The following is a 144,179-nucleotide window of genomic DNA, read 5'->3' on the forward strand; positions in this document are numbered from 1 at the left end:
CTTTGGGGAGAAGAATGAAAATTAAAATCTTTAAAAACACGAGATGAAACACCTGAGGAGAACTATCAAAGCCTCCTCCATCTGCATCCCCTGACTCTGAATGCCTGACCTTCTCACAACCAGGATTCAGGTTTCCCTGCTGTGGGAGCGGAGCCGAACCAGTAAGTCTTTTAGAAAAGACCCTGTGCCACTGGCGTGGGAATCGTCCATATGAGGTGTGGGAGGATGTTTCCTCCTTTGGGTCTGGATGTCACACTGATTACTCATGAGGTCCTGGTTTGGTTTGTGAGGTCCATAAAGTCTTCTCCTAATGTGCAAGCCAGACCAGGTGTTAAAAGAAAAAAACGTATTTGCAATTTAGGGTGTGGCTTGAAAGAAATAAGAAATGGGGTGGAGAAGACTGTTGGAGCTAGCTTGTGAGGGAGAGAAGATTTGGGCAGACAGTGACGCGAATCATTAGCAGTTTAGGTAAAAGGAATGCCAAGAGCAAAAGTAGGCACAGTGGTGCAAAAATACCAAGTGAAAACAGGAATTGTGAACAGCTCAGTTTCTGGGGCTGTGGGGTCTGCAGGGGAGCGCAGACTGTGGATAAAGCTAAGGAGCATGAATATTGGTCCACAGGCAGCTGTGAACCACTAATGTTCTTTGTTCAGGGGGGTGACCATATCTGAACTATGTTTCCAAAAGATTCATCTATGTGTAAGAAGGATTAACTATCCATATTAGTGGCAGAAAAAGTAGTGAAAAAAAAATATTCTGTGTATAAGATGTCAACACATAAACACATCAAACTCATTATAAGATGTATACTTCTTTTGGCATCCAAGAACTAAAATAGGGAACACAGGACTGGACTTGTGGACAGGTTGCCTGAATTACCGCTTCTTTTCAAGAAGAATGACCAGGTGTGTGCCACCCTGCCAGACGTCAAATGTTAATAAGGTTTTGAATTATTCATTATTCTGCCGGAAAAATTCTCTGGAGAACCCACCCACTGAGAAGACCTGAATTCTCCAGCCCAGAAGAATCAGTCTTTTTGTTAATTATGTGAGTCCAGTCCTCAGAGATATCACTGTTTTGTGTGAATAATGGAAAGCATGTATAATAATGGAAAGCTCCTACCAACACCTGCTATTTGGATACTGAGAAGAACGTCTGGGCCTCTTAGCGAATCATAATGCCTAATTGCTCTGGTCCAGCCCACTCTGGTCTCTAGTGTGAGCCAGTGGAGAATAAGCCACATATTTGGCTAATTATTCTACAGTTCTGATCAAATACAAACTACTTTTAGTAAGCTATTCCCCATCAGCATTATAAGGTCATGCAACCCGATAAATTTCCTCATTATAGAAGTCTATTGGAAGTCTACATTCCTCCTTATCTTTGAAACCATTAGTTTCCTATGTTTGCTTTGCAGTGTCTCTTGAAACTTGAAGTTCTCATCCCACGACATTAAGCTATTGTGTGAATTCCATGTCTTTCGTCCTTTCTCCTACTGGAGTTACTCACCTTGAGAATATATGTCATGGTTCCCACATCCCTATTACCATTGGGCCTTGGCAGACTTCTTTCTCTGTTAATTCTTCTTTTGTGCTTTTCTGGGCCTGTGGTAGTTACCAATGATACTTTTGAAATAGGTCACAATGCTAGATTTTTTATAAAGGGATAACTGTATCCTGACTCATTTACAGGTCTTGGGGCATTGTATGTGGGGTTCATAGTAAGAAAGGAAGGAACTTCTGCAATAAGAACATGCCTTCCTTGTTCTCTCTCTCTCTCTCTCTTTGAAGCTAGGCTACAGGGATTGTAGATGGCATGATTTTCTATTGCCAGATCAGAAGATATTTTAAGTCTTGCAAATGCTTTACCAATGAAGAAAAAAAAAAAAATGTAGCCAGCCTGTTGTTCATATTCACATAGTCTACATTTTCTGTAAATATAGATTATTCAGAGGTTTGAGTATATTAAAATTGATATATCATATCAAATAGATACCCTGTTTAATAAATATCTGAGTTGTATCGACTTATTATGTTTTCCTATAATTTAAGAAATAGCATTTTGGGGAAGAGAAAAGAAAACTCAACATAATGAAACAAAAGTTGATATTGTAGGCTATTTTTGCATATCTAAGATAGAAAAATAATTCTGCGGATGATTATAATACTGGTGATAATAGGAAATGTTCTTGGATGATTAAATAGAAGACACTAATGATCTTAAAAGGAAATCTTTCAAAATAAAATTGCATTCATGAGACCACTTACATTGTTTAAAGCAATATAATAAGTAAGACTAAAATAAAAAACAACCTTGAAATTTTTGTTTTTCTTAATAGATGGCAATTAAGTTTTACGATTGTTCCAGGCTTGATATGCTTCTGCTTAATTATCCTTCTCTCCTTGTCATCCTCTCTACATGTATTATGGCTCAGAAAAAATTTATGTATATACTATAAAAATAATGGTTGCCTCTTACAGAACATCTTCCCCATCAAGACTCTACCAGGCACCTTACATACGTTGTTTCACAATAACCCCACAAAACAAGTGGTCTTATATCCATTTCATAGCTGAAAACACAGGTCTCTTGAGTTTACACAATGGTAAGTGTCAGCTCCACGCTGCAAATCCAGCTCTTTCTGTGTCATTAGAGAGTCACTTGGCTGATTTATACTTAAGCCAAGATAGGTTTAGCAATAAATAGCATTAAACTTGCACAAAAATTCTCTCCTGCTTTTCTATATTTCCTCCTATTCTTCTTCCCACTTGGATGGTGTTTTCAGCGCAACTTCCGCTTCTCTGCGAACCCCCCTGGCCTCCTCAGCTGTGACTAGTACCGTCAGCAGAAGTTCTGTGGGACGCTAAGGACATGAGCCAATAGAAATTGTTTAGCAATTGTCAGAGCAGATAAATAATTCTCTGTTTCTCAGTTAGCTGGCTGCATAAAATATCACTGAAGCGATGTTTTCTTAAAAGCAGATTTTTGGGGACCCACCCTTAAATAATTCTGTGTAGCTGAGCTGGGACGAGCCTAGGAATCTGTGTCTTTGACAGCCTCCCATGGTGATTCTCATTTGCAGGCAGGTTTGAGAACTACTGGCTAAAGCAAAAGCAGAATCGGTAGTCAATAATTCCCCAGGGGCCAGCTCCGTGGCCGAGTGGTTAAGTTCACGCGCTCCGCTGCGGCGGCCCAAGGTTCGGATCCTGGGCGCGGACATGGAACCGTTCATCAGGCCACGTTGAGGCGGCGTCCCACATCCCACAACTAGAAGGACCTGCAACTAAGATATACAACTGTGTACAGGTGGAGTTTGGGGAGACAAAGCAGAAAAAAAAAAAAAGAAGACTGGCAAGAGTTATTAGCTCAGGTGGCAATCTTTAAAAAAAATAAATAATTCCTTCAGGCCAAGGTTGAGAACAACTCAGCTGCACACAAGGATCATCTTGGGAGATTTTTTAAATCCTGATGCTCAGACACCACCCCAGACTAGTCACATCAGGATTAAAGCCCCCGGGGAACTCCAGTGTGCAGCCAAGGCTGAGAACCACTGCTCTGAGGGGTGGAATAAGCAGTCAGAGTTCGTTCTGTTTTGTTTTTCCTGGGTTCACCTCCCTCTGTTCCTTTTTCCACTCGCTGGGCTGCAGTGTAAGCTGTCCCCCTGAATGTGATAACATGTGAACATCTGTCTGCAGCTGGAGTACCGTTCCAACAAGGAGCAGAAAACTTGGCCAGCAGCTTCAACTTGGCCTGTCTTCCACTGGGTCAAAATATCTAAGTGTCCAAAACTGAAATGTGAAAGAAACTGTGTCCTACTTTCGTTCATTTACCCTACAGATCTTTAAGCTGAATGTAAGCATTACCTTTCACTCACTTAAAGAAATGTGCATGAGGTTCTGTTTCTAACTTGCTTAACCACATCAACACACAAACTCTGACACGCACACACACATACCTACTCATGTAATCTGCATTGCAAACTCTTCCTTAGAACTTTGTGCCCTTGTGTGTTTCCAGGCTGTGACAGACAGAAAGAAAAGCAGAGGTGCCAGGAGCTCCACGCTCATGTGCAAGACTGGACACAGAGAAGATCAAATCTCAAAGATTATGGAAGGTGAGAGGTAAAGGTACGGAAAACAGAACCCATGTGTTTACAGAGCATTTCGCTGCCACTCCAGGGCCCGAAGGGCATTGTTGGCGAAAGCTGTGAGTTGAGTGGGGGGATCATTCAGATTCCTGAGAGAAAAGAGGAAGCCAGCCACTGCCATTGACGTAGCTGTGAGCACACAGGGTCAGGCACTCAAAAACTAGTGAGGTGACCACGGACTGGAGGACCATGAGTCATCGACACCTGCTGGCTTTGTCTCTGGAATAGGCTCGAATACACTTTTGTCTAAAATCTACCATCGCTTCTTTTTTTTTCCCCCTTAATGTGTTTGAATCTGGTCCAAGGGACTCTAAAATCACCTCAAGGGTTGAGATGCTTTCGTCAGTTTTTGTCATAAGAATGTAAAACAGGACAGCAAGAGTCTGACTGATGATTGGGAAGTAGAGAAAAATTGGAAATTATCTCCAGTTTATGTCCAAGTCCATTTAAATCAGGGGATGGGCTCAGACTTAAGCAGGACAAGCTCATAGTTTTATGAGCCAATTCAAAATGAGTTTTAAAACAAATTTAGAACCCAAAAGGCAATTTAATTCCAAATTCCTCTAGGCGGACTTTAAAACATGGTAAAATGCAAATAAAAGGGCAGACTCAAGGGTAAAAATATTTTACAAGTTCCAGTGACACCACAAAAAGTCTATTTAAATATGAGATAGTAGGAAGCTGACATTGTAAAGCATTAAAAACAAACCAAAAAAAGGCACTAGACTGGAAATTAGCAGATCCTGATACTGTTTTGGCTCTGCCAGTAACTAACAGCCCTGGGCAAGTTGTAGAACATTTTCCGGGCCTTAATTTCCTTATCCTTGAAAGAAAGATGAGGAATAATTGGTATCTTTCACATCCCCAAAATGCTTGATTCTGTGTCTTCTTGGAAACCTCACCCTTTGGATTGTCTGAAAGGTCTACACTATTTGATTATCTCATGAGTGAAATTAAAATTAAATTTGATGCTTAGAATTCTTTCTCCCTACAACAGACTAAAACCTAATCAGAGGGGCCAGCCATGTGGCCGAGTGGTTACGTTCATGTACTCTGCTTCAGTAGCCCTGGGTTGGCCAGTTCAGATCCTGGCCACAGACCTACGCACCGCTCATCAAGCCATGCTGCAGTGGCATCCCACTTAGAAGAACTAGGATGACTTACAACTAGGATATATAACTGTGTACTCAGGTTTTGGGGAGAAAAAAAAAGAGAGAAAGAATGGCAAGAGATGTTAGCTCAGGGACCGTCTACTTCACCAAGAAAAACCAACCAAACAAACGAAAAGAAATCTAACCCGAACTCACCCTACTTAAATTTAGTTTATAGAAAATCAATTGTGTTGTATTGAAAAGGCAAGAAGTTTCCAGAATTGAGAAAATATTTTGAAGTTGGTAAATATTTCCCTAGAAATTGATTTTCTTTAATCCCAAAATGTTATAATTAAAATAGATCATGGAATCAAGTAACTATTTCTCTCTGACAAGAAAGAAAGAATTTTTTTACTAAGTGATGGGTGGGGTTTTTCAATCAATGCTTGGCCAGCATCCCATCCTCTTCCCTCCTACAACTTCCTCATTCTCTCTGTGTCCTTTTTCCCACCATCGTCTTGCCTCCTACCAACAGAAAGACTGCTCTTAGCCCACAGTTTCTTCCTGAGTTTGTGGTTCCAAAAATTGTCTTGTCCCTTGCCGTAAGTTTTGCTTCTTTCCTCCAAGTGACTCCAATATTTGACATGATAGAAGCTACCTCTATTCGTGAGAAAGTTGTTAGCTATCTTAAGGCAAGTCTTTAAAAACAGGACTTCGTTCTTCTTAGAAATGGTATGCCTATGGCTTTATTGAATAATGTGATGGCAACTATCCAGCTTTAAAATAAATAAAGACACTTGATTTACCATACAATTCATAGAGGCTAAAAGGTGGATCCTATTGTGAATCGCCATTGATTTCAAGCAAAGCACAGGGAAGCTTACCATGTAATTCTGCTATAAAATGCTATTGATTTACTCTACAATATATGGAAAATCATGGGGTGGCTTTATTGGGGGACTCTTGTTCATCGTGCAGCAGCATGAAACCAACTGAGTCACCTGGTGGTGACTCTCTCTGATTTAACATGTATCTCAGAGGATTTTATTGTGTCCATCTATGGCAACAGAACTTGAAATTTCATTCATTCATTGTGAATTTCTCAGTAGAAGCCCTTCTGTAGCCTGAGATGCAGCTCTGACCAGCTATGAACACTGGCGAGCACGGTCTTCCTGTATGAGATTCACGAGAAAGCCACCTCAGGAGAACAGCTTCTGGCACAAGAAAGGTGTGTTACTAATCTTTCTCTTAATAAAAAGGGTGAAAGATTTTACCCTCGCCAAAAAATCATTAAACCAAAGATCATAGAATAAATATGCCAAATTTGACAGGAGAAATCACAACATAATAATCTTTAGTGTCCCTTAATTTTAAGATTAGTTAGCCACATTTTATAAATACTTTGAGATTGCTTGTGAATATCTAAATTTGCCCACATTTTATTTTCTGTTTAGAAAAGTCTGTTAATCATTATTTGAACTACATAGAACTAAACAAAGAAACACAGCATAAAGTATATTATTATTCTGGGATGATTTTTTAAGTCTTCAGAAAAAAAGTCTTGCAAGATTTTCAGATTTTAAAATGATATAGAAGAAGCCATAAAATGAGTAAAATTGTATGATGTTTCTTGTTCTAAATATCGTTATCAATTTACAATATTTTCTTTCTAAATTTAACTAGAGATATTCCTCATTAGGAAAGAATTTTTGTTTAAAAGGTTATCATAAAACTGTTACTCTTTAGAATAAGCTTACTGTCCTTGAAATCTAATAAAATGAGTTCTTTTCAGAAGAAACCCCAGTGTCAAACATCATTTTCTGTATATGTTAGGTTTTTGTCCTTTATATAAATTATTCTAATCTGCCTGTCTTAACCCTACATATTTCTTCTTTGACTTAACATGAAAAATATGCTTAGTGCTAAGAAAATGAGTGACTAGTCCTGCATTTCAGTCCTTTGTATTGTTCAAGAACCACATTGTGATTTGGCATGCTAGAAAGACTCCTTCCAACTTCACGGGCAGATGAAAATCCATGCTACATGGGATTTCTTCCAGAAAGTTCCACTTGCGAACGTTCTCTTCTTCTTACATGTGGATAGAATGTAACTATGAAGAATGACACTTGAGGGACTGCTTGAATCTGATATGCTATTATATTTTCTGTCAGTCAAAGAAGTGTATTATAAGTTATAAAGTAAATTTTTAAAAATCAAACACACTCAAAAAGGAAGCAAGTGCCCCTGATCCTGTCCATACCAATAAGAATTATTTGTGATGAGAAGAAGGAAAACAAACCTGGAGGCCAGAAGACATCAGGATTAAATGCCTAAAACTGGTCCTTCCAGTTGCTTCCTCTATTCACTCTCCACCATAAAATTCTCCAGAGGACCTCCTTTTTTAAGCAACATCCCCATGCTGGGGAGGTCTCAAACCATATGGACAGGATAAAAGGAAATCTCTGTTTTCTCTTGTCACAAAAAATAAATGATACTGTAGTTGGCTTGCAAATATCTACTGCAAGCTTAACCGATAGGTACTATTTGGGGGGCTTTCCATGCCTTAACTAATTTAATCTTCACATTGACTTCCAAGGTTTTATTATGAAGCTCACTTTACAGATGCAGAAGTTGAGCACTGAAAGTCGACAAAACCTTCCTGAGGACGCAGAGCTGGGACTCCAACCCGCGTGGTCTAACTGCAGAGCCTGTGCTGTGTAAGGCTCCACGCTGGCCTGCCCCAACAGGCATAATGACTATGCTTTTTCAAATTGTACAGTTGTGTGTGTTTTTATGTTTAGATCTATTGTGGGTAAATACATTGTTTCTCTTTCCCATTACCGTGTGTGTGTGTGTGTGTGTGTGTGTGTGTGCGTGAATCTGATATAAATAATGCATTCCAGAATCCTTTACAGGAATATGGACAATGTTTTCCTATTGTGAATATATATCCTGACATAGCTGTTTCTGTCCTGTAAAAAAATGAGCTTATTATTCGAGAGAATTAGAGGTATTAAAAGACTCAAGAGGCATTGCATAACCCCACCCAGTACCGAACAAAAACCACGTGACTTCTTGATCATGCAAAAACTTTGCCTCCTGGGAATATCAGGTAACTCAATAAGGTTAAATGTGCTGCCAAAATTGTATTCTTAAAAATATCCCAAACCCAGTAAGTTGGAATCCATTTAATCAGAGACTATTCTTTATAGAGTCTCTCTCCTTCCTTAGAGGAGTAAGTGATGGAGTGAAGTGAGATCATTCATATGTCAAGAAGCTTTTCACTGTCTTAGCTGCAAACTTGATTAATAGTCATCACATTCCACCTAATAGCACAGCAGATAACGTCCTTTTCTGAAGCGTGTAAAAGCCTTCCTTGGGTATTAAGAAGATACCCTAGGTGTGTGAACAGCTGTTTGGCTTCTGTAGCGGTTTAGAATAGCAAATGTTAGCCCCAGGGGCACAAGAAACTCGAAGCATGGAAGGAGCATGTTGAAAGCAGCAGAAGCCTTTGTGAATTTTTTTCCCTTACATTTGGGGCTTATGGAAATCTCTGAGAACTATTGGACACGGCTGGATCTTGCAGGGCAGTGCTTCTCAAACTTAAGCATGCAGAGGAATCGCCTAGAGCACTTGTGAAAACTCACATTCCTGGGCCGGAGAGTTTGCATTCTGAGAAGCTCAGAGAGGATGCTTGAGCGGCTTGAAGCAGCTTGCAACCACAGTGATTCCAGAAGCTGCCTCACTTTCTCACTATTTTTCTTTCTTCTCTCATACCAGTGAGACAGAGAAACAGCTCTGGCAACCACAGATCATGCAAAAGCAACTACTGTCCCCTGACCAGAAAACAAAACAAACTGTAAGGCCACCGTGCAGCATGGGGCTTCCTCAACTGGGTACATGAGTATGAAAAATAGGTACCCCTGAAGTGGGGGAACCATTTATCCTGCCCTCTCCATGAGCTTCCGGTGTGTCAGGTGACCTTGCCAATGGAATCCTTAGTGTGTTGTTTCATACTCTACAGAGAAGCCAAGAGGATTTGAAGTAGACTGTACATGTGTCCAATTCAGATGCTCCCTGCAGATTTCAGTCAAGACATTTCTTTATTCTCCATTCAGCTTTAGGTTTCTGTTAATCCAACTGATAGCAAAGTTTTCAGTAACTGTTAGATGATGAAATCATACAACTGGGGCTGGGCCAGTGGCTGAGTGGTTAAGTTCACACACTCCGCTTCGGAGGCCCAGGGTTTCGCCAGTTTGGATCCTGGGCGCAGACATGGCACTGCTCATCAAGCCATGCTGAGGCGGCATCTCACATGCCACAACTAGAAGGACCTACAACTAGAATATACAACTATGATACTGAGGGGCATTGGGGAGAGGAAGAAAAGAAAATTGGCAACAGTTGTTAGCTCAGGTGCCAATCTTAAAAAGAAATCATACAATCATTCATTTAGTGTCAAGTTTTTAAAAGAATGTCCAGAGGATCTTACCACAATACATTGGTGAGACTTCTTAGCAATGTGATCTAACTTTATGTGTAGCATTCTTAGGTTAAAAAAGGGGGGAGGGAGGAATTATCGTAAGAGTTTTGCTGCTGTGGATAAGGATGTGCTCATTTTATCAATAGAGGAATTGTGGCTCAAAGAAATTAGGTTGCTTGCCCAAGATCACGTGCCAGGAGCATAGAGAGAGACAGCAGGCCTGCTGTGGGCCTCAGTGTGTGAGGTGAGGTAAAGCCATAGCTGAAGCTGCCCACTGAAACGTGTAGGTCCTTCAGAGAATACAGGACATAGCTGAGACTCAGAGGACCTATCAGGCCAGAAAGAGCCGAAGCAGGACTGAATCAGCAGGTGAGAGAGATCTGGGGGATGCCATGACTATGTGAAGAGAGGAGACCACGGGTCCCATCCGCCCTCCTGGGCTTGAACAATGGATGGCGGCAGAAGACCAGTGACCAGGCATGACAAGGGACTTCTCCTAGAGGGAAGCCAGTGAAGACTTAAAAAAAGGGCAGAAAACCAATATGTAGATTTTTAGGCCAAAGGTCATGAGTTAAACACGGATGTATTGAGTTTGAGATGCCTGGGGGACATTCAAGTGGAAGTGCATTTTGAGAAATCAATTTGGCAATCAACTGCTTGTAGCTGGAAAACGATGGGACTTACCAGGAACACTCACTGGGTTTCATGTCACCCCACAAAGATTCTCCTTCTCCGTCCCATCCACATGAGAATGGAGAAAGGAGCCATGAGTGCACAATGTGGCTTCTCCCTTCCGGGCCACAGCAAACTGGATAAGGAGTGGGTACAATGCCCAAGGTGAACCAGGCAATTTGGAATTAGAACTAGGAAAGTCCTGCTTCAGACAGGTTGCTTATCGAACATAAAACACAGAAATTTGATCTGTTTCAGCAGCCATTTTCCATTGTGTAGAGAAAGAAACAGAAAGCCAGTCTGCAGCTGTAGAGAAAGTATAATGCTAGCATGAAGAGAAACACAGAGATGAGAACAAAGAGATAAGATGTTCTGGTTTAATCTACAGTGCTTTTGGTCCCTGGTTGGATACAGTCCTGAAACCTAGCTGCATCATTACCAAAAAAACCTTTCATTTTGTTTAATCAAGTTCAATTTGATTTCATGACTCCAAATCAAGAGTTTGAATTAATGAAAAGTAATATTAATGATAGATAAGATGTTATGGGGACACTTTTAAGAATGAGGAAGGGACTTTTCAGAGAGAAAAGAAGGATCTTGAATAAGAAGCAGCATAAAATATCAGACAGAAGAGAGGAGTTCACATGAGATTGAGAAGTGGCCAGAGAGAGAAGAAAACCTACAACCTATAGTATCTTACAAGGCAAGAGAAACCCATTTCAACAAAGAGGCAGAGGTCAGCTGTGTCAAATGCTGGCCTGTCCAGTAGTCATGAAACATAAAGGATGAGACATGGCCAGTGGATTTACCAAGAAGGAGGGCACTGTTAACCTTCATGAGAGCAGTTGGAGTGGATTGGTGCAGAGCTGCAAGGACTAAATAGTAAAAGGAAGTAGAAAGAACAAGGATGTGTAACCCAATCAATAAACTGGATTTTAAAGAGAAGGAGAGAGAGTGTGAAGGGTATTTGGGATTAATACAGGTTTTCTCTTCCTCTCAGGATGTGTATGTATATTACACACAGTGGAAACATGTCAACATGTTTAAATTCTGATGGGAAAGAAGCATCAGGAGAGAGACATGCTGGAGCTACAGTAGAGAGGGGGTGATTGGTAGCATTCCAGCCTGAGAAGCCCAGAAGGGTGTAATCCTGAGAACACCTGAGTGACGCCTCTTGCATTGCAAGTGGCCATGATGAGGCAGAGCTAAGATGCCAGCTCACTGTCAGGGAATTAAGCAAGTGGGACTGACTGCTACTGTTGGTTGTCTTCTCTCCTTCCTGCCTTCACTTCTCTTCCTTCCCCGAGTCCTGGAGACAGGGGGTCTGATACCCCTGCCTCCCTGGGGGAAATGAGGTTGGAGCCCAGGAAGTCCGTGATACAGACATGACCTTAGTATTATTTGATCAAGTTGTCCTCCTGTATGCTGTTTTGTTCTCTTCCCCAACACATATGTGCTCCTCATTCCATAGACGTTTATAAATATACCTTATTCCCACGATTAAATTGAAAGCTCTTTTTGGAAGAGAAATATGTATTGTCCAGTATTGTACCTTCCTGAATCTTCAGTAACTTACATGCAAATGGCTCTCATAACCAATTATTTAGTACATTGAATAAAATGCTACTTGGTATCTAATATCAATAACAATTTAATATCCAACCATTCTTTTTCACTTCGGACACCAACGTATAATAATTTCTGATTACCCCAAAAAAACTGAGTTGGCATATATGTTTTCTAGTGATCTCAGGAAGAAAACTAGCACTTTGTAGAATTTATTTAATTTGTAGATGTTTTAGAGGCTTTTACAATGCAATTCATTTAAATGAACCTCCAAATAAATAACAAATTATAGCTATATTTTTTTATCATTCCTTTCATACTTTATTAAATATTAAACATTTCTCCTTTAGTCCTTTTCACAACTATTTATTCCAAATCCACTGCAGAGTCATCCAGAATTTTTAAAACGTGGATTAATTTCAGGCATCACATAATGCAGCTAATGTTTCCATGGTTTCCTATTTCTAATGGCTCTGGAACATATACTTCAGTATCAGTAATATTGTATCCCTCCAACGCTCCTCTCTCCTTTTCCCCACAATATTGAGCCTGCACTTAATATCTGTTCACCTCAATATATTCAAATGTAAGTCATGTGATTGGAAATGCATTTCTACTCTTAGTATTTCTAATACATTTTTTTCAATTTTCATTCATTTAAGATCTGGCTATCTTCATGTTCAATATTCGGTTTTGTGATGAATTCTGAGCTGCCAATCCTGACTGTTTCATGGTACGCTGCTGCCCTCTAGCTTACGTTTGAAAATTTCTCTACAATGTAACAAGTTATTCAAAAAATCTCTTGTATACGCCCAATAAATCGTTATCCATTCATTTTCAATGAATCATATATTGGTAGTTCTACAACAATTAAATTCATATGGTTATTAATTAAAGTTACACATTTCTTTCCTTTCCAGATAGTCAACTGATCATATTAATCTTAAAAGGAAAAAGCCTAAAAAGGAAAGAAAAAGCGGTATTATCTCATTGTGTGCCAAGTTCTAAACTGATTCTCTTTTCGCCTTGCTGTATACCTTTCCCCTTCATGTGGGCTCACTGTTCTAAAAAATCAATGTGCTTTCTTATCTGTTATTCCTTAAGCAGCCAGAGAGAAGTATCAAGTCTTTTATGCTCTTGGTGAATGCTGAGTACTTGTCAAAGGATATTTCTGGAGATGGAACAAAATAATTTCAGTTCAAATTCCAAGGACTGTCAGAAATTTCAAGCAGGTGTTTTTTACGTTCAAAAAAATTATAAAACTGTTTAAGGCTTGAATTGCTATTTTTCTCCGAGAGCACATCTGAAATGAGTGCCATTATGGCATATACTCCTTCGTGATGAGATTGTTTGGCCTGAATGGAGTTATCAGGCAGGGGGCTGTGACCTGAAAAATTCCACGTCCGGTTGGCTGAGATTTATTTGTAGTCAAACATATTGACTAAAACTCAATGAAATACATTAAATTGAACTGCATATTAACAAAAAGGAAAGGTCCAATTATTTAACTATCTGCCTGCATTCTGGTGCTCGGATGTCTTAAAATTGAAATATAACGAGCAGCACAATTTGCAGCATTGTCCTCCGCTGAGCTGGGTCGTGAGCTGCGTGTTGGTGTAGCCTGGAGAGCAGGAGACGCAGAGCGCGCAAACCTGGATTGGATTCTCAGTTCTCTCAACGCTTGACCTCTCTTACTTTTAAAACAATGAGCATGCCCTTGTCATGAAATCGTAGACAGTCTCAAATAAGGCAATGAATGAGACAGCTCCAGCAGGATACATGCTCTATAAGGAGCTTAAGAACCTTGCTTAATCTAAATCTAATTTAAACATTCAATCATGCTTACGTTTCTGATCAAGGAGTACTCTCTGCCTTTCTTTCTCCCTTCCTCTTCGTAAATTTCTCTTGCTCCTTTTGTGTCCTTTTATATACTGTTTTTTGGTTGGGCTTCTCTTTGCAAATTCTAACTAGAATGAACTTATTAAATGACATTTAATAAATTTATTAAAAGATATTAGGTAATTCACGGAACCTGGGAGGGTCAGAAAATCAGGTTTGGAAGCTACACCTGACTACTCCAGAGAGAATCTAAGCCACTGCCATGGGGCAACAGTACCACCATCGCCACCCCAGGATGCTACCACTGGGATACTGCTGCCTCCCTCGGGCTTACCCAGGGCGGAGTCCCTGAGGGTTGAATGATGGCAGTGGATTGGCAGAGTCTGCACCATGGCTATAAGAGAAACTGGAACGGTAAGGTTCTGACTTCTACCTTGGGAGATAGGAGGCAAAAGCAGGGGGATTCCATGAAAATAAGAAAGCTACTGAAGGGTTCCATGCAGCCAAAAGTCATGGCCACTCTACCCGGCTCTCAGTTTTTTATGATCCCAATCAAACTGATCAAATTTTGTTTACTCAGGAGTTTCTAGAAACAGAGAAGCTGAAGACATTAGTCTAATGGCAGAAATTTTAGGGCCAATAACAAGCCAAGAATCATTGATTCTCTCAGTCGTCTGCATCCCTATTTCTCGCTCTCTCTGGGTATGTGAATGTGTGTGAGAGTGTTATACCGCACAAGCATAGAGTCATACTATGTTTACACCACATATGTTGATTGCTCAATCAATTGATTGATTAAAGATTTATTCAATCCAGAACATCTGCAAGGAATAAGAAATATAAATGCAAGTATGAATAAGATCTGTGCTTTTCATCTTGGGTCACACATCCTAATTAGAAATCTGTCATGTAAACCAGTAATTACAGGCAACACGAGAGGAGCTTTACCAGGGAAGAGGCAAGCATGGTGTACGTGTGTAATGTTTAGAGATACAAGTTCCGACACTTGTAATAAGAAATCCAAGATTAGAGGTACTGTCCAATAATACCTATATCACAAACATGTTGGTAAGTCTATTCTGTTAAACAGCTGACTAGAGATATGTCAATAGACCGTTGTACGTTGCTGATAAGTTCAGAGTTTACTGTGTGCTTTCAATTTTTATTCATATTAAAGTTTTTATATCTTTCATTGCCTTCAAATCACCATTTCAAACCTCGTTGTTATTCAGACACTGTAAAATGCAATTTTAGATCATAATATGTCCTTGAAAATAGAAACTTCTTACTATGATACTAATGTTTTCGTCTCTAGTCTTAAAACATTATAGTTTTTAATTTACATTTCTTGTGTGTACTCATTTAATAACCAACTTTAAATTCAGTAATCACATTTTCCCCTAAGCTTTGATTAGAACAATTACAGTAAATGAAAATAAGAAAGTAATTTCTGTAAAGACATTCATAAAGCATCCTTTTCAAGCCATAAAGCAGCCTTCTAAGTAGTTTTTTCAACATCAGGCCTACAAACAAAAAGAAAGAAAGAAAACCTTTCTCTTCTGCTTAGGATACACAGATCCAAAATGCTTTCATTGTCTGCTCAACTTCTCTGTTTTGGTCTGGCATAGTGCTACAGCTCCCAGCAAAAGGCTTAGCTTTCTAAGCTTGCCAAATGAATGCTGATGCATGAATGTATGAAAAGGTGCCAAATGAATGCTGATGCATGAGCATCCGGCCCTCCTACCTAGACTAAGCAGGGAGAAGCATGAGCTGAATGTCCCCTCAAAAATAGAAAACCTGTGAACAGATGAAAGAAATAGAAAAGAAACAGATAACTGAATTTTTACCTCTACCTCCATTTTTCTGTAGGCCTAAACTCCTTCCACCAATGCTTACTTTGGGTGCCTTAAAGAACAAGAATCTACACAGCACGCACCTACAGGGAATCTCTGTGAAGATTGCCGCACCGGCTTAGGTTGTATATTGCTTGGTAAGACATGGCTGAATATTTTCTGTCAACTCAGTATGCTACACTTAGCATGGAAGACAATATTCCCAGTTCCATAATTCCCTCACACTAGCATTCTGAATACTGCGATTTTTTAACTTATGCTAATATAATGTGCAAGGAAAAAAAAAAATAAAGGCTACAAACACTGTGATCAGCAGCATTTTTATAACATCTTTTACCCGTTGTGGTAAAACCTTCATGTTTCGTGAAAACCCATGGACTATGAAGGGGTCTACACAGCTCTGCAAAGGTGAGAGAGAAGACAATTTTTTTGACTGTGTGGATCCCTCCAATTCAGTCTTCTCTCTAGAAATGGAAATATTGAGGAACTGGTCTTTTCTTGGTTCTTATATCTTTATGCTTTCACCCCTAATTCCCTCAAATGTTCCTCCCAACACACTCAGACACACGCATTCACACACACTCAAAGTCACACTCACATATGCATGAGAAAGAAAGTAAGTTTTGTCACAAGTATCAAAGACCCAAAATCATTGTGCCTTAGAGGAGATCAAAGTTTGTTTTTCTCTAAGGTAAAAACCTGGATGTGGGCAAATCAAGCTGTGCTCCACAAAGTGGAGCTGCCACCTTGTTACTCCACCCCGTGTGCGCCCATTCCCAAGGGCGCGACTCCAGCCACCTTATCTGCAGAGCAGCCAGCAGGAAGGGCACAGGCAGGAGGACGGGGAAGGGGCGGGGAACCGAGCATCTGTCCTCCAAGGAAATTTCCTAGGGCTTCACAAGGCACATCTACTGACGCTCTTGGCCTGAATCTAATAACAAGACCGCGCTCAGCCTCAGTGGAAGCTCAGAAACGTCATTTTGACTTTTCACAGTGCGTTCCCAACTGACACAGTTAGGTGTTATCACTGATAACAGAGGGGAGAATGAATACCAGCAGACAACTAACAAACCGCCATGGGGGGTCCTCCTACCATCCCTCCAGTGATATAACGTGGGCGGTTCCATTCTCAGAGGTTTCTGGCACATTCCTTTCCTCCTCCTCCCACTCTACAGTACCTTTTCCTCTCCCTCTCAACGCACCCAAAAACCTTATTCTGATGTATCCAAACACACTTCTCCAGCTCAAAGGAGGAGAGAGGGGAGCAATTAGCGAAGGACAGACCAACTTTCATTATTGAAGCTGCTGAGTGTTACAGCTTTGAATAGGAGGAACCGAGCCAGATTCTAACCCTCTGCTTGTGTGTTTGTTATCTAAACTGAGGCCACAGTTGGCTTTCATTGAACATAAAGTCTCCCGCTTGATCCTAAGCAGTAGAATAGAGTTTTCATTTGTTAGTAAGTGGATTTGGGGTTTCTTCCCCAAAGAAGGTAAACGTCAGTGATAGTTACAGTATTATCTCATTCAAACAAAGGTCTGGAATATTTAATATTCTCTGGGGAGATAACAACCTGTGGGGATCGCAGAATCAGTAGTTTAAATACAAATTTGAGCTGCAGACATAGCCTGGGTACATAAGCGGCTGTTCACATCCTTCACAAAGAAGTAGAGGTGGCTTTGAAATCTCTAGTTTCAAAGAACAGAGTGAAGCAGGCAGGGCCCGCCCACCCGCATGCACATCGCCACTTCACCTATATTGTTTGTATTGAGCTTCCACATGAGGCATTGTTTGAAGAGAGGTTTTGACTGCTATTAAATATCTGACCTCATTGTTCCCAGCCCGAATTCCATGTCTTGTGGGTTTGCTTCTTGGGGACACGACAGCCTTGAAGTTCCTAATCCCTTCAGGAACTAGTGAAGAAGGGAAAAAAGAGAAGGGACCTATGCGAAAACTTCTGCTGACTTGTCCTCATGCTGTATTTTTGCAAAGCTAGACTTATTTAGAAACATCACAATAATGATTGCAAAATAGATCCTCAATATGTCTTGATTAGTGAGATTATATTAGTAAGTATTTTTGTCTCCCTGGAAGTCACAACCTATGTGAATAAATAAAATTATTTCCTCTTTTTTCCAGTCCTTTAAATTTTGCTTTCTAATTATTGGCTTTTTTATTATGTGAATATATTTATTGCCTGAAAAAAGTTGACTGTTTCTATCTAGGTCAACACACACGGAGAAAATGACGACTAACTGACAAGACCTGGTAAGTTTGCATATTACAGCTTCACCACAACTTTATTGTTTGTTTCTGTTATCAGAATCTTCTCTCAGCAGTCGCACTTGATCTGTCAAATATTCTACAGGGGCAAAAAAGAGCAAAAGCGTTGATAGTCTTGTAGTTGTTAATTACAGAAGTCCAATCTTTTCTTTCTGGTAGATTAGCTACTTAAGTAAAAATCACATCTCTAGAGGAATATTAAGGATTCCACTCTAAATAAAATACTCTAAGAATTTATTCCTCTCAGCATCTGTTTCTTCATTTTCCAACTCATATTTCTTCATGGCAACAAAATACCGAATGAAAGTTTCTCCTAGAGCCTCTCTCAGACACTCATCTTCCTCCAGTGCCACAAGGGCATCTTCCAGTTTCAAAGGGATCTCAGAAGGATGTGACTGAGAAAGGTCTGTGCTGTCATCTGGACCCACCAAGACATCATCACTGCTTTGAAGTCCATCCAAGCCGGCCGCAACCGTGGCGGCCAGCACCAGGTAAGGATTTGCTGTGGCTGAGCCCAGTTTATTTTCTATCCGGGCGCCTTTCTCGCCATGACACTTGATATTAAACGCACAGCTGTTATTGTTGTAGCCCCACGTGGTGGGCACGCTCTCCTTCAGGTCTTTGCTCTCCTTGGAATAGCGCTTTCGGCAGCTAACAGCGGGAGCCATCAGGCAACTGAGGGCAGCAGAGTGCTTCAGGAGCCCCGCCAACCATTTTTTCCCAGTGATGGTGAGCTGCTCAACTCCAGAACTGCTGCAAAACATGTTTGTCTTCCCACAGACATCCCAGAGACTATGAGACAAAATTCCTGAATTGCAGACTCCAGTCTCAATGAAAAAGCTGGCGATGTAATTATATTTCCTTGCCACTTCTTTGACACCTGTTCTCAGGGTAAATGCATTATCGGCTGAATTGATGCCAAATTCGGGCAGAAAACAGATTTCCATCTGACCAGGCCTGGTGGAGGAGGAAAAGCTTTCAACATTGGCTCCAGTGTGATACAAACCATCTACGAGTTCCTGGATGAAGGGCTGGTCATGATTATTTAGCAGTGTTGAAGCAGGAAAAGATATGGTCTTTGAATTGATAATTTCGGGCACACCAAAAATGCAAAAATCGTAGATGAAGGCAGAGAGCAGGGAGAAGCCTGCGTCCTTCAGCTGGTTCAGCTGTGTCTTTGCGATGTACCTTGGAGAAGTCAACAGAGGCTCACCGGTCACAGTGAATGTGTCACAAATCACTCTCGCAGTTCTCTCAGCCCAGGGCAAAACTCTAAAGGTTGATAGCTCAGGCATCAGGACTATGTCACTATTGAAACATGTGGCTCTTATGTGATCCACTTCATTGTCCTTAGGATTCGGTATCAATTCAAGATAACCTCGGGGCATGCAAACCCCATGGATCACTTTTTCCTAAAGAAGTTAAAGGAAAGAGCAATCAGATTTTGAAACTTGAAAATAAACTAAAGGTGGGGGAGAGGGCCTTGCTAGAGAGAAAAAAATGTGTTTAACATCTGTTGGTTAACACTAGCTTAATATCAGATCAATTTTAAATATTTTCAAATAAAACCCCAAATGCACTTTTATAAACAATGCTTAATATTTTTAGTCTTGAAGCCTTTATACGCTCTTGGATGTGAAAGTAGCAGTTGTAAATAAAAGGTATAATGATAAAGAAAATGGCTTTAGAGCAAATGACAAGGTAACCCCTTACGGAATTATTTGAAGTGATCATAACAGAAGGACTTTTTAAAGCATATCTTATTATATGGCATAGTTGCTAATCCTTCAGATAAGGCTTTCTTTTGGCCTATTTCTATTGTAATCCCCATAGTTAAGTGACTTTCAAAAGCGTACAGGAAAGAATCCTCAGTCCTTCTCAGAGAGCTGACCGTGGTCAGTCCTACGACATAGACACAGCAGACACAACAGTCATCCTAGCACCAGAGGAGCCAGGCGAGCTGACGGCCGCTCTCCTCTCTTCATTTACTTCTACAACCCACCTAAGAATGAACTACCTCACTGTCTCACAAAGTCCCAGAAACCTGGCCTGGGCCTGTGGGCCTATACCTCCAAGGTTATAGTTTCCAAAATATTGTAGCTGCAAGTCAGCATGAACTGGGCATCACCAAATCGGACTTCTAGTCCTGCCTCTTTCCTTAATTTCTTGTGTGAAGGTAGGCAAGACGCTGGACTATGTGCCTTGGCTCCCATGTCTGTGAAATGAAAGTATTAGACTAAATGACTAATCCTCGCTTCCTAGCCGTGTAGCTCTGGGTTCAATGGATTTGCTCATCTGTTTGACTGTTGCTCTGTGCCAGACAACGAGGAAGTGGTGAGGTTATAAAATTGAACAGACACATTAAACCATTTTTAGAAGTTGTGTAAAGGGAATATCAACAAGGCTTCATGTGTTGAAGTTTACGTTAACAAGTGGAGAAAAAACTGACTGTAAAGTTTGGTTCCCATGATGTCAGTGAGCGTTATGAGGTTAATAAAACATACTAACATTCTGCAAGCCAGATTATTTCTTATATTACTTCCAAATCCCAAACAGCATGGCTGCAAAGAGGGGCTGGTGCTGGCAGAGGCAATCTACGAGGCCACTCTTCTGCCTTTGACCGTGGCCACTGCCTCCTTCACCCTCCACCACCTACACGTATTTTCAAATGCCATTCAACTTGGCTGGTCCAAATTTGCCAATAATAAAGTTGAGTAAGTTGGGCACTTTTCAGTGCCTGCTTAATTTTTCAATTCACTCAAAGACCTCTTTATATAAACTTTATGCAAACACACACATTGTGAGATTTTAAGGTCCTTTAGTATGAAATCCTTTAATTTGAATTTTCACTGTGAGGAATAATGTTATTTCCCTACTTGTCAATTTTTTAGTTTGCAAATCTGTATGCTAGCTCTGTATGTATCTAAAATGAGAGGTAATGTATTTTATTCATGAGACTTCCAAGAGTTCCTGCAATTTCAATCTGTGTTTGTATTCAATTGGTTGGGAACAATAGAGAACAGCTTTTTACATTTCACTCCAATAGTCCTTCAAGAATTTAAAGAATAGTAAAAAGTCACACTTTATTCTTCAGGCTATTTAATCTGTATTTTTCTGAGCACTCCTTTCTAAGACTGTCATTTTCTTTATTCTTTTTTGGACATTCTGAATTCAAACTACTCTTTATTAGTAGTGGGAAATATATAAATATACGTAAACATATCTTGTTCATGGCAACAAATTAAGTTATCTTAAACTGTGTTTATAAATACAAGTGCTAGGACAACTTCACTCTCCAATATAGATCACCAGGGACTCAATAAAAATTCTTGCAAAATAGTTCAATCTCTACGATAACTAAAATTTGGACCACAGTAAAGGTCACTTTTTGAAATAACCAAAGAATTAGTTATGAGTTCTATAACAATATATCATGTTTTGATTAGATCAAAGATAGAAAGAACTCACATTATCTGCATACAGTTTAAGTAAAAACCTGTCCTTTGATAGAACAGAGACAGTATAAGTTGGTCGTCAGGTTTAAAGAAAATAATGTCTGTAAGGCCTTCAGCACAGGGCCAGGCACAGGGTAAGTTCTCTAAAAAGAAGGAGATACCATCATTTCAGAGGCTCCCCATTTGACCTTTTCCAATTATATAACAGTCTTTTCCTCTATTCCTAGTAGATGCTTGTTTTTAAAAAATCAATATTTTTTTAGATTTAATAAGAAAGAATATTTAGCTCAAATGAAGAATAAAAAGAAATATAAAAGCTAAGCTGGAGGCAGCAGGTGCAGTAAAAAAAAGGCACTGGGATTGGAAGTGAGGAATCACAGACCGATCCTCGCTCTGCCAGGAGCTGTGGGTACCATTTTAAGAAAGCCTTCCTTAACCTCTCTGAGACTCAGCCTCCTCATCTAGAAGGGAAGAAGATGGATTATATTATCTCTTATATCCCTTTGTAGTTTAACAATAATTTTCATGTTGATAGTTTATTTTCCACAAATACAAAAATGGTTTAAAAATTATTTTATAAAGATTGAAATTACCTTTCACTATGCTATAGGCAAATTCATATTATTGACTCCACTCTGTCTAATGAATTTCCCATATGGAGTTGTGTGTGTGTATACATATACACACAAACATGCATTGCTGAGATTGTTTTGCATAGATGAACCTATTTTTAATGTCTATTCACAATAAATTTTCCAAAATGAATTATTTAATCTGAAATTGTAAATACTCATTACTATTTATACCTTTACAAATTCCAAAATGAATTTAGTATTTTGTTAAAAAATATATAAATATAAATACTGTATGACCACTAAATAATAATAAAATAACAATAAGTAGGTAAGGAAATGGGTGGGAAATGTACTAGAAAATGGGCTAAGAAGAAATACAGCAATTAAGAGGAAGTACGATGAGTTATACTAAAATTCTCATGACAGATAAACTTTTTCCCAGCTTAACTCCAGGGAAAAAAAAAGTGGTACTTATATGTGGGACCTTGACCAAGATAATGGAAAATATTTTCAATAGTGTTTTTTTTAAAAAAAAAAAAAAACAATGCACGTTTTCTCTTTATGTTAGTTACATCAAGTCTCAGTAAACATAGGGAGCATATTAAATTACATTTTTGTAAAGGAGTTCCATTGAGGAAGAGAGTAATGTTTTAACTATGTAGCTTTCAGATGCCATTAGTGAAATAAATTATTAGCATTTGGCAAAAACTGACCAGCAAACAGTTTTATATTGAGGTCTCTGGCAAGTGCCTGAAGTGCCAGTTATGTTTCCTTATTGACTGAAATAAATTCACGTGAATTAGATTCTGGGCTTGTCCGCAGTAAATTCCACATATTGTTATCAAAATTAACCAGCGTGTGTTCCTGCCTGGATAAAGCGGGAACAATATCTGTAGGCAGACCTGAAGAATTTCCTACGAGACAAATTTTGAGTCTGTTGGAATTCTTTTAAGAAGTCTTTTGAAGATGCCCAGTTTTTCTCAACATAAAGAAAACAAAAAAAAATCACAATTTGATATTCAAGTGATAAAAGTAAGATATATTCAAAAAATAAACTCAGAGGATATTTAATTTTTATACTTTCATATTTAATACTGACTGATGTCTCTTCCTAAGAAATGATGTTTCAGTAACGTAATAAATCAGTCATTAAAATAAATACATCACATAAACTGAAAAAAAATCACAGAAAGTCTCAAAACATGTCCAAAAATACAGTATTTCTTGATATCACTACTTTCAAGAACTTAATAATATTCATTAAGTTATCCAACAACAATAGGGTATTTTCTTATCAGAATTAAAGACTGAAAGGAGTGTGCTTTTCATCTAGCAAGTTCTTTCTGTTTAATCATTTTTTCTCCTATTTGCTGTTGGGTCTTCTGTTGCAATTTTCTCATGTCAAGCAAAATATAATCTTTATAATTGCAGTAAGAGAGAAAAGATAATTCTGTGGAGGGAAATTATTCAAGGCAGAAGGACTAAAATTCCCGGTCTTAATTAGTTTTATATTTCTATTGGGTAAAGGAATAGCTGTTGGGGAGCCGAAAGTATATGTCCAGCTCCTTGGGGGACAGTAATGTGTTTGGGGAGGGACAAGGGAAGAAACAAAATGAATTATTGCTTTCAGCTTGAATTGCTGTATGGATTACAATAAAATGTGGAAGAGTAATGGGGACTATTGGCTTGTTAAGGGTCATGAAATTACATTCAGTCATAACTCTACTTGTAAAACTCACTTGGAAAAAGTGTGCCGGGATGCTCTTAGACCTGGACACACCGTGGAGGTCTGTGGCTTCAAATCGCACAAACTGAAGGTGATTTTTAGCCATCTCTTGTTTAATGTGCTTCATTCTAGAGGAGAGTTGAGGTGCGGTCAGAATTTCAGTGCTGTCCTTGGTGTTATCTGTAAAATAAAGGGTGGTTCAAAATCAATAGATCATGATGAACTGAGAGGCGAAAGGAGGCTAGAGAGTAGGGAATTGCACATTCTGATTATTAACAAAAGCATCTTCTTCTATTCATGTCATTGACTCAGGATTGGAGATTTTACCCTTCTTGCCCCGCCTTTACCATATTCCCAAGGACATCGTCTCTAAACAGCCTAAGAGATTGTTTAATCACTTGGGACTAGGTGAAAGTTGACATTATTTACATAAGTGTATAGCAATATTATATGTAAGTACTTACTGAAGGTGCCTTTGCTTATGGAAATTAGAATATATTTGCATAGCTGGACAGCCTTGCACCATATAAGTCTGATATAGATGACTATCATTGAAAAGATTTTGAGTTTCTCTCAGTGGTAATCCCCAAGTTAAAAGTTCCTGTATGATTAAAGGTAAAATTGTTTGTTTATTTTGGTTTATTTTCTGTGGATTTGCTTTTTTTGTTTTTAGTTTTGTTTTGTTTGCCAAAGGGCTTCATACCTTTGTAATGTCATCTGAATCTAAGACATCTACATCTCTCTGTCAAATTTAAAATTTGTAGAAATAAGCAAACAAAAGTGTTTTTTTCAAGAATGAGAGCGTAGGAGATGAAAAATCTAGACTGAGTACTCAATTTTAAAATTAGAAATCTAAAAAAATGTGTTCTTTTCAAGACTTTTAAGATAGTCTACAAGTTCTAACACGTTAGAGTTAGAAGAGACTTTGGAGGTAAATCATCTACTCCAACCACTCACCAGCTTGGTCCCAGAGAAGTACAGTGAGGTCCCGTCACAGTCTCGGTTCACTGCCAAAACCGAAACCAGCATCGGGACATTTTGATTCTCGGTGGTGGCTCATTACCATACAACGACTGAATATGTCTAAAGCATGTGGAAGGGTCAGGCACAGAATGCATATCATAAATGTCAGCTGTTGTCCAAACTTTCAGGAGAGACAACAGACTGCAATGATAACACTGAAGCCCATCTGTCTCCCTCCAACTCCTGCCTTGGCCCTGGTGATTATCTTACCCTCTCTGTGCCTCAGCTTCCTCGTTGATACACTATTACCTACTTCATAAACTTGTTCGGCGATATAAACTTGTATGGCGATTAAACAAGTTATTTAACAGTTCCTGGCAGACAGTAAGCACCATATAAGTGCTTCTTAAATGCATAAAGTGAGCACAATTACTCTACCACGGTAATGGTAATGGTACCATGATCATGTCTGAGTCTGAACAGCCATCAATCTGTCACATCACTGATGGTGAGCAGCTATAATTTTAAAATGATACCTGAGTGTCCTTTTTCAAGATATAATTAGGCTTTAAAAACAAGCATAAAGATTGACAGTTTAAAAACATAGATGAAGTAGATTTTAAGTCCATGAAGCATGAGGAAGACAAATGACTGGTTCCACCTATGCAAATATATTAGAGAAAATGTCCCGTCAGTGACCCATTTGGCTGCTCTGAGACTCCTGCGGCTGTATAACGACCTTCTATCTCACACAAACAGTTCAGCTGTAGCAATTACAATGTTGTGGGCTAAGTTAGCAGTTGCTGAGTTGCAACCTATTCTGAACTGTTGGGTGTTCTGCCCAAGCTGAATAATTCTCCTTAAAGAAAATAAAATGTATAAGCATTTTAAAATATGGAAAATGTTAGATAATCAGTATTCTAAACATAATAAGCAATTATATATAAGCTATCAACATTTTAACAACATAAAAAAAAAATCAGAAAGCATCTCCTACTAAAGGAGTAAGTTCATTTTATTGGTTCACCAGTAATATGACCACAGGTAATCTTATTAGTTCTTTGCCTTACCTGTATCTTCTAAAGTTTCTATGGTAAATATGTGTTATTCTAAAGTAAGAAAAATATTTATCCACTCAAGATAGATTTTTTTTTTTAGTTACCACATACTATTTATACTGGACATATATCTAGAAAGCAGCCAGAAAAAGCCCTGCCCTCAAAGACCTTTATGTTATTGAGTGAAGGGTCTATAGACAATAAACATGCCATCAAATGCAAAGGTGGGATAATTTACCATGGTGAAAAGTGCTGAAAAAAAAATAAAACATAATCACCTGGCGTATTAATTCTATGAGATTCAACCACAATGGGGACAAGCCTAACCACCGACTCTTTAAGATCATCAAGTTGCATCATGGCTGGACAGTGAGTATACGTATGCGTCTGCTAGGGCTGCCATAGCAAATACCACAGACCAGGTGGCTTCAACAGAAATTAATTTTCTTACAGAGGAGGAAGATGGAAGTCCAAGATCAAGGTATCAGCAGGCTTGGTTTCTTCTGAGACGCCTCTCCTTGGCTTGTAGACAGACATCTTCCTCACAAGGTCTTCCCTCTGTGTGTGTGTCCTAGTCTCTTCTTATGAGGACACCAGTCCTATTGGATTAGGGCCCACCCTACAGAACTCATTCAACATTAATGACCTCTTTTAAAATCCCATGTCCAAATGCAGTCACACTGTGAGGTACTAGGGGTTAGGACTTCAATATATGAATTTTGACGAGACACAGTTCAGCCCATAACGGTATATCATCCTGTTTCCGTTTTCTTCAGAGTCCTTGCTGCCCTCTGCCATACTATATGATCACATGTGTGCTCTGTGTCTTTCCCACTTGCACGTCAGCTCCAGGGAGCAGGTGCTCAGCTTTATTTGCTTCTGTATCCCAGTACCTGCAGCAGTACAGGCGTTCAGAGGTTCCCACTGACTCTTCCTTCAATAAGTGGGTGTGTGATCTAATTAATTAGTTAAAACAGCCTGTGTGACTTGATCTTGTCTAATTAACATGGAAAAGTTGGTGCCACATATTTTGGTATGTTTCCTAAGTATCAATTTGTTATTTAAAAGGTCTGTTCTCTCACCAAACATGAGAACCCTATCTAATCTAATTTCATTTTCAAGGCATCAACTGATCTTGTGCATCATTGTCTGAACTTCTTTTCTTCAAATAGATCGCCCTGGTTAGTTGCAGTTAAACCTCTTGGTCAGCCCGTCCCAGATGCGCATGATGAACAGCAGGCAGACAATTGCCAGTTCAGGGGCTTATTTGTTTTTCTTACAGTGTGGTTCCTGGGAGGTGTTCTCCTTTCCCATCCACTCAGAGGACTAATAAATTAAATCAATGTGCTTTTATAGAGGACGTTTTACTGCTCTGAGTGTTTAGGGGAAAAAATAAGAAAACTAAAAAAAAAAACCCTCAAAGCACCACAGCAACTCGAAGACTTTGGAGAAATGTTGTCTGTGTTCATTCAGTGACAATGAGGACATATTTCAGTTATAGAGAACAAGCCATGATTACTTACAAAAGGCAGATTGAATAGGCATTTGGGATCTCAGAAATATCAATTCACAGAGGGCAAAGCGCATTGGAGAGTACACTGTGTAACACGTTCAGCTTAAGGGATGCAGGCATGATCTGTCACACTCCTTTCCCAGGCCTGCCCTCCGTCATCCACATGGCCACTCTGAGAACCACCCTGTTATCACAAAGGCGACCCAAGCCTCCGGCCACATCACGTTAGCCCAGGGGGGTTGGCAAGCCCAGGAGGCAGAGCGACTTGATACAAAAAAGGGACGAAAGAAAAACAATAAAAGGAGAGAAAGGAGCTTTGCTTTGAAAAAGTATATTATTTTTAAAATATATATATTATTTTATTAAGAATAAAAAAATTATTTTAAAAAATATATTCTTTTTCTTCTCACAGAGAAGAAAATACCATGTTGAAATTCCTTACGCATATTTTGGGGGTTGATTTTTGTATTTATTTTTAAATTAAGTGTGGGTGGTTTGTTTGGTTGTAAGCTTTTTGGTCCTTAGGGTCTGGAAGACTTGACTAGCCCTGGGCCACAGAGGGAGCTTCTGAATTAACCAAGCTGAGTCAATAATGGTACCCGCACTCCTAGGCATAGTTTACTGGTACAAACAGAGCTCATAACACAAGTTGTTTCCTTAGATGTTTTGACTCAAGACTAAGAAATGGTAAATTCTGTCTTTCTTTCATGGCTAAAACTGTATAAAACAAAGGTCATAAGCGGTTTGTGGAAGAGCCACTGTAGCCAGCAGCTGTTTCCTTATTAGTCTTGCCAGTGTTTGGACCTGAAGAAGGGATACTGTCTTGAATTATCCAGGTGAGCCCTTAAAAACAGAGAACTTTCTCCAGCTGTAGGCGGAAAAGAGGTGTGGAAGAAGGGGAATTTGGAGATTCCAAACATGAGAAGAACTTGAAACATTGCTGACTCTGAGATATAGAATCAGAGAGGATTCTGGGAGACAAGGGTCACCCTAGCTGACTGCCAGCAAGGAAATAGGAACCTCAGCCCTACAAACACAAGGAACTGGATCCTCCCAACAAACTAAATGCACTGGGAAGCGCATTGTTGCCTAGAGTCTTTGGCTAAGAACCCAGATGGCCAACACTTTGATTTTGGCCTTGCAGAACCTGAAGCAGAGAAATAAGCTAAGCCAACCCAGACTTCTGCATACAGAACTGAGAGAGAGTGGGTTGTGTTCTTTTATGATGCTAAGTTTGTGGTAATGTGTCATGGTGGCAATAGAAAACTCATACCTATGGAGTCCCAATAGTGTTCATGTCCGGGCTCTACTTCCTCCTTAGGCCTGTGTATAGTAAAGAATTTAACCTTGACCAAGGAGAGTTCTGGCCTTTACCTTTGGGCCCTGGGAGGTAATGTCTAAGCCCTTGGAACATCCTACCTGAGAAGAGTGTCTTTATTTACCTGGGGCCTCTGGTAAGTCTAGCAATGTCATTTATTGTTGAGTCATGTGGTATCAGCTTGATCGCCAGCAGGGCTGGAGACTGAGGTCAACAATGTGACCAGTTGACTGTGGAGACCCTATAAAGACTCTGGACAACAAGACTTGGGTGAGCTTCCCTGGTTGGTAATACTCCATTCATATTGTCACACATCGTTGCCAAGAGAATAGTGCTGTCTTTGACTCCACTGAGGGAAGACGAGAGGAAGCTCTATGCTTAGAACTTTCCAGGACTCTCCATCATGAGTCTCTTCCCTTGGTTGATTTTAATCTGTATTCTTTCACTGTAGTGAACCATAACCTTGAGTATAATAGTTTTCACTAGTGAGTTTGGTGAATGCTTATAGCTAATTATTAAAATTGAAGTTAGTCTTGGGAACTCTCAAACTTGCAATTGGTGTCGGAAGTGAGGGTAGCCTGAGGGACACTGTCCCTCTACCTTCACACCCGGCTACATTTCCAAACCTTGCTTGTTCAACTCTTTCATCATGGATTCCCTCATGGAATAAATATCTCTTTTTAAGTATTTCTTATCACTTGGATCCCAGAGACTTTTAACCAATACATTCAAAGACCATACTAGCTATATCACTATTAATAAGCCATAAATTTAGAATAACAGAATTTCACTTTAGAAAAGACTTGAGAGACTATCCGTTGCAACCCCTCCACTTTCCAGATAGCAGCCTAGTGGGTAAAGAAAACTGTAAAGCACTTTATACATGATAGGTGCGCAAATTCCTTTAAGTATCCTGACTCCCAAGCTAGTATTCCTCAACCAACATCACCTTATCTCTAATTCAAATATAAATTTGGAATTAGTGGCCAGAACCATGTGCCAATTTGTCCCAGAGTCCTTACCAGTGTAGCTGGAGTCTGAGTTAAAATCGCCACCAGAAGCGTTGGCTGGTGTTTTGAGGTGCGATGGTTTTACCACTATTGTCTGATCTTGGGAGTCTGGGTCATCTTGTGGCAGATGAGTTTCAGCAGAGTCAGGTCCCACAACTAGTCTGCTCATATCTGCCAATTTCTGGCACACCATTTGATTTCTGATCCTTTCTGGAGTAATAAAGAAAAATGTTAAAACATTTTGCCATTGCTTTCAACTGTCTTTCCATACTGTATGGAAAGGAGTACTTGAGAAAATAACTTATGCCTAGGCAGTGACATACAAAATAAGGGGCAATGGATGTAGTCTGCCCTGATTGCAGGCCATAAGGGGTTGCATTGTCTACAGAAAATTTAAAAACAATGATAAAATCTACAAAAGTTCTGACTGCTTTTTATTGTTGCCGTGCACTGGCCATTCCCACTGCCCCTGCCTTGGAATACTGCTGATCCTAGGCCTGAGCCTGTTGTCTAGATTAACTCCTAGCTTCAACACTGTTTCAAATTCCCTGGAGTCTAGTTAGAATTCCAACATCTGATATGAAGACTTGCCCCACAGCTTTATCATGGCTGTCCCAAATCCTACTAATGATCTTTGTGCTCATTCTCAGAGCAGAAACGGACTTCTCCTCTTACTCGTATGTTTTTTCTCTTGTCCTCTTTCTTTTTTCCCACCACTATCCTCTTAGCTCTACCCCCTTTAAATTCTGAACATTTGGATTGATTCTTTTTATATATTTACATTGCAAGCCTGAATTGACCATCTTTCATGTTGCCTATGTAGGAATAAATTTTATTTCTATGTTTTTGCTTCTCCCATAGAAGAAAAGAAAATGCTTTATGAAAAGGAAGACCAAATAGAGATTGTCATTGACCACATATTCTTGAGGGATCATGGTAGCAAGATACCTTTTGAGTTAGATATATCCATTTCTCCTATTTCAGTTGGGAAAGCATGTGTTTTAGTGACTTTCTTTCTGGTCCTTAATTTACTCATCTTGCTGGCTTCCGTATCATTACCTTCATCTCTTGCATCCTGTAATAATTAACAAACAAAAAGCCAAATTGCAGATCATGCATACAACTGAATTTGGATGTCAAGAAGGTATGATGATTGGATAGGTATATTTTAAAATGAGTATGGCAAACTCTTATAATGAGGTAAATTTTGTCATTTCCACATTCACGTGAATAATTTAAAATTAAGAAGCCCAACGTTCTGCTGATAGTCTGGATTCACTGAATCTTCTTTTATATGTGGCACAGAAAATATCATGAAATAATTTAACATCTTGTCCAACTAGTCAAGATTTCTATCTTTATTTTTTACTCTGGGATATTTTATATTATTTATTTGTAAATATTTTTTCCAAACTCACTTCAGCTAGAAAGTCTTCTTTTTATGATTTCTTTCATTTTTGACCAGAGGCATAAGTACCTGAGGAATTAGATTCTCTCCTCTCTTTTTCCTGACCCTCATCCCTATTGCATCAATATTTACTTTAAGAAATCACTTGCATTCATAAAATGTTTCGTGACTATGTTTTATATGTGCAAAACCAACATCATAGGCAAGCTGCTTTATAGCTTGGGAAAACCTAAAGAAAAACATTTTAAAACAAAATAAGCTGACTTCTACACTTTAGTTCTAATCTTTGACATGACCCCTAGATGGAGCTTCCCAGCAGGTAGCTGGGCAGTGAGGCAGAGCTGGGGCTGGAGAGATGGGGAGTCCGCACCGATGGTGGACAGAATCCCCCTGCACTCCCAGAGCTAACACCGAGAAAACAAAAATGTCCAGAAAAAAACACTGACACTGGTATTTTTCACTGTTTTTACAAACTTCTCGTTACGGTTTGAGGGAAGAGGAAAATAGCAGGGTCAGTGTCAAAAACTACATTTAAAATGTTCTGAGCCATTGTCCTTTTCAAGAGCCAGCTCTGAGAGCTGCCGGATCTGGCAACAAGTTATATAAATACATGTCCAGAGTGGGTGCTGGAGAACAGATCTACTCATGGTCAATAACACCAGTTTAGCCTCCAAAGGCTAAAAGAAGAAACAAAGAATTTCACTTTTTTGCGCTTATACGTAATTACGATACATCGTTATTATTGATGCTATATTAACAGAAATATATTTCACAGGATTAAGACGTTTTTGTTACTTTAAAGTTTCACTTAGAAAATTGTGGTGTCTTTCACTCCAGATAATCTTTTTTTTTTTTAAGATTTTATTTTTCCTTTTTCTCCCCAAAGTCCCCCGGTACATAGTTGTGCATTTTTTTTAGTTGTGGGTCCTTCTAGTTGTAGCATGTGGGATGCCTCCTCAGCGTGGCTTGATGAGCAGTGCCATGTCCACGCCCAGGATCCAAACAGGTGAAACCCTGGGCCGCCGAAGCAGAGCGCGCGAACTTAAACACTCGGCCATGGGGCCGGCCCCCCAACTCCAGATAATCTTATATTTGAATCATATGATATTTATTGTGAGATAGAGTAGTTTATTTTTTTCTAGCAGTTTATGATTTTATTCAAATATTTGAGTAAATTTTCCCAACACACTTCTGATAGAATTCTGACAGTGATATACTAGCCTTATTTTACATACCCACCATTTCTAAAATTGCATTGTCAGAAATATACATTATATGATTGTATTTTTGGTAAATGTTTTTATATGTACACGTCTCTGTTTTTTCCTAAAGAAATCTCACTTAGAAAAGGAAATACTTGGCCAGGCATATTAATATCAAGGGAAATGGAGCAGACTAACATTGGTAGTAGGTTGACCTATTAGGGATTTCCTCATCTGCAGATTGAAGGAAATCAATTGAGATGAATTTAAGATTTCTTCTAGGTTCAAACTCTAACTTGCATTTGAATAACAATGTGCTAAAACTGAGCTCTTTGTCAGGCACATTTCTTCAGCATAACTCTTAAAGTAGGAGAATCTCCATTTTACAAACAGAAAAGTGAGACCCAAAATAACTGGCCCAAGACCACAAGAGGGAATGAAAGACACAGTTTACAAACGGGTCCTCTGATGTCCAAAATGCCATTCTGCTTCCTAAACACCAGAGACTCAAGCCCAGAGAAAGTTCATTTTAGTAACATTCACCTGTCTTTATATAAAGCAGACCAAAAGGGAAAGTTTCTTAAGAAAAAAACAGACAATTCACCTATGTACTAACCTGAGAATTTCACCAATAAAAGCCCAAGAACTAAGTCTAGAACCTGTCTCTGACTCCATAATAGAGGCTCAAAAAAACATTTTTTTATGAAGAATACATTTAGCTCAATTCTTTGATTTTCTTTTATACACTAGGGTGATCAGACTATAGACAGAGCTATAATAGCTGAAACAAATTAGTGGCCCCCTGGTTTATTCCACCTTCAGTAGAGTATTTATTTCTATTCTCCTTAATCCTTCAATTACATTTAGTTACAATGCAAATGATGTTTCATTAAAAAAGCTACCAGCCAAGATTCACACGATTTGGGTTCTAATTCTGACTTCTCCACTAAGTAGCAAGTCCTTGTGGAGCCTTGGGATTTTCATCTGTAAAAACTACTATAAATATAATCATTCCCAGCAAGTATATTAACATTTTACAGGCATGTTCATAACCACACAATATTTTATATCTCATTTCATATTCACAACATCCAGGGGACATTTATTATTACCTACATTTTTGCCAAGTAAGAAATAGGTCCACAAGGGTTAAATGCTTTATTCAAGGTCGTATGACTGCCCAGGAAGAGCAGTATCTGGGGAGCTTCCCACATCACCACAGCCAGACAGTTGAATGGGATGGAATTCACTTCTATTATATAATGTTATTTGTGTGACTCATAAAACTTGTTCACTCAACTTCCTCAATTATACATTCTTTCACAGTTTTATGTTTTCTTATAACTGTTGCCTGTGAAAGGGTTAAAACCATCTTAGCTCAAGTCACCACCAGTTTAAACTTCATCAGTCCGAACAGTGAGGACTGTGGGTAACCTCCTGTGAGTCAGGCAAAGTCAAAGACATAAAAACAAACGCAATGTGGTCCCTTTCATAAAGAATCTTACCATCTAGTACACGCAACAAAGTGTTGTTGTGGAAGTTGAAGGCTTCTATGTTGTAGAGAAAGAGACATGGTTAGGTCACCCTAGTTCAGAGACAGCAAACTCAAATAGCAGGCAGATAACAAAGAGATGCAGTGGACTGGATGGTGGACACCAGAGTTGATACTCCTGCCCAGGAAGGAGACAACACAGGGCTCCAGCTGATCATCGCCGTGACAAAATGTGACCCCAGTGTCGCCAGTTTTCCAAATATCCAAGGAATGCCAGAAATATGGACTTTTATGTACAATTTTATGATTTTTAAATGTTGCCAATTAATTTAAAGTGTAGGGTAAGGAGCAAAGAAGGCAAGAAAGTTTCTTAACTACCACAGAGCCAGCTCTCCAAAAGACTGGAATGCTGTTTGGAATATGGAGCAATTCCAGAGGGCCCCGGGGCACAGTGAAGGCAGCAGTGCCCACCCATCTTGTCCCCAGCAGCGGTAGTTAGTGTGGTACTGAGAGGTGATGGTCAAAACATTTAACTGTTAGTACAGCTAATGAAAATAACAAACACTTTTATTGTACCTACTACGTGTCATGCATCTTCTAAATGCATTGCATGTGTTAATTCATTTAGTCTCAAAACAACCCCTTGAGATAAATACTTTATCATCCTAAATTTAGAGATGAGGAAGACTAAGTCAATGAACGACTAATTAACTAGCTCAAAATCACACATCTTGTAAGTGGTGGAGCTAAGTTTCGAACTCAGCCAATTGGGCTCCAGAGGGCTAGTACTTAATACAACTCTAGTGAATACCATCGACCAGAATGCCCCTGCAGGGCAGATGCTGACTCTTTAGTTGATGGATTGTGGAGAGTTCCACAGGCCCCAGGGGAACAGTAGGACAGCAACAGAAGTTTGGAGGGTTGGGGGGGACCACTAAGGGACTCTTGTCAACAGCTGTTTACCAACCAGTTTAGAAAATTTTCACTATTTATCAAGCAGCCAGCAATATAGTTTCAACCGACAAATCTCCTAGTTGCATCATTATGATAGGCAAGCAGTGCCTGATGCATAGTTAAGTACTAAATAGGTGTCAGTCATGATTATTATCCAGGTGCCATGCATTACTGGGGTTCTCTGTTGGGAAAATGCCTCATTCTAGGTTACCTCATGGGAGATGGCTCCCACTGACTCAGGCTCTAATCCCTAATCTAAGCAGCTCTAGATTCTGAACACGATAAACCAGGGGAACCTCTCTGAGAGGTCAGAGTATGTCAAACAGTCTGAGGGTTCTCAGAGGGGGCGCTGTGACCAATATACTCGTGCTTGGACTTTAATAAACAGGCAGAATATTTTATAGTAGAGTCTTCAGACAGCCAGGGAAACTAAGCCAAACTTAAACAGAAGAGGGAACATTTGAGCTGAGGACAGAGAGGGGTGAAGCAGACAAGGTTGGAAGAACCATGAGCATGAGCACAGATATGCAATTTCATTTTGATGGCATGGCATAAATATGCAAATCTAATTCATGCTTAATTTAGACAATCTCAAAATTCTACTGCAACAGGTTGATTCTGATTTCTTTTGACATTTCCACCAGAGAAGCTTTCCCCACTTCAGAAAGTTTTCTGCTATCATTTCATCAGATGGCACCCTTGTCTCAGACACAGGAATGGCCTTAAAGACTGTTTTATATTAAAATATATTTTCATAATTCATGTTTTTCTCATTACAGTGTTTCTTTTGAAAGCTGTTTTTATGGCTTAATATAAGTTTGTCATTTTGCATTTCAATTCAGTGGCTTGAACAAATTAACTAAAAGAGGCTTAACCTAAAGGCATTCCGCCAAGCATTAAATTTCGACCCTAATTTGACCTAATAAGTTTCCTTCCAATATATTAATCAGTGTTATTTAGAGTGTAAATATCACTGATTTTATTCATTTACTTTTAATTATCTCTAACAGTTACTTTTCTAATGTCAGTATTTTAAAAACATTTGTTTTGACCCATGTGTACTGGTTATAGTCTGAGGTATAATTGTTAATGCATTTACCAAACACTCTGATTTCGTTAATGATGTTGATGCACAAAAAAGAAAGCAAGCCCGAAAGATCTCATCAAATTTTAGCCTCTGTTAGAAATGATGGGAAAAAAGGATCAATTATTATCAAATTTAAAAGAATATCTCACAGAGAAAAGAAGGTACCTTCAGTTTCCTTAAAGTGTGTTCCTTAAAGAAAAAGAGAAGAAAATGTACTCAAAATATTTACAGAAGAGATATTTCAAAGAACACATCACAAACTTGCATCAACTAATCTATACATATCAATACCCATTCACCACTATTCCTACTTCTGGCAAAGTGGTCTAAGAAAATGACCCAAAATACATAAAGTTAGATGCATGCCCATTGCCGCCTTTGCTATAACAGTGAAAACTTGAAAGCAGAATAGATTCAAGTAGGAAAAGTTAAATACATTGCCGTAACTCTGTTCAATGAATTCACCATTTAAAAAGAGCATCCATTTCCCACCTTTTGTCACCTGGGCCACCACAATCCTTACCAAACTGTTGTCCCTGCTTTCTGTGTTTCCATTCTCCCACCCACCCTGCAGACTACTGCCCATGGTACTTCCTTAAATCACAATTTTGGTCTTATTGCTCTGCATAGGATACTTACACAATTTCCCATCACCTTCAGGAAAAGTTCAGTTAGCATCCTCTGAGGCCCTGCATAATCCAGGGTCACCCATCTCTGCAGGCTCCGTAGCTGGCCATTTGCACACACAAACCATATCTCCATCTGTACAAAACTAGTTTTATCATTCTTCTGGCCCACGTTGCTTCCTTCTCCCTGAGTTCTTATTGATTATCTAGCCTATCCCAGTGAGACAGTTATCCACTCTTCTGGTCACAGCTCAAAATTAACCCCCTGGACAATTAGCTATAGTGACCCCATTCAAAGATGATTCATTTTTTTAAATCTCTATGAAAGTCGATGGCTTATTAAACCTTGTAACCTCTTCAAAAAACTCATAATTATTGTCTTCTTCATCACAATTGGCAGACTGTCTTGTTTCCTCTTAGAGATCTCACTTCATGCTTCATGTAAAATACTTCTCATGTATCATTAAAGTAGTTTTCTTTCAGTTACATACTTTTTTCCCCAAACCAAAAGCAACGATTAGTTTAGCCCAAATATTGTGATTCCTTAAGTGCCAAGTATATATTTAGGTGCCCTTTCTAGAATTAAGAACCACCACAGCCATAAAACAAAGAACTACGTAAACCCCCAGTACCCACTTGGACAATCTAGGTAGAGATTATACTGATCTGAACTAGGACAATGGCTGTGGGGATTGGAAAAAATGAGCATACCATAGACATATTTGGGAGGTAGATTTCGCAGTTTGGTGATTGACTGGATATAGGAGGTAAAGGAGAAAGAAGGGTCGAAGATAACAGTCAGGTTTATCACTAGGAAACCCGGAATAACAAGGAGGCCTGACAGGGGAGTTGCTGGGTTCTGTTTTATGCCAATGGAATCCAAGCTAACTGTGTCATCTGCAGGCATCCAGCAAGCATTGGTCATATGAGTCTGAATCCAAAGGATAAAATGGAGGGGAAAAGCATAGCCCTGACAGCGGTTGGAATCATTAAGGAAAGAGCAGAGGCTAAGAAAACAAGAGGACTAAGATAGAACTGAGAAACAACAATATTTAATGAGTAAGCAAAGGAACAGAATCCTAGAGAGTAGTCAGAGAAGAAATGACCAAATGACCAGAAGGTGAAAGAAAAAGCTGGGACAGAGTGGTTTCATTGAAACCAAGAGATACAAGCTGTGTTAACAGAAAAGAGGACCAATAGGCCATGCTACTGAAATGATAAATAAGGTTGGTATTAAGACTTGTCCATTGTATTTTGCAACCCAGGTCACTAGTGACCTTGGTAAAAGCAGTTTCCATGGAAAAATGTGAGCCAGAATGCAGTGAGTTGAGGAAGAATGAGAGATGCTTCGCCCAAGAAGCACATCAGAAGTGTCCTTTATTATCAAGTGGAGACAGTCTGTATATCCAACTCAAAAGTACGAAGAGAAGAAGACAGAGGATGGCCACTGGGGGAGTACACAGAGGTCCAAGAAAAGTGTATGTTGCTTTTAGGAACAAAAGACTCACACTTATTTAAATGCTTAATGAAAGTTGCCAATAAAGAAGATGTTGAAGAGAGGAGAAAGAAGATCAATCAAGGTCCCTGAAAGGGCAGAAAGCATGGAAACTAGAGTTGAAATAAAGGGATTAACTTCAGTATATCTTCCTCTCTAAGAGGAAGAAAAGGAGACAGAATGTTAGAAGAAAGAGGAGAGGAGAGGAAAAATAGGAGGAAGAGGAAAATTAGGAGGAGGAGAGGAGGAAAGGAATCATTAACATTTAATGAGTGCTTTTCAGATGACGTAGACTCAGGAAGATTAAGTTCTCCCAATAAGTGGTAGAATCTGAATGTAAACTTAGTTTTAAACCCTTGATCTTTCATATCCTTTCTGAAAAGGAAAGGTTATCCATTCTGGATAAGAAAGATGGACAGTTGCAGAGATTCCAGTTTTCTCTTTCAGGTGGGAGATGCTCAGACAGCAGGATATAGAAGACTAAAGATTTAAGGAGAATGGAAATGGTTTTATATAGGCATAGCAGAGAATGAGAAAGACCCAAGGCAAGAAACAAAAATGTTGAATGCCCCACAGGAATTGAAGATTTCGAAGTTGTAGGGGCACCAATCTGCACAGGTGAATTATTTTTCTCCAGAAAACTGTTTTGGAGATGTGAAAAGCATAGGGTTGAAGTTTTGTGAGGATACAAAACTCAGGAAGACAATGACAAAAACAAGTTGAGGATATTGGAAAGAAAGAGACTAAAACAATGAAATATGGATTCCTAGAGAGATAGAATAAGAAACGAAATTAGGGAAGACTGAGAAGGAGAATCTAGTCAAGAGAGTGGCCATTCCTCGAAGGTGACATTTTAGATGCATCCTTGTGTTTAACACATTGATTAGAATAAAATAGGAAATGGGTAAATATTTTCTAACAAATGAATGAATGATGGCAACCAAGGCCTACCATGTTGAAATATAAGGCCAAAAGGGACATTTGACTCAGATCTCTCCTTCACAAATGATTCCAAATGAGATTTCTTTGGATGTCCAACAGGACCTGATGGCAACCCACTGGCTGACATAACCAAAACAGCTTTCCTAGATAAAACATTGCATGGACTCTGTCAAAGTTTTCTTGAGAAGAGCTCAGAGAAAGAGAAGTTTCTGCTGGTAACAAGCTGCTCCACAATGACTCTATCTCTTTACCCCATTATTCTCTCCCTTCCTTCAGGATTTTTTCACTATATTTATCGTCAAAACCACATCTTATCTTTAAGGTTATGATCACTCCCTTTGAGACATGGACAAATTCTTATTTCCTATGCTTCCTCATAACATAGGAAAAAATGCTGATATTTCAAAAGAATTTTCTAAACATTAAGAAACAATACAAAAGAAAATAAAGAAAAATCAGAGACATTAAAAGGAACCAAAATTACATAATATTTACTCTCTATAGTCCTGGTAGTTAACTACGTTTGTACACTCTGTTCTGTTCCATGTCTTACCCAAGACCCTGCCCAAAGTATTCTCCTTTGTAGTTATCTGGGTCACCAACCACATAAATAAGCATCATTCTGAGCTTATTTGAAAACTTGATAATCCTCATTGCAAAAATTCAAAGGTACAGACACTCATAAAGTAAAAGGGAAAACTAAACAAACAATAAAAGTCCTTTGTTTTCCCCTAGCCTTTAGATTTTTGACAAGTAAACATTTTCAGAACAAGCTTGTTACTACAAATAATTCTTGTAATGGCTCATTTTCTATTATAAGTTCTTTAATAATTGTCTCTGGTAAAGATTTAATGTGTCAATACTGATTGGAACTAGACAAATTTTGAAATATACTGAAAATAGAAGTTGAGGAGAATAGCTATGGTATATTCATACCCCTTGTTAACAAGTGGCCACTCTGCTTTGTGTGAAATTCATTAATTTATTCAACAAGTACTTAGAGAATACCTAGAATAGGCCAGTCATAAGTCTAGAAGTTCCAAGAGCAATAAAGATAAATTATTTCTTGTTCCATGGAACATAAATTAATCCATGATAAAAAAGCGTATGGGGACGCGTGTTATATGAATGAGGAAGGTACTACTGGCACCATTTTCCTGATGAGCCACCTGAGTCTCTGGAAGATGTAGTAACCCAGTTGACTTCACGCCTAGAAAGTAGCAAAATCCGAATGTGCGGTTTGAAACTCTTCCTTCATTTCTTCGTGCTGCTTACAAACTTTACAGGCAACAAAATATTGAAAACTAAAAAGACGTCATCTTTAAAAATACTAAATGCTAGGGCTGGCCCCGTGGCCCAGTAAAGTTCCTTGGGCTCTGCTTCAGCAGCCCGGGTTTGCGGGTTCAGATCCTGGTCGTGCACCTTCTCCACTCATCAGCCATGCCGTGGAGGCATCCCACATGCAAAACGGATGAAGATTGATACAGATGTTAGCTCAGGGCTCAAGCAAAAAAGCAAAAAAAAAAAATAGGAAGATTGGCAATGGATGTCAGCTCAAGGCTAATCTTCCTCATCAAATAAATAAAAATACTAAATGCTGAACAATTTTATATAAAAAGTAGCAGGAAATTCAAGGCTTTTTTTTAAACTTCGCATTTCAACTTAGAGTTCAGTAGCGTCCCTGTCCTTTGAGGTAACTAAGCACAGAAGAAAAATGTAGATAAGTTTCTTGAAAGTTACAGAGAATCAGAATTTTACCTCAAATAACCGGCAAAAAATGGGATGGGCTATTTGGGAAAGTATCGAGTTTCTCATCCTCAGGCACATTTGTGGAGGGTTAGATAGTCAAATGTCAGGGACGATCTAGAGAGTTTCCGGTTCTACCACCGAAGATGCTCACCACTTTTGCAAGCAAAGAATTAGATCCACGTTGGCAGTTTAGGTGGAACAGAGTTCCACCACCTATATATCCACATCCACCCAGAATTATAGAGACACTGTCGCTGTGGAAAGCCTCTGCGTGAAAGAAGTGTCACACCGGAAAAACACGCAGCTGCTCCCCCTGTGAAGATTTGGGATCTCGCTTCCATTCCCAACAAGATGGCGAAATACACAACAGCAGCACCAAACCCAGAGCAAACTCACCTGAGGACAGGGGAATGCAAAGTCTGGAACAGAACATTCTATATGAGAAACGCATGCCTAACCGATAGCTTCTGAGAAGAGAACAAATGCTTTCATAAAGGTCTAACACCATGTTATTTTCATAATAGGAAGCTAAAATAACAAAGGAAGCTAAAATAATAAAGGAAACAAAAAGTTGGGTCAATTCCCTGAGCTTGGTGCTAGTCCTGGTCTTACTTTGCATTTTCATAAGTGAACTGAAAAAGAAATCTTCATATTTTCCAGGGAAATTAAGATTTTGCATCTAAAAATATATTTATCTGTGTGGATAGGATCAAAGTAATTTTTGAAGGCTTTGTGGATGGGCTGGAAAGCAACAAAATGCTTCAAAGCTAAGAAGACCTTTGTAGACTTGTAGAAAACTTTAAATATACGTATAGTTTATAATATATATTTATGATAGTGGGTTCTGTAATCCAGTGTAAAATAAGATCTAGCAATGTCATAGAGCTGTCGGTGAAGATACCAACGAAGAGGCTGCTGCAGATAAAAATCCTGGGCCTCATCAAAAAGAATATTTTAAATATGACCGGAGAAGGTATTCTATCTTTTAAAAATATATAATGTGCCTGTAACTAGAATACTAACTATGGTTCTTGTTACTGTACCTCGGGAAAGCCTCAATGGGCTGGAAGTGAGTAGATATGTGTTTATTTATATAAGTGTATACCACATATAATTGCTATTATTATCATAAAGAAAGGCAAATAAATTCTACCGTGAAAAGGGAAAAGTGTAAGTAAAACTTGCCAAGGCTGTAAAAATGAAAACTCAGGGGAGATATTACTGGTCAGCCTACAACATAATAAAGTACCTCTTATGAATAAGTCCTTTTTAAGGAGTACTCACCCTGTTTTAAGCACTATTCTAAGCACTTAACACATAGGAACTCACTCTCTTCACAAAATCTCTTCCAGTTGGTACTATTTAATGTCCAAAGGAAGCACAGAGAAGTCTAATAATTTGCAAATGTCACACAGCTGGTGAGCAGCAGAGCCAGGATTAAAACACGGCATTCTGGTTCCAGGGCACGTGCTCCTACCCACTGCCCATGAAACACAAACCTCACTTTTAGTCTTGAGAGAGGCTTTGAATGAACTGGAAAGAAGTCGATTTGAAGCAAATAAAAATAAATATAAAATGAACTATAAACTTTGAAATCTGAAAGTGAAACTCCTGAATCCTAAGAGACAAAACCCATTTAAAATATGCAAAGAGAACCAGGAGGTCTTGACAGAGTTGCACAGAGGACTGCAGACAGCAGAGAAAGTAGGGTAAATTGGGGTAGGTCATCTCTAGCCTGAGTTCTGTCCTGGAAGGTCAGGCACAGCCTCCCTCAGAGCTGCACTTAGGGCCCGATACACACACACACACACATACACACACACAGACACGGGCTGCAGAGCAGGACGACCTTGGTCCCAAGCCAGAGGGCGTCATTCCTTCCTTGGGGTGGACACGTCAGCCCTTCGTGGCCACCTGCGCAGGCGTCTTCTGCGTTGGGTCGCAGCACCTACAGGGCAGCGAACATCTCTTCCCCGCCTCACCTGGGTACCACCCAGCTCAGTCCCACACACAGACTCTTAATACATAGATTTTAGTTTTCACGATGTGCTGTCATTTCCCCCAATTTCACAGCTTCAGACACCCATAGGGTCTACTTTGGGGAATAAGAATGTGTTTTTGATCTAGTTTCTGTTCACTGCTAAGGATTTGGCTGAACGCCTGACTTTATGACATTGTTTTGAATAGGGAAGCTCAGTAAAACGTTCTTTAGGGAAATACCAAATCTGAGATGAGTGACGGCATTTTTACTGGAGATCCTGCCGAAGCGTGGACTCGGTGGGGCAGTGGCTTGCGGGGGCTCGTCACACGCACTCCGCCCTCCGAAGCCTCCAGCCCGGGCTCAGCGCCACGTGACTGCAGTTAACCTCAGGCGGCCGCTGCTCCTGTCACCACAGCATCTGGGGTGGAACACAGTCACTGGACTCTTCCAGACATTAGTTAACTGGAAAAGGAATGTCACAAGCCGCCTCCCTCCCTCGTCCCGTATTCTTTCTCTTCCTGAGAATATGACTCCACAAGGGAGAGCACCCGGGGGGTCACTCAGTGGAGAGTGGGGTCAAGTGGAGCCAAGGCTCGGCTTTATTACATCCGTTAAACACGATGTTCCCTCCTAGTCATCAAGGAACTTTTTCCCAAAGGCCAGAGGATGATGCTTGCTGTGAAAATTGGGTACTTTAAAATCTTATTGTTGGTTTTTCTCTTCTCCTGAGTCAACAATCACTGTTTGGTCTAGACTGGTCTTAGGGATTTTTACCAAAGCTGTGTCACCAGGAATCCTTGGCTAAAAATGCGGGAGGTGGAGGAGAAAACGCAGTTCTGCCATGGGCTCAGGAGTAGTAAAATCTAGTCCAAGAAGTTAAAGAGTTAGAAATCAGAATTTCAAAAAACTAATGATGCACATACTAATTACCTTTACTCTCCCTAAGCCATCATTTGCAGCTACAAATTAGCTTTCAAATAAATTTGTTCTCTTACACAAACACGTCCATCATTTGATGGCTCTGACAATGACAGGGCAGTACTGGATAAGCCGCAGCTACGCCTCGGTGAATTCCTTCTTCACCGAGCATTACCTAGTTTCCTGGTGGAAAGTACACTCGTTCTCGTCTCCACCCCAAAGCGCACTGTTTGTGCTCCTGATGCATAGCAGTGACGCCATTTGTCCTTAGGGTTTTAGCTGTCTTCTGCTCTAGATGGAGAATGAGTGGGGATCAGACCTATTCTCTATATGCCACTATTCCAAACACAATGAACTGGTCTACCACTCTGTCTTGCACACATAGTAGGTATGCTTCCTGCATTTTATCTTCTTAACTTCACTTGAGGAAAACCTACATCCTCCCAGACTTGACCGCAGCATGCCTCCCACTCTACATTTTCAGTCTTTCAGAATGGGCTATCAGAAATACAGGAGTAGAAGTTGGATACATACACATGAAGAACTAATGAGAAATGCTGTATGCTGACAACCGAGTATTTTAATATATTCCAGTGCAGATGAATGGCAGTCACTATTTAAAATGCCATGCATTTCAAACATAATTTGAAAATGGGTTCTCACCTTCAGTCATTTAACCTCAAAGCATTTTTATAAAAATGAGGCAAAAGCTTTGAGAAAAACAAACATTGTGCTGTCAATAACCACCAAAATAGGCATAAAAATTTTTATAGCATCCTTACGCTTCTGAAACTCAGTGCTTAATGAAGTTATTTTAAATGATTATTCAGACTAAATGAACTTTCCTAATGCAATTTCTGAATTTAGTTTTTATTATATTTATAAACTTAACGTGTAGAAGAGAATTTCTTCACAAACTTCTCCAAAGCAGACATAAAAAAATATAATCCTGCTGCCCCTATTCATACTGGCACTCAAACAGTTGACATAGGATAAGAAGAAGATTTTCTGTCAGTATTTTGGTAAATAATGTTTTAATTATTAACTTCATACCTCCTCCGGAAGGTCCCCTTCATCATTCATCTCACACTTTTTTATTTGTCAGCTTGGGAAACCACAATATCCCCAATAAATTCTTCAACGTGTATTTATATGTGTACCAGAAACAAAGCGGCAGAGGCTGAATTCCATGGAGGTTCTTTCCAGAGGGCTCTGGCAGGTAATAAAAGGTAAACACCAGAGTCTGATGTGTCATGCCCAAGGCACAGTATGCCAGCAGCGCGCTAGAAGAGTCGAATGACAAATGCTCATTTATGCCTGACTCCCTACGAACAAAGGACATACAAAGCTTAAAACTGTTGATTGACTTTTTCTCCGACCTACTGAATTTTGTTAGATACAATTGTATTCTAGAATGAAATCTATTGTGATGCTCAGACGATGACACATTTATTAGACAACAATGCTATCAAAGTCCACAGACAGAAAGACAAATGGAAAATTACAGCTGTAAGTGACCCAGATTTTTACCACTGGCAAAGATGCATTCATTTGTAATTCCCATTTTTATTTTCTTTTCTAGGGTCCCTTCTGGCCTCTAAATTAATACTGGTCCTTCATTATATAACTACAGCCATCTTTCTTTAGCCTTTCCAATTCTCTAAACGTCAGTCTCCGACAAACCCCAGCCCATCTCAGCTGTCCACAATGAACATGGAATCATCTACAGGCCGCCCCACGTAGTCCCAGGACGCTCCTAACTCAGAGGAAGTGAGGAATGCCTTCTCAGAGGGAGTTCGCTGCCTTCAGTTGTGATTTCAAGTCCAGCTGGTGGGGCATGGAAGGTGCTTTTTCTGAATCAAACCAAACCCTCTCTAAGCATTTTCCATGTGTGAGTGCACAGTCCCCATAGCTGATCGCTGCTATCTGGGAATCCAGGCGAGAGGAAGCCCAGGCCCACACTTCACCCTATCAGCCAGGCCTGACTCTCTTGTTCTGTTTCTGCAGCGGCATAGTCATTATTTCGCGTTTGCTGTAGTGACTCTGCTTTTTCGTTTGTTTCTTTGTTTATCTTTCCACCTGTCTCTCTTTTCTACCTTATGAATTTCAGTATCTTGTCAGTTTACCCTCTTTGTCTCTTTCTAATCAAACCATAGTATTGAATTCTAACATATTGTTTCTAACAGTTGCTATATGGCTGACAAATTTTGTTCTCTGTTCTTAATCACAAAACTTAGTATCTGAAGAGTTTTCCGTTTCTCTCTTAAAATTCCAAAAACTAAATTGGGCCTATTTATCTATTCACTAGATTGATTTTTCATAATTTCCTGGAAGTCCAAACACTGATTCTGTTTATGAACTGTAATAACTCATCTATTTATTTTATAGAATCAAGATGAAATAAAAAATCATAGATGAAGTTTCCAGATAATCAATATTATTTATATAAACACAACAATTTAAATGCTGTTTGCATCCATAGCCACACCCTCTTTCCTTAACCCTCCAAATTAATAGTTAATCTTAATTCTAATGTTCAAGATAAAATGGAAAAATTGTATCGTAAAACATGGAGTTGGTACATTTCTGACAAATAAATTAGATAAACAATTACATCTTACCTTTATATCTTTTTAAGTCTTCTTTTATAGGAGTTTTTGGGGGCCAGCCCCGTGGCCGAGTGGTTAAGTTTGCGCACTCCGCTTCAGTGGCCCAGGGTTTTGCCGGTTCGGATCCTGGGCGCGGACATGGCACCACTCATCAGGTCACGGCGAGGCGGCGGCCCATATGCCACAACTAGAAGGACCCACAACTAAAACGTACAACTATGTACTGATGGGATTTGGGGAGAAAAGGGCAGTAAAAAAAAAGAAAAAAGAAGATTGGCAACAGTTGTTGGCTCAGGTGCCAATCTTTAAAAAAAAAAAAAGAGTTTTTGTGTCACATGCAGAGCAGTGTTATCTGCACAATAGTGTCACAAGCTGTACATCATAAGTCAGACAGATCTTAATTCAGAGATTCTCATTTCCAGTGATAACCCCCACCACTGAGCATCTTTCCAACTCTGTTGTACTCGTTGGGGCTGTACCCCCTCATCTCTAACCTCCCAGTCAAATTGTCTTTAGCCCCCTCCTCATTATAACTGGACTCCTGCTTCACTCTAAACCTCAAGATTAGCTATTTTAACAAGTCCCCCCCAAATTTTTCTCCCATCAGTCTAGTTGTATACTTACTAAAAGTCAATTGTAGTTATTTTCAAAATTGTTTTATCCTACTTGCACAGATTATTGCACATATGCTGTTTAATTAAATATTATGTGAACCAATACAAATAAAGATATTTAATGTTTCTTAAAAACTAAGCTGAATGTTTTAGGAAAACTTGAAAATAATATATGTTTTAGCTCAGGCTGCTATAGCAAAATACCATGGACTGGCTTATAAACAATGGAAATTTACTTCTCATAGTTCTGGAGGCTGGGAAGTTCAAGATCAAGGTGCAGCAGATTTGGGGTCTTATGAGGGCCTCCTTCCTGGTTCGTAGGTGACTATCTTCTAGCTGTACCTTCACATGGCGGAAGGGGCAAGGGAGCTCTCTGGGGCCTCTTTCATAAGGGCCCTCCCGACCTAACCACTTCCCAAAGGCCCCACCTCTAAACAGCATCACACTGAAACTTAGATTTCAATATATGAATGTTGGGAGGGCACATTCAGTCTATAGCAGTACCTGTCTCATAAAAATTTTTGTAGAACTTGGTTCAGGTAATAGAGCTATAAAAAATTAAGAAAATTTTTTGAAGTTTAGAATTTCCTTTTAGATTGTCTTATAATGGTCTTTTTAAAGATCTTGTGTCATGAAAAAATGAAAATCTTTTTTTTTTTAATGATGAGGGGTTTTTTTTTCTTTCTTTCTTTCTTTTCCCTTTTTCTCCCCAAAGACTCCCGGTACATAGTTGTATATTCTTAGTTGTGGGTCCTTCTAGTTGTGGCATGTGGGATGCTGCCTCAGCGTGGCCTGATGAGCAGTGCCATGTCCACGCCCAGGATTCGAACCAATGAAACACTGGGCCGCCTGCGGCGGAGCACGCGAACTTGACCACTCGGCCACAGGGCCAGCCCCAAAAATCTTATATTATTGTTATATAATGCACTACAATAATATTTTATGCAAGAAAGACAATGGATTCAAATCAATGGATATATACATACACAAAAAAGGCACAGTTCCAAAATCAATACATTGGCTAATAAATTATATACAATGTAATTATATGACTTATTTTAAAATAATGTTTAAAGTATGTATACTTTTTTATGATTCCTTATTTCAGAAGACTTCCATGATTAACCAATCAATTTTTTACCTGATTGTTTAGGATAAAAGAGCTCCTTTATCTTTATAGACTTTTCTTTAAAAGTACATGAGGGCTTTGGGGAGAGATGTTAGATTTAATAAAAGCACTTACTTTTGCCTGATCAAAAAAAAAAAATCTAACTAAAGACATAAGCAAAAAAGGAGAAAATAAAATGAAAATGGGACAACAGAAAAAAGAATTGGATGGTACAAAGCTAATTCTAAACAGTCGATGAGGAAAACTGAAAACCAATCCAATGTACATCACAGAACTTTCCAGAAATAAGAGAAACAAGAGAACGAAATGGAAAATAGGATAGAAGAGATTTTAAAAAAATGAGAGATGGCAATCCAGGAGGTCCAACATGTGAATAATAGGGGTTTCAGAAAAAGATAAGAGAGAAAATAGAAGGGAGGAATGCTTCAAGAATATTAATTTCCCAGAATTAAAGGGCATGAGTTTCCAGAATGAAAGGGTACACTGAATGCCTAGCTAAATGGATTAAAATTGATACACATCAAGACTCACCATCATAAAATTTAAAAACACTACCATACACAAAGGATGAGGAATCAGAATAAACTCAGACTTCTTAATGGCAACACTGGAAGCTGGAAGACAATGGAGAAGTTTTCAAAATCCTGTGGGAAAATATCTAACCCGTAGTTCCATACTGAATCAAAACTATCAGGTGAAAAGCAAAATGAAGACATGTTTCACATGCCACTCTTATACCCTTTCTCAGAAAACTAATGAAGGATATGTTTCTCCAAACAAGGAAACCAATACAGAGGAAAACCAGAAATCCAAGTAACAGGATATCCAACACGGAGGAGAGTAAAGGGAATCCCGGGGAAGTGATAAAGTGAGATCTCAGAATGACAGCTGAATCTCAAGAGAAAAGTATTATCAGATATTTTCAGGACAAAGGCCAAGAAACAATTTTAAAGAAGAATAAATTAACAAAATACCTCATGTCTGAATGTTTTGGGAATAATTGATGTTGAATTTCTAATTTATCCATAGGATACTAAGCAGCTAAAACAAAGAGACAATTATTAACTCCATGGAAAAGAAAAAGCTATATGGGCAAGGAAAAATAATCATATAATAATAATACATGGCTCAACTGTGAATAGCTTTACATAATCATAACAATGTAAATACTAAATGTTGATCCTACTAAAATTGCAATATTATTTTATTGAGATGATTGGGGAAATTGAAAGTGTGCACGTGTGCTCAGTAAGGAGGGAGGAAAGAGGGCTAAATTCTCGCTTATCCAAGGAGAGAAGTCAATAGCTAATGCCAAAAACTTAAAGCATGGTAATATAAGTACAATTTTTAGAGATTATGAGTTAAACCAAAAAGATCCAGCTATAGAAATTGAGAATGGATGTCTTGGAAGGGGAAACAGAAGTGGGGTGAAGAACTATTTGAGTTTTTAAACCATGGGCATATATAACTTTAATAAACATGAAAATTGGGGGATGGAAATGAATGAATTGTTGATATTCTTTCTCAAAAAGCAGCTCTTTCAATTGTTGTATTTACTTGATTTTTCTTTCCTTTTTTTTTTTGGATGAGAGGTCTTATTTATGGATAGTTAGTCACTCTATCTGGTGACTCTCACATAGCTTTATATAGTGCTTACCATGTCTTACTGTATTTTACCTGTCTTTATATCTCCCACCTACACTGTGAATTCTTAGAGCATTTGCATTCTATTTTGTGACTTGGGTACCTGGAATACTGCCTATTTCATAATAAGAGATTAATATACTTTTGCTAAATAAATGAAATGATGTATGAGGGAGATCGAATTTATTATCTAGACAAAAAATGCCAAATTTCTATTATGAGAATTAAGTATGTTTTGCCAAAGATCAAATCGTCTCTTATGCCATGCTATATCAACTTTTTATGATGACTTAGATTCAAGCGATTGCCTCTGTGGTCCAGTCAATCACCACAGCCACTGACGTGATCATAAGTGCTTTCTTTTATTAGGAAAAGGACTGAAAACATCTATTGTCGGACATCTTCACCAATAGGTAACAATTTATATTTATGATTATTTTTTAGGTAAAGTCAGAGCCCTTCACACATTTACATGATTCACAAGCAGAACACAATATTCCCAGCACATTGCCTCCTAGATGATAGACAGAATTAGAGGTAAGTTGTATCTTCTACCCATATCTAGATGACTTAGGAATAATTTTTTCAGCAGAACAAATCATTGTAATCTAAACACAAAATTTACAGAAACATAAAGACGCTATACTCTGAAGTAATAGAGTCCAAGTCCATTTGAAAAATTTGGTTTCCATAGCGTACTGGCTATCATGCAGGATGGTGGGTGATAACCTAAATAGCACAGAACGCATGTCCATTGGTATGTCTTAGGTTATATCACAAATACATAAATTTCTAATGGATCAAAAATTTTAAAGTAATATGTTTTTAATTAAGTAAACATACTTTAGAAAAAGAAACCTTCCAAAAATACCTCTTTCCTTGGCTCATTAATCGAGCTTCTTCAATGAAAGCCCGTGTGCCTAAGGTGTGTATCAACCTCTTTACTTCGAGACTGGGACCCAGATGAAGCTGAAGTGTCCACACTGCTTCCTCTACTCCAGTTGTGAAAGTGTGTAATTACAACAAAAGTTTTAGGAATTTTACAAGTATCTGGCACTGCTACATTATGGTAGTAGATAAAATAGGATACACTTACAGTTCTGAGTATGTACAAGTGAACTTCTAAGTGCCTACAGACACAAACTCATTTAATCTCCCCACAACCAAGAAGGTACTACTCTTACTACTCCTGTTTTACAGATGAGCTAACTGAGGGACAGAAACCTGAAGCGTCTTGCAGAAGCCCCACAGCTAGTAAGTGGCATAACCAGAATCGGAACACCAATAACTTGGCCCCAGAGTCCACTCTCTCAACCAGGAAGGCAAGATGGGAAGGAATTCAGGCTTTAAAAACAAATGCAGCACCGAAAAGAAGCTTAAATATATGCATAAATATATGGGTGAGGCAATTTCACTAACCCTTGTTCCTTTGCCTTAGTGAGAGCCTATCGGGTGACACACAATTAAAGGAAACTCTATTGATATCATTTCTTAGCCTAAAATTGCCTGATCTGAGTAGGAAGTTTATTTGATGACTTGCAGCAAAAATCAGATTATCAGTCTGTTTTAGGAGGGCACCAGTGATTTTTAGTTTTTAGGAGTGATGTTTGCTATCATATATTTATCATTCCTAAATACTGAAGACTTCAGATGGAAGAAATAGATGGTTCTCCCATCCATAGACAGTTGAAGTTTTGAGAAAAAAGGAAAAAAATTTAAATGGCATTTGTAGAGAATTTGAAATGAAGATATATTTCACATATTTGTGTCTCTCCTTTTTCAGAAATTGCTAATTTAATTTTTTTTTCAATTTTGTAAAGAGAAAAAAAAATCCTTGAGGGCAAAGGAATGCTTAAAAGAAACCATTTAAAGATAATTAACGTGCACATGTGAATTTAAAGAATAAACCTGGGTTCTTAACCAATAACGGGGATCAACAAGCTTTTTTTATGTATAGCCCAGACAGTAAGCATTTTAAGTTTTGTGGGCCTCAAGGTCTGTATCTCGAGTATTTAACTTTGCTGTTATAGGATGACAGCAGCCGTAGACAATATGTAAACAAATGACCACAGTCGAGTTTCAATGAAACTTTATTTACAAAAACAGGCAGTAGACCAGCCAGTGGCCAGTTTGCCAACCCCTGATAGAGAGGATTTGATCAACAAATATACACATTTATACTTCACAATATCCCTTAAGAGACTTTGTTTTCATTTTGTTATATAAAAAGAAAGTATGTAATAATATATCCTATACATATTATATGCCATTTTGAAACTAAATGTAAAACATTTAGAGAAAACACATGAACAAAAATAATTTTACTTTTCAAAAATCGCCTTTCGTCAAGGTCTGTATTCCTGGTAGAATTCTTACTTGGGAGATTGCCTCATATTCTGTTTAGAGTCAGCAAAAGCAAGAATAAATGCTATTTGCTTAATGCAGTTTTCTTTCTTCTGATATGCTTTGCGTCTTTTATGAAGCATATACATTTTTCTCCTCAGATTGATTTATGATTTGTTTTTTAAAATATTGATTGAAAAGCGTACTATTTAAGGTCCAAGAAATCAAATAAATTTTCTGGAAGAATTGTAATTTTAATGAGGGAATTTTATTATATTAAGAATTTATAAAATATTAAACTTCACTCAAACTAGAAAGTATTGAAGAATAAACAAGTTGCATGAATAAGAGAGTCAATTATTTTACTTATACATATTTATATACATATACATATATTTTATGTCTTACTGGAAAATTCTTGGTGCTTTGCTGGTTCATTCATTCATTCCTTTATCCATATTGCCAGTCCAGTACACACATGGCTAATAGCTGCATCACAGGCTAACTATGCGGGCAGCCACCATAATCACTTGTTGTGTTTGGACATATGGTATGTAATCAAATCCATGATATTAGTATGAGATCCATTAAAAGTCTTACTGCTACTTAAAATCAGTTTTCATGAAATCAAATGTTAGTAAAGGTCTTAGGAGATAAATGGGAAAAAATAATAAATTGTCAGTATGTCGATATTCAACACTTTTCATTCACAAGCATTTGTTCAATGCCTCCTACGTTCAGAGGGCTGTATCAGTCAGAGTGATCGTAGCTGTTGAGCCATGAGTGGAAGATTCAAGTCTGCCTAGCAGTCTCTGAGACAGCACACGGGAAGACTGTTCAACCCAGGGACTTCTCTTGCCAGAAAGATGTAATCTAATTGAACGGATCCGGAGAAGAGTGACTAAAATGATTAAAGGAATGCTGGGATTCATTTTATGAGAACAGATTGCAGAAACTAAAGTTTACTAACTACCAACAGGGGGAAACAGTATGTTGTTTACCACTAAGTTACTGCCTTCTGATGAATTATTTAACAGGATTAGAGGAGCGAAAGATGCAAATTAAGGAAAAGATTAACCCTCTTCTTTCCCTGTTGGAGAAACAGCAGCAGTAAATTCTATCACAAGGATTCTGGTTTTATCTCCTGTTTATCTAGGTTATATGTAACAAAACAATGTATGAGACACAAAGTTCTTGCCTTCCCAAAGAAATAAGATGAACACACCGAATGGGACTAAGGGAGAATTGATTTGTGAAAAGAATAGATGAGGCCACAGAATAGTTTGTCTCACCGCTTCCATCAGTCACCGGAACGTGGTTTCGGGCCAGCACAAGACCAGGACAACAGTGACAGAAGGATGCTTCCACTTTATCTTTCTCCAGATTTGTGGTTGTTCTAGAAGCTGCATGGGTTTGCTCCTCTTACGTGTGCATCCAATTATGACATAGACAACCAGAAGACTGCCAGGGACACTCTTCACCAAAGAGAATGTGGCGCAAAAGTTGTAAAGAGTAATACTGGAACTTTCCCCGTAGCTCTCGAACTCCTGATCACCAAAGTTCCTGGAAGCCCCTCCATTCACCCAGGCCCCACCTCTTCCCAGCTCTGCCTCAAACAGCTCATTTTCTAGGGAAACAGTAGATCTGTTTACAGGATTGAGATTTAAAACCCATCATTATAAAAAATATAGTTTGGGTGCAGCTGAATAGAGGATCATTGAATTCATGGATGAGCACAAATACACATGGGTGGGGACAGAACATGAGAGATTTTTTGTCCTTTTCATTTGCTCTGGAAAGGGAATTTCTTCTGTCATCTGCCCCTTCTATAAACCTAATTAAGCAACATGTAGAAAACAATGTCCCTGAAAAAAGTCAAAGACAATTATGTAGAACTGATACGATAAAAAACGGGTTCAAAGCGTTTTAATCTAGCATTTTCAATTATTGGCATATATCCACAAGCATTCATATATTTAGCACAAACTTCATAAAGTTAAATGAAGTCAATCGTGAATGTGGAAGCATGAAATTCTGAGTTCCAAGGCACATAAGGAGCTTGCAATCACATATAATGAGTTAAAAATTATCCGAAACAGCCAGAGCTATGTTTAGGAAAAGATAAGGAGTGACACAGAATACATTTTCATAACACTGTTAATTTAACTGATCTGATAGTTGCTGTTGTCCTTGCTTCCTTCTCTTACTAGGGACATCATTCTAATTACTGGGAGGGTGCTTAAAAATTATTGAGAACCCCAAAACCTTTCATTTGTGTGGGTTATGTCAATCAATATTTGCCATATTTAAAAATAGAATGATAATGAAAATAGTACATTATTATAAATAACATATTTTTTAAGAAAAACGACTATATTTTCAAAAACATAAAAAAGTATAATACAAGTATGACTAAATTTTTGCAAATCTTTTTAATATCTAGCTTAATAGCAAAACCACTGGAATCTCATGTCTGCTTTAGCATTTATCCTGTTACAATACCACATGTCATGCAGCCTCCAGAAAACTCCATTGTACGCTCATGAAAGAAGGAAAGAGAAAAAGGCAAATAACATCTCAGTATTATTATGAAAACAATTTTGACCTCACAGTCTCGTCAAACTGTCTTGGGGTCCCCAGACCACACTGAAAACTGCTGCTATCGTGAAACAGCCAACAGCTTAAAGACTTGAGCTCTGGACAAAACCTCATTCCTCAAAGGCACATCATGTAATTTTCTTGATCTCGGTTCTCTTAGGGGCAAGATGAGGTTTGGGACCAAATGACCTCTCAGGTTCCTCCTAATTCTAATATTCTGTGATTCTGTGAGATATGAATGAAAGGGAGACCCACCGGCAGTCTCCTACACTTATTTATGCCCCCTGTGGTTTTCCAAGTTGTACGTGCCCCCTTCACTCCCACACTGTAACTGTCATAACAGGAAATTGACTTTATAAATTAATTCCAGCCAAGCACCTAGCATGACTAGCCCAGGCAAGAAGGGTGAAGTTTCTCTGTGTAACTCTACACACGATCTGCAATGATAAGAAATGACAGCATTCCTAAATGAAGGTGGGATCTGAAACAGAAAAAGGACATCAGTGGAGAAAACTGGTGCAATACAAATCAATTCTCCAATTGTACTGTGGGGGATTGGGATTGGCCATCCCAAGTATGCCTCTTTGGCATGAGGATTATTTTGGTCTGATTACTTTGAAAAACTGCAGACATGAGAGAAACTCTGAAAAGCAGAAGTTACCCTTTGTAAGAGATATTTACATTTATAAGGGAAACCTCTATCTGGAAAGGTGTCTCCCTCTCTGTACGAGGAAGAAGGGGCGATGACCTTATCTCTAGAAACTCTTATCAATGCAGAAGGCAAGGACTTAAATCTGCATGATAACCTTACTCTTGCTTACTATGCTTTTCTGGTAATCTCTCATAACTGACTCCCCCCACTGCCAACATCCCCCTTTGTAGCTGAAGATGGTATTTAAGATGAGAAGCTCCACCATTTTGGCAAGCTGTTCAGTTTTCCTGAGTCTCTCCCGTGTATACACGTTATAAAGCTTTGTTTAATTTTCTCCTGTTATTCTGTCTCATGTGAATATGTCTAAGAAATAAATATTAGACCTTATGTGTATGTATATACATAGGTATATGTATATGTATGTATAGGTAATAAAGTATATGTATTTTTTTAATTCAACCAATTGAACTTGAATGTCAGTGGCCAAGAAATACTAAAGAGAAAATCGCTCAATAATTTCATTTTATTCTGGTCCATGAGATCTCATTAAAGGTATTAAAGTATTACCCTATACAGGGAAGTTTGATAATCAGATTTTTAAAATATCACTGAAGAAATAACAGGAATTAATACCGTCTTTTTTTTTGCATAGATCAGAAGCAGCCACACACTGAGAATAGATACAATACTCGCCTCCCAGATCCCGGTGCAGGCCTCTATCAGCCTGATTGCGCCAATCGGCAGGAATCCGTCCTTCACCCCGCGTGCTTCTCACAGTGACATTAACAAACGAGTTCATCTCTCCCGCCTCCATCCTCTCAGGCTTATTCAGCCTTCTTTTGAGCTGAAAGTTTTTCCTAGTTTGATCAAAATATTGCTCTCTCAAACATATAAGAGGCCTTTTCAGATTCACATCTTGATTTTGATAATATAATAAGATTCATTTAATATAAAAGGCTTCAAATTTCTTATACTTTAATTGTAATAATGCCTTGCCTATTCATATCATAGTTGGAAATATAATAAATTAACAGTGTTAATTATGACGTCATGCCAATAGAACAGTTGAAAGAAAACGGTCTGTAAGCTAACTCATTATGAACAGTGACATAATTTTAATTGTCTTATTCACATTTTAACCTGAATCTCTATAAAAAGGTTAAGCATTCAGTTACATATTTATTATTTTCTACTTACTTTAATCAGTCTGAGATATGACCTGGCATTTAACAGTTCATATCACTTTGAATTTTATGTTTATAAAAAAGAACAGTCAAAAGTATGTAACTTAAATAAATGTTTATGTCACAAAATGGATTACCCAGCTCACAATTCCTCGATTTACAAATGACCCTGTCACTCGCCATGGAATCTGTAACGGAAAGCTTGGCTCTGGCAGTAGTGACTTGGAACTGGCAGATGACCATAAACAAGGGAGGAGAGTATTCCCTGAAAAAGCAGCAGAGGAGAGAATCAGAATTTCCAGGAGGGGGAGGGCTCTTTTGCAAAGTACACACGGTTACTGTGGTATGCAGAATTCTAAAGATGGGCCCCCCCAGATTTCCATTCTCTGGTTATTCAATCAAACACAAATCTAGGTACTGCTATGAAGGGATTTTGTTAATGCAATGAAAATCCTGAATCACAGATTTTAAGATACTGGGATAGTGGAGGTGCGTCTAATCTAATCCCAGCAGCCCTTTAAAAGCTGAGTGTTTTCTCTGGCTGGCAGCAGAAGGAAAAGTCAGAGATGGAAAGCACAAGAAGGATCCAGTGCACCATTGCTGGCTTGAAGATAGAGGAGGTCACGTGACAAACAACGTGAGCAGCCCCCAGCTGACCAGTAGCAAGAGAGTGGGGCCCTGAATCTCACAAATGAAGGCCAAATTGGGCCAAATTTAGAAAGAGCTCGGAAATGAATTCCCCAAAGGCTTCATATGAGGGCCCAGCCTGGCTGAGACATTGATTTTGGCCTTTTGGGACCCTAAAAGCAGAGAGTCCAGTCAAACTCATTCTGACTTCTGACTTACAGAACTGTGAGATAATTAATAGGTATGATTTTTTTTCTTTTTCTTTTTTTTTTTTTTGAGGAAGATCAGCCCTGAGCTAACATCTGCCAATCCTCCTCTTTTTGCTGAGGAAGACTAGCACTGAGCTAACATCCATGCCCACCTTCCTCTGCTTTTTTATATGTGGGACGCCTGCCGTGCCATGGTTTGATGAGCAGTGCCATGTCCTCACCTGGGATCCTGACCAGCAGACGCCAGGCCACCAAGGCGGAACATGAACACTTAACCACTGCACCACCAGGCCGGCCCCTAATAGATATTATTTTAAGTCTCTAAATTTGTGGTAATTTGGTACACAGCAGTAGGAAATGAATACAGTCACAAATAAAGGATTAAGAGTCAGAGTGGCTTGGACCTCTCAACAGCAAAGCTATAATGTAGAAGAAAATAGAATGGTGCTTTTGAAATTCTGAGGGAAAGCAATCTAAAATCATCTACCCAGTCAAACCATCCAGAAAGTTAGATGATATACTAAGATATTCAAACAATGTGGCATCCTTTATTATCATCCTTCTCTCAGAAAGCTAGTAGAGCATGTGCTCCAACGCAATGAAAGCAAACAAAAAAATAAGAACATAGTTCAAGAAACAAGGGATCCTACTCATAGGCAAGGTGAAGAGAAATCCCAGGAGGACAACTGTACCCAAGGCCCACAGGAAAACCATTCCAGGCCAAAGCAGATCTGAAGGCCTGGGAGACGTTCTTCAAACTGATGGGCCTTGTAAGAATAGCTGGTGAGTCTGAAAATATTAAGAAGATATTTAGATGACTGATTGAGAATTTAGGGTCAAATTGATGAATAGTACATAGAAAGACAAGCAAATCAAGAAAACTGGCATTAACCCCAAGGGAAACAAAAAGTGGTAGTAAAGGGAAAATAATCAGAGTATAATATTTGGCTGAGCAATAAATAGCACTTATATTCATGATAACATAAACACGTATAATACTGTAAACTTAACAATGTGATTGTATTAGAAAAATAGGGGACTGGAAAAGCAATATTCTGATTCAAAGTTCTATATGTTCGTCAGAACCTACCATTGTCCTCTGTAGCACTGGCTCCTAGGGAACCAAGCATCATCCATAACTTTATTTCTATGGGAAAATATATTCTAGGTCCTAATCAAGAAACTTACAAATGAACCAACACCATTATCCCACAAAAATAAACAGACATCCCTTTAAAGAATTATTATGTTAGCAGTGGAGAGATGAAACCTAGGCTCAGAAATATATGCCATCAGCTTGGGGATTCTTTCTGTCCTCTCTAACAGGTTTTCATAAGGTAGTTTCTTTTTTATTTCTTCTCTTTTTATTTTTTTGTAAACTTTAAATTTATTTTTTTAAATGCATAACCAGTAGCCTTACATCAGTGTTAGCTAGGAAGGAGTTCATCTAGGGATAACAGAAAATCCAAAATAATAGAAGCTTAAACAAAATAGAATTTTATTTTCCTCCAAAAATAATATTTAAAGAATAGGCAAGCCAGGGCTTGTAGTGTGAGGGATCCCTGTTACTTCTACCTTATCACTCCACCAACCACACGGCTGCTTTTTCCACAGGGCCCAGGACTGCTTTAAGACAGCAGATACTGTGTCCTTGTCTCAGCCAGCAGGAAGGATGAAGGGTAAGGGTGGTCACGCCCTTCCCTTTAACATCACAGCACAACCCCCATGCTTACATCTCATTGATCTGGAATTAATCACAGGGCCACCTTTCTGCAAGGGAGGCTGGGAAGTATTGTCACTACTGTGGGCAACCATATTCGCACCTGGAAATCAAGGTTCCATAACTACGGAAGCTGAGAAGAACGAGCCAACTAGCAATCTCAGGCCCCAAATCTTTTACTTAATTATTTCCCCCACTTAATGAAAGACCATCCTTTTCATAAATGGAAGTTCCAAAATAAATGGTCTGTTTCTGAATTCCATATTTCAACCTGTTGACTTATTTGTTGATTCGAATACTAATACTGCACTATTTTATTTACCAAAAATTTAAAGTATAGTTTAGATATCCAGGCGGCAAATCTTCCTTCATTGTTTCTTTTTAAAAGTTTGTTAAATAGTTTTGTGGCTTTTCCCTTACAGATAACTTTCAAAGCCAGTCTTCTTAAAGCAAAACAAAACCTATTTGATACTTTGAATTTGCATCAATTTCTAGAATATTTGGGGAAAATGGACATCTTTACAATTCAGAGTGTTCTCATCATAATGATATGATTATTCCCTCGGGCCTCCTTTGTGGTCTTTAGTGAAGTTGTGAGGTTTTGATTATTGTTCAGACATGTAATTTTAAAGCCCATTCCTTCTCTGCTTCAGTTTATTTTATAATCCATCATTATTCCAAAAGTTCATCCACTTTTTCATTCATTCACTTTCTTCTGAAATGACTTATTCCAGTATGCCCTAAAGGCTAGAGGAGTCTCTAAGATAAGGTACTGTTTTCACAGCAAAAAGACACATGCTTCGTGAAATAAAATTAGATACTAAGGCCAAAGCCCTGTGAAAATTCAGAAAGTTCCCAAGTAAATATCTGTTCTGTTCTTCTTTTCAGTCACTATCTGGAAATGTACAAGCTGAACCTCACAATGAGTAATCCTGTTTCCGAAGCCTGCTTAAATAAATGACAACTCATTAAAAATCCAGAATAATTGTTGAGTCATACATGAATCATACAGCAGAGTCCACTAGTCGGGAAAAACTTGTAAGGAAATATTCCTAATAATAGAAAAAAGGTAACTTTGTGAATGAGAAAATAAGAAGCCTAAGTCTGTCTCCAGCTTTTGAAAGTTTTGGTAAATGTGAGCAGAAAACATTTTTCTCCAAGAAATAAAAAACAAACAAAAATATTTATTTATCATAGAAGAAAATATAAATGAGTTGGTCATCCAATATTGGCTAAGCCATGAAGAAGATGCTCTAACTTAATGACTGAAGCTCTGGAGTCAATGACCTTGAAAAAGACTATCACCCTCAACTGCAAAGGATGTGGAAATGCAATTATGCATTCACCATGAAGAGCTGTGAACTCTTGGCTCGTTCGGGTTTCTATTTTGATTTTTAGTTAATGGCTCAACAAATATTCTGGGACATATAATCTCTTCAAGGTATTCTCAAGGGTTGTAGAGAAACAAGGATGAACCAAATCCAGATCTGGCCTAGAAGAATCCGCCGTTCGGTGGAGCACCCAGGCTTCTCTTAATTACCTAACCCAAGGGGGAGTGCCAACTACACTAGACACACAGATTTTTAAAACAAAATGAGACAAAAGCACTGACAGGGGAAGCAGGTTAATACAAAGCTGTTTGGAGGAGTCACCGTTGGAATGCAGCCTTGAAACGGAATTTGGGGTTTGTCCTTTTGAAGATGAGGGTGAGGAAGAGAGGGGAAGCTGAAGCTCTGAGCTCGCTGTGCACAGGACACAGGCTGATTCTCCGTCTAACGAGGCATGAAGGGAGGTAGACAGAAACAGAGAGTTCAGATCTTGGTTTTCAGAGAACTTCCTACCTGAGAGGTCTTCCAAACATGGAGCATTTTGTTGTTTTCGATTGAAGCAAAATGTTAAATTTAATCAGAACTGGGCTTTAGAAAGATTGATTAAGGGCCCAATTTGTAATGTGAACTTATGGGAGTATTAAGGCAGAGAATGGAGTCTAGGGGCCAAATTAGAAAATGCCTGTAGCTGCCCAGATGACAAGCATGGCCAGCAGAATTCTAAGAAGGCCCCCAAAGTGCCAGCCCTTGGCATACACACACCTTCCCCCAGTTATTCAGTCCAACACTCTTCTAGGTGTTGTGTGAAGGGATTTTGTGATGTAATTCAGGTCCCAAATCACTTGGTTTTAAGGAAGAGAAGTCATCCAGGAGTACCTGACCTCATCACTTTGAATCTGTGCCCAGAAGTCATGGACAGGGAAGTTAGAGTCAAAGCATGAGAGGGGTTCCACAAGGGAAAACTTTCCCATTACTGACTTTGAAGATGGAGAACAGGAAACGTGACCTCTGGGAACTGAGAAGGGCCCCCGGTCAAGAGTGAGCAAGGGAATGGGCACCTCAGTCTTACAGTGAAAACCGCAGCTCACTTCTGCCCACACCCTGAATAAGTTTACCAGTGGACTGTGCCCCAGGGTCTCCACACAAGAACTCAGCCTGGCCCACACCTCGTTTCAGACTCGGGACACCTCGAGCACAGAACTAATTATGTCATGCCATGATGTCTGACCTACAGAAGCTGTGATATCATAAATTTGTGTTATTTTAAGCCTCTGGGTTTGTGGTAATTTGTTAGCAGCAATAGAAATAGTGATAGCAATGAAAAGTAGTACTTTATACCATTTTAAAGTCCCTGCTCTTTACTAAACCATTTATTCAGGACACGCTCAGAGAAGCCAGCATTTGGGAACCTGTTTGTCCACTCGGCTTCTGAGAATGAGAATACATTTCAGTGAATTTCAGTTGTTAGAGACCTGCCCAAAGATTTAGAGGTGAATGACCTGATTATTTTTAAACACTTTAAAATTATTCACTCAACAAACAAAAGTTGAAAAAGAGTTGAGTAACTATCATGTAAGTTAATTAACTCATAGGGAATAATAAAAGTGAATAAGCTTTGCAGTTAAGATAACTGCATTTGCAGAGTCGTTTTGGTGTGATATTCAACAAGTACCTTGATTTCTTTCTGCCGCACTTTCCTTCTCTGTAGTATGGAAACGATTACTGCACTAATTACTTCACAGTATTGTTACTGGGACCACATTCACTAAAATATACAAAGGAATCTATGAGCTGTGAAACAGTTCACAGATTTTAATTATAATTGTTACTGGGTCTAGCCATAGTTATTTGTCTGCAGATCACAGATTGTCTCAATGCACTTAAACTAGCCTAAAATATGGTTGTGAAGGTTTTACAAATTTTATTTTATTTCTAGTTTGAATCAACAGCATACTTAAAATAGTGCTACATGCACATCTCAGAACTACAAAGTAAACAATTCAGGAGACCAGTTGGTAAGTAAAGTAATTGGTATTTTATCCTAAGAAAAATAACGTGACGCTCAGTCACCGACGCCTAGATATATTTACAGAGGGAAAAAAAGCAGACATTTGTCTTATAAATATCTTGAATTTGAATCTTAAAATTAACCGCAATCCAGTAATCTTGACCTCTAAATCTGATTGGAGACAAACGTACTTTTAAAATGGAGCTTCAATTACACATACTGTATGTCTTTTCAAACCTGAAACTGATTTCAACATATTGGAGAAGACTGAAGGAAAAATAGGTCACTTCATCAGGATTTTCCAATATATCGGTGGAAGAATTCCTCGTCATGACCTTTTAGGTAAAGCACTTAAGAGTAAGTAAGCAAACAAATTTGAAAGAAGAAGGAATTGAGACAAAAATGGCCCTCGCAGGAAAAGAATTGCAGTTAGAGAGGAGCGTATTGTCACATACAGTGAATTATACCAGGATGCTTCCAGGCAAACAGTAGGTGGCAACATCCACACAGTCTTGTTTTTGCAATAAGACTGTTGTATAACATTGAGATCAAACAGGCTAATGAATCATGAAACACGGGACTTTCCACCACTCACGTATTAGAAGGGATTTTTATGCGCGAACACATTCTTTGTTTTCGTTCTTTCTATTTTAGAGTATTATGCTATGCCTTATCTGAAGGACTTCACTAAGATCATTAACCTTAAAAATGTTTTATTCGTGAGTCATATAAAATTGTTCATCTAAACGAAGGGACAGAATATTTTCTCCTCACATGAGCTGGCCAGATGAGGCGGTTGAATTAGATAAGGATGAGAATTAATGGGACTACGGATACTTTTTTTTAACTTAAAAAAAAAAGCCTAGTCTGACCTCAATAAGTAGAGTTTGCTCCAAGCTGCTCAGGAGGCACATCCGGTGGTCCAGAGAAGGCGGAAGATGCGTGAAATTTTCTTCTCTCTTTTGAGCACATACAGCCCACTCTGCTTGTCCCCATAACGCTGAAGCTGAGGACATGGGACCCTGAGTGCAGGGCTCTAAACTCAGACGCCACGTTAGGATTTAAATGCTGGAAGTCTCTGTGGCCTTTGAGGCCCGGGTTTATTTTATTTTCCAGGATGATGAGATTTGTCACTGAATGTTTTCCTGGCTGGAAGTGAGACAGCAGCTCTGGAGGCGAGCAGAGGTTCTGCTCGGTCACCTCAGAGGTCAGCGCAGCAAAGCGGAAGGAAATGGGGCAATCCGGCCAGACCTTGCTGTCGCTTTCCGTGCGTTACGCAAGCAACAGGCAGGAGGCTGGCACACACACAGGGCAACCTAATCCTGCGCACCCAGCCGGGTCTTCTGGAGAGGCAGTGGCTCCATCCCGGTCACAGTGCCTCTCTGGATATGCTCATAGATGTTTAAGACCCTCCCTGCCAGAGAATTAGTCTCTATGACAGAGTACTTTTTAGGGAACCATTCAAAGTGAAATTTTCTGCTGTACTCTTTACAATTATTGAAATTTTTTCCTACCTCACTGATCTTGGACTTGGATTTACCTTTAGAAAGAATGAATAGCTTCAAAGAAAAGAATGGGGAAAAATAAAGTATTTTATCCCTACATTCTTTCAGCAAATGTATATTGAGTGCCAGACAGGGTTCTAAGTACTTGGGGTACAAAAGTAAACGAAATACATCGCGTCCCTTTCCTCGTGGGACTTAGAGCCTGGTAGGGGCAGGCAGAAATTAAACAAATAAGTGGTACATCCTCTGTCACATGGTGTACTCCTTTCCTAGAGCTGCTACGACGAAGAACCACAAATTGCATGACTTAAAACAGGAGAAATTTATGGTCTCAGTTTTGGAGCCTAGAAATGCAAACTCAAGGAGTCTGCAGCCCACGCTCCCCCCTGAAACCTGTAGGGGAACTTGCTTGCCTTTCCCTGGCTTCTGGTGGTTTGCCCCAGTCGCTGGCCTTCCTTGCCTTGTAGATGCATCACCCCAATCTTCCATCTTCACACACACTGTCCCTGTGTCTCTTCACATACTCTTCCCCTGTACATGTCTACGTCTGTGTCCAAATGTCCTCTGCCCCACACTGGGGCCCGGGTATGGTTTGGGGTCAGACACAAGTGCCCTGCTTGTCAGGTCACAGGGCAGGGCCCTGGGCTCCTGTGACAGTTTTCACTTGCCCTGAAAGACACGCCATACCACAGGGAGCAAGTTACTAAATAGAAAATACACAAGACTATGACAGGTAGAAAAAGAAACCTGGGAAAGAGGGAAAAGCATTCTTCTTGCTTTTTGAGCCTGCATTTTCATTTTTCATTGAGCCCTGCAAATTACACAGCTGGGCCTGCTTGTGAGACAGATTTTTATCACACATAATTTTTGTGCATACATCAGAAAGAAAATATGAGACAAATAGATGGGTTCTGTCAGAGTGGACCGCCTAGCCAGTTTCTCAAAAAATGTTAGTTTGGGGGCTGACCAAGTGGCACAGTGGTAAGGTTTGTACACTCTGCTTAGGCAGCCCAGAGTTTGCCGGTTCAGATCCCAGGTGCGGACTTACACACCACTTATCAAGCCATGCTGTGGCAGCGTCCCACATATAAAATAAATAGAGGAAGATGGGCACAGATGTTAGCTCAGGGCCAATCTTACTCAGCACAAGAGGAGGATTGGTGGCAGATGTTAGCTCAGGGCTAATCTTCCTTAAAAAAACAATGTTAGTTCATTCTCTTCAATTCCATCAATGTGTTGTTCTCTTTCAACAGTGCAAGTTGTTAAGCTACAAATGGGCGCATCTCTATCCAACTTATCTAAGAAATTAGAGAACATACCTTGGATGCTTTTCTTCCAATAATTTCCCATTTCTAGATGCTTTGGAGCAGATCTAAGGTGGGTCCCTGACACAGCAATTAAAGTCATACAAGGCCTTGTCGTACAAGATCAAACAACATCTGTAAACCACTGAACCAAGAGATTTGATTTGTAAATCAATGGAAATGACATTTCCCCCTAAGGAGACTCGTATCCAGAACAATGAGAAGTTTCTACTCTGGAAATGATTTGAGACTTCGAGCTACCTTAAATTCTTTTTAGAAATAAGGCATAAATAAAAAATCAATGTAATCTCCTTTAAAGCCATCTGGTGTTGATTTTTCTGCTGTACCTCCTGAGAACTTAAAAGAGCAAAAAAGGGAAGGAAGCAATAATTCTCTGTTCACTGCAGCTGCCTAAGTAGTCACTAAAGTTTTTTCTACATTCACCTGTAAATGAGAACCAGCATTCAAAACCATGCATGTTTTATTAGTGTAAAGACGTGTTAGCCAAATATGGAATGATTTATGTTGCTATGATCCAAGGCTGATGACTTTTGGTCCTTTTAAGTTGCTGTAATTGAGCAATGAAATTTCTCATGTCCAGGGTGATGGTGGTGGTGCGAGGAAAATAGAGGCCCAAGAGCAGTTTTGTTAAAGAATTGCTTATTCCTAGTTCATATTTTTACAGCACCAAACACATTTTTCTCTTAATCTTTCCTTTTGCGGAGTAAATACAGTATTCCCAAATCTTTCCATTTTTCATGACAAAGTCCTGTACCCTAAGCTGTTTGTGGTCACTGATGTCCGCAGGATCTTCTTCAACTTGCATCTCCTTGGGGTGTTGGCTCCACGTGTGTGTAACTCATGAAGATGGATAGGCAAGTCTTAGACTGAAAGTCTATGGTTATGCTACTACTCCTGGGACATTTATAGTGCAAAAGAGCTGCTGTGACTACAACAGAGCCCTCTGGGGTCACCACATCTAGGGGACTCCAGGAAGGCAGCTCTCAGTCCCAGGCAGAGTAGGCAGTTGACTATGTGGCAAAATCAGGAAAATCTTCCCAGCTCTCTGAAAATAATACCCACCAAGACGTGAGAAAGTCTTCAGTGAGGCTTCACGTCTTTGGTCAAGCTGACCGAGGGCTCTGTCCCCACAAAAAGGCAAATATGCTGAGAGAGGCACTGTCTTCTCCTAACCTAACTCACTTTAAATGAGTTGATCAGGTTTTTTTTCCTAAGAGCAGTTTTATCTCAAGTGTTGGGGAGTAAGTGATAAAAAGAGAAGTCAGAGAAATGGTTGGGCACAACCCAGGGTAAATTCAGGTTGAGTATAGCAAATAATTGACCCTACTTCACAGTTTTAACTAGAGCTCCTCATGCTGATGGTAAAATGTAAGTTATTTTCACCTGAGTTTCTTTTAGGACATATAAGAATATAACAGAGAGAGGAATAACAGTAAGAATTAAATAGAAACACCAGATAAGCACAGGATCTTGTAATTTCACAGCTTCTGCTATATGGTATCTAAGGCACCATGAATTACAAAACATACCCTATGTACTAATAAGAAGGAAAAGAAAAAAAGGGGCCAGCCCCATGGCATAGTGGTTAAGTTCGCACACTCTATTTCAGTGGCCCAGGGTTTGCTGGTTCAGATCCTGGGGGATGGAGGTACACACCACTTATCAAGCCATGCCATTATGGTGTCCCATATACAAAAAAATAGAGGAAGATTGGCACAGATGTTAGCTCAGGGCCAATATTCCCCACCAGAGAAAAAGAAAGAAAGGCAACCTCTGCCAATTAAACAATGACAGAAGGCCTTCTAACACTAAAAATATTTATTTACACACATTAAAAGAGCTCTTTTCAGGGCTGGCCCCATGGCCAAGTGGTTAGGTTTGCACATTCTGCTTCTGCGGGCCAGGGTTCGCCAGTTCAGATCCTGGACCTGGACCTACACACTGCTCATCAGGCCATGCTGTGGCAGTGTCCCACATAGAAGAACTAGAATGACTCACAACTAGGATATACAACGATGTACTGGGGCTTTGGGGAGAGAAAAAAAAGAGGAAGATGGGCAACAGATGTTGGCTCAGGGTCAGTCTTTCTCAACAACAACAGCGACAACAAAAAGCTCAGGATGGATCCTCTTAAAAAAAGAGAAAAAAAGGAGCTCTTTTGGATTTTATTTGTATACAGAGTTTTATTATACATCTCTTCTGTGCATACACCAAAAGGAAAACACAAGACAAACCAATTGGTTATGTTTTTTCCTACAAATTCTCTACATTCAAAGTCCACTTTTACTTTTGGGCTTAGACTCACCAATTTCCATGTTTTAGTTTTTCTCTACATAATATCAGCCTCTTTTCCATCAACTGCATTGGTGATGCAGCAGTTCATGAAATAATCCACCAGAGATCCAAACGCCCTTGGCACGAGCTGTGCACAGACCTGAGCTGACGCAGGGCTGGTGTACCTTCCACTCCTATTCCAAGAGGGTAGCAACCACACGTGACCCACCGCCCTCCACACCTCTTCCCCACAACGATTTGTTCTGATGGTTTAAAAGACTGCTCTGTGGAGAAATTACAATGAGAGTGGATATTTACATCATCACAAAATTTCTTCCTCCCTGATACGTGTTAATTACAAAGGGGAAAATAGTGGAGGGGCCTGGTGACAGCACCTTAACTACGTGATCAATGTTAACATCAGTAATGACACAAAATGACGTCGTGTAACTCCTGTGATACGCTGAGGAGAAATATCTGTGATGTTCCTGCCCAGAAAGAAAATGTATAGCCTGAATCTAATCATGAAGAAACATCAGAACTAACTCAAATTAAGGTACATTCTACAAAGTAACTGGCCTGTAATCTTCAAAAATGCCAGGTTATGGACGACAAGGAAAGACTAAAGAATTTTTCAGATTAGAGCAAACTAAGGAGACGAGAGACAATACCATTAAGTACAATATGTGACACGGGCTTGGATCCTGAACCAGATTATGCTTTCTTTTGCTGTAAAGGACATCAGGGAACAATTGAAAAATATGAACGTCTTTAGAGTATTTTATCAATGCTAGTTGACTTATTGTGGTAGTTATCGTATAGTTGTGTAAGAGAATGACCTTGTTTTTAGGATGTACATGCTGAGGATTATTGAGATATAAAGAGCATCATGTAGCGTCTGCAGTTTAGCCTCGAATTGTTTGGAAAAAAATGTATTATATATATTATCTCTAAACAGCAGAAATTATCTCTAAATTATATACGTATATATGACATAGAGATAGAATGGTAAAACACATATGATAAAATGTTAGCCTTTGTGGAATTAGGGTCAAGGTTATATGGAAATTCTTTGTACTATTTTTCTGAAAGTCTGAAATTATTTCAAAATAAAATTGTTTTAATAGAGCCCCACTATTTTCTCTGGCATTTTCTTTCGAATAGTCAAGACCCAAGTTTTATTGATGATGCCCTCAGGTTCCCACAGGAGTGACAAGGCCACTACAGCCCCTTTGCTGCCTGACTGACAGCCGCTGTAAGATGTGATTGATGTTGAGACGCATCCCGACTTCCAAGATGTGAAAATGGAGCAGACATGCGTCTTGGAGCCACGAGCATATTTCAGTCAGAATAGCTAAATAGGGAATCAGATTTAAGCAAATGATGGCTCTGCCACTTAGTACCTGTCTCAGTTTCCTGTTGCTGCTTTAGCAAATTACCACAAACTTAGTGTCTTAAAACAACATAAATTTATTATCTTACAGATCTGGAAGTCAGAAGTTCAAATGAGTCCATGGCTGCATTCTTTCCGGAGGCTGGCTATAGGGGAGAATGGTTTTCCTCACATTGCCCAGTTTCTGGTAGCCGCCTACATCCCTCTGCTTGTGGCCTCTTTCCATTGCTCTTCCTACCATACCACAGTCTCCCTGACTCAGGACCCACACAGGGCTTGGGTATTATCTGTGTTCTTCCTCGACTTCTCAATCTCTGGTTTAAAAAAATATTGCTGCACAAATGTATGATCTTGTAATAAGAAGAACTTGTGGCTGGAAATGAGAAAAAATAAATTGCTGGTGAAAAAAATGTTCGGAAAACCTGATCTCTCAAGGAAGACAATATGATGCTTTGAACAAATACTTTTTTTCTTTTTTTCCTGAGGAAGATTAGCCCTGAGCTAACATCTACCACCAAACCTCCTCTTTTTTGCTGAGGAAGATTGGCCCTGACCTAACATCGGTGCCCATCTTCCTCTACTTTACATGTGAGACGCCTCCCTCAGCATGGCTTGACAAGCCGTAGTAGGTCCATGCCTGGGACCTGAACCGGCAAGCCCTGGGCTGCCCAAGCAGAGTGTGCGAACTTAACTGCTGCACCACTGGATGGGCCCCTGAACAAATATTTCTTAATGACCATGGGAGCTCTGCTTAGTTATGAGGATCTGTTGTCATTATTGATGTTATTGATGATTTTCCAGGACAATCAGGAGACATGTTACTAAGAAACAATAATTCAGGTTTTTTTCCTAACTATTGAGGTTGTGGGGACCTAGAATTGGCCACCCCAAGATATGTCTCTTTGGCATCAGGATTATTTGAGGCTGATTGCTTTTGATAAACTGGGACAGGGAAGGAGGCTCTGAGGAATGGAACTTGCCCTTTGCTAGGACACATTTACATTTGTAAGGTAAATCTCTATCTGTAAAGGTGCCTCCCTCTCTGTACCAGGAAGAAGAAAGGAGATGACCTTCTCTCTAGAAACTCTTAATCAATACCAAAGGCAAGGACTTAAAATCTGCATTTTATTGTGCTAGTCTGGTAACCTCCTGTAACTGACTTCCCTCCCCCTCCCAACGTTGGCATTTCTTAAAGATTAAGCATCTTTCTTTAGGCTAGGAACTGATTGCTGAGCTCACCTGTGACTGCCCAGCTCCAGACAATCAACTTGCCTCCGGCTATGCCCTCCAAGACAGCAGACCACTACCTGCTGTGTCCATCAAGCGCTGTGCTGACTGGGCAATCTTGTGACTGTTGTGGGAGGGACATTTCAATCACATGTGAAACACCCCATTTGAGGGTATATAACCACTGTGTGCACCCCACTTCTTCGGTGCCCTTTCTTCCTTCGGGAAGAAAGGCCCCGGGCTATGGTTCCTCATAAAGCTTTGTTTAATTTTCTCTTGCTATTCTGTCTCATGTGAATTTAATTCGTTCTCCAGCCAGACGAACCCCCATTTGGGGAGAGGACATGTCCTCCTCCCCTACAAGGTGATCCAAGGATATGAATGCTAGTAATTAAAGAGTTCTAGAAAAAAAATGTTTAATTGGGTTAAATGTATCCGAAGGGAATAAAAAGCACTGTGGAGTGGCTAGAAAAAAATACATTGTTGGTGGTCCTCATGATCAGGATAGACTTTCTGTAATTGTGTTAAGTGAACACTCACACACACACACACACACACGTACACATATGTATATGTTAAGAACAACGCGTGGCAACAACTATATAGATATTAGGTATTATTACTAATACATTTACATTTATATTATTATATAGCAACCATTACAATCTTTCTTTGCCAATATTATTGCTAGTTTCCATTAAAATCACAAGAAAACCTGGATAGTAGATAGATTTTTATTCAGACTCTTTAGATTGAAACATGAACCGAAATATACACTCATTTGTGCGGATACGTGTAGATAGTCTGTAGATAGGACCTACTCTATCAGTTGTTGGGAAGATTAAGTGAGTAATGCATTTAAGGCGCTCTGCACTTGGCTGGTACATTATTTTAATAAAAATGCATATTATTATTAATCAACTTTGATAAATTTTGAAAGGGTCCAGAAAATGCTGAGTTTAGAAATGAGCTAAGAAAAAGAAGAAAGAAGAGAGAAGGACAGCATTGGGGGAAGTGGGTAGAAAATTACCTCCTCTGAGGCAATTCCCTGATCAACACCATAGCCTGTGGTATTAATGATAGCATTTTCTGAGCATGTACTATGTTCTAAGTATCATGAAAATCACTTTCTCTCTACTCTGTTAAGGTCTCATTTCATCCTGAGAACCAAATGAGGTGAACGTAGTACTATCCCCATCTCGCCTAGAGGTTAAGTAACTTTCCTCAAGTCGCACATCTGATATAAATAGCAATAACGGGATTCGAACACAAGCAGTCCAAAGCCCACGTTCTAATATGCTGCGCCATGCTCTCTCCACAGGATGTGACTCCTTATTCCATAGACCCTACTTTACGCCACTTTTCCTGCCCGAGTTCCCCTGCTGCTTTCTAATTGTGCTTGGATTTTTCTGGGCATTGTCTCTAATCATTCCTCTACTTCTCAAGGGCAGAGAAGAAGCTTTCTCTTTCTTTTTCACTTACCCAAAGGGCTTATGATTGAGGGCAGACCACAGAGCACTTCTGAAGAGACACCCTGGGGGCTCTCAGCAGAGAGCAATGCAAATAGCATCCGCCCCAGAGCACCATGTGAGACCTGAGAAACGTCAAAAATATCCCCCTTCCTCACTTCTCTTAATCAGTACTTTCTATTTATTCGGGGCCAAGCTTCTGAAGGGTGAAGATTGCCTTGATGAAGAGCAAGCCCTGTGGCTGCTAATGCTGACGTCTAGAAAAATCACGAGGCTTGGATTCAATATTCTGCGCTCTGACTCCCTAATAGACTCAGCGAACGGCGATGGTACACTCAGCCTTTTCTGAGCTTCTAACAACATCTCTCCATTGCATTTCTCTTTAATTTCTTTTCTAATTATCTGACTGCCTCTTACTCGAGCCCGACAGAATTTTAAACATTAGAAAGAAACAGTTAGAGAATAGGCTTAAAATGAAGGAGAAAGTGGGAAACTGGTATTTTACTTGATTTTTGTTTTATCAACCCATCCACTTTCAGCGTTTGAACCAGTTTGCTTGCTGGAACAAGATTTCTAGGTGAATAACTTTCATTAAACTATACAGGGTGCATTTTAACAATGGCGTACGTTCACAAATGGCCACTATTTTTATCCTGTCACTCAGCAGAGGGAAATGGTGTTCCTGGATTGTCAAACTCAGAAGAAAACAGAACAAAAGAAAAATATATTCTCTGTGGGGTGCCTTCTTTCAGCTTGTCTAATCTGGAATAGGCTGCTCCCATTTTGAGAAAAGTACTTGGAGTACAAAGGCTACGTCAAAAAGCAGACAGATAGGCATTGATTCTCCGTGACATTATAGCAATCAAATTTTCGATTAATTTCCTCTTACGTAGAAGCAAAATATTGCTAAAGGAACAGCCTCTCTTCATCTGGCTTATAGTAAACATTCGCCACTTAGTGTTCAGAAGCCAGCTGGATTCTGGGATCTTTGGCAATAGGTACTAACATATCTTTGACAAATTATGGCAAGCCAACCTGGAGAGAGCGATGGCGGGAGGGCGCAGGAGGCCCAGCAATCGAGCAGGAGGTAGAGTGGAGATGGAGAACCATCGTCTGTGTGCCCTGAGGCAAATTTTCAGCTGCCTTCCCATCGCAGCCCTGTGCTCCCTCATTCTGTCTTGTGCCTTAGCTCTCCCAGTCAGCTTGGTGAGCTTGCTCATTCAATCATTCATTCAACAAACATTTATTGAGAACTTACCATGTGGCTGGTACTATTCTCCATGTTAGGAAGATAATGGTGGACAATATAGATATGGTGTCTGTCCATACTTGCTTATAGCCCAAGGAACCACAAGGATAACTAAGCAGGGAATTACTTCATCCTGTGACAGCACAGGGGAAACTCAAGTTGCTATAGGAAGGGCATCTAATGTAGACTTAGAAGATCATAAAAGTTGCCTGGAGGAAGTGATGCCCCGACTGAGAAAAAGAGGGTGAAAAGGTAGACAAATGGAGAAGAACTGGAAAAGCAATCTAGAAAAGGAACAGCATGTGCAGAGGATCAGAGGTAGGCATGTTCAAGGAACTTGAAATTCAGTGTGGCTGCAGTCTCAAGTGTAAGGAAAACAGCAGCAAGAGTTGAAGTGAGAAGGCTAGGCAAGTTCTGCGTATTAATCAGGATCATCTAGGTTATACCCAACTAGCAAGTAAACACCAAAATATATCAGTGATTTGACACAGTAATAGTTACCTCTCACTCAAGACACATATCCAATGTAAGTTGGAGGCATGCTGTTCATAGTGGGGTGCACACAGCCACGTAAGGATCTAGGATGATGGTCACGCACCATCTCATACCTGGAACACCAGGAACATCTGGCTTTCTGGATTATCTCCGCAGAGAGAGAGACATCTGGATGTCTTTTATATATTTCAGCCTAGAAGTGACACATCACTTATACTCACAGCTCATTGGCTAGCACTAGTTACATGATCCCACCTCCCGCCCCCCAACAACTGCAAGGACCTAAAACTGTAGGGGAGCAGATGGAATGTTAATGTGCACTGCTGTCTCTGGTGTAGGCACGATATGGATGACCTCTGAGAGCCATGTTTAAGTAGTTTGTGCTTTATTCTGAGGGCAATGAGGAGTCAAGGAAGAATTGTAGGTGAGATCATTAAAAGACCAGTTTTTTTTTTTTTTTCCTGCCCCATTTGCCCGTCTTCCTCTCACCTCCCCTCTAATTGGCTGGGGTGGTTCAGAATAGAAAGCATGAAAATAATGCTGAAAAGGAATGAGAAATGGTTAAGATCAATAGGAGAATGACTGATTGCCCCCCATCCCTCATTTAAAAACACGTGCTCTTTGAGTGCCTCATAGAGTAAATGCCCCAATGAAGACGGAAGTCCTCCTTACAATGTAGCAGCCTTGGGGAAGATGGGTCAGCCGGGCACAGACAGGCATGGACATGCTTTGGTAAATAGAACTGAGGGAAGGAGGCACCGTGAGTCCTGAGCTCTGAACATGAGGAGAAACTACCGTTACTGCGTGTCCATAGACACTAGCCTCAGTAGACATCCCGTCATCCCACCACAGTTAAAGAAGGGCCTTAGCACGGCATCCAGAGTCCACCACAGCCCCCTGGGGGTGAATGCTTGCATGTGGGAGGAAAACAGGGTGGTTGATGTCTTTTCTTTCTGTATGTATATTGCCAATAAAATTGCCTTTTTAGTCTTTCTCATTGACTGATATTGAGAGATGTCTGTGTAATGTGGGTGTGTCAAAGCAGATTACAGCAGGAACTCTTGGCCTCCTTTTGTCCACTGGTCAGCATCTAGATAGTCACCAGAAGCTCCTCAGAAGCTTTTTAAAATACAGAGTCCTCAGTCATGCACTCAGTTTACTGAATCAAATTCTCAGAGTAGGACCCACGAAGTTGTATTTTTTTTAATTTGCCAGGCTTGGAAAATGTTCCTCTAGTTAATACAGGAGGAATCTGCCATGAAATTATTTTCTGTCTAAAGATCTACTATGACTTTTAGTGTTTAGCAGTTTTTCTCATTATTTAAACATGTCTCAACTCATCGCTCTGTGCCACATTACACATTGGTAGGCGCTCAGTTGACATCTCAAAAATACAGAATAGAAAGCAGTAAAATCAAATTGAATTGGTATTCTGGGTAGAGATGAGTCTGCAGACACAATATCACAAGGAAAGAAACAGCATCCTCCCCAGGGCCCAAGATGCCTTTCCAGTCAGAGCTGCTCTCTTTTGGTAGACGGTGCCATCAGCACCAGCAGGCTAAATCTGCTGTGTTTGACAGGTAGAGTCTTTTGTGATTGACTCGAGAAGATTCACTTTCGAGACACATTTTTCTCAGTTCTCATAAGAAAGTTAAGGAGGGAGCATTTTTATTTGTCATGTTGCAAGTTGGTCAACAAGGTAAAATTGTGTGTCACCAAGATGAAAAATAGTTGTTTTCTCTTTTTCCCTAAATATGTGTGCCCTTTATCCTCATTCTAGATGTCACAAGTTTTATTTTGCCTTTTGCATATATGTTTTTTGCTCTGCATTTGATACAGGTTTAAATATTTTCAGTAGCTTTATGTCAACACAGAAACCTTATCTGGAATTGGATCTCATTTTGCAGAAGGAAAGTACGGAAAATTCTTTTCCACTTGAGAACCAAGCAAGTACTGTAGCTATCAAAAGTGATGGTTATTAAGCTGTGTAATAACGTTGAAACTTCCTAACATAAAATTTTATTATTTTTTTCCAATCACAAAGATAATATATGCTCAATGCTGAAAAACTTAGCAAACATCAAATTATAAAGGATGAAATTAAAACCAGCTTTTGGGTCCACTATGGCAGATTGGTTCACAACTCCATTCCAGTCCCCTGGAGCTGCCCTCTGGCATTTTGGAGGATGGAGAGCTGAAGATTAGACTCACTGAGCTCAGTGCCCATATACTGTACGTCCCAGCTCCCACCAAGCAGATGTGCCCACACACATTTGGAAGATGGAAAGAGGTTGTGTCTGCACTTCTGGTTTTTGCTGTCAAGCACCATCCTGCTGACATTAGTTTTTCTGGCACAGTGGTAACAGAGATAACAGTGTCTGTTCCCAGTCACTGCAGCATTTTGCTGGTGTGGATCTCAGCTGAGTTTACTTGGTCCTGGAGCCAACGATCATGGAGGAAGCTTCCAGATCGTGGCAGAGGAAACAGCCAGCTTGCCAAGTCTGGGAGTCATTTCTGGAAGCTCAGTCAAGATCCTGCTTCTCTAACCCTTCCAATGATTTTGTAAGTATATAATTCTTTTGTCAATTTCCTTTCTAGAATATCTTTTGTTACCTGCAACTGAACCCAAATTGTTTTAAAGATTACCTTGTAACCCAGAGGCCATCACTATTAACTTTTCATTGTCTCTCTTCAGAGTTAGATCTGTAAATATGTGCATTCATGTAGTTTGTTTTAATGGAATGGTATAGAAATATACTGTTTTTTAGCCCAAAATTTCCCTGAGCTGCAGACCATGAACATTTTTCTTAATCAATATATTCACTTCTACAACATAATTTTACCAGCTAAATGTCACTCTATTGTGTAGTTTTACCACAATTTATTTACCTAATCTTCTATCTTTGGACCACTACGTTTATGCCCAACTTTCAGTGTTATAAAACACTGATGAATATTCTCAATATTCATGAAGATGATAACATCTTTGATTTCCTCCGGAATTTTTCTTGGCATGGTAGTGCTAACCCAGAGTATGAGCATGTGAAATCTTCTGTGATATATTCTCAATGTTCCCTTTAGAAATTAGGTTTTATTCACACTGGCAGAGCAGGTGCAAGTTTCCTTAGCTGGAAAAGATAAGGCTAAACAGTTATATGTACAATATGGTTGCAATCGTTCAAATATAAACAGCAGACAGGGAAAATAACTGGAGGGAAATACCCAAAAGAGTCACAGCGATTTTATCGGTGTTGCAGGTTTATACATGATTTTCTATTTCCTAATGTTTCTATAATATCCCTTTTATCATGTAAAACGCATGTAATAATTATTATAATGCATCTGAGTTAGCCTTATTTAAATGTGTGTCCTTCGGTCACTGGGGCAGATTGAAATACGCCATGTAGTCGTAATATGCCATGTAGTTGGATGAGAGGGTAAAACCTCTAAAAATTACTTGCAACTTGAGAGAAAAGTTTATCATGGAAAATAAACAGGTGGATGTAAATTGATTTAAACTCACATGTAATCTATGTGCCAGTGTCACAGGAAAATTGGTTGAAGCAGAGCATAGAGTAGTAAATAGGTGGTCACGATACACTGTAGTCTTCTGGCCAAGGAAGTACTTTCCTCTGTTTAAAATGTAGCCCCACCTTTAAATTTCATCTTTAGGTATCTGGCCTCAGTCCCTAAAGAAGATGTTTGTACCAAGACAAACTTTCACTTCTTCTCTAGACCCCACTCTTCTGGGAAATAACTTCTTCCAAAAAGTAATGTCAAACAGACTAGCATTTCCTCAGTAAAAGTCACCCAAAAGAAAGCATTTTCAATACAATTTTTAATGCTATTTGAAATTGTGGTTCCTAAAAGCCAAAGGTTGCTACAACTTCCCTTATAATCTCTACAGGTGTGCAGGGTAGTTCACTCATCTAGAAAAATTGTAAGTTGTATTGACATATGGCCATGATAACTATAATTACAGTAAGAAATCATATTAAAATACAGGTGATCAGTTGATAATACCAGTCCATCTTGTCCTAACCTAGACAAGAAAGCAATGGCGCTAAGGCGTTGCCCCCAGAGTATGGCATTGTGCCAGAGAGCAGGGTGTCATCTAGGGAGACAGAAACGTCTCTCTCTGCCATTACTCAAATGTCAACAAAAAGTCACTAAGAGATAATATTACTTCTGTAATTCTAAGGAAGATGTTCCTTCCTTACTATGTGACAGCTCTTGGTTAAATATTACATCATATTTTCACACCTCTGCTGGACTTACCAGGACATATATTAAATTGTCTGGTAACTAACTTAAAGGCAATTACCCAAATGCCATTCTTTTTCAATCATTACGATTCCTCTTAATTTTCAAGAGGAAAAGGAAAGCACAAACTACGACCCATGAATATTGTATTTCCTCTGCAAAATCTATTAAATTGGGTATGTAAGAATTTTAAAGTATGTAGAATGCCATCCACATTGTGGAGAGCTTCGTATTTTTAAATGCATGCATATAAAATACCTCTCCACCATAAATATTTACCAATAATAATAATTATTTCAACTGTGAAACTCTAGTTATCCAAAGTTATTTGCCTGGATATACAAACACACTCACACACATACCCACAGTGTATCGGATACGTCTTCTGCACCCTTTCAGACTCCCTTCCCCTCACCTGTCTTTTATTCCATCCACGGGTGAGGCAACCAGTCTGCACACATTCAAACATTTCACTGCAGGTGCCCCTTGACAGTGCCTTGCCTCGGACCAGTCCCAGGAGCCTCTCGCCTTCTGCCCACAGGTTCTTCATTGACCCTGCTGTGTGGGATGAAACAGAAGCATGCTGTGCAGCCATGTGTGTGCTACCCAGGAAGGCAAGGCCAATTATTTGACCAACAGCAGGTCAAATAGGTCCCATCTCAGAAGGACAGTTGTAAGACACATCTTACATGACTGAAGTGCTGGAGTGCCTAGTTATCTGTGGAGACAGCCACTTGACACTGCATTCTCATTTTGCATCTCTCTCCTTTCCTGCTTTGCTCCATCTATCACTCACCTTTGCTCCCTAGGCTCATATTCCTCAATAAAGTGTTTGAAAACAAGGCTTTGTCTCAAGCTCTGCTTCCTGGAGAACCCAAGCTAAGTTATAACTGTACCACACACAGTTACATGTAGGAATTACAATAGCCAAATACTGTTGGGTTTCAACAGTTCAAGGATGGGTAAAAATCAACATCACTACCATCATTATTAGCCTTGCAAAAACACAAGAAGTTATTTGAGTTAATGATCTTCATGAGTTGGAATAAGATCCACATTCTAATTAATGCAATAGCTGCAGGCGTATATATTTCAAATTTGAAAGACGGCTTAATTCTGCCCGCTTTTGACTGCTTTAGGTTTAAAACTTTAAGTACCTTTAAAAGGATGGATTTTTTTAAATTCCTTTTCCCCAGAGACAGAAGAGGAATCAATCAACTTACAGGTCCATGCTCAGAAAAAGAAACACTTAGACCTGGCTTCACCATCACACACACACACACCCAGGGTAACACTGCATATTCATCAGCGATAGGTGTACACCAGAACAGACTACACTAGAACTTAGGCATCAACATTTTGAACAGGGCTTTTTTTAATCCAGATAGCCCACCTTATCTGATGATTGTAGTGCAAATTATGTCCTCATGAATAAAAACAAGACACATAGATTATATTAATTCTGCTAAATCTTTACTGGACTAAGTTCCTCTCTCAAATTTTGCTGGACACACACAAGCCAAAAGTACTAGAATAAATATTCTAATTATACATATAATAACTTCTAATATCTGTATAGTACTTTACAGTGTAATAACTCCTTTCACCTAAGTTGTCTTATTTCATCCTCCATATGTGTGAAATAATTGATTTTACTATCCCCATAAATAAAGAAATAAAGTTCTGAGAGGGTAAATGACTCATTTAGGGTGCCATATATTACCCATACTGTAAGGTCAGGATTTGTGGAACTATTTTCTGAGCCACCGTTTCGAACTCTCTTTGCCTCATTTTATCTCTGGTTGTCCATTACCATCCTCTCCCGTTCACCAGCTTCTCTCTTAACTACTTCTTCTAACTTGACATTCCAAAAGGCACCCTGGCTTGGTTTCCTAGACACCACTAGTGCATAGTGTATTCGTAGTCTTCTCTGCTGCCAACCCTTTAGATGAGTGTAAATCACCCATAAACCACAGCCTATGATTATCATGGACACAGATGGGCTGCCTTCCTAACAGCCCTCCCCAGCTACTTCCTTGCTTAAAGGGCCTTGAATTCATTTGGTGTCCACCTCTTCCTACCATATAAGTCAAGGAGACGTTACCCCATACGCAGTTCCAAACATAAATCCTGATAGGCCTGTGCCAATAATTATGACCCCATTTCTTTTGCCAGGGATTAATTTAAGCATGGTCACATAATTCTGCCCAATGAGACAAGAGGGGAGAGTGTACAGGAGAAACTTATGGGAAGATTTTCCACCATTGTGTGGACTGAATTGTGTCCTCTCCAAATTCATGTGTTGAAGCTCTAACTCCCAGTGCCTCAAAGTGTGACTGTGTTTAGAGACGGGGCCTTTAAAGAGGTGATTGAGGTTAGAAGAGGTCATACGGGTGGGCCCCAATCTAATCTGACTGGTGTCCTTATCATAAGAGGAAGTTTGGACACACACAGAGACACCAGGGATGCATGCACACGGAGGAAAGACTATGTGACGACACAGGGAGAAGGTGGTCACGCCATCTGCAAGTCAAGGAGAGAGGCCTCAGGAGAAACCAAACCTGCCAACACCTTGATCTGGAACTTCCAGCCTCCAGAACTTTGAGGAAATACATTTCTGTTGCTTAAGCTGCTCCATTTGTGGTATTTTCTTATGGCAGCCCAGCGATCCGATACAACCATTAAAAAATGATGTAAGATGGAAGACAAACCAACACACGGACAAAAGGAACGGGTTAGTGGTTACCAGAGAGGAAGGGGGTTGGGAGTTGGGCATAAGGGGTGAAGAGGCTCATTTATGTGGTGACTGACAAATAATAATTTACAACTGAAATTTCACAATGTTATAAACTATTATGACCTCAATAAAATAAAAAATAAAAATAAATAAAAAATGACATGAGAAAGAACCCTTTCCATGGCTGGATGTTTGCATATCTTGATATGAACAGAGGAACCACTGTAGCCATCTTACACATCTTAGCTGTGCAGAGAGTCCATCTGAGAACAGGTTTCCACGGTGGATACAGAGCCAAAAGCAGACCAGACCTATTTACTGGATGATGCCTTTGAGCTGCTGAATTGATTTAACGTGGATCACTCCACCTCCAAATTTCCTCTTACGTGAAAAGTTTAGTTTCCTGATTTCTTTAAGCTGTGGTTTTTAAATAAATTACAGCCAAAATCATCCCACTGATACTATCACTTGACTAGTTTAGTTATCGACACGCCAAGGCTGTTTCAGCAATTACTCCAGACCTTCCTCATTCCTGACCAGTCCTTAATCTTGTTCTGTTTCCAACTAATTCCAAACTCTCGGCTCTTAAACTTTGCCTCCAACCTGTCTCTAACCTTTTAGCTTGTTATCTATAATTAGTTTCTCCAGCATTTGGCCTTTAATTGTCCCCTGTAGATGCTTACTTAGTCTTTCTTAGGGGGGGAATTACAATCCTGAATCCATCTACTTGTAATGAAGTCCAAGACCAGTTCTGAAATCTGGGTAAATTCAGAAAGATAATAACCTATTTTTCAGTGAAAATGTCCAACCCCCCACCCCCCACCCCCCCACACACACACCTGTGTTATGCCCTGTTTATAAATAATGGCAAATTGCTGAAAGCTGACACCCAAAATTACTCAGGCAGAAAGTCTGAAGCTTCAACCTTGGTCTTGTGACACAAAATACTTTGCTATCCCCATTATTCTACACAATAAATAAACAAATTAGATGTTTGTATTTTGGGACCAGAGAGTATTCACTCAACAGTTTTGAAAGAGTTAAAAGGTAAAATTACAGAAATACATACAATTTATAATCAATTTTACAAATAGCCAGAGTTTAAGGATTTATAATTTATTAAAAGGCACCTTGGAATTACAGACTCCTATCTCCCTAGTTGGAAGTTTGAGAGAATCTTTTAAAAAGACTCTACAATGGACCCTTCATGAATATGGGAAGACCGGACGCGTGAAGCTTAATCTATGAGGCAAAATTAAATGAAAGAAAACATGTCATCAGGTACATTTTTCCTTCTTGCAGCATAGCTGGCAAACATATTCACTCTAATCTCGCCATTGACAACGAACATCAGTGACTTCCAGAGTGTTTTTGGGTTTTGTTTTTGTTAGTTTGTTTGGCTGACTCTCCTCATCTGATTTCCTGACCCTGTGTTGGCAACATTCCTTATATACTTCCAACCTCCTTTCCTGCTTGTTGCACCCATTTTTTATCAAGTATTGATTTCTGTTTCTAGCCATAACCGGTTAACCTAAATGTCATTCTTGAAAATTCTCTATACCTGATAACTCAATGTTTATGGTCTTGGTGCTGCATGATACCGTGACAATAAACCCAGCCATGAAATTCAGCAAAAGATCCCAAGTCCCTTCTCTGACTCAATAAATATTTAAAGAGAGTAATCCACTGGAAAAAGAGTAACGTGGTTTCTGTAAGGGACATCACAGTTGTCTGCCAGGATTCTTTAAAAGGGTAAATTAATAGATGAAAAGGGACATTGAGCCCTTTCAATCAGAGATTATCTTAAAGGTAAATCGCTATTGGATTGTATTCATGGAAAATATTTTCTCATGGATAAAGAACTGCCTTAGTGCCAAAATTCAGAGCATGGAAATGGAGAAATACAACCATTGAGGGAGATGCCATGGAGATCAGTATTGAGATCAATTTCAATCAATAATTTTAGAAACAGAAGAGGAGTGCAGCATATAATTTCACAAATTCAAAATAACTCTACCGGGTGATGTTACAAATTTCAGGGAAAAGTTCAAGAAATTTCATAAGCTAAGAAGTTGGTCAGAAAACTGAGATATAAGTTTCTTGGTAGGCAAGTTAAGGTCCTATTATGAGCTGAATTGTCTGCTCAAAATTCATATGCTGTAGCCCTAAGCCCCAGGACGTCAGAATGTGACTGTATATGAAGAGAGAGTCTTTAGTGGTAATTGAGTTAAAATGAGGTCATATAGGGTGAGTGGTGTCCTTATGAGAAGAGAAAATTAGGACACAGACGTGTCCAACAGGAAGACAATGTGAAGGCACAGGGAGAAGATGGCCATCAACAAGCCAAGGAGAGAGGCCTCAGAAGAAACCAACCCTGCTGACACCTTGATCTCAAATTCTAGCCTCCTAAACTGTGAGAACATAAATCTCTGACACAGCCACAAGACACACAAAGTCTGTCATACTTTGTCATGGCCGCCCTAACAAACTAACGCAGGTCCTAGAGCTGGAATAAGTGACATAAATAATGGTCAGGGAGTTGCCTCTGGAAAAATAAGAGGGAGACCTTGTGCTCAGTCTAATGTGGTTCTAACAGTCAAAAAGGCCACCAGGTCATTGAGCAGCATAAGGCAATGAGAAGAAAGCAGAATAGATGTTCTCCTCCTTGGTGCAAACATGTACATTCACTCAAAAGTCGACTTAGGATGCACATACTTAAGCACAATGTACAGGAAGTAGTGACTCCTACGTAGTTTACAAGGATGAAATACAAATAGGATGAAGAAGAAAAGGAAGAGAAGGAGGAGGAAGGACGGGAAAGAGCTAAGCCTTACAAGTGGTAATTCATTTAATTCCTAAAATCGCCCTATGAGTACCTAAATTTAACATTATTGTCCCCATTTTGCAAGGGAGGAAACCGAATCACGGAGAGGTTAAGTAAACTGCCTGGAGTCACACAGTAAGTGGAAGAGCTAGGATAAATAATAGACCCATGAGAAAGAATCACAGAAAATAGAATTAAAAACCTCTGTTTTTTAGTAGTACTCTCACATTTTGTTACTAACAGGATAGAGGAGAACTTTACCTTACTTTACATTTTCAGATAGAGAGGGAAGGAAATTGGCTCTGATTCATTTCTTATCTTCTTGTGTTCCCATGTGTTCATTTTCAACAAGCAAATGTAACATACACTCAACTTAGAACATACCAGCCTTATTCTGGCAAAACAACCCATTGTCTTCTGCTTCTACCCTTGACCCCATGGCAAAATCAACACAATCTGATATAATGAAGAGAGAGACAGGAATGGGAAAATTTGAATGAACTGTGTGGTTTAACCTTAATGAAAGCATGGCTTATGTTTTGAACAATGATTCTTTGTGGTTCCCCCAAATCTTGCTTGTGTACAGAACTCTTGGTTGCTACTATGTGTCGTGAAACTGCTACATGGTTGCATTTCAATGTTAAGCACGTAAGCCAGTGAACAAACCACAATATTTTGTGAATCTATATTTACCAATGGAAAAGATCACGTCAGTATTATTACTGCAATACAGGAATACTCAAAGGTGGTGCATACAGAAATAAATTGTCAAAGATCACAAAATGCAATTATTTTAAAGTTATTTTTGGCAGTAGAAAAAGTAATAATTTGGTCAGTGCTCTCTGGAAATAAAGTGCATTACCTTAACAACAAGCACATGCTTCAAAGTTTGACTCCTTTTTCTATCTTTCCCCCTCCCCAAAAAAAGTGGGAGAAACTTTTCTAGGTTGAAATTAATCTGGCCTGAAGGGAAGGTACTGTCTGTGCATGCTAAGTAGGGAGACTGTGGGAAAAGGAAGGGAAAAGACCCTCAGGGTCTCCAAGCTGCATAGCGATAAAGAAGAATTCTACAGCTGAGGGATTTGGGCCCCTTGCTGTGAATAAGCCTCTTCAGACTTTGCTTACGTATTATTTATTGAGCTCCTGACTGTGTTTGCTGAAGGTGGGTTCTTTTAAAAAAGAAGCAGAAAAATCTAAAATTTAAAAAACTGGATTTAGAATAGTTGAAAAGAGCAAGAAAAAGATCCTATACATATGGATTGATTGTCATCTCCTTAACGCCCATGATTTATTGCCCAATTTGCCATATCAATATCAGTTACCCTTTTTTATTAATAGGGAGCATATTATTACAGACAAATTGAGTTTGTTTTACTGAAAATCAGAATTGCATGAGTTCAGATAATATCCTTGAACTTTCTAAATTCACTCCATTCCCTTTCAGTTATTTGAATTGTAGCCATGTGAGTTGGAGAATACGCACTGCTTTTACTTTCTTTTTGGATTAGAGGTAATTTGAAATAAATTGATAGCCTCAGTTAAATAGGCGACATTACTAAATATTGTCAGATCTCAAATATTGCTAATAGAAAGGGTATTTAGATAGGTAAGACTCATTTAGAGTCATCTAAAAACATGGTAATAGAGACATATTTGGCTCTTATAAAAATTTTATTTGCAATATATAGATGCTCTTAGTGGTCAAGCCTATTTGGGTTTCAAAAAACCGTAACATTTTCAAGTTATCTTAGTTGGTGTAGGTTTCAAGATACATCAAGGAAGTAAGGACCAAGAGGTTGTGTCTTAGCAACTCCTCGGCCAGGCAGCTGAAACCATAGTTCATTCAGGACATACAATATCCCCAGTTCTGGCAGGCCAATAAGTTTGTGGTGATTTGTTATGTAGCGATAGATAATTAATACAATTACGAATAAATGCATGCCCATAAATTTGATAACTTAGATAAAATGGACAATTTCATTGCAAAATACAAATTACCAAACCTCCCCCAAGAAGAAATAGATGATATATAGAATCTACAAAGAAGATTCTAGAACTAATATGCAATCTTAGCAAGATTTCAGGATATATGATCAATAAACAAAAAATAAGTTGTATTTCTATATATTAGCAATCAATAATCAGGAATTGGATTTTTTTAAAATGTCTTCTATAATATCATGGAAAATATTAAATACTTAGGGCAGGTATATCTGACAAAAGACATTAAATGTCTCTGTAGATTAATGTAAGCTTTCCTTAGATACATTAATGTCTGTCAAATGTTATCTGATCAGTTTTCTCAGGCTTTTAAAAATTGTTTTCCAAGTGTTTAAACTTCTCGATCAAGTATTCATTTTACACAACTGTCAGAAACAACCAATTTATCTTTTGCTAAGTTCTAACTATCTCCAACCATTATGATATTCTGACCCACTAGGCTTTGAGATCAGATGATGTTTTAAATTCTAGCTCTGACAGTTCACAGTTGCATAATCTGAGGTAAAAGTTCTAATATTCTGTACCTCAATTTGCTAATTTATAGAACTGGGATAAAAATACTTAATGGCTCCGGGACTGGATGCCTGTGGTTTGATACCAGCCCTGTCACTTTCTCACTATATGATTTTGGATATTTTAAATAATATTTCCTGTCTTCAGTATTACCTCATCTGTAAAATAAGATGCCAATCATAACGTGGTTATGAAAATTAAATGCCATAAAATGTCTAAAATGATTTGTATTAGTACCTGGCACACAGTAAGTGTTACCCTTTATAACGTCCATAAAGGCTGGTCCAGCCTCAACACATACAAAGTCTCGTAATGCTGGTGGCTCTAACTCTTTTTTCCTATTATCTATAATTAGGCCATTCCAAAACTCAGTAAAGAATAAATATTTGTCAAAATATTTTGATTTTTTTATAGGCAGTCATCTAGTGAAAAGCAGCACTTCATAATTTTATAAAATTGAAAAACGGCCTGATGGAATGAATGTACGAATATTTGGTACGACTCTGAAACAAGAGATAACTGAGACCATTAATTTTTTAAACTTTTTTTAGTTAGGAGCAGACCCATTTTTAAAATAACATCTTACTTGGATGATCAATATATAAATATATACATCACGTATATAACACAAATAAAAAAGGAAGTTGCTTAGTGGAACAACAAGCCCGCAGGCTACGTTTATTGGGCATTTATCATCCACCCAGTGCAATTCTAAAATTATAGCAACCTCTCTGGTGGCTCTGGGGCTTCTTCTTGGAACACTAAAGTGCAATGAACACAGTTTAAAATCCGCTTCTTTGGAATTGTAAGCCACTCAAGGACAAGAACCCTATGATGCATATTTTAACCAAATATGTAGTACAGTGTCGGGCTCTTAGGGAGTGTTGAGTAAATATTGTTGGGTTTGGGTGGCACAGAAGAATCTAATGAAATCTTGGAGTCATCCCAAACACAAGTAGGTGGCGGGTGCCTCATGCTCCAAACACACCACTTCCTCTGGGTAAAACGAGTCCCTTTCTAAGTCCCAGGCAATGAGCTTTACAATAAATCTAGGTCAAAAAACTCAGTCCAGTCTATGTCCTGGGGACGTTTGGAAGCACAGACTAGACCAGTTACTGAATTAGTATGAAACTTAAATTGTGCCCAGAGTTATCCTGAGTGTTTCTCAGGACATACAACAATAGTCCATCTCTGAATGGCCTCAGGACACTAGAATGACTCCAGGGACCTCTTCCTGAAATTGACTAGAAATGTGACCAGCTCTCCAAGAAATAATATCGAGTGTCCCAAGATCTCCAAAGTTTTCTTGGTCAAAGTCTATGTTCCCAAGCACCAGTCATAATGGTGTGAGCTAATATTTACACAGGCTTTCTCCCAGTTATTTTCAGTTTTCAGTTTCAAGTTAGATATCAAGTAAGGGGACAGCAGGTGAGGGCAAAGCAGCAAAGGCATCAGAAATAAGATACACCAGGCCCCAGCCTTGGCTTGTGCACGCTCTCCTTCCTAAATGCCACATCTCTCCATTACTGCATTTCAAGATCTACTCCTGAGGGCAGAGGCTTTGATCTATAATTCTACTGCATTGCTCATGCTACTAATGATAATAATAAGTAAAATGACTTTTAATAGTAATAATAAAATAATATTTCTAATATTTCTTTTCTAATAACAATAAAATGACTTTTTATTGAAGCTCTATGAGGCTCTCAATACTGTGCTAAAATACTTATCAGGCACTATTAAATGTGCAAGCACTCAATTTATATCTGGCAATTAAAAACTCTAAAATAAAAGGGAAGCAAAGAAAATAGGTAAGAATAAACTGAATTTTTATTGTAACTTAATAGCAAAGGCAAAGAGAAAAACTAAAACTAGTGATTTTTCAGGATTTTTTTTAAGAGCCTTAAAATGAGGGTTAGTTAGGAGGAAGAAGAATTGATTAGAAATTCATTTTCTGGTTTCAGTCAATGGAGTAAGAATAGAAAAATTTGCAGGGCATTATAATCCCCATAAACCATTATAAAAATTCTGAAAAGGTAAAGACAGTTTCTGAATTAAAATACTAGTGTTGCACATGCACATTAATAAAATATAAAGCAACATCATATATCACAAAGGTTACGCATTAGCATGATATAATTAATATTACATAACTATATTATTTTGTTATAATTAATAACAATCTTTAATTCTTTGGCATCTAATCCTATAAAACATCTCTGGGCCTTTAAAAAGTGAACTCTAATGCAATTTCTATATCTCAACAAGGGCAACTGATAATTAAGAATAGTTATACATTTTACTAAATGTATAAAACCTTTCTTTTAAGAAATAGATAGAGGATATAAAATTAGTTCCCAAAACAAAGCATTAGTTAACAATTATTACATAAATGATTGTTTCTCCTAACATCTAATTTTTACTCCTTTCTTACTTAACTAGATTTATTTGTGGCGAATGACATTGCTTTGTGAATAGCGTGAGCCCTATTTGAACTAAGTGGATCATTGGACTAGAAATAGAGATTTCTGTGCTATATTTCTAGCTCTGAGTAGTTCTGTCACCTTAGGCAACCTTCTCAGCACGAATCTCAAATCATCCCAATCAAAATGAAAATGTCATTTTCCCTCTACAGGATGTATTGCATAAGAGTTGTTAAATGATTATCCTCCTTTATATAAATAATATGAGCTACTCCAAATAAAAGTAAAATGTCATGAAATTATTTCTACATTAATGTCATATTTAATAACCTGTAACGATTTAGCTTTAAGGATAAGATAATAAGTTCAAACAGAAGAATAGAATTTTGATTACCCTCTAAAGTTAGTAATTCTTATGAAAATAGGTAGTAGTTTTCATGTGTGCACATATAATTCATTTATATTTAGCTAAATGATTATGATTACCTTGAATATTAGAGGCAAGAGGATTCACTGGTCTTGGCGGCTGTCATTAGTCTTGGTGGTTGTACTTACTACCAGGCGGGCCATCGAGAAGAGTGGGCATTGGAATGACAAACCCTGCCCCACCTCCAGCGTGCACTGCTTCGGCACTGTGGTTGAGTTACAACATCTCGAGCCTCAGGAAATGAGGATAACAATACTATCTCAGTTTTATGCACACGAAATGCCTGAAAAATGTTGTTTGATATTCTTTCAAGCAATCCTATGAGATCCTTGACCTTTTTGTTATCACACATACCTTCAAAATATCTTCCCACTTCTCAAGATAGCTAGAGTGCCTCCCTGCACCCGGAAGTCAAAAGAGCTTTCCTAATACATCATGCTCTGTTACTTCATGAAATTCTAAACTCTCGATGGATTTCACTTTCCATATTTTCATCCTATACTACCGTGGATGTTGGTTAGGCAGCATTGTGTGAACTCTCTCTTTAGGTTTCACCTGAGCATTTATTATTCTTCTATCTAATTTCATCGAATACATGGAGAATACATACATTGGGAGGAAGGCCATTTATTTGATCTAACATAAGATGAAACATCCAAAATGAAACAAATTGTTCTCATTTCCTATTTTCCTAATCATTGAGGGAAGAAGAAAGCTTATAAACCTAGATCCTTTCACCTCTATTTCACATTTTGTCTTCCCCGTCCATTTCCAAATATGTTGCAATTAAAAAAAAAAAAAGCAGAGTTTAGCAAAGGTTGGCTTCCTTGCCTCATCTCTGAAAAATTACCGAGAGGCAACATGATTCATTGCCACTGTCTCAAGGGCTCCTAAGAGAATCTTCTGCCCACACTGGAATACATGTTTGTATTAAAAGAATTCAGCATTCCCTAGAGGGCAGGCAAGCAGTCAGTGGCCCGAGGAAACTTATAAAATGACATTGAGGGACAAACTGAGAAGTACTGAATCTCTATCTCTGATTCACTATATCCTGTCCTCTCTCAGATCACTCAATCCTGCTTTATACCTCTCCTTACCCCCTTTGGGCTGCCACTTAAATGAAATTTAAAATTCTTCTATTAGCCGAATATGATTGAAAGAGAACTGAGTCTGCTCATAAATAGGGTGATTTCAGTACTTTGTACCCATGATCTATGAAACCAAAATATACTTTAAGGGAAAGCTGAAGTCATAGAAAAGAAATAAAATGCACAGTCCTTATCAAAAACATACATCAAACTACATAAAAATAATCACCAAGTGACAGCTAGTGCCGGTTCTGAAGTTAGTGTCTCTCGGCTCGAAATCACCCTCTATGCTCTGCTTTATGATGCTGGAGCTGGGACTCTGCAGGCCACATTTTGCTTTTTCAGCTGACTCTTGGAGGCACTGGAGGGAGACGACAAGGTCAGAGGACGTAGAAGAGATTCACTTCTTCCTGTCTGTTCCCCTTTCCTAGAAGCATCACCCCACTGATGCTTCTTTGTCTTGGCAGCAGCAGCTCCTTCCCACGGCTGCAGCTGACTCTGCTTTGCGGTTTTTCCAACATTCGCAGAACCAAATCTCAGCACCCCGCACCCTCCAGCACAGAGCATCAGCACTGCCTGGGCCGCACCCCGCACTTTGAGGTCTACGTCTCAGCCTTCCGGGACCTCTCCCCTCAGTTTCTAAGTTTTAATAATTCCAATAGCTTCTCTTTGCTCTCCCAATCCTAAGAGCGGTAGCTGCTTCCTATAATTGCCACCTCCTTAATGACTAGAATTCATTTTTTTACCCTTTCATTTACCTGGTTAACAAATTTATATTTAGTTAACAATTCTTCAGATTCTCTCTGTTCACATGGCAGGTGCGATTTCTGTCTCCTAACTGGACCTTGACTCACATACGACTTAACACGTATAAAGTGGTGTTACATAAGTTGAGGACGCTGAGATTGCTTTAAAATAAAACTGTGGGTAAAGTGGGGCAGAGAAGAGGATGAAGTAAATGTGTGGCTGTCAGAGGTTGTCAGATGGAGAGGGGAGAAAAATGGTGGAGGAAAGGAAGGGAGGGCTAATATTTCTTCTTACAAACGGGAAGACAAGAAATCCTGTCCATGGGAGATCCAGTAACAGAGGTGAGAGCATAATTTGAAGCTGTGTAGGTGACCTGTCGAAGAGCTAGGATTAATGACATATGACAACCAAATTAAGAGAAGAGAGAAGGACAGTGCGAGCAAGTTAAGTGATTTTATATGGCAGGATGATGTTTAGAGACAATAAATTAAAAAGCACATTGTTTAACTCTGTGGAGGTGAACCCAAAAAGAATTAGAAACAAATAACTGAAGTGCTTATCTCTGAGGGACAATACTGGAGACGTGCAGGAGGGAGGCAAAGGGTAGTCGTCTTTCCCATAGTCCTTCCACTTAATTTTTAATATTTTATTAATTTGATTGTTTGTATCTAAATTTTAAAAGTGTAAGGAAAGTAACTTTCACTTCTGGGATGAGGGAGTAAATTACTTTCCCTAGTCTTCCCACTAATGACAAAGAAACACCCTAAACATTATACACAAAACAAACATAAGAAAGCTCCGGAAGGTGGAGAGAAGAAAGCGGACTGGCTAGGAACCTCGGGACTTAAGGAACAACACATTGATGAGATCCCTGAGGTTTCTTTTTGCCTCATCCATTCCAGAGGTAGGAGTGAAGAAGCCAGCAACTAGGAAACACCAAACAGAAAGGACTACAAAACCCCAACAAAAGCCTACTCTTTCCAGCCAAAGAACCAGGAGAGGGGCAAGAAGAAAGCTTATAGACAAGAGCTGTCCTACTCCAACCAAACCGCACAGTGAACACTGCCCTACCCCACCCGTCCAGCAAAGGAAGATAGACTTCCGCCCTCACAGTATGAGCAAGCACACAAGGGGGGTCTGAACTTCCACCCAGCAGTAATGGTGCTCCCTTCCTTTTCCCCACTTAGATGGTGCCAAGAGAGGCCCAGTGAAGAGTCAGAACTTTCACCACCGCCCAGAGGTAATGAGGCCACTTCCCATCCCATGGTGTCAGTTGAGACGACATGAGAATCAGTAATAAGGCACTGAAGATTCTGGCTCCAGGACAAAATACTATGTGTGATTGTTCAGGCCCAACCCTAAGCAATCACAGATGCTTTACCTGGCAGGGCTCAGCAGGGAAAGCTGCCCTCCTCTCACCAGACTTGGGGCACAGCCAATGCACTGCAAACTCTGAGGCGAGTTAAGCCAAGGGCTCAGGCCCAGTGCCTGGTCTTGCTCCTTTGCACATATGCATCCTTAGCCCAGGCACCTCCATTTTCAAGTTTGTCTTTACTGGAAACACTTGAAAACACATTTCTCCACTCTGGCTCAGGACTCAGTATTTTTCCACTCCTAGAAAAGCACTTCCCCTCTCCTCCCCTCCCAAACCCCTGACCCCTGGGTCCATAAAATGGCAGTAGCCTTTGTTCAGGACTCCCTCAACAATAAGATGATACCCAGACTCCTACATCTGTGTTGATCCACCCAACCCTCAACTGGCACCCCATTCCATGGGGTAGAACAGGAAAGAGGGGAGCCAGCACTTTCTCCAGTTTAGCCTCTAGCTTATACTATCACAGTAAGTGATTAAAATCTTGACTGTTACTTTCATTTTGCCTCATTGCTTTAATGGGCTACTCCAACAACTGACAGCTCAGCTCCCTCCAGCTTGGCTAGTACCCCTTCCACTGGGGGAGGTATCACTGGAGGCCTAGTTTGGAGCCAGAACTCCTACACCACCTGGCACTAGCAAGGTGGTGTCCCCTTCCTCTGCTGGTGTGGTATCAGAGAAAGTCAGCTAAAACAGAAAGTTCAAATAAAATCCAGAGTCTCATAATATAACACTCAAAATGTCCAAGTTTTCATCGAAAATCACTCATCATACCAAGAATCAGGAAGCTCTCAAACTATAGGATAAAAATATGTCAGAAATGATAGAATTACCTGACAAAGATTTCAAAGCAGTCTTCATAAAAATGTTTCAATGGGCAATTATGAACACACTTGAAACAAATTTTTAAAAAGGAAAATCTCAGCAAAGAAGTCAAAAGACTCAGCAAAGAAATACACGTTATAGAGAAGAATCAAATGAAAATTTTAGAACTGAAAAATATAATAACAAATAAAAAGTTCAGTGGGTGGACTCAAGAGCAGAATGGAGGAAACATAATCAGTGAACTGGAACATAAAACAGTAGAAATTATTCACTCTGAACAACAGAGAGAAGGTAGAGCGAAACAAAAGTGCACAGATCCTCAGATTTTGAGACTACAAAATTTCAAACTTTCTTGTTATCAGAGTCCCAGAGGGAGATGAGAATGATGATGTGACTGAAAAAGTACTAAAGAAAAAAAGAGCTGAAAATTTCCCAAATTTGGCCAAAGACATAAACCTACAGATTCAAGAAGCTGAGGGAGTTCCAAATAGTATAAACCAAAGAAATCCACACCAAGACACATCATAGTCAAACTTCTGAAAATTAAAGACCAAGAAGAAATTTTTTTTAAAAAAATGATGAGATGTAGCAAATGTACTACTCTGATGTGGGATATTGATAGTGGAGGAAGCTGAGTCTGTATATATGGGGTATATGGGAACAGGGAGTATATGCGATCTCTGTACTTTTTGCTCAATTTTGCTGTGAACCTAAACCTGCTCTAAAAAATAAAGTCTATTTACAAAATGAAAGAGAAATGCCACCTTACATATGGGGCAAACAGTTCCAATGACAATAGATTTCTTATAAAAACCCTAGAGTCAGAAGAAAGTAGTACAATATTTATCAAGTGCTGGGAAAAAAGAACTGTCAATAGAAAATTCTATATCCAGTGAAAATACCCTTTAAGATTGAGAGGAAACCAAGATTTTCTCAGATGAAGGAAAACAGAGAACTTGCTGCCAGTAGACCTACCCTAAAAGAATGACGGAAGGAAATTCTATAAAGAGAAAGAAAACAATTAAGAAAGATTCTTGTTATATCAGGAAGGAAGAAAGAAAACCTATAGGTCAATACAATAGATTTTCCTTCTCCTCTTGAGTTTTCTAAATTATGTTTGAAAGTTGAAGCAAAAATTATAACACTGCCTGATGTGGTTCTCAATGAGGAGAGTAAAGGAACATAAAGGAGAGTAAGGTTTCTATACTTTACTCAAACTGGCAAAAGGACAACATCAGTGGGCTGTGATAAGTTATATATACAGGATAATGCTTAAAGCAACCACTCACAGGTCAATAAAAGAGTTACACCCAAAAATACTATAGGTAAATCAAAATAGAATTCTAAAAATTCTTCAGGTAAGCTCCAAGAAAGCAGGGAAAATAAAATAGAGAAAAAACAGAGAATACAAAAAGAAAACAAAAAATAAAATGGCAGACTTAAGCCCTGATATGTCAACAATTGTATTAATGTAATTGGTCTAAATACACCAATTAAAAGACAGAGATTGGCAGAATGGATTAAGAAAACATGACTCAACTGTATGCTATCTACAAGAAATTCATTTCAAATAGACAGTTTGAGATTAAATCGGTGGAAAAGAGATGTATCATGCAAGCATTAATCAAAAGAAAACAAGAGTGGCTAAACTGATATCAGTTAACGTGGACTTCAGAGAAAAGCAAACAATCAGACAAAGAAAGAAACTTTATATAACAACAAAAGGATAATCCACCCAAAAGAAATAATAATCCTAAATGTGAGTACCTCAAACAACAGAGCTGCAAAATACACAAAGGAAAAACAACTAGACAGAAAACCAGCGAGGATATTAAAGAACTCAACAACTCCATCGATAGGATCTAATTGACATTTATAGAACACTCTACCCAATAACAGAAGAATACACATTCTTTTCAAGCACCCATGGAACATATACCAAGATAGACCATATCCTGAGTCATAAAACAAACTTATACAAATTTAAAAGAATAGAAATTATATAGTGTGTTCTCCAGCCACAACAGAACCAAACTAAAAGTCAATGACAAAAAGACAATAGGAAATCTCCATACACTTGGAAATTGACCAACGTACTTCTAAGTAATCCATGGGTCAAAAAGAAGACTCAAAGGTAATTTAAAAAATACTTTGAGCAGAATGAAAATGAATACACAACATATCAAAACTTTGTGGTACACAGTTAAAGCAGTGCTGAGCAAGAAATATATAGCACAAAACGCATAAATCAGAAAAGAGAAAAAGTCTCAAATCAGTTATCTAAGTTCCCTCCTCAAGAACCTAGAAAAAGACGAGCAAAATAAACCCAAAGAAAGCACAAGGAAGTAAATAACAAAAATACAAGCAGACATTAATGAAATTGAAAGGAGAAAAACGTTAGAAATAATCAATGAAACAAAAACCCAGTTCTTTGAAAAACTAAGTAAAATTGACAAACCTCTAGTAAGACTGAGAAAAAAATAAAGACACAAATTATCGATATCAGGAATGAAATAGGGGCTATCACTATAGACACAGTAGACTCAAAAGGACAATACAACAAACAACTCTACATGTATACATTTGAAAACTTAGATGAAATGGACCAATTCCTTAAAAAACAAAAAAAAAACGCCACAAACTGTCGTAACTGACCCAATAAGAAATGGATTATTTCATGCTGTAACTATTAAGGAAAGTGAATTTATAATTTTAAAACTCTCAAAAAAGTAATCTCTGGGCCACATGGCTTCATGGGAACATTCTATCACATGTTTAAAGGAGAATTAACACTAATTCTACCCAATCTCTTCTAGAAAGCAGAAATGCGAGGAACACTTCCCAATTCATTTTATAAAGCTAGTATTACTCTGATACCAAAACCAGATGCAATGCAGAAAAAGAAACTATAAACCAATATTTGCAGAGCATGTATCCAACAAAAGACTAATATCTAGAACATAAAAATAACTCTCAAAACTCACTAGTAAAAAAACAAACAATTCAATTAGAAAACGGGCAAAAGATGTGAAAAGACATTTTACTGATGGCTTAAGCACATGAAAAGATGTTCAAGAGAATTAACAACTGGGGAATTGCAAATTAAAACCACAATGAGGTATCACTACACACCTAGCAGAATGGCTACAATAAAATACAATGACACTAAGTGTCACTTGTTAACAAATATATGGAGAAACTGAATCAGTCACAGATTGCTGATGGGAACGTAAAATGGTGCGGCCACCCTGGGAAGCATATTGGCAGTTTCTTAAAAAGCTAAACATGTAATTAATACACAATCCAGTAATTGCAGTCCTAGGCATTTGTCTCAGAGAAATGAAAACTTAGGGTCGCACAAAAACCTATATATAAATGTTTATAGCAGCTTTACTCATAAAAGCCCAAAATGGGAAACAACGTAGATATTCGTCACTGGGTGAATGATCAAACAAACTATGGAATAACCATATCATAGAATACTGATCTGTAGTAAAAACACGTGGACCTTCGATACCACCACGCCTTGGAGGAATCTCCAGATAATAACACTTAGTTATTAAAAAAGCCAATCCCAAAAGGTTAATACTGATTCCATTCTTGAAATGAGAAAATTGTGGAGATAGAAAGCAGATGAGTAGTTAGAGGTTGAAAAGGAAGCAGGAGGAGAAGAGACGTGGATATCTATTTTGCAACTATAGTTTTCCTTCTTAGGGGAGACTGGTAAAGAGCACGCAAGATCTCTTTGTATTATTCCTTACAACTTTATGTGAATCTACAATTACCGCAAATTGAAAATTTAATTTTAAAAGATTTTAATTATTTATTTTTTAATGCAAAGGAAAGGACGACAATTCTCAGCAAGTTGACACGACAAGGAAATACCTGGAAAGAAGGTGGCAGTGCCTTCAGGTCATTGACTATGATACCACACTTTTTCTCAAAATACAAAGTGTGGTTATTTTACATTGCATCTCATAAAACATATTAACTAGCTAGCATCCAATTTTTATGATCCACAGAGATTTGGTTCTCTCTTCCAAATTCTGCAATTCTAATACAAATTACATTTAAGCCGATCCAACTGGGAGTTGCTAAACCCCATAAAAGCAATTACAGTCATAAAGAGATGCTGTAAAATTGATATTAGAACTACTCAATCCACAGCCGTCTCCCGCCCCTCCACCTCCTTCACACACACACAGGCAAGGTGCTTGCCTTTCACGCATGCGCTGGGAGTGCATCCCAGGTAACCGCAGGCTGCCAAAGGCATTGATTTTAAATTCTCGTTCGTTAATATAAGTCAAGAACAAACCATTACTTTGACTTTCTGAATAACAGCAGCATAAAACAGCTCATGCAACCACATGCCTTGTTTTGCCATCTTTCACAGTTTTGGACACTGTCCTTTTATATTCAGATGAGGATTCAAAGCTAAGAAATAGTCACCAGAAGAGGAACATTCAGGAATTTACAGTCCTTTCTTTTTTCCCACAGTGACTTCTTTTCCTTTTCTCTTTTCCAAGATAATGACATCACGGCCATTGTTCTGCTTCAAACTTGTATTTTTCCTCACCCAAGTGTGAGAGAGTGAAAATATAAGCAGAGGCAGATTATAGGGAGAAAATAGGCTATTCCTGACCTGCTTTCACAATTGAAACTGTCTCAACACAGGTTCTCAATTTTTTAGTGTGCTAATTTGGAATGTTTGGAAAACAAACACACAGCGCATGGAAACAGTTCAGAGTAGTTTGCTAGTCAAATCAGTCCTCTTCAATTTTACACTCTCTAATTCTTTTCCTAGCAGTTCAGAGTTTTTGTAGTTACTAAATCATTATAGATGTGTTTTTCTTTTTGTGGATATCTTGGTTAAAAACAAGATTATGAAAAGGGACACAGTCTTCTCGTGACCACATCATAGAGAACTGTTATCATAATCAAATTACCTAAATGTTAAAAATACTCTCGCTCCCTCAAAACTCTGCTCCCATCTAAAATCAGTCTGAAATAGAATGAATAGATAAAATCTACACCAATCAGTTCAAATAAATTGCAGCCTACACTAGAGACTTGTTTTGTTCAAGTTATTGATTTAAAAAGCTATTAACATGTACCTAATTATCTCAGTATCTCAGCATTCAACAAGAAAGCACAATAAATACTAGCGTAATCATTTTTCATTCAATATGTAATTGAATCCATACGACAGAACATAAATTATAGTATTTAGATTATGTTGTTTTCATAACAAAAGTAAGCCATTAAAAAACATAAGATAGCTGTTTATGTGATTTTTTTCCCCACGCTTAGACCAACATTCCGGTTACTCTGGTGTTTATTTTTTTGGTAACCAAACACCCCTATTAATAACACCTCAGTACAAAAATAAAAAGTGTTCACAATGAAGCAGGTCCCCCACCCACCTTCTTCACCAATAAAATGCTGCCTGTGTTCCAGTTTGCATCCTCCTCCTTAAGTAAATCTGCCTTTAGTTTTGCGGCTTGGATGTGAGGTGTTTGTCTACAGGGCTGGACAAACGAATGAATAGATTTTTTTAAATAAACAGCACATTCTAGCACAGCCTGCACTACAACTTCTAGACACTCAGTCTTGTGACCCAGAACTATCTGCAAATTTCTGCGCCTGTTCACTCACTCACATGCAAGGGAATGTCCCCAAATATTCATGATGGCTGAGAAATCAGTCTCGGATGTTTTAGCTCTTACAAGTTGAAAGGCTGTCTGAGAAGCTGTGACTGAGAAAATTTTTCATCTAAGAAAAGTATAGCAAATTCTTGACCTCAGCAAAGGTCAAGAAAAGCAGAGAAAAGTCTCTGTTTGACTTAGTTCTGGACACTTTCGATCTAAGTCAGCATCTAGTCCCTGGGAGCATACTCTTTGTTAGGCACTATATGAGGCCCCAGGAACAAATGGTCAGCAAGACAGGTGTGGTCCCCACAGCACCGCGTCTGCAGTCTCATCAAAGGCAATTATCAAGCAGGTATTACTGGTGGGGAAGGTGTAGCTAAAGTATTAAACATATGCTGTTGGATGCAAATTTGGCTTTGTGAATCTGGGGACTACATAAACCCAGATGCCATGTTTTCACTTCCTCGATCATGAGAATCCTTTACCCTCACTACTTTGGGCTGTTTTTTAATAAGACAGATTTTATTGCATCCCCTTGGACCAACTGTAAATAAAATCTATGAATGGAATATGCTATATCAGTACAACTTGGACCAGATGAAAGTAAAGAGACTCAAAAATCACTTACGAAACAAGAATTCTGAAGAGAGTGATTGCAGAAGTTGACTCGACTCTTTGACAATGCCACCAGAGACCAGGCAGGCTCCTCCTGTCGTCCTGCTCCCATCCTGGGCACGTTGTCCTATTCACATCTGTTGCCTCATGACTGAAAGATGATTGCTGCCCTTTGGTCTTCATCTCTTCATTCGAGGAAGGAAGGAAAGGAGGAATAAAGGGAACTGCCATCCATGCCTGAGGCCTTTTATCAGGAAAGCCGAGTTTTCCCAGAAATGACTCCAACAGACTTCCCCTTACATCTTATTGAACAGAATGAAGTCACACGATGAGCTCCTTTGCCTTCTGGTTCCTGATGAGGTTGGGCAGATGAGAGACATGAGCAAAGATTGGAGGCTGTGAGAGTTGAAAGAGGTTGGGGAATTCCTTCCCTCTTCCTCCCCCTCATCTCCTTTCATCACTTGCAGCTCTAGCACTGGCCATGCCCTCCCACAACTACAGCTCCTTCTGGCACCCTCCTCCATGGCTCCCGCTCTGGGCTCTGGTACCAACACTCCATCTCTTGCCCTTTCAGGCGTTGGGGTGTTAAGAGCCCCTCACTGTGGCTGGTTTCTGGGTGCCTTATTGATACATTTAACCCTACCCACATCTCTATAAACGGATTCATCATTAAAATATTTTTGGTTGACCATCTGAGTAAAATTCTGTTCCAAGCCAGAACTCCAACTGATACTCATAGAACTTTAACTGCAAAGGAAGCTGGAAAAGCAGGGAGCAGGTGAGCCATAGAGACTCAGATCAATCATAATCCATTGCCTGGGGTGGGGCACATGCCACCCTGGGCAAATGTATAATTAGGTTAACAAAGAAAAAGCAGAGATACAGGGATTTGATAGGTGCCTAACGTGGTCTGCTCTCTATGATTTACTGTTAGGGATAGTTTAAAAAGCAACCTGAGTGATCATGTCTTTTTGATTTTTTTATTGCCCTCAACTAACTCAGTGCCTGGCAAAGGACGTGTCTGCTACTGAGTAAATAATAGTCCCTTACTTTTATAGAAAGCTTTGCAGTCTACAATGTGCCTTCACACCTATTATACCATTTGATCCTCACAAATGGCCCTGTGAGTAAGGCAAGACAGGCATTTCTTTCCCCATTTCATAGATGAATAATCAGAAGTTCAGAGAGAATAACCACCTTGCCTTAGGTCACACAATTAGTAAGCTGTGGAATAAAAAGCAAAGTCAGGTTTTCTGACTCCAAAATCAGGCCTCTAGAGCTACGCCCTAGCCAATGTGCCAGGCTGTGGGTTCAAGGCAGCAAACCTAAGCCTGAGTGTTGGGTGGGGCCACGCAGAAGAGAAACAGCCGCGTCTTCCACAACGTGTCAGATTCTCAGATGCTGATCTCCACCAGCAGAGAGAATGGAGGACTCGTAGCAGTTTCCCTTTAAAAACATAGGTTCCAGGGCCAGCCCTGTGGCCAAGAAGTTAGGCTCGCGCGCTCCACTTTGTGGCCCAGGGTCTCGCTGGTTCAGATCCTGGGTGCAGACATGGCACCGCTCATCAGACCGTGCTGAGGCGGCGTCCCACATGCCACAACCAGAGGCACTCACAACTAGAATATACAACTATGTACCCGGGGGCTTTGGGGAGAAGAAGAAGAAGGAAAAAAAGAAAAGATTGGCAACAGGTGTTAGCTCAGCTGCCAATCTTAAAAAAAAAACAAAAAACACAGATTCTGCTTCATACTGCATCAGTAAAGAGCATGAGTTTTGAAGGCATATATGCATGCATGGACTCATGGCTCTGCCGCTTACTGGTGTATAACTTTGAGGTGAGTTGCTTCCCCTCCAGGAGCTTTATTTTCCTGTTCTATAAAGTGTCGATATTAAGCACCCATCTTATAACATTGCCATGAAGTCTAAATTGAATCATTTGTGTAAAGTGATTAGCTTCAACTTAATAAATGTGACTATTTAGATTCATAATTATTATGATTATAAGTTGTCTTGGCTTCTATAAGAAACTTTCAGAAGTTTTGCGTTTCACTAAGAAACAGCATTAATGTGGAAGTACCAAGCAAGCGAACAGATTTATCCAACAGCTCTCAGATGGGAACAGACCTCGGAAGTTACGGCACGATTTCCACTGCTTCTGACCAGCTGCAGGATCCTGAGAGCTGATGCTGACAGCGGTTCACTATGTGCCAGGTGTCAGGAAGTCAATGTTTAATGTTTCTAAACAGTTGGGGCTTTCTGGAAAAGTTTTACATGGATTAGGTTAAAGAACAAACCTTGAAATCTAAACGATTATTGAACAGATAGCAGAAGATTTTCCTCCCCAGGGGTGTGTGTTTACACTTCTGGGGTCAGATGAGACCCAAAGCCATAGAGACATTCCAGGAGCTGTAAACCTAGGAACACTTGTCTTATCTTTTCCAGGAAACACTCACAGTTATCCCTCAGCATGCACGGGGGGGACTGGCTCCAGGACCCCCCATACCAAAATCTGCTCAAGTCCCTTATATGAAATGGTGTAGTATTTGCACATAACCTACGCACATTCTCCCGTATACTTTAAATCATCTCTAGATTACTTATAATACCTGATACAATGCAAAAGCTATGTAAACACTTGTTATACTATATTGTTTAGGGAATAAATACAAGAAAAAACACTGAATATGTACAGATGCAACCATTGTAGGCTTTTCAATCCACGGTTGGTTGGATCCACATAATGGAACCCACTAATGTGGGGGGCCGACTATTTATATTCCAAAGGGTAAAAACCCAGGATTCTTCCCCTCCTCTTCCCAAGGAGAATTTGTTCACAGTAGGGGGCAAAAGTATCTCTCCTTTTCCTGAAAAATGAGGTGACAGCCACCCCTCTCCTATATAAGCTCTAGATTCATATTTTGGGGGTTCCTCTCCTACAGTACAACACACACCCCATGTAGGCCTGTCCATTGGCTCTTATTGCATCATTCCAGAAGGAGGAAGAAATGAGGGGAAAGGCAACAAATAAGGTTATTTCTGTAAGTAATAATAATCTGTCCTTGTCCCAGCAACGTCATGTCTACTTTCAGGATAACACAAAGAAATAGAATTATTAAACATATGTCACCAGGCACTATCTTAAGTGCTCTACATGAATTCACTCATTGATTCCTCATAGCAGTACTATGAATCAGCTCCTCCTGTTTTTCCTCTGTTAAGATAGGACCCTGAAGCACAGTGACATGAAGTAACGTGGCCAAAGCTTCCCAACTGGAAGATAGCAGAGGCAGGGTTTGAACCCGGAGAGTCTAGTTCCAGAAGCTGTGCCCTAAATACCATGTTATGCCACTTCTAACCAATCATCTTTCTCCCTGAATGTTTGGATTCACACTGACCCAGTATTCACGGCGTCTCACAACTAGCAGTCTCTCATTCAATCATAACCAGCTACTTCCTTTCCCAGTGGAAAGGAATTTTATAAGGAAATTTTCCTTCTGCCTAGACTTTGTGGATCCTCAAAGCATACATGTAGCTGTTTAATGCTTAATCTAAACGCTCTTTCCTCAAAATAATTCTGCAGGGGCTGGCCCCGTGGTGGAGTGGTTAAGTTCATGCACTCCGCTTGTGCGGCCCAGGGTTTCACCAGTTTGAATCCTGGGCGCGGACATGGCACCACTCATCAGGCCACACTGAGGTGGCATCCTACATGCCACAACTAGAAAGACTCACAACTAAAAAGACACAACTGTGTACTGGGGGGCTTTGGGAGAAAAAAGAAAAATAAAGTCTTTAAAAATAAATAAATAAATAACTGCCAATTCTGCTTCAAATGGCTACATATGGGCCTAAGTATTCGTGTGTCATGGCCAGGGGCTAAACTGATAGGTGAACTTGTGAGTTCCCTTTTTTGTCACTTCAAGATAAAATTGTCTCGGATATTCAAATGGCGTTAAGTATTTTTCTGTACGAGAGTTTTATACTTTCCCACTCAGCCACTCCTGAAGAGAAAACTCTGCATATTCAGTTATGAGACTGGCAGGAAACAGGACAACTGAAGAGAATGTAATAAAGCCTTTACTTACAGAGGAGGAGGCAGTGTTAGGAGGAACCCACAAAAGCTGCTGCAGCTCCCCAGGACCAGGAACAATTAGGAGCCTTTATCACCCTTTGGTCTGAAGGGTGAGAGAAGGTTACTAGAACCCAGAGAGAGAAGCTATAGTTGTAACAGAGGGCTGCCCGCGGGAGTCATGACCTTTAGTAGAGGGACAAAAGCAATCAATGGTAACCAAGCAAAAAGGAAGCTGGCGGAACAAATATCCAAAACCTGTTCCCTTCCCATTTTCAGATCTCCACTGGGGCCTCCTGTTAGCCAAACCCAACCTAAAACCAGAGGGGGACGGAGCCTGTGGTGTGGTCCGTAATAGTCAGCCTCCCAGGACATGAAGCAGAGCAAGGAAGGAGGAGGGAAAGCCAGTCTAAGAAAGAAACAGGAAACACCAAGCGCGTTCTGGGATAAAACAGCCTCCACGTAAACTTTTCCCTACCTGTTCTTTGCAAAGGATCTTTTCTCCGTAGAAAAGCAGTTTCTCATTCATTAGCTACGTGTGTTAAAGGGCAAGATGTACACAATTAAGGGCTGCTCTGCAATCAGCAGCAACAACAAAGTTATCATGTGCCTCGAGCCACTTACAAGGACAGAAAGCCTGCTCCACCATGGAGAATCCAGCTGAGTCAGAGGACACTGGCTGTGCAGGTGGAGATCCCGGAAGATAAGTGTGGCCCCAAAGGAACACAGCCCGAGGCCAACCAAGATGGAACAACCAAATGAGATTTGTGGAGAAGTTGGACTGTGTTCCAGATAAATCTTGTTTAGCCAAGGAGAAGATTTGATTAAGACTGAAGGATAGAGAAAACTGAAGTTTACTGAGTACCAATTCTGCCAGGTTTTCATTTGAAGACACAAACTATGAAACTTCTGTTTAAAAGCTGGCTGTTATTTACCTATTTTTAGCATATCTGATGAAGGAAGTTTGATGAATACTAATAGTGATAAATAAATAAAGTTATGGCAAAGTTATAGGACTGAATGCACAGGTCTCCCAGCTTCGGCATTCCCCCACCCACAAAGTCTGTTACCCATACAACGGCCCAAGTAATTCTTTTGAAATATGTCAGATCATGTTACTTTTCTACTCAAAATTCTCTAATGCTTCCCCATTTCATTTAAAATAAAATCCAAACCTTACCAAGTCAACAGGCCCTATCAGAATTTTCCAAACCACGCGTCATGGTTCATTAACAGGTCATGAAATAGGGTTCCCCAGAAACCCACAAGCAAGGTCATCCTTTATTTTCCTTAAGTTCAAATGTCATGTGCCCAGAGAGGACTTTCCTGACAACCCTGTGTAAAGTAGCACCACCACCATCTTCACTCTCTTTTTCCTTGCCATACTTTGTTTTTCTCCAAGGTTTTTATCATTAAATGAAACATCATGTATTTATTTGTTTGTTTTTTCTCTCTCTTTACTAGAATTTAAACTCTATAAGAAAAGGAACCTCATTGTGTTCACTACTGTATCCCCATGCCTGGAAGAATAGGGGCTCAGAAACGTTGTTGATGAGTCTACTGGATGGATGAATGGATGGAGGGAGGGAGTGAGGGAGGGATGAAGTAATAGGATGACCAGGAGGAAATAATATGCAAGAGGACCCTGGAGCTAACAGAGGACCCGGTTTCCTTCTGGAAGAATCACCTTCCCCTCTCACCTCCCCCTGCTGTATAGCTCCCCGTCTCAACCCAAACACACACACACATACAGACGTGCACACACATGTGCACACATACACACACACCTCTCACTGCCACCTTCAGGGCTCTGCCTATTGCTAACAACATTGAGAGAGCTTGTTGGCTAGGTGAGGTTCCAGCCAGGTAGTGGTTGGGAGGAGTCTGGAGTCTCTGTGTATCTGCCTTAACTGCCTAGATTGAAGGCTTAAGGAAACCCCAAGAAGCAGGATTATTTACAGACCTCAGCATCCCACTTGAAAGCCAATAGCCAACTAAGGGCTTCACTGTGATCAGCAAGAACCCCCGGCTACCTCAGACCCTTGGCACCAAACTTCATCTCTTATGATTCTCAGACTCTTACTTCAGCCTACCTTGTCCAAAACTCCAACCTTATTCCAAACATTTCTACTTCAGAAATCCAGTTAATAATATTGATTAAACATGTGGAAATTTTTAATAACTCATCAACCAGAAAACAATTAATTTCATAGTATATGCAATTTGTTCCAAGTCTTAAGAAAGAGAAAAAAAATGTTTATTTCTTAAAGCAACCATAGAGCATTGGTTATTAATAAGACATTACATCAAAACCAATTGTTTTCAAAATAAATGGATTAGTCCATTTGCAAATGTGCTGGCCCTGTGAGCAAGGACCCTCTAAGCCCCAGGTTTTGCTGCCCCTTCAACCAGATTGGTCTTCTTGGGATCCTGCCTGTGCTTAAAAGGAAGGAGGCAATGACCACCATTCCCTAGACAGCAAGGTGAGGATTTACACAGAAAGCCAGAGGGAGGATTGTCCCAGAGCACACTGACGGGGACTAGAGGTCCAGGAACCCCACAGAGTTTTGAAGAACAGGAAGACATTCTTAGGAAAAACAAGGACTTATTCATTCATTCATTCAACAAATATTTATTTGCCAACTATTAGTGGCCTAACGTGTGCCAGTCACAGTTCAAAGCACTGGGGATAAAATGATGACCAAGATAGACAAGGTATCTGCCTTCACCAAGCTTACATTCTAGAGGCAGGATAAGGAAAATAAATAAGTAAACAAAAGACAACTAAACCCATAATAAAACAGAATCCTGTTAGAGAGTGAAAAGCCCATGAAGAAAATCAAATGAGATAAGGAGGTAGAGAGTGAATGAGCTGCTGAGACTGGGAGTGAGTGGGGTGGGAGGAACTATAGCGAAGGAGATCGTGGAAGGCATTTGTGAGTACACTCAGGGGGCCTCATAACAACGTTTCTGACCAACAACAGAGCACGTATGCCAGGGTGGTCCCACAAGATTAGCAGTGCATAGCCTAGGTGTGTAGTAGGCTATCCCATCTAGGTTCGTGTAAGTGCACTCTATTATGTTCGCGTAAGGACGAAATCACCTAATGATGCATTTCTCAGAAGGTACCACCATCGTTAAGTGACGCATGGCTGTGGTGACATCTCAGTGAGTGATGAGAAGGAGCCGACCATGCAGAGGTCTGGGGAGGAAATCGCCTGGCCACAGGAAAAGCAAATGCACAGGCCCTGGAGTAGAACACTTGGAGCAGTTGAAGAAAAGAAAAAAAGACAAGGATGGCTAGAGCCTGGTGAGCAAAGGAAAACAGCCGATTGCGAAAAATTTACTGCGAAGTTAATAAAATGAAGAAGGGCATGTGTCATTTTCAAGTAATTACGAAAAGTAAAGCCAAATAAATCTCCATTCATTTAGAAAGAGAAAAAACAGAGCTCAAAAGAAACAGACAGAAATAAGACCAAACATCAGTGACCACAGTAAATGACTAGTAGGTCAAAAACCAACTGTTATTAATAACAGGCAGGCATAATTTAAAATTATAAAGAAATATTAATAATGAATGTAAGGCATTGAACAGGACAAAATAAGATAATATATTGACTTATTGAGTTCAAACAAAGAATAACTTTCATGAAAAGATATCACAAGTAGCATAACATTATAATAAATACATAAGTAACTATTAGAATCGTATGGTAATGTAGGAATCCAAACTAAAACGACAATGAAATTTCAGATGAGTGCAGAGAAGATGGATTTGTGGACAAACAGTGTTGAGCTAACTGGGTAACCACTAGGAAAAAATAAGTTAGATCAAGGTAGACTCCAAGTAGGTTAATGAAATCATAAAAACATCAAAACATGGAAGCATTTTGTATAAGTTTGAGGCGTCCGATGCCATTCCGAATACAACACCAAACTCAGAAGCCACAAAAGAAACAGTGGATGCATTTTGGTTATATTTAAAAATACTGAATAAGGAAACTGCAAACAAAGGCCGATGACAGACTGGAGAAAATGCAATCGATAACACGAACGCCCACTTTCCTTCATATATAATCAGTAAGAAAAGATCAATAATCCAACACAAAATAGGGTGAGCCTAGAACAGAGCTCCCAGCAAGTAGCTTAGAAATATGAAATGACATCCACCCACTCACACAAAGAAGTTGAAACTGCACTGAAGACCTTTTTGGGTTTTGTTTTGGTTTTTTTTTTTTTTTTACAGTCAGATAGTCAAAGATCTAAACATTTGATAACTCTCTCTTCAAGGCTGAGCCTATATCTCTCTTCCGCGAGATGGGGAGCTTCTTGTTCTGTCTTACTCTGCCTCCCCAAAGTACATGAAGCATCCCAGGACCTCCACAAATATTTCTTGAGTTGACTCACTAAACAGAGTTCGAAAATGATTGATGGAGTTAACATTATTTGTTGAAATTCCAGAAACCCTGAAAGCATTTTCCTCTCCTAAGAATTAGTACAATAGCCCACTGTCCCCCTAAATCTAGTCCTTCTCTCATTAATCTCTGTCCACACTACTATGAGAATGACCTTTTAAAATCTCAGAGATCATTAGGGCTATGTTGTGCTAATGAATATTTCATATTGTTTAAATAATATGAGTATATGTTTATATAATTCAATAGAAACTATTTTTGTTTTCATTTCATGCCTCTAGGATAAAATCCAAAGTGTATGGGACAGGAGGTCATTTTACATGCGGGTTCCAGACAGCCTTTTCAACTTCATCTCCTGTCACACCCTCTGGACCACTCTTGTCCTCCACCAGGCTCACTCAGGTCCACCCACCCCAGACAACTTCCTACTCTCCAGATTGAATACTTACTTTCACATCTCTGATCCTTGGAAGTCCCTCTTCTAGAAAGGCTCTCCCTTGGAGCCCCACCCCACTGACCAATTGTCAAAATTCTAGTCTTCCAGATCCAATTCAGATGTTGAGTCTTCAGTCTCCAAACACGTGGTCCAATACCCTGGTCAGAATTTATTGCCCTTCCTTCTGCATTTCCCTAGCCCCTGATTTATTCCTCTTTTCCAGTCTTTTTGTTCATTGTGATTACTTTTCATTTATTCAACATGTATTTCTTCATTCAAAAAATATTTATTGTGTGCTTACTACCATATTCCAGGTACCGGTATCATTAAAAAACAAAGACAAAGACAAGCATAGACTAAAAAATCAAAGTCCCCTAAGTCCTCGATGAGCTTGAGTTCAGTCGTGAGCAGGTTTTGTGTGCCTTGGGTGTCACTGTCGCTTTCCCCAGCACCAAACTCAAGGTCCTTCCTGTGTAGGGCAGGGACTCTCAAGCTGTGCCTGCCTGTCCCCCTCTCCATAGATAACTTTCTCTGCAGTTAACAAAAAGCTTTGTTGACTGAAACATGCCCGTAGAGTGTAGAGATTGACTAACTATTTTGAAGGACTCTAACTAATAAACGGTAAATTACCACTATCCTAACAATTAGCAGTTAACCCACCCATGACAGTGGTCACCTGGAGTGTTTCTTTAGCATAGAGGAACAGCATCAAATGATGCTGCTATTGGAGTCTTTACTCCGTACCAGGTACCGGCTGAGGGATCTCTGTATGCTCTGTACCTATCTAATCTCCCAACAACTCTAAGAGGTCTTGTTATCTCTTTTTTACAGATGTGGAAACTCTCAGGTGAAATCTCTGCCCAAACTCACATGGCTGGTTAGGGACTGAGCTGGCTCCCGAGTGTGTCCTCATCCAACACATCTGAAGGATGTAGAAGGTGAAAATCTTTTTCAAGATTCGATAGCCTAAACTGATCTACAGATGATTATGAATGCAAGGAGACTGTTACCCTGGTGATTATAATTTCTGTTAGGCTCTTTTGTTTGTAAGAAACAGATGTTTATTCAATTTACCTGAAACAGTGTAAGATGAGGAGGGATGGTAATAGAAGTTCACACACGCATGAAAACCCCAGAAAAGCAGGAACCATTTAGAATCAGCCTCATAGGGCCAGAAGCTAGACTGTCTTTCCAATTCCTAAGCTTCCTGGGGACATGGGGAGCAGGACTTCCCTAATGATCGTAATTCTAATTGTTCCACTGTTAACCTATCTGCTCCCGTGTGTCCTCTTCTCTTTCTATTATCAGCTTGTTTTCTTTTCATTCTTCTCAGTTAAATTCCTGAGAAGGATCTAGTCGAATCCACTCAAAGCTCTTCAGAGAGAGTCTTTTGACCCAGGCCCACTCCTGGAGACTGGCGTGCTGTGGACAGCTGCCCGGAGTCCAGTTCTCTCTCCAATCAACCAAGGGTAGGCTGGAGGGAGGGGGAGCAGGAGGTCACTTCATTCACAACACTTGAGCTAAGGCAAAGCCCAAGCATGTGCAGCTTCCCTGCAAAAGTGCTGTGTATGTGGCAGACACTCCCGCTTCCTGTAAGAATTAAGAACACGTGGTGATTACGCTTAACAAGGAACACGGACAAATCAAGAGCACTGACAGTGGCCTAAAGATGCACACGGTCAGACGCCCCTTCCCCTCTCCCTGAGACTGCATCTCCGCCCCTTCCCTCTGCCCAGCAAAAGGCCTTGTCACTGTTTCTCCATCACACCAAGCACACTCCTAGCCCAGAATCTGCACTGGCCATTTCTTCAGCTGGCATACTATCCCCAGAGAGCCCCACCTCTTCCAGTCTTCGTGTAAATCACACCATCTCAGCAAGGCCCAGCCTGGCCACCCTTCTGAAAACTGCAATCACCCCCGTGCCTCCAGCCTCCCTTGCCCTGCTGTATATTTTTTCCGATAATACCTACTGGCTTCTGACACACTTTATCATTCGTTAACTTATTATGTTTATTATCTGCCTCTAATAGAATATAAGTTCCACAAAGTCAGGGATTTTGTCTCCTCGTTCAAAAATGTGTCTTCTTCACTGAAATAGTACCTAGCACTTAGAGTAATGACCCAATGAAACGTTTGTTGAATCAATGAATGAAATTGCCGTGAATTATGTAGGGTGTCATCCATCTATTTCCTATACCTAGAGTTTTGATACATTTCTAACATAACCTTGAGCTTTCAGTTAATACTGGATTTTAAATCAATGTGGGGTGAGGATTTTATTTGACCCAAGAAAAACTCAATATAGTTTGAGAAAGTGAAGTTTGACAAGAATCACTTTTTTTGGGGGGTGAGGAAGATTGGCCCTGAGCCAGCATCTGGACCAATCTTCCTCTGTTTTGTATGTGGGACACCGCCACAGCATGGTTTGATGAGTGGTGTGTAGGTCCATGCCCAGGATCCAAACATGTGAACCCTGGGCTGCCAAAGCACAACACACGAACTTAACCACTACGCCACCAGGCTGGCCCCAAGAATCACTTTTCCATTTAATAATAGTTAGCAAAACAGATTTGTTTGTTCATTTGGGGAAATCTTTCTAAAATAGTCAGACTCTGCTGTCAGTGTGTCTTACTGATAACGGCCTTTTTTAATAAACAGAGTAGAATTGAATATCTACTAAATGTGAGAGCTGGCATGGCTCTACCACAAAGAAAGTGCCAGCTTTTTGACATCTGTTGTGACCACTCAGAGGCTTTTTTTGTTTGTGTTCAGGTTCTCAGCTGCCGGTTTGGGTTGGGATTGCCAGAAGTCTGCCTACTAAATAAGTACTGTCACTATTTTTAGAATTTAAATGGTAGTCTAAAAAACAGAATATCTGGTTTTGCTACCTTACTTGGTTCTATCTTCTTAGGATTCATTTGGGATTTAAAAAATTTGAGACATGTATATGAAATTCTTGGTACAATCTTAGGTTTTTATTACTTTGGAAACTATAAATATTATAAACATTTTAATAATTTTTATGTTCAACCTTTTTATTTATTTATGCCTCCAACCTTGGGCAGTCATCATGCAAGTCCACATTTGAGTTAGTTTTCGACGCTGATTTCAGGTGTGAGAGTGCTAGAGGGCATATTTTTGATAATTAAATGATGGCACTTATCTCCAGCTCAAGGTAAGAAATTCAGCTAAGCTGCCCAGTAGAATCTAGATGTCATCCGACAAAGAAATGCAAGGTCCTAGTGAGCTGTGATCATCGAAAATGCTTGTCAGCAACAGTCATCTGACTCTCAGAGTTCCCCAAAAGTATGCTTCTTTCATTAAAACATTATTTTGTAGAGCTGTGCCTCCTCAGATAATAATATTTCATCTTAGAATGAGATGCTTTTAATTTGAGAACAAAACAATCTCTTCTTCAAGTTATAAAGTACTTGGCAAACCTTCAGGATAAAAGGTACTGTGCAAATATAGAACATTACTCTCTCTCCATGCTATTTCACAATGTGCTAAATACTTTTTTGTTGTACTAGGAAACAAATTAAACTTGGAACATACTCACCAAGTGCAAGGAGGAGATCTGGACATCTTAAATTCCTACGTCAGAGAATCGGCAACTCAGATTTGTTTGAAAAACTAAAAATTAGTGTATACCTGTATCTCCCATGACGTCATCCCCATTTACTGAATGTTCTGTGGGGATTAAGCATCTTCAAGCATGAATCAAAGGAAGAGCTTTCTAGGGTATTTCAAACCAAAGCTATGAAAAGTTAATAAATTTGGTCCAGAAACATTGAATGCACATTTTTGTCTTCACTCTTACCCCAAATACCTATAAAATGAAGCTACAAAATGTTAAATGAATAAACCCACAGGGACAGCAGAGAACAGGAGCTCCAGCATAAGACAGTAAGGGAAGGGGATAGGGGACGTAAAAGGAAAGCAAAGAAAAAGAGAGAGATGGGAAAGTAATATCTAGGATGACAGTGAATAGAAATCCCAAGATGACAGGTGTTTAAAATTCCTAGAAAGCAACCAGTCCAAACTGGATCAAGAAGACAGAAGAAAGGGTACTACCCAGAAAGAAAAAGAACATCTCATGTGTGAGCTATTCAGAAGAGATTTTTTTCAGTCTATAGGTAGAATTTGGGGATAAATTCGTGGTTGAATCACAGAAAAAAAACAGAAACAAAACACTAATTTTGAACAATACCAACCCCTGGAAATACAGACATTGAACAAGAGGTATAAGCCTAGCGCAGCATGTAGCTTAGCTGTAAATAACAGTCACATAGTAATTTAAATACAGGTTACTGATTGAGCTAAAAAAAGTAATATTACACTTTCTAGGGGATGTGAGACAGGGAGAAGTATGTGTCTGAATGTATGAGTGTGTGTGTGTGAGAGAGAGAGAACAGAATCATCCTCCTCTTTAGTAGAAAAGCAATAGATAATATCTAAAACTAAAAAATAAAAACCTTAAGAAGCACGTTATCAGGGCCAGCCCCCCTGGCCTAGAGGTTAAGTTCAGTGTTCTCTGCCTTGGCAGCTGGGGTTTGGTTCCCAGGGGTGGACCTACACCACTCGTCTGTCAATGGCCTCACTGTGGTGGTGGCTCACATACAAAACAGAGGAAGATTGGCAGAGGATGTTAGCTCATGACAAATCTTCCTCAACAACAACAAAAACAGAAGCATGTTATCTACAGACATGAAGGTAAATACCACAAGAAACAGCTAAAAGATTTGCAGGAAAGCAAAAATCAAAAGTGAAAAAAAAAATCAAAACAGAAGGAGACTGTCTTTTTATATAAGTCTGGTAATATCATTTGAAAAATAATCATCAATTAATATAAGTTTAAAATTTTAAAAAAACAAAACTAAGTGAAAAAAGTGACATACGGAGAAATATATATGCAAATGGTTTTTGCCTCTATTGAAATGATGTGTGATTTTTAGTCTGTTGAGATTATATTGGTTGGTATTATGTTGATTGATTTTCAAATTGTAAACTAAGCTTGAATTCCTGTGATAAACTCATTTGATCATGACACATTCTGCTTTACGTATCACTGAATTCAATTTTCTAATACTTTCTTAAGGATTTTTGCATTGCATCTATGTTTATGAGGAATATTGGAGTTTTGTTTTGTTTTGTTTTCTTTTCTTTTAATGTCTTTATCAGAGTAATGCTGACCTCATAAAATGAGTTGGGACGAATTCGCTCCTCCTTGATGTTCTGGAAGAGCTTGTGTAGAATTAGAATTCTTTCAGCCTTAAATCAAATAGTAGGTAGAATTCACCAACAAAGCCACCTGGGCCTGGAGTTTCCCTAATAGAACAGTTTTTCACTGTAACTTCTACGGCTTTTAATAAATATTGTAACTATTGCAATTTTCTGTTTCTTTTTGCATGAAATTTGGTAGTTTTTAACTTCAAGAGAATTTGCCTAGTTCATCTAACTTTCCAAATTTATTGGTACAAAATTAATCATAATATTTCCTTATTATCTTTTTTAAACTATCTGAGGAACTGTAATGATATCTCTTATCTCATTCCTAATATTGGTAAGTAATGTTCTCTCTCTCTCTTTCTTTTTTCTTGTTAGTCTGGCTACAGATTTATCAGTTTTATTGAGCTTTGCAAAGAATAAGTGTTGCACTCTATTGATTTTTCTATATATTGTTCTGCTTTCTAGTTCACTAATTCCTTCTATTATTTTTATTATTTGCTTCCTTATGCTTACTTTGGACTTAATTTGCTCCTTTTTTCTAGTTTCTTAAGATTTAAGCTTGGATCATTGATTTGAGATCTTTCTTCTATTCTAATATAAGCATTTGCTACTAGAATTTTCCCAGAACGTACTTTTTTGGCTACATCCGCAGACCTGGATGTGTTATATTTTCGTTTAATTTAGTCCAAAATACTTTGTAATCTCAATTGTGATATCTTGTTTGATCCATGTTTTATTTAGCATATAGTGTTTAATTTTCACATATTTGGGGATTTTCTATATCTTTCTGTTATTGATTTTATTTTAATTTCATTGTAGCCGGAGAACAGACTTTGTATTATTTTATTTCAATCCAATTAAATTTATTTTATTTATTATTTATTTATTTTGAGGAAGATTGGCCCTGAGCCAACATCCGTGCCCACCTTCCTCTGCTTTATATGTCGGACACCTACCACAGCATGGCTTGATAAGCAGCGCGTAGTTCTGCACCCAGGATCCAAACCAGGGCACCTGGGGCCACTGAAGCGGAGTGTGCAAACTTAACCACTGCGCCACCGGGCTGGCTGCAATCCAGTTAAATTTATTGAGATTTGTGTTGTGGCCTAGAATGTGTCTGTCTTGGTGAAAGCCACATGTACACTTAAAAAGAATATGTATTCTGCTGCTTTTCCATGGAGTTTTCCATAAACATTAAATAGGTCAAGTTGATTGATTGCGTCGTTCAAGTCTTCTGTATCTTTACTGATTTTCTATCTATTCATTCTATTAATTGCTAAGAGAGGAGAGCTGAAATCTCCAGCCAGAATGGATTTATATACTTCCCCTTTCAGTTCTATCAGTGTTTTGCTTCAGGTATCTAAAAACCCTGTTTTCAGGTGCATCTACATTTAGGATTGTTAGGTCTTCTTAATGAATTAACCCCCTTATCATTATGTATTGCCCTTCTTTATCCCTAGTAGTATTCTTTCTCATAACGTCTACCTTACCTGTTAATATAACCGTCCCAGGTTTTTTGCTTGTTTTGATTGTTTTGTTAGTATTTGCATGGAATATTGTTCTCTGTCCTTTTACTTTTAACCAACATATGTCGTTATGTTTAATCTACAAAAGAACTCTATAAACTAGGTGCTCTTATCATCCCCAACTGACATGTGAGAAAGCTGAGATAGCGCCTTCCATTCTACCCCGCTGCCTCTCCACCCCGCCCGTTTCCAGAGCACTTAGTCTTCTCTTGATGCTGCTTCTCAAATATATTTCAGATCATGTATCTCAGACCATAATATTTTCCAGGCCAATTTTTTTCATTTGCATTCCAATATAAATAAAATACCCAAATAATGTGTACTTCTTTCATCACCACCAGGGCACCCAGTAAGACTATTCGCATTTTGCATGAGGAAAATAAAAACGTGAATTGAAACATTTTTGATTTCCCTCTATTGGTTCTGGGGCCAAAAAAGAAAAGTGGTAAGTTTCCTTACTACTTGTCTATAGATACCTACTGGAACCCCACTTCTCTTTCTGCTGCCTGTCAACTAATTTCTGTTCAAGTTAACTAATAGTTTGTTTATTGATGGATAACAGGTTTAAGGGCAAGATCTATACTAGAAGTTTTTACATTTTATTTGAGGGACTAAGCCACAGCATCCTGACCAAAAGCCCCATCTGGATCTCAGTTGTTGGTTGATGTCTCAGAAGGGAGTGACGCTGTGAGTAGAGCTCCCTGGGACAGGCCACACTTCCACACAACCAATGGAACATCCTCATCCTGCAGGAGCTCCTGGGAGCTTGCGCTCCTGTCTGTCACTACACCTTGCCTCTGCTCCTAAGAAACTGAAAATACAATGAGGAGCCTTCAGCTCCGACGCTGGCCAAAGAGCAGGGTCTGGAAGTTGTTCTACAGAATCCCCTGCTTCAAAGCAGAGAAGAGAAGAAATCATTACTTTGCCGGAGGTCAGGCCCCCAGTGCATTGTTGCTGGCTTCTCGGAATGACTTAGAGAGGAATTCTGTAGGCTTTACCCTGAGGATAAATTTCCAGTAAAGAAGAGCTCCTTTACCACTACCCAGGGCGTCATACTGCTTCTCCACCTCAATATGAGGAAAACAACCTTCACTGTAGGTGTTTATTCACCAATCAAATGCCTCAGCCTATTGGGAATGCTACTCAGACCTTGGTCCTCCCCTCGCTCTCATCTCCATCAGGGGACCACCGATGCTGTAACTGCCTGGAAGGTGGTGGCTTAGTCCACACTACACCAAACTCCTGGTTTAACAGATTTTTTTTTCTCAGACTAATTTGCTTGTCATCTTGTAGATATATTTATACTTTCCAAAAAATATATGCTGGCAATTAAATAATCCGGGTGTTTTTCTACCTAGAATTTTTATTTTTCTTAGACCCAATCAGATTTAACTAACACTGTTACATGCTGACCACATGCCAGGCACTAGGTTGGGAACATTTATTTGATGTCATAGTAGTAAAACGTCAAGGTAATAATCCCAACGATTCTTTCTATAGAGGCTATCATTTAATTTTAGGAAGTGACCACATATAACAACATTGGACACAAATGCCTGTGCTGACAATTTTCTAAATTTCTTCCCTTCGGTTTCTACAACTCTGACAAGATTACTGCGTTTCTATATCCCTTCCTTCAGAACAAAGGGTGAACAGGAATCCTCCTTACTATCTTGAGAAGAGCACTGACTTGGGAACCTGAAGGTCTTGGTCCTAGGAGTCGGCTAAGATTGGATGGAGGATTTTGTGAAAGTCACTCCAATATTCTTGGTCTCATTCCACCACCTATGGCATTAAAATCTCAGCCTAGATGCTCACCAGGGACCTCTCTAATTCTAAGAATGTAAAAATCCTTCAGAGAAAAAGTATACTTTGGAAACAACTAACCAGGTATACGCTTTTTGAAGTGTTAATGATTGATAGGTTGTGACACTGAAATCAGTAAAACACGCATCAAATATTTACACATACCTCCCATGCAGTGTATTTTCCATTATGGGAAGGTATTGGGCAATGGAAAATTTCTCAAATATTTTTACTGGAAGGACTAATTAGGCTCAGTTTTTTGTTACTATTATGTAAGTTCATACTACAGCAATAATGATATGCGAAACCTTCTGTTTATTCATAGACTAAAATATCACACTAAGAATTATTTAGCACGTTGCTCTCAGACTAAGAGGCTTATGATTTGCACAAGAATAGACTGCTTTTCATTATATAAGATAGTGATTTCACCTAAAAGACCAAATCTATCATTGTTAATATTATGAGCAATTATAATTCAAAATATCAACAAGTTCTCATTAATTATAGGCACTGTTCCCTGAAGTTGTCCTAAAATGGAAGCCACAAATCAGGGTTCATATTTTTAATTCAGCCACTGACCTATGAGACAGTAAAATGTCAAACCTTTTCAATTCCCTCGAAGATGGAAAACATACCATTCAACCAAGGACCCCAGTTCTGTCCATGGACAGGTAGAGATGGTGTTAATTGTTCTCCGTGTGTAAATATAGAAAGCTTTGAAAAACTCCCCAGCTGCCTGAATGTTTACTGAAGTTTATTACAAACTGGTAATCATGCCATTCTAAATTTTAAATTTTCTATTTAAATTTTCAAACTGTTCATTCTTTCAGGATGAAGTCCACACGTGTATATCCATTTTTAAAAGTAACAGACTTTCCCTTTATTAGTCCTGAAATAGCTTTTTTGAAGCCTCAGTGATTACCTAATAATGCTGGAATCTAGGAATTGGATGACCCAATCTGCATTCCCCCATCCACACCCTTCATTGTGCAATATACTTTGATCCTATCTCCTTCTGGGCCTTTTCCACATCAGAATCCTAATCTTTCAAATCTGCTTCTACAGGGAAGTTTGCCATTCCCTAATTTTATTACCCGTCTGCTACTGACCTTTATTTATTTTTAGCTCTATTGCCTTCCTTGGCGGCTTGCCCAAAAACACACCATGGTTTTTTGAGTAAAAGAAAACTATTCTTTCTTTCATCATTATAAGTTTCTTAATAATATCTAATATTTCACTTTTATTAAAACAACATATTAATTAAGTGAAAGTCTCTATTCTTGAATTCAGATTGACATCTCAGAATTTTTAACCTTGAAATGATACTCCCTATCATTCATTACTGGCTGCTGACCATTATTACACTTGCCTATGCTAAATATTATTTGCCACTTTCTTGTTCATCTCTATTATTAGGAGAAATTTTCTAGTTCCTTCTCTTCCCCTATTACTTAAGTGGAAACTGTTTCCCAAAACACACTAGCCCAAGGGAAAACAGTAACCACAATGGCATTCAGCCATCTGGATTTTTCTGGTTCTGTCCCAGCATGCTCGGCAGAAAAATTATCTTCCCCCAAATTAAGAATGTGTTCTTCTGCATCGCCCATTGGCTGCTGTCTTCTGCCCCAGCTCACTGAAGTGATGCTCCTGTGGCCCTTGACATCCAATGCAGTAGCCAGGAGGACAACATCTACTTAGGAGGTCTGTGCTGCCCCACACTGCAGCAGGCACACTGCTCCAGCCCACTGAAGTCTGCACGGAATGCCTAGTATTGGGGGAGCCAAGTGTGCCCCAGGAGAGCTTGTACTGAAGCCCAGTACCTGAGGGTTACTGTAGATATTCAGTAAGGTTACCTTTCAACATTGTTATGAATAGAAGTTAATCTTAATGTCAATTTGCTGTTTTCTCATTTAACCCGAGGGATAACTCAAGGGTCTCAAGGATTTATGAGCTTATTTTACAGAAGAAAAAGTATGCCTTCTTTTTTATCACCAGATAACCAGCCCCCAGCTGCCTCTGATGCCCAGAAGTCAGATTGCCCAGGGGCTTATCTGGAGTGAAAGAAACAGGATTGCCCCTTTGTCTCTCCAAAATTCCTCCTGCCAAGCCCCTTAGCTCTATAAAACCTGCTGCTTTCTTCTCTTGTGAAGGCAGATTTGAGAGAATCCATGCTTCTGCCTTCTAGTTTTGGCCAATTTAGATAAACCTTTCTCCATCTCCAAGCACTGATGTCTCAGTGTTTGGCTTACTGTACATCAGGCACACGGACTTCAGATTAAGAGGTTCCGTATCAGTATCTTCAGTAGCTACAGACTTCCCTGTCATTGCCATCGTGAACGTTAGACATCTTTGCTCTTTTGATTTTTATTTGTTTTTTATTTGACTCCCTCCCTGGGATTTGGTCCTGAGTGCAAGGAGCCTAAACTCAGGGATAATTCCGCCCCCCAAACACTGGCTGATCATTCTTAAACCAAACCTTTCCCATCAAGGTTGTGAACTTTCTCTTCCCACATGACAAGTTATTTCCCATGATGTTCTTTGTCGCCAAAATGTGTTCTACATATACAAGATCTAATTTCATCCTTATGACCACCACCAAAAGAGGTGGTGCCACCCATTCTATAGATGAAAATACTGACAAATAGAACTGGCAAGCAATAGTATATATTGGAGTACATGAGGAAGCCATTTGGTGTAAACCTAATTTGGCCTGACTTTTTTTTTCCAAAAGGGCCTGACCGTGGCTGTTGAGCATGCATTGTATATCTGCTTTAAACATTTCTTCTGGCAAGAACAAATGGCCTTAAGATAAAGGTGCAACTTCTCCCCCACGTTGGCATTTCCTTAAGGATAAGAATCTTTCCTTAGGCTAGAAACTGATTGCTGTGTGTGCTCACCTGTGACCATCCAGCTAGAAACAACAGACCTGCCACACTGCTGTGGCCACCGAGACAGCTGTACGGGTCTGGCATTGGCCACCCCAACATATGTCTCTTTGGCATCAGGATTATTTGAGGCTGATTGCCTTTGATAAACTGGGACAGGGAAGGAGGCTCTGAGGAATGGAACTTGCCCTTTGTTAGGACACATTTACATTTGTAAGGTAAATCTCTATCTGTAAAAGGTGCCTCCCTCTCTGTACCAGGAGGAAGAAAGGAGATGACCCTCTCTCTAGAAACTTTTAATCAATGCCACAGGCAAGGACTTAAATCTGCGTTTTATTGTGCTTCTCTGGTAACCACCTGTAACTGACTTCCCTCCCCCTCGCAATATTGGCATTTCCTTCAGGATTAAGCATCTTTGCTTAGGCTAGGAACTGATTGCTGAGCTCACCTGTGACCACCCAGCTCAAGACAATAGACTTGCCTCCTGCTACGCCCTCTGAGATAGCAGACCACTACCTGCTGTGTCCATCAAGCGCTGTGCTGACAGGGCAACCTTGTGACTATTGTGGGAGGGACATTTCAATCATATGTGAAATATCCTGTTTGGGGGTATGTAACCACTCTGTGCACCCCACTTCTTCAGTGCCCTTTCTTCCTTCGGGAAGAGAGGCCCCGGGCCATGGTTCCTCATAAAGCTTTGTTTAATTTTCTGTTGCTATTCTGTCTCATGTGAATTTAATTCATTCTCTGGCCAGATGAACCCACATTTAGGTAGAGGAAAAGTCTTCCTCCCTACACAGCAGACCTGCTGTGTTCATCAAGTGCTGTGCCAACAGAGCAGTCTCGTGACTATTGTAAAAGGGACATTTTAATCATATGTGAAACATCCTCTTTGGGGGTATATAACCACTCTGTACACCTCACTTCTTTGGTGCCCTTTCTTCCTTGGGGAAGAAAGGCCCCGGGCCATGGTCCTCAGATTTTAGCTCAGAATAAACTCACCCAAATTTTCATTTATAGATTGGTTATGGATTATTTTCATCAAAAATACAAAGGCATCAAGAAATTAACTTAATTACCCCACATCACATAGTTGACAAGAGACAGAACCTGGAATTAAATCTGGTCCCCAGACCTCAAAACCCTGTAGTATAATATGCAGACTTCTCCACTTTCTAGTGATTTGTATTCTAAATATGCTGCTTCCCGAACATCATTTTATACTGCCGAATGTCAGGGCATCTCGCTGGCCCCATGCCACTTCTTTGTAGGACATGCCCAGACATGATAGAATCCTAAAGCAAACACAAATCTAGCTCCAACCCCAATTCTTACCTGTAAAAGTGTTAGGATGTAGTCAAAGGAGCTTGGGCTGTGGAGAGAGGAAGACCTGGACGTGCGTACACGTTCTGTACATACTGGAATAGACCCCTGTGCCTCAGGTTTCCTCCTCGGTGCAGCTGGCTAATAACTCTTCTCAAAGATTCACAAGAGCCTATTAGGCTTCCCCCTTCCTTCTCTTCCACAAGCTTCAAAGTCCTCTCTCTCTCTCTTTCAGATCTTTTCTGAAAGTCCTAAATAAGCCTTCTCTGATTCTCCCAGGCAGAGCATGAGCTTGCCTTACCCTGTAAACTTACCTTCTTCTGCAAACCTCTCTCACCTCCATATCACATGGCATTACAATCTGTGGGTCTGTCCTTCCCAGTCAGCTGGGAGACCCTTGTGAAGACAGACTGCATCTTACTCAGGACGTGCCCCTAGTGTCAGGAAACAAGAACTCCTCGAAAACCCCGTGGCTAATACTCGCTGTCTACAACTGTGTGCCCCTAGATTTTGTTTTATGTTCTCTAAGCCTCATTCCGTAAGCAGTTTATTTCAAACTTCTCCCTTACATGTCTGACAGCATAAGAGTGTGCCCAGAGAGTCCAGAGGCCTAACTCTACACAAACGTACTCAGCATAAGTGGAAATTCTGATGTCTTGATTATCAATTTGTTTCCATTTTGCTGCAGTCTACTCCATAAAGCAATGTGTCCAAGATCATGACAGATGAGAACATCAGGAATAAAATGCACATAAATATACTTCCTTTTACTTCAGTAAATATGAATTTACTTTCAAGTGTGTCTTAGTAGAAAATATGACCAGCTGACCAAACAGTTGATTTCATGAATATTTTTTTCACAAATAAGAATTACGTAGGGGGTTGAGGGGAAATGGGTGAAGGTGGTCAAAAGGTACAAACTTTCAGTTATAAAATAAACAAATCCTGGAGATGTAATGTATAGCATGGTGACCACAGATAAAATATGGTACTGTATATCTGAAGGTCGCTGGGAGAGCAGATCTTAAAAAGCCTCAGCACAAGAAAAAAAAAAATGTAACTCTGTGTAGTGATAGATGTTAAGTTATTGTGGTAACATTTTGCAATATATACATATAACAAATTATTACGTTGTATACCTAAAACCAATACAATGCAAAATGTATTATATATTTAAAAAAAAAAGAATTGTAAAGGGAGACTTGAATCGCTAGATGTTTGGAACACATTGCTAGTGTTGATTCCTTTTTCTTTTGAGAGGAGAGAGAGCGTGATGGCAGAAGCACAGATTCTGTAGCCGGACACCTGAGTTTAAATCATGGCTTCCCCACTGCTTGTTGTGTGAGGATGGCAAATTTCCTAACCTCTTGTGCCTCCGTTTCCCCATCTTTCAGATGGAGATGATAATTGAACCTACCTCTAGAGTTGTTGTGATGATTAAATGAGTTAATATGTTAAGCATTTAGAACAGCTCCTGACACATATTAAGGACTACGTAAGTTGATTTTAACAAACATTTTGTAAATAAATTCAATAAATTTGCTAGCAATAAAAAAGAACTATGTAAGTGTATGTTGATATTATTTTTGTCACTATTATTGTTACTATTGTTATTTATGGTAGAGGAAAACTGAGGCTCCACTAACTTGCCAGATCTTGTCACCTCGCCTTGTCCATCTGTCTTCGTATTCTATGTTGTCACCTGCATTTAGAAATGCTCACACCTCTAGTGGAGAAGCACATTGTGATACATTCTTGTAAATATTTATAATCTTCAACAATTCCTCTTTACTGCAATATAAAAGTAATATTTTGTTTTCTCTTAAGTTTTACAGTCTTGCAAGGGTTTCTATGTTCCCTGTGATGCCGACTTTCTGGCATATTTATGAGGCATGACATTATTTAAGAACCCACATTGCTGGGGGAAAGCAGGTCATGTCTGCATTTTCTCAACCAAAGTAAGCTTTGATGTCAAGCCTCTATGTGTGTCAATAGCACAATGTGGGTAGTGACAGATGATTGAAAACCCAACCTTTACACAGTGTTTCTCGTTTAACAGAGAGTTTTAAATATTTTGTCTCATTTAGTACTCAAACAAATCTGATAAAAATTATCATATCCATTTTGCAGGGGCGGAGGACTTTGTTTCAGAAAAATTAAGTAACTGAACAACAAACGCCAGGCCAAAACTGGACAATACCAAATTTCCAACGAAAATGTGGCTTAATATTTATCTTTTAGAGATAAACATTGAAATATTAATAAAATGATTTGGATTTTCTTCGAAATAGTCTAACTGGAGAAGGGAGTATAGATGAAAAGAAATTGGCCAGGAGTTGATAAATGTTGATGTTGGATGATGGATATATGGGGTTCATTATCCCACACCATCTACTTTGGTGACTTCTTTTAAATTTTTCAGTAATTAAAAAAAACAACAACATTGTTTCCGGAACCAAAACATCAGAGTGTGAATCCAGGCTGTGTTCGTTAGCTGCTATCTGTCATTGGGCAAGTCTGTGCCCAGCTTCCTCATCTGTGAAATGGTAATAACAACAATAGCTCCCTCATAGGGAGGCTGAAGCACAGATGAGCTGCACGGAGCTGTTGCAGGCAGCAGCTGTAGCAGAGTATTATTCCAGCTCCCAGTTGACCGCTTTTTCCATAACAGGCTAATATCCATTTTGAACAAAATATTAGTAAGCTCGTTCATTTCTTCAGTAAATAAGCACCTAACTGATGTGCGGGGCATGTTCTAAGCACTGCAGATACAGCGGTAAACGAAATAAGGAAAGTACCTAGGCTCACTTAGCTTAAATTCTAATGGGAAGGGAAAAAGGAAAAGAAAAATATATATACATGTGTATAATGTGTCAAATGCTAGTGGAGGAAAATATAGCAGGAAAAAGGGAATCAAGAGTGACTGGAAGGGACAGCTGTTTGACGTAGGAAGATCAGGGAAGTGGCCAACGCTGTGCCAGCCCCTACTGCTGTCAGCTGACAAAAGCCAGTTAAGTTTCCAGGAATTTTCTAAGCCAGTTGTAAAACATAGTCCTCACTAAAAGTTAAATTATATCAACTTAAAATTAAATAAATTGTATAAAAACAAAGGCAATAAATGTTTAAAATGCGCTACTTCCTATCATTTTACTACATTTTACAATTATGTATACTGTTGAGGTTCTCCGTGTCTATCGTGTCTGTACGGTAGAAATGCCATCTGATGGTGTGCCACTACCACACAGCCAGTCCCAACTCCACCTGCAGTGACATCATTTTAGTAGCTTGAAATTGGCCGTGCTGCGAATATTTACACCAGGAGATTTGACAAATACAAGAATTCAAGGCTTGGTTTATTGTTGTTTGTTGATGGTCACCCTAAAGGTCAGAAAGTGATGAATCAAATGTCAGCAATGCAGATGAAACTTAAAATTGTGTTATAAAGTATGTACAAGCGTACATGTTTTTTTTCAGAGAGCCAGTTGTCGAACATTTACCATCACACCACAGGGTTAACGTTTGCAACAAAGTAGTATTTGATTAGTAAAATGATAAAGAGACTTGGAGATGAGAGTGAGCCTTGAGGGATCCTGGAGAAGTGTTCCAGGCAGAAGTAGCAGCAAGCACAGGCCAGTGTGGCTGTAACCAAGCGTGTGGCAAGCCACGGAGAAATGCGGGACATCAGAGAGGTAAGCAAGGCCAGCTCCGGCGGCAACTTATAGATCGTTGTAAATTTAATCTGGAGAGATGAAAAGCCCTGCAGGGTTTTGAGCAGAGAAGTAACCTGATCTGATTTACATTTTAACAGAACGCTCTGGCTGCTGTGGACAATAGACCGTAAGAGGGAACACAGAAGCAGAAAGACCACTCAGGAGGCAGTAATCCAAGGGAGGGGTGATGGTGACCTCACGTTGTTGGTAATGGAGGTGTTAGAAATGGTGGGCTCTTAGACCTATTTTATTGCAAGAGCCAGCAGGGCTTGCTGAAAGATTGGAAATGGGAGATGAGCTAAAGGAGAGTTAAGGATGGCTCCAAAGTTTTGGGCCTAGGCAACTGGAAAGATCGAGTTGGCTCATACCGAGATGGAGTAGACCAAGATGGAGGAGGAAGAGGAGGGGAGAACTCGGAGTTTGGCTTGGCTTTGGGCATAGAGATGCCTATTAAACATTCACAGGAAGATATTGAATAGACAGTTGGACATTTGTGTGAGGAGGGTGAAGAAAAGTTTAGGCTAAAGGTATGTACAGCTGGTGTTGAAAGCCACAAGACTGACTGCGATCATGCAGGGAGTGTGCTTACATAGGAAAGAGTTAAAGTCTCAGGGCTGAGCCTCGCAGCCTTCCAGCATTAAAGGGTCGAGGAAATGAAACTGGGGCATAGCAGACTGAGCAGGTGCACCCGTACAACTGGAGAAGAACCCGTAACCATAAAGAGTTCATTTCCATTGTTATTTATTTCTTTGTGCCCTGGCTCCTTCCTACAAAGGCTTTGAGGCAGGAAACAATGAAAACAAATAATAAGCTAATAAAATTGAAATAGAAAAAAGTCTGTGTCACAAAAGAAAGACTAAAAATACGTGAACTGTGAGAAACAACAGTATAGTTACTGCAAACTTCACGTTTGGTTCTGAGTTTCTTAGAACTCACAGCAAAGTGAAAACACAATCAGTGTATTAGTTTGCTGGGACTGCCAGGAGAAAATACCACAAACCGAGTGGCTTAGACAACAGAAGTCTATTTGCTCACAGTTCTGGAGGCTAGAAGTCCAAGGTCAAGGTTGGCAGGTTTGGCTCCTCCTGAGGCCTCTTGCCTTGGCTTGCACGTGGCCGCCCTCTCCCTGTGTCCTCACACGGCCTTTCCTCTGTGCCTGCACACGCCTGCTGTCTCTTCCTCTTCTTGTAAGAACAGTAGTCCTCTTGGATCAGGGCCTCACTCTTATGACCTCATTTAACCTTTATTATCTCTTTAAAGGCCCTATCTTCAAATGCATTCACATTGGAAGTTAGGGATTCAATGCATGAATTTGAGGGGAACGCGATTCAGTCCATAACAATCAATGACACTGTTTTGCTTAACAAAATTCTAAAAATTATCCTCAAGTAGGACTGTATACCTCAAATGTTATGTTAATCCTCTTTAAGTCAATGTTATTATAGGATGTTTATTACTTTGACTGGTTTTATTGAATGTACCTGTGAGAAAGTGTCCAGAGGGAAGGTTCCTGACCTGAGCAGAGGAGCTGTGAGTTCAGGATGCCCCATTGTACCTTCTTCAGAAGCGTGAATGTCCTCTCTACAAAATAAAGGCTGCCGTGATTCTGCTTTGATTGCATCTTTAGGCTTTGATGCTGAGAAGCAGGGTAATCAGGCGGGAAAAGTTCTGCATAATCTTCCTAAAAGACAAGTCAGATATTAGGAGACAATGCTGTAAGTATCACTATTGGAAATAAAAGTAAAGATCAAAAGCCCAACAAAAGACTGTGTACCAGGACCACCAAGATTCCAGACATGATGAGGAGTCACATAATATTTTATGAAAGTTGCCTATTGAAAACATAACTTTTTTACATTTTCTAGAAGCTATGCAAATACATATTTTTATTTTCACCCGAAAAAATAAATGTGTGAAGATTCTAGAGACTTGTGACTTCCCATGGTTTCCTAAGGCATTTTTATCTCCATCTGTTTCCTTGTTCTGATAAGAAGTAAACCTTAAAAATGAAAAAGAGTTCGTTTGTTTCTTGGGGGGCATTAAGGAGGGTGTGCTGGGGAGTATAAATAACACCGTAGACTACGCCTGCTCTGAGGTCATGCTTAGTAGGAGCACAAGAATGCCAGAGAACATTCCTGAGGGATGACGTAGCTGACAGCACTCCCAGGTAGAAATAAGCACAATGAAAGAGAATTTATCGTAGTTACCTGATGTTACTGACTCTGAATACCAAAACCTGAATGCAGTCCAGAGTCAGCCCTTTCAACCCAGATTGCGATGTGTAATAACAGGAGGGGAGCTTTACTTAGGAATTTGTGGAGGAGAGTGCAACAGTTACTCAAGAATCCCTAACCCAACACAATGGAAAGCGAGTTTCCATTCGTTTTACTGACTACCCTATGTTCCACACGACACTAGTTTCATGAAATGCTCTGTGCAAAAAAGTCTTTCATGTCCAATAAGTTAAGAAAATATTGCAGATTTCATATCGAATATAAATTCACAATTTCCATGAGCATATTTATTGTTCTGAAAAGTACTTTAGTTAAAATTTAAAAAGGCTTTTAACTTTGTGTAAAAGGTCAAATTTACTTGACCAAGGAGCACGTTTTTTTAATGAGATACTTATCAATATCTTGAAGAACTAAAAAGATTTTAGATAGTGACAATTTTTAGCACAACCCACAGTAAAGACATTTTACGTTATAACCCATTGCACTCACCTAAATATAACAAAATCTTCACAAAATAACACTAAACATGTGATTTTTTTCTACTTATTTCTTTTGGTCTTTTAAAAACACGAGTAACAGGCCCACTAAATTGATTTTGTGTCCTGTTAAACCATTGTAATTCACCATTTAAAAAGCACCGTTTTTGACGCTGCTGCTCCGTGGTCGAGGTAGGCACAGACTGTGCAATGATGCAATGGTGATGAAGGATGTACAAGAAGTTCCCTCCCTGGTCCTGTTGGACAGCTGATCCACCCATGTGACCAGGCACCTACCGGCCCATTAAAGCCAGCCAGACTACTCCCTGATGTTCCTCCCGTTGCTTCTCAGACTTTTATCCTTTATAACAGCAAAGGAGAGAGAATATGAATGCAACTTCGAATGGCTGTGGTGTAGCCCAAAGTAGCCCACGGCAAGGGTAAATTGTCTTTGAAGTCTTAGGGTTTCTCTTAAAAATCATGCAAAATTTGCATTTGACTCTATAATGTAGTAAGTAATGCAAGGTAAACTATCGTTAAACACAATTGACTTTCCAAGAAAGTGCTCCAGGATGGTTTTTTCTGCAGATTTTTCTGCCGTGCCCACTAAGAGATTTTGTCACACTGCTCTAAGCAATTGATCATGATCACTCTTATTCTCCCAACTAATCCCACCCCAATTTGATCCAAGATTAGTTTTGTTTCTCTATTTCTCTAATCCTCAAATTCTAACTTCATTTCCTGCCTCTGCAGCCACAGATTTAGCAATCTTTCTGATTCACCACCTTGCATTTTGGATCTTTGTGTGCCTTTATGGTTTTGGGGGGGGGGGGGTAGTTCCCTCCCCAAAGCCCTGGTACATAGTTGTGTATCCTGGTTGTAAGTCATTCTAATTCTTCTATGTGGGATTCTGCCACAGCATGGCTTGATGAGCAGTGTGTAGGTCTGTGCCTGGGTTCCAAACCATGTACCCTGGGCCACCAAAGTGGAGCATGTGAACCCAACCACTCAGCCATAGGGCTGGCCCCTCTTTTATGGTTTTTGATGGTCTGCAATGTTACCAATTATTGTGTCCAATGAGAAGCCTTATTCTACTTCCCTGTCCAAAAAAACCCCATCCCAATTCCAGCTCTCTAGTCCACGCTTGACTTGATAGCCTTGGCCCTGTCTTGGTTGTGAGTTTATTTAAAAATAGAAACAGGGGGTGGAGAGTGGGTAGGGAAATGTTATCCAGATTCCAAAGTTCCTCAGAACAAAACAGACTGGATCTTAGTGATGCTTGAAGCAATTCAACTCTGGGTGCTTAACATGGGCATTCAAAAGTGCCAGCCTAGTGTGTCAACAGAATCTCCTACCTCTGTGAGCTCCCTAGAAAGATTCAAGGACCAGTCTATGGAGTGCCTAAGCTTTCTGATACTAGTGTAGGACTACGTATGTATCTACAACCTGCCGCTTTGGGAGAAGCCTCTTATTCCGTGAAGGCAAAAAGGCAACTCTCTCCTTGAAAATTATGCTCAATTCCAGGCTATTCTTTGAAAGTTTTGGCTTTTCTCCCAATCAGGATGCAGTAAAGGATGGGCTCTCCCAGTTCAGCCAGGGAGAGGTCCTCCAATAAGCTGTGCTCCTTTTTAGAAAAGGAAGTTTGACACACTGTCCTGGGCTCAATTCAGGGAAGGCCACAAGAGGCTGCTTCCATCAGAAAGTCTCTTCCTGACCCACTCCCAGCTTCGCCCGTGCTCAAGCTCAGTCCTTCGCCGACATCTCAGCTGCACCAGCCCTGCTCTCCTTCTACCACACCCCCCACACATACTTGTCTGGGAGAAATAGACCACAACAGATTTGATACCAATTCTTAGTTCCTCATCACTAGGAAACAGGTGAAATAACTCTTGGTCAATGTGGTTGAGAGAAGAGTCTCTGCTATCGTCCAGACTGGGGCCCAGGTGGTCCTCATTCCGTTCGTTTCCATCTCTATATACCGCATTGGATTCGTTTCACACGAGGCCTTCTGGGGATGCACTTGTCTGTTTGAGTCTCATTCTGTCTCTAGAAAATTGTCCTTGGTTACACTTGCCCAGTGTTGTAAAGAACAATATGCATCATAATTCTGGAGGAAAGCCAGGACCTAGAAGTCAATCTCGTAGCCCTGCAGATTCACATACAGATACAACCTTGAGAGCCGAGGTCCCCAGCAGGCAGCCCTCAGCCACATACTGCCTGCAGTGCGCTTTGTTTGACCCACATATTTCTCTATAAATTGACTTAGTTGCCAATGTTTAGAAATCAGAATATTTTTATCCAAATGTCCAACTTTTTATGGAAAACCAAAAGACCTGGCAAAGCAGGTCGTTTCTGACGCTCCCATGTGACACATCTGGAGCTGAGTGGCAACGTCTCCTTCAGATGCTGCCTCCCCTCCAAGTCAACCCAATAATCACCACTTCCTGTTTTCTCTCTAACACACAAACCAAGTGTGAACTGCCATTTACCACTCTATTTGCAATGCTGATTTTCTTAGAATACAGAAATATTTCTTTGCATTCATGCCTATATCAAAAGTGAGAAAAGCAAAAAGGGACTTCCACACAGATTTTGAGAAAAATGAGATGAGTACATTTTTGGGTGGAAGTGAAAAAAAGTTATTCACGCAGGTTTAATATGCAAAGTGTGTCTCCAGTTGAAGGCATTCAACTTAAGACATGATTATAAGACAAACTGCTATAAGAGCTATGACCTCTTTAAGGAAAAAACAAGTGTGATGAAATAAAAATAAATAACAATAAAAAGAACTGAGGTGTCAGTGTTTGTTTTCAGGTGTAGTAATGCCACTATGAAATGCGCTTACAAAGCTGGCCGTCTGCACTCATGTACTGTGTCTTCTAGCCCCTACACCCTGCCCGCCCACCTGCATCCCCATCCCATCCCCCTGGCTTTTGAGTTCGCAACTTGTGCTCTAAAGGAATACAACTACAAGAAGAAATGACACCAACTGCACCCATCGCTACCCCTGTGGGCCCAGCATACCTGCCATCCAAAAGTATCACACGGCATGGTATTTTTCTGGTCAACAGTGATTACAAATTATGGAGAAGTGATATGTATATACTTTGAGATGCCCAGTAAAACTCAATGACTTAATGATGAAACGGGTCATTTATACAACTAGGTGTTTCAAACAGGTTCAGTGTTGAATTTGTCTCCCGCCCTAGACCAGTGCAAAGCTATGTGGAAATAAGGACTGAAATATGCTTCAAACTTGATACAGAGCATTCCAGATCGATATGGCAGGAACACATTTCTAACATTTGGGCTAGTGATAGTTAAATCAATCCCCCAAGCGCTGATGAGGCAAGAAGGAGGAGGAAGAGAAAGAGGCAGCAGCACAGGTGGCCTGGGCTAAAGTCGGAAAGTGTTTTGAGCAGATCAGCACGTAGTCACACACAGGTTGTGATGCCAACAGGTCATGCTCAGGACAGTCTGCCCTGGAACAACTATGAGCCAGGGCTGCTGGAATCCTGGCAGGCCTAGAGAGTGCTGTAATCAACGGCAGTTCTCCCCAGGAAGAGCCAAAGGGCCAGGGATCTGGAGAAAGTTCAAGCAGGTAGAGCAGTGATGCCTTCAGTCTTGATCATTCAGATCAAGAGCAGAGTGGAGATAAAGAAAATTATTATGTAGGTAGGTTGGTTTTTTTTACTGCTAGATGTAATGACGACAGATAGGGGCTTAAGGAGGTTCTCCACTAAGCCACAAAATCGTTAAAAGTTCACCTTGGCATTGTAGAACCACCTCATGATTATGTGACTTGCTTGTTGCAAATTTTCAGACTGAGTTCTCCTATCCTTGCAAATCCAACAACCTCGTCATAGAAAGCCCAATGTGACAGAAGTTGCTAGAGCAGTCTGACAAAACCAACACTGTTCCTGTTAACTCCTGTGGCATAACAGATTACCCCAAAATTTAGCAGCTTAGACAGCCATTTTATTTGCTTACCATGCAAGGTGTCAGTAATTCAGGAAGGGCTCAACTGGACAGTTCTCCTTGGAGGCCCTTAGACAGCTGCCGTCAGATATCGGCTGCCCTGTAATTATCTGAAGGCTCAGCGGGACTGGATGTCCAAGACAGCCTGCAGCTGGTGCTGGCTGTCAGCTGAGAGCTCAGCTGGGGCTGTTAACTCGAGCACCTACATCCTGTCCCACTGCACAGCTGGCTCTTCTCATTGCTCCGAGAAGCAGTATTCTTAAGACATTGAGAGTCTGAAGAGCACAGAGGGCAAACATTCCAAGAGACCAAAGAAGAAGCTGCAAGACTTCTTCTGACCCAGCTGTGGAAGTCAGTCAGTGTCACTGGCACTGAACTTTACTGGTCAAGGAAATCACTAAGACCAGCCCAAATTCAATGGACCCATCTTTCTACAAAAGGAGTGTCAGAGAATTTTCCACCGTCTTTAATCACCATAAATGCCTTTCCATCATTCTTCTTTAAATCTTCTGTAATTGCTTCTTCTACATTTCTTAGGTTACTCTTTCCCGCCTAAATTTGGAAACTGACATCCTTTACTCTGAAGCTATGGCTTTTCATTGAAACTTTCCTGGTAGTCAAGCCTAGAGGTACAGAAAATCAGTCCTCCGTGTTTTGTTTGTTTGTTTCTAACACTCAATCCACTGTTTTGCAACATCAACACTTTTAGAAGCAATATTTCTCATCCACAGTTTGTGATAGGAATGTTATTTTTGAATTGAAATGTAGTGCATAGAATTTCAATTAATTTCTTTGCAGAAATAAAACAAAACAAAGTTTCTTAAGCTCGGAAATCAGGAAAGACACTCAGTAGACTTCTCTTCGTTACGTGCTGGTCTAGTTAGTACATTTGGTGTTATGTGGTCTGTTCCTAGTCAATCTCAAATTACCTTTATGCAATAAACTCATAATATCACTTTTAATCAAATTCTTTTTCCTTTGTTCTTGTGTAAAAAGATGTTTCTGATCTCTTAAACTTTATAAAGAGTAAAAGGATGTTCTTATTTTCCCCAGAATGATGAAATTGCTGTATCTTCTTTCCTCATGGCTAATAAAGCATTTTAAATCCCCACCCCAAATGAGATGCCTTATTGAAAGGAATTAGAGCTTAACATGAAAATGAAGAGTTTCTTTGAAAGATGCCTTGGAGGCCCCTTTCCTAGACTGTGAAACTTAAAAAATGTTTTTCATCATGTCAGATCTGGTTCTGCTTTTTCTTCCCTTTCTGTTTGTGGGGGGCTGCAGGCAGATTTGTTTTTCAGAATCGACCAGTGGCCGTTTCTTCAACGAAACTTTCCTTACTCTATAATACGGTCATATTCCTCCTCCTGCTTCTCATATTTCTTTTCCCTCTCTTTAGCATTCTGCATCCTTGCATTGGATTTATATGAAAGGAAAATCAAAATAAAAGAGGAAAAACTAAAATGAAGCTTTGTCTGTCTTTCACTGTAACAAACATATGGTTCTTTGCTGACCCTACCCAAATTAGAAGGGTTTCTGCTTATTAGACAGTCGTTTAAATTAAGCTGAAAAGGCTATTTAGAGCAAAGAGAGAGGATTTTGAAAGGTCAGTAAATTATTAAGCTCAAAGAGATTTAAAATACATAGTACGTAATAGGCAAATCCATAGAGATGGAGAGCAGATGAGTGGTTGTCAAGGGACTGGGGAGGGCAGCACGGAACGGCTGCTAATGGGTACGGGCTTCTTACTGGGGTGATGAAATGTTCTGGTTATAAAGGTTCAGCTCTCTATCTATAGTTTTCCCTAATACCCTATGGGCTCTAGGACCTGTTCTTATTCTGAAGAAATCCTAAATTTCCAACATCAATCCTAAATCGGTTGTATTACCCCACCATTGTGGGGTTGGGAGAGGTAAGCAGGAAAGAATTGTTCTGAGGAACAAAGAGCCAAAAATAATCCTGAGCTGAAAGTGCTGCCTCACCACCCCCTCGTATGGCTCACTCTAGTCATATGACCATTTTTACTTGATCATACTTCATTCTACTCTAAATATTCAAGAATTTAAACTTATGCCTTCAAAGAGAATTGCAAAAATCTAGCACAATCTTGAGTAAATAATTAGAATGTTTATTGGTTTACGAACTGAATATGCTGATACAAACATAGTACTAAAAATAGTAAAATGGTTTGAAAATCAGAACACATACTATGGGGTTTTGTTTAGTTATATAAAAGTCAAGCTGTGTCTAATTTTCGTGCATACCACTTCCCTATGTTTCATGTAAATAAAAAAGATAACTTAATTTTGTAATTATTTCCCCTTCTAAAGAAAACTGGGTTCTATAACCATCTTCCCCTTGAGCCTATTTCAAGGCATTGTGCTTTATTTCATTATTTTGGGGGATGAGGTGCAGGGGGCATTGCTTGTTTTCTATGACTAACTTCCATAATCTCTTTTTAACTAACAGCATGTTCAAATCCCTAATAGATCGATTAGCATCCTAGGCTGAACAAAGCTGTTTCCTTCCCCTCTGAGAGCCCTGAGGGTGAAAATGAAGACATTTTGTGAGAAGATTGCAGTCAAAGAACAGAAGAAAAGGAAGAGGAGGGGAAGGAGGAGGGGGAGAGGGAGAGGGAGGAGGCAGCAGCTTGTGGAGAGTTGGAGTGGAGACAGGGGATTTGAGCCTGAAAACTGGTCCAGCAGGTCCCTGAGACTGGGGAGCACTCTGACAAGTCATCAGTGAAAGAAACCACAGCCTCAGAGTCTTAGAAGTCTCAAAGAAGCTTGTTGGATTTATATTTTAATTCAAAATCAAAACCACGTCCATTTTTGTGTCTCCTTTTTTGACTTCCTCTTCCCTAGGAAGTTTTTCACTACCCTCTACAAGGAAATTCCTATCTAATACCTTCCTTGGCCAGTTCTGTGCCACCCCCGCTGGTCCCTCTGGGATGGCCACGCAAAGCCAGGCAGGTTCCCTCGGTCCCTGCTTTGTATAACTGCGTCATTACTATGGGAGACGGGGTGTTCAACGGCCTTTGCACTTACTGTTTCTTCTGCAAGGAGATGTTCTTCCTGGAATGTCCATGTGGCTCCCTGCCTGTCACAGATTGGGTTCTCCAGGAAGCTCCCTCGGAAACACACTTCTGCACATGGGATGTTTATGAGGGGGTGTTCTCAGAATCAAGTGTGGAAAGGAGGGGAAGGAAGGGATGTAGGCTCAACAGCCTTAGCTGGCCCCGGCTGGGGTCTCAGAAACTGAAACCACCTGTCAGGTAGGTCCTGTTTGGGCCTTTGTACTCCTACTTTGATCAGTCGCTGGACATGCGACACCCACAGGAAGGACATGCTCTTAAGAGAGAGGTTCTTTGCAGCTGAGGCAATGCCTGAAAGTTCTAACATTGAAGGCTGTCCGGTGACAGATGTCCAGCAACTGGCGCAGAAAGTTCTTCCTTGAAGGGGGATCCAGGTGGCACATCTCTGCATCTACACATCCCTCACTGCATGCAGATTCTGCAAAAGCTTACCTCCTCAGAGAGGCCCTTCTGACCATCCTGTATAAAATAGCCCCATTCCTAGCCCCAAACACAACCCCAGCCATCTTTTCCACTTACCCTGCTTTATTTCCACCTGACATGTTATATATTTATTTAAGTGTACATTTTCTCTGCATCCCCCCCCCACACCACCTGCTAAATGTAAGTTTCATGAGAACCTGAACTTTAAACAAAGTTTAAAATTCAAATTGCTAGGTTCCCAGTACCTAGAACATAGAACAATTCCTGGCACATGGTAGGCAGCCAAAAAATATTTATTGAATAAGTAATTCAAATCTGTCTGCCATCTAGATCCCTTCATTTGAGGGAAATACCCTCTGAGACAATTTAGTGATTCTGTCACTCAAGGCTGGGTTTCTCAGGGACTATCCAAAAAGACCTGGTGACTAGAGTAAAACAGGAAGCTTCACAGAAATTGGTGTTGTCTAAGGTTTGGTCCACCAGAGACGCCCCTTAAGGCTGGCAGAAGAAATGCGAGCACACTCATTCTAACGCCTAAGAGACCTGCCCCAAGAAACCCTTAAAGAAAACCCAGTGTATCCATTTGCTAGGCCTGCCACAACGAAGGGCCACAGACTGGTGGCTTCAACAGTAGAAATTTATTTTTTGATATTTCTGAAGACAGAGATCATGCTGTGGGCAGGGTTGGCTCCTTCTGAGGCCTCTCTCCTTGGCTTGTGGATGCCCACCCCTTCTCCCTGTCTGTGTCCAAATTTCCTCTTCTTATGAGGACATCGGTCATACTGGTTGAGGGACCACCCTAATGAGCTCATTTTAACTTAATTATCTCTTTGAAGACTTTATCTCCAAATACAGGCACATTCTGAGGTACTAGGGGTTAGGGCCTCAACATACAAATTTGGGGGAGCACACAATTCAGTTCTCTAGGCTTCAGAGTTAACAACAAAATATATATTAAAATTAATTCATGCACCACATGCCCACGCTAAATAAATGAGCATCAGCCCACAAAGAATATTCCAGAAGGCTGCCCAGATATGAAAGCTAATTGACAGCATATAAAGAAAGGAACTAGAGAGCCTTGCAGGAGTGCTTTCAGTCTTTTGGCAAGTGGACAGGCTTAGTCTAGCTTCAAATTGGCACCGCAAACCTGCGTTCTACACCAAGGCACGTATTAAAAGATGATTGACTGTTCAAGACATTATATTGAAGAGTGACTTGGCCCTGAGGTGAACAAGTTCTGGACCAGTTGTGTCAGTAACACCTGCTGCTATTGTTGAAAAAATATAGTGAGATCCTTACAAAGGAAGCCCTGAAGTGGTTTCAGTATTTTAGAACTGAAGTGGGGGTGAAGTGCTGGGTTAATGTACCAGAATGTGGAGACCCTGTTTCTGCCTATCTACCGCTCCAATCAAACCTTCAGGATTTGAAGGAAATTGTGGATTTTCAACACTTTTTCTTTTTACTTAAAGAGACACTCTTGGTCTTTTAAAATCTTATTTCTTAAAGTGTGACCCTTTCCAGCAAAATCAGAATCATTTGGGGTCCTATTATTAGCAGACAGTGTGGCTCTCCAAGCCCGTTGAATGCGATTCCCTGGGATGGGACTCAGTCATCTGCTTTTGCAACAAGCTCTCCCAGTGATTCTTATGTGAAAACTTGAAGAACATTGTTTTTAGAAGTTGACCAGGATCTCATATCCAAAATAATTACTTTGGCAGATAGATGGGGAAAAAAATACTCTTAAAATAGCAGGAAGAGAAATATTAACAACAACCACAGTTTTGCTTTGAATATGCTCGTACATGGGACATACGTTAACCCAATGTCATTACAAATCCTCTTATTAAAGTCCGTCACGTGGCTAAGGGCTCTCTTATAAGCTGAACAGCATAGGTAAGAGTGGGAGTTGTCTTTCAGGTAAGGTGCTCCTGGCCAAGATTCTAAAAAGAGCTGAAGGTCGTACCTGGCAAGCAGCCAAACAGATCCTGAAGGGCAGCCTCCAGGGCAGCTGCTGAATCAGTTTGCCAGACTTCCAGAGATTCAGCCAATATGGAGACAATGAGCCCGAATGGATGTGTACACTTTATTGCACGTGGCACAGCAGACAGCGTGAACTTCATGTTCAATGGCTCCTCTTACCCCCAAGTTCCACAGTAGCGATGAAGAGGCAGCTTGAGCAGACACTGCCATCCTGGCGGGTTTGTGTCATGGTAAGGAACCCTAAGCTTAGAAAAACCCCAATCCATTGAAGGAGTTTCTTGTAAACCTGTCCATCCACTGCTACAGAGAGAGGCATTACTTTTATTGTCCTGATCGGGAAACAAATCTGCCTTCTGACTAAGACGGAGATATGATCTTTATCACCCTGGACTATCTCCAAGGAAGGAGCAAAATGAGCTTTATTGTCCCAGAGAATAAGCAAATCTACTCCCTGCCTGGGGCTGCTTTGTGAGTATCCTTGAAGAAGGCTGTCAATGTTCTTTACTCAGAAGGCTTCCAGAAATGCCAGAATTATCTCTCAACACTACCTTTTAATATGCTCTGCTTTGATGACTCAGAAGTTAGCCTGGGTGTTGGGAGAACTCGAGCTTGTCTTCTTCCACTGACTTCAGAGGGTAAATGTGTCTATTTAGTACTTCGTATAATCATGAACTCAGGCTTCAACACTTTTTAGTGATGCATCCCGTATCTCAAGCAGAATCTTGCACAGAGCCTCAATATCTAAAACAGATCAAAGCAGAACTAGCTTCTCAGAGGAGGTGAGGTGGCACTGTCAGGAGCTGGGACTTCCCCTCAGCTCCCTTCCCTTCACCTCCCTGAGCTAGATTCTGGCCCAGCTTAGCTTCCGAGCATCCCAAAAACCTCATACTCTTCCAAACACAGTTGAAAACCATCACTGTACTGAAAGAGTGATGGATGTTTTACAATTACTGGCCCTCTCAGTAGGTTGGTAGGTTATCAGTCAACGAGAGAAGGGGTTACACAGGTATGAATAAATAAGAAACAGTTCTTCCTAGTGTCCGTGGAGACAGGGGAAACCTGGCAGTTTTAATTAGTCACTAAGTCTGAAGGCAAGTGGTTTAGTTTCTATTAACAGGAAATATGTCCAAGGGTGGCCTCAAAGGACAGTAGTCATCTTTGTACCCATTTACTTATTCACGCATTCATTTTATTCAGCAAGAATATTGATATTGATAACATACTAAATACCAGACATATTGTTAGTATACAAAAGTGAATAAGACATGATCACAATTAAAGGAGGGGTAAATAGAGTGAGTATTCCATAAGTAAAAATTCTATCATTTTTATAATTACGAAAATTACATAGATGCGCCATAAGAGGATGTGTCTATGATGTTTTCTGCTAGTTGACTTTTTCTGCCTGAGACGGTCACCAGCTGTGTGTACAACAAACTTCTGTGTTGGGAAGGTAGAAAGGCTCGAGGGACTAAATTTTTTTAATCTGTTGGCTTTGAAGGCCTTAAATCTATATAAATTCTAAATACTCTTAGAATCCTTAAATTTTGTGATCAGCTAACCAAACCGTGCATCAGGAAGGCTTTTCCATGTTAATAATATCCAGCTGTTTCTTTAACAGGATATACTCATAATCACAGATAACCTAAGACGAGAACAATTTCTCCTTAGGGAAGGGTCTAGAAGCTTGATATTGATAATAGGCACCTTTTATCAAAAATGATGATAATATCCACTAAATGCTCTAGATTATTATGTCATTTAGTTTAATTCTCATTACTACTTTACGAGTTAAGTACTATCCTACTTTTGCAGGGGAAAAAAGGGAGAGTCAGGGCTGCTGCTGGTAATCGCCCAACGTGAGACAGGAAGCGGGAGGGAGAGTAGAGGTCTGTCCACTCCCATTCTTGGTCCCCCGAAGCTCTGCTCCACGGGGATGAGCAGGAAGCCATGGCCAGCACCCCTCTACCCGGCCATTCTTTAGCTTTCCCCATAAAGGGAAATTCGTGACTATTCAGCTTCTCTGACCAATAAGCTCCCTACATCGTTCTTTTCTCAATAATGTCTGAGGAAACATGAGAATGTATGTGATTTGGGGTATGAATTTCCCTTCTTATTATTCAAAAAGACTCTTCTGTAATAAAGAAAGCAAATAAATTGGGAGAAGAAATTCAAAGAGTATTAAATCTTGACAAAACTTTGAACACCTGAAATAATTTTTATCGTTACGTTGATGATGGAAACTTTTAAAGGAGTAACTTGAAAATGAATTCTCTTTCAATTTTGAACTGAAAGAAGATAGCAAATAAATGTAGCTGACACCAGAGGGGGTAAAATTATATTTAATTTTTTGCTAAGAATCATTAAAATAACATTGATACACTACTAAACAAAAACGCATATCTTTGGATCATGTTTTAAATATAACAAATTCAGGAATGAAAATGCATTGTAAAATCAATTCATAGAATAGTTTAACCAACCTAAATGAATACTCTTGCTCTACAAAATTAATTTTTCATGTAACGTACTCAATAATTACATTCTGCTAAGGATATGACTTTTATTTGCCATATTTATACAATATAAGGTTCTGCTATGTCTAAACAGCCAGCAATAAGATTTCTCTTTAACTCAAAATGAATTGTCTATATTTCACTTTTAAAACATAAAAATAATGAAGAAAATGCCATCTGTCCTACAGTCCCTTTTGTTGTTAGACTGGCCACTGGGTCTGTCTTCAGTGAAAAACCATGAACTGTCACTTTACTCTACTGAATGCACTCTGTTACACAGGAAAAGAAAATACTCAACACGTGCAGAAGGTCCAATCCAAAGTAAAATATTTGGCTTGAAGTCTTTACACAGCTGCCTGGGGACGCTGGTTCACTGATGCCTGAACAGAGTGTTGCCTGCCTCGCTTCCAGTTAGACAACAACCGTACCTCTTTCCCATCTGCTTTCACTGATAATCTGTGTAAGGCTGAGAGTGAATGGGCAACTGCAGGGAAGTTAAGAAGGAGGGGCAATTTCTAAAAAGAATGTGTGATCCCTACTTCCATAAGGGAATGGATCATTTCTTGGAGAGGTTGCTGGCAGACACTGAGATGAAGTATACAACCTTACAGTTTCCGGTCAAGCAAAAGATATTGGAAAGAAAATTCTTCTTTCCAGTCATTGAGCTTAATCTTTAACCGTACCCTAATCAGAGTTAGGAACTTCGTTGCAAGACAGAGGGGACATTCCTCATCTCTAACATTAACACTGGGGACTGAGAGTTCACCGAGACCCCGGACCTGCTAGCCCCGTTGCAGGGCTGGGCACTATGAAGTCAGCCCCCACTTCTAGCAGTTCTTACCTAAGCTGGGAGACTCTAGGTATTTTCCTCAAGATGCACCAAAGCTGATTTCTGAAAGAGGTCCAAAGGTGACCAGTAAACTGCTTCAGAATTCTCTCAACCCCTCCACCGAAACAATGAATTTGAGGGCTGTTTCCTCTTTTTCACCCAAATCCAAGCCAATTATTATCATAAATCTGAATGGGCAGAAGACCTAGAAGAAAAGTTAGAGAGACTTTTAACTCATCACAAATGATCAAGAACTTCCTGGGGCACGTCACAGGAATGCCTTCCTGAGGGCAGTAGAGATGTTCCTGATAAACTGCCTACAAAGGGAATTTCTGCAAGTGTCATGTGCAAGCATAGACTCACAGTATAAATTCACATATGTTTTATTGCCATTCTATTTCAACCCCAAATTAGCGTCTAATGATATAGCATCATTTTCACTACTTTTTCCTCCTTCCACATTCTGCCCCACCTTCTCTCCCCTAACCAAATATGTTAAAACTTCCTAGAATATCTATTAAGTAAATATGGTCATGGGCATAACATCCCTGCATTGAGTATAGAAGCTAATAAGTTCAAAGTGATCTCAATAAATGTGTTGCCAGCCAGCCCCTCCTTCCAAGCAGCTGTTATATGAGCTTATGCTACATTGAATTTATTAGCCTAGGACAAGTTAATTGCATAGTTTCCACAAAATAGAACATGTTGTTCATAGTAACTACATGCTAACTCCTTGGACAACGTCAGGAATTATACACTGGTTTGCATCCCCAACAATTGTGTGATTAACTGATGTTACACGTTTAAAGCTGGGAGTGAGCTCAGCACCACAGCAGACAGAGTTCTGACAGCGCCCGTGCATAACAGGACATTTTACTCTCGTGCCCGAGAACTCCATTTCTCTGTCAATGCTGGTGAGTTTGCACACGGCCCCACTGAGGCAGGAGGGGTGCTGCTGCCACCACAGCCTTGACATTTAAGGCAGCCACACAGAGGCAGCAAACCTTTTCCAGGCACAGAACAGCATGTACTCGTAGAAGACAATATCAATGGTTGCCCAAGTAAATACACATCTATAAAAAGTTCGGTAAACACACAGGTGTAATGGCTTGAGTTTTATGTCTAAATACAACTTTAAAATCACTCTTCGGACGGAGTACTTCTGAGAAATGATTGCACTTTTAAAGCTGTTTGAAGGTATGTGGACCTCAGGATTCTGTCCCATGAAGCCAAGAAAGAAGTGTCATTTTTGCCTGAAGTGCTGATTTGGCTTTGAACGTCACATTTTACAGAATATTCTGCTTTGGGTTATGTTTATAGAAGTGAACACACTCGGCGATCTTAATTACAGTTCTCTAAAGTCTTAAAGTCTCCTCTTTCCTCTCCCCAACCCCTTCAGGTTTGATGAGAAAATTAGCGTATTTTTTCATCACTTTATTTTTCCCTGAATATCTGCTTTGGTTAGTTGCTTCAAGAGAAATGACTCCTAGGAGAGTGAAGTCATAAAGACTCCCTATGGGTTTAAAATAGAAAGTGTTTTGATTATAAAACTAAGAGGAAGTAAGGAAAATGCAAAAGTCTAGAAGCAATGATTTTACAGAGCATAGATTTCTTACCCAAGTTTCACAAAATGCAATCTGCAGTCTGACTCAGCTTGCAGGTTACAAAGCCCTTCTTTCCATCTCTTTTCCCCAGCCCTTCAGGAGGGATGGGAGAAACCTTCCTTAGATTTCAACCCTGATAGTTGGGGTTGGCACCTCTGTAGGACTCTCCAGGTTTTCAGTCTAATAACTTGGTTTCTGGTATTAATCCAGGTGTGAAAACGTTCAAGCCATCCGCCACGACAGAGGCCTTGTGGACATTAGATCTCAGGTCTCCCTCTGACCTGCAGCGGGAGCCTCCTCCGTTGACCTTTCCTGGATGATGACAGGGGCCCTCAGCCACCTCTTCCTGCCCTCTATTTCTTGTAAAGCAAAATCGTGAGCCTGCTGGCCTGCCAAGCCTGAGGTCTGTGAGTGATCACGCTTTCTGATTCAGTATCAGTTCCTGATGATTCATTCTCAAGGGGCCCCTGGGAATGATTTCTGAAGTTCTATAAACTACGGCTTTATAAAACCAACATTGCTTTTCAGAGACAGATGTAATTGCCAACAATAGAAAAGGTGAGTCATTACATCTCAGGCTCCCTTGGAGCAAGGAGAGAGAAAGAATCATCCCTATGGTTCCCTGGATCCCTATATTTACCCCAAAGCAGCAGCCTTTAGCAATTTATCATCACAAGTCCCATATATTCACTAAGTCTCCATGTAAAATATGCAGAGTAAGCGGAATATATATATGTTCAGAATATATATATATGTATGTACACATATATATATGAAAGCAAGGGGAGAGTAAAAGAATCAAAGAAATGAAGAGAAATTGTGGAACACATCAAGAACATATGTTTCTATGGCTCAACTTTCTGATTTTAATTACAGATCTACGTTTGAAGTTATTTGAGAATTGGCATTCCACCAAGTACTGAAAGGCCCATTGTCCAATTTCTAAAGAGAAGCAGCATTTGAGGATTTTGAATCATTCTGCTCTGCTTCTAAAGAAAAGGTGTGTCATAGGCAAAAACTTTTACCTTGCTTTATCCGTTTTACATTTTATGGAATCTGATAAGTTTATTTCATTTAGAGTCTGGTAACAAACACTTGACATTCCACTAAACTAGATAATATCAGTAGAAGAATGTTCTGAAACAAAATGCTTACTGGGAAAACGTTTACTACTGGTTTCAACGTCAATAACATTGAAATATATTTATAAGTTTTCATGTCTCGTTTTAGTAAATATTAAAATATGCATTTTAAGCTTTTGAGGGTGAGGGGAGAGTTTTTATTGTCTGTAACCTTTGGAATAACAAAATTAACTCATTGTCTACTAGTTATACCGCACTGTACTAGACACCCAGTGAGTTACATTGATTTTTCACTTACTAAAATCTCTATAAAGAGCAATTATGGGTATAGCTTATGTTTATTGAGCACTTACAAATGCCAGGCTTTGCATTAAGGATTTACATGGATTATATCATTGAATCTTCATAGTAACCCAGAAAAGTACTATTTTATCCACATTTTCTAGAGAGGAAATGAGGCTCGGAGAAGCTGAGCAACTCTCCCAGCTTCTCACGGTTAGGAAGGAGCAGAGCAGAGACTCTTCTGCCCTCAGCCTCTGCACTAACAATTCTGCTGTAGATCTGCTCGCTTTTCTCAAAGGTACCTTAGTCTAGTGAGAGGATTAGCACAAGGATCAAAGGGAAAATTGAATAAATACTGCATAAGCCTGAAAACATGTATGTAAATTATTAAAGCAGTAAAGTAAAGGATTGCATGCATGTTTGCTAAGTGGGAAACTCACAGATGATGTCTTGTGCCTCCTCTTGTATTAATTTTTATGTCTATTTAACCCATATTGTCACTGAGCGTTTTGAATGTACGTGAATGCTTTCCTTTGCTGGACTCTGACCTTACCAATGCAGGCTGGGTTTTCTATTCTAGGAATCTGCTTTAGCCGCTAGTACAATAGCACATACATAGTCAGTGCTTTATAAATATTTGTGGAGTGAATGAATGAAGGAATTACAGGCAGTAAGACAATGTTGCATATGGCTGTGTGGAGTAGCCCTAGCGAGGGAGTGGCAATAGCTTAGGGGAGATAGCAAAGGCCTGGATAAGGCAGATGAGAAAGAAGAGACAGAGGCAGGAAATGGGTAATAAAGTGAGCCACATTTATGGAGTTCTAGCTATTCCAAGGGCTCCAGAGGTGGTAAACCATTTACTCTTTACAACAACAACCCTATGAGGTAGGCACTGTTATTATCCCCACTTTATAGTTAAAACACAGAGATAAATAATTTAACACTGCCCAGGCAGGAAGTGGCTGTGTCAAGAGCTCCTGCAGTTTTGCTCTGCCCTTGCCTGTAGAGAGGGTTCAAGGGCACTTTGAGCATCTACGTGGATGTTAAGAGTGAAAGAGAACAATGATTCAAAGGTCACAACAAAAATTCGTGATTGGAATGTAAGAAAGTTATAGCATTGCCTAACACTGGGAGAGAGTTGAAAAGGGAAAAGTACACAGGGAAGTTGAACAGTTGTTCCCTTTTTTTCCACATTTAGGTTAAGTGGGCTTCAGGACATTCCCTGGAAGCCATCTTAGGAAAGAAGGACTACAGAAGACCGACCTGGGGGGAGCAGAGGGGAATTTAATAAAATTAAAAAGAAGAAGAACAACAGACCTTTGTATAGCCCTTTATATTTTGTGGGAATTATGTTTACTGAGATAATTAACATACATTCTAGATTCAATGACTGTATAGTAACCCTCTTCCCATATACAAAGTCATTTGACAAATTATTTCGTTGTTCTTCACAGTTCTATAAAGTTGTTATGTTTCCTAATTTGGAGAAGAAAAAGCTAAGACTCAGAGGTTCAGGGACTCGCCAGTGGTCTCTCCCCCGTTTCGATGCACAAGCAGCTCGAACCCTGACGGGCTCCTTCTTGTCAGGTAGATTTCAATTTCAAGGAAATCCAATTGGAGCAGCCTTCCCTACCTGACAGCCCCAACTAAGTCAGCCCACCCATCACTCTTCATCTCATTCGCTAGTGGCTTTGGGAACTCATCTCAGCCCCCTTGGCTTATCTCTACAATTTGTTTACTGTCTCTTTGCTCCCGCTGGAAGCTAGGCTCTATGAAAGCAGGGGCTGGCG

General features: G+C 39.6%; 1 protein-coding gene and 1 long non-coding RNA gene across 9 annotated transcripts; one reads left to right on the top strand and one right to left on the bottom strand.

The window, feature by feature from the left end:
• Positions 1-17,918: 17,918 nt before the first annotated feature.
• Positions 17,919-98,841, bottom strand: LGSN (lengsin, lens protein with glutamine synthetase domain). 7 transcript variants are annotated; one of them, XM_070244787.1, is made up of 7 exons: positions 98,503-98,785; positions 89,512-89,643; positions 88,254-88,426; positions 30,499-30,625; positions 29,563-29,760; positions 23,702-23,868; positions 17,919-19,344 (listed from the first exon to the last, which is right to left on the bottom strand). In XM_070244787.1, exons 4-7 carry the CDS (start codon positions 30,584-30,586, stop codon positions 18,145-18,147), a joined length of 1,653 nt encoding a protein of 550 aa, XP_070100888.1. In that variant the 5' UTR covers positions 30,587-30,625; positions 88,254-88,426; positions 89,512-89,643; positions 98,503-98,785; the 3' UTR covers positions 17,919-18,144. The 7 variants fall into 7 exon arrangements, with proteins under 7 accessions (XP_070100888.1, XP_005604058.3, XP_070100887.1 ...); XM_005604001.4 differs by lacking the exons at positions 88,254-88,426; positions 89,512-89,643; positions 98,503-98,785 and adding exons at positions 33,666-33,710; positions 35,859-35,882; positions 62,942-63,292; XM_070244786.1 differs by lacking the exons at positions 88,254-88,426; positions 89,512-89,643; positions 98,503-98,785 and adding exons at positions 33,666-33,710; positions 35,859-35,882; positions 53,036-53,133.
• Positions 44,852-59,713, top strand: LOC111769357 (uncharacterized). 2 transcript variants are annotated; one of them, XR_011429822.1, is made up of 4 exons: positions 44,852-44,913; positions 49,845-49,937; positions 50,601-50,654; positions 59,622-59,713. It is a non-coding gene; the product is annotated as an uncharacterized lncRNA (long non-coding RNA). The 2 variants fall into 2 exon arrangements; XR_002802331.2 differs by lacking the exon at positions 59,622-59,713 and having other exon boundaries at positions 50,601-50,887.
• Positions 98,842-144,179: the final 45,338 nt, after the last annotated feature.

Source organism: Equus caballus, chromosome 20 (genome assembly GCF_041296265.1).
Source record: "Equus caballus isolate H_3958 breed thoroughbred chromosome 20, TB-T2T, whole genome shotgun sequence".
In the NCBI taxonomy this organism is placed as follows: Eukaryota; Metazoa; Chordata; class Mammalia; order Perissodactyla; family Equidae; genus Equus; species Equus caballus.

Bases quoted from the DNA above. Each gene is read 5' to 3' on its own strand.
- LGSN (XM_005604000.4), bottom strand. From the start codon at position 63,085: ATGTCCTCAGCTTCAGCGTTATGGGGACAAGCAGAGTGGGCTGTATGT. The intron at 30,626-62,941 runs GTCAGACTAGGC...TAATTATTACAG, and splicing joins AGCAAACTCTACTTATTGAG to GATGCAAGAGATGAAGGTAA. The intron at 19,345-23,701 runs GTGAGTTTTACA...TAACTTCTTTAG, and splicing joins TCCCGGCACACTTTTTCCAA to GAAAAAGTGATCCATGGGGT.